The sequence below is a fragment of the Furipterus horrens genome, unplaced genomic scaffold (genome assembly GCF_987537825.1).
Source record: "Furipterus horrens unplaced genomic scaffold, mFurHor1.1.pri manual_scaffold_7, whole genome shotgun sequence".
NCBI classification, from domain to species: domain Eukaryota; kingdom Metazoa; phylum Chordata; class Mammalia; order Chiroptera; family Furipteridae; genus Furipterus; species Furipterus horrens.
In genome coordinates, this window is record NW_028327177.1 from 31,686,829 (window position 1) to 31,805,394 (window position 118,566).

Sequence of the window (118,566 nt, forward strand, 5' to 3'; positions counted from 1 at the left end):
TACCTTTGCCTTTGTACTGGTGTCGGTTAGGCCAAGTTCCCAAGTAGTTTCCCTAGTATAACTCGGCTGGGTCTGCCCAAAGGCTGTGCGCCCACCACCGCCACCTCGTTGGACGAAATGTGGTGGTGGGTCCTGTTGACATTTCAGAGAAAATTGCTATAGGTGAAGTTCCCTTCAGTTTTATATTTCAAACTGATCTATTCTTGGGAACACAATTCCGTCTGAAGTATTACTATTTCGCTTCCAGGTATCCATCCTTTTCTATTCATGATGTTAAGTCAGACAACCGTATTCCTATTGCTACAGTAACCCACACCGGGTATAAAACCGAGAACCTTTCAGGACGCAAGTCAGGGGAAGCTGAATATCCAGCTTTCTCGACGGGGAGGAAGCGAGGTAGGAGTAGAGAGGGGTTAAAGCTTAGGCGGGGACGGCGGAGAGGGCGGGGAGGAGGGGGGTTGAGAGTCTGACCCAGCTGCCGTGTTTCCTGGCTGCAGCGGTGCGGTTGGCGACGCTGTCTCCTGCAACACTGGGCGCAGCTCATGTCCCCGAGTGCGGGCGGAGGCCGGGCTCTGCGAGGGCCAGGCAGCGCCGCCAGGGCCGGCGAAGGTACTCGGTACCACCTCTTAATGTAGGTCGGGTTCCAGCGGCTCGTGCTTCCACCTCCTGGACTGCACAGTGAGGGGTCTGAAAGGGTCCCCGCAGTCCTAGGCTGGCCCGCAGCGGTGGCCTCACCCCGCCTGGTCCCCGTACCTCGGAGTCACCCTCCGAGGCCCGCAGGCTCCGCGGGGGCTGGGACTGGGCGCGGAACGAGGCAGGGAGTGAGTGACCTGGGAAAACCCCCCAGGTTGCATTGCAGTGGGCGAGGCCGCCCGGAGGAGCCGGTTCCCCCGAGCCACCTCCCTGCCTGGCTTTGTCAGTGCGAGGTTCCCAGGTGCTCGGCCCTAGTGGGCCGAGAAGTGCCGCCCGGTTAGGGGTGCCAGACCCGGTTCTAAGCCCTGCTGGGCGCACCCGGAGGTCAACACCGCTCTGCGACTGTGGCTGAGAAAGTGCTTAGAACGCTCAGGAAGTCCTGCCCCACCACTCTCCTTGCAGACCTTTGGTGCTCGGATTAATCATTTATAAAGCGCGTTTGAGGAGCTGAGAACTTTATTATCAGTGCACTTGCCCGGGATTGCGCAGCGTTATGCATATTCGAATCGAATCTGAGGGCTCCCCATTTTCACAGAGGCTTGCCTTCTTCCTGTTTAAGGAAGTCAGATCCTTGGTTTCTGATTTTTCTCATTTAAATTTTAATTTGCTCAACTACGTTAAAAGGACAAGGATTTTGTTTTGTTCTGTTCTCAAAGGTATTCGCGGGGCTTGGAACAAAGCCTGACATATACTAGGAACTCAACAAATATTTGTTTTTTGATTTTAATAAACAACACCCACCCGTTTTTGCAGCTCCTCTCCTGATTTAGCGCATAGCCATCACCGCCAAGGTGAGACTCTGAAAATGGGAGTCTACAGGTAATTTAAGTCTCAAGTACTTAAAGAGTAGGTGCTAATTCTTTGAGACAAACGTATTTTGTTGAAGAAATTCAACTCTTGTAAGATGTAGGAATGCCAAGAAAAATATCTAGGTAGTACAAGCAGATCAGTTTTGAGTACAAAAATGTTTTATAGTCTATCCCATCTATAAACAATTCTAATTTCGTAAGAATAATCAGTATTAGGTGGCTGAGAGGAATCTTGAGAAGAGAGGCTCATTCTACCTATGGTCTTCACTGGAAACCATCCCTAAAACTTGCAGAACAAATGTGAATCTTTTTTTTTTTTTTTTAACTGAGATCCAAATTGAGGAACAGGCTACAAAGTAACTGGCCCATATTCTTAAAACTATTAAGGTCATGAAAGACAAAGACTGAAGAACTATTCCAGATTGAAGGAATTTATGAGACATCACAAATAAACATGGCAACATGGATCCTGGACCAGAAAAAAATTTTTTTTTTTCTTGCTCTAAAGGACATTATTGGGACAATAGAAAAAATTTCAAATAAGAAAGATTTGTAGATTAAATAACAGTACTGTATCAGTGTTAATTTCCTGATTTTTGTAATATTGTGGCTTGTCAGGAGAGACTGTCCTTTGTTTTAGGAAGTACCCAATGTTTAGGAATAAGGGAGAATCATGTCTATAACTCAAATGATTCTGATAAAATATACATATATACATACATATATGGAGAGAGAGAGAACAAACAAATGTAGAAAAATGTTAATAATGGGAAATCTGAGGGAAGGAATTCTTATACTCTTCTTTGCAACTTTAAAAAAAGTTTTTAAAAATATCAAAGACTTTTGCTGCCACCACCATTCTGTTGTTTAACAACGCTATGTCTCACAACTTTCTATGCTAATCAAATCCTTCATATTACAGACTGAATCTGTTTTCTTTGTTTCCTTAGTGAAAGAAGGAGAAAGAGAAAGTCACCATTTTCTGTACAACAATATTTTCATATGCTGTAAGGTTGTTGCCAAATAACTTTTCTAGACAAATTACTGCAAACTTTTTAAAGCTTTCTTCGTGAATCTTACTTTCCAGCTCTTTAACTATCTCCATTACTCTCCTTGAATCCTTTTCCTTACTTAAACTGGACAAAATTCAACTGTGTCCACTGTGACCTGCCCATTGATGGTGGTAACTGTCATATTCTTACTACTTGAAATGCAATTCCCTTTTTATGACTACAGTGGAAGCAATACACTTGTTGGCCAACTGTGTTTGAGATCTCTAGATCTTTCTTGGAGTTCTTAATTCCTCATACCTAGTTTCCTTATACCTGTAAGAAAAGATGCTTCAAAAGTAAATCAAAGTATGAAAATGTTCTTTAATTAGATAGTGGTGATGGTTGCACAAACATAAAATACTAAAAACCACTGAATTATACACTTTAAAATGGTGGACATTATAGTATGTAAATTATATCTGTTTTTAAAAAAGCAAATCAAAGTAAAAGCCTGTGTTGTGAGGCTACCACAAGCCTTTGATATTTCTTAGTTATTTGTATTAGATGCAGTTCAGTTGTAAGGGATCACATTTTATATTCCCTGAACAAGTCCAACCTCTTTAAAGTGAAGAAGCAAGGAGATCTGATGGTCAAGATAACAAAATACATTAGTTTTCTATGAATTACACTATGCATTACACATTTAAACAAATTACTGGTTTGCACCTTTATTGTAACAATTACTATAGACAGTCTGTGTGGACAAAGTATGAGTTTATTAATCACTCCTGCCATTTGCTACTTCATGGCCTTGGGTGTGTTTTTTAGATCCCAAGGACTCAATTTCTCACCTGTGAAAATGGGGGTGATGGTAATGTACACTTTGTAGGTTTTAAGGAGAGAAGATATGTGTAAAGAAATACTTTCCTTAAAGAAAAGAAACCTGAGAACCAGGAAGATTAATACTGAAGAACAGCGATTTTCAACTGGTGTGCCACACGAATTTTAAAAATATGCAATACCTGACTATTTAGTCAGGCACTGACCTCTTTTCCCTTAGTTTGTCAAATTAAAAAAAAAATGACAGCAGCCAACATAATAGTTGTCAGTTGTGAATGAATCAAAATTATACCTACTTTTTGTCAGGTAGGCAAAAAAAAATTTTTTTGGCATACCACAGAATTTTAGTAATTAGTTTACATGTGCCATGAGATGAAAAAAGCTGAAAATCACTGCTCAGGAGGAATCTCCAGACACCAACCAGAAAAGCTGTTAACCTGACATAAGCTTAGACTCCATCAAGGCAGACTGACCATGTGTCATAGGGAAATACACCATGAGTCTGGACAAGGTTTGCCTTCTTGGGGCACACAGAACTGACCCATTTACCTGGGCATCCTGGGAAATGTCCCTCCTTACTTCTGGCCTCATGCCCTTTCTCTCCCAAAATCCAGTCAGAGTAAGGCAAAATAGCAAACCTTCTTTTAAGTCAAGGTGGGTTGACAGAAGTTGGTAAAAAAAGATTTAAGTTTTGATTCTCTTATTTCTTAAGTTCCTCTGCTTCCCTATAGTATGCCCAGTTATCCACTCATTTGACTGATAAAAAGCCAATTGTTGTTCTGGCAAAAGGCAACCCAAAGACCAGGAAATTGTCACCCTGGTCTGTGTATGAAATATTTAAAGTGCTGTTAAGCTGTGATAATATACTTGGCAGATACTACCACTTGGAGTCAGTAAAGGTAAATTTTATGATGGTCCTATGTCACTTTCATTTGTATGTCAGTGCATTCTCACCTATGGAATTCTAAGTGACTCTGAAAGTCTATACGAAGTGTCAGGCTTGACGGATATATTCAGTCACTTATTTAATAAGGACTTATTTGCACTATACTATGTATGAAATGTGTTAGACACTGGAAACACAATAGTGAATAAATACAGACATGGTCCTTCCCCTTATCACAGAAATGTATCAGTATAAATAATGATGTGTTCTAAAGATACACAGTGCTCTGGGATTGTACAACAATGGGACATAAAGTCAACCAGGGAGACAGAAGATAGTTCAGAGAGCAGTGGTATTTGAATTAAAATTCACAATAGAGATGATATAAATAAGCAAAGAGATAGGGAACAGGTAAGGAAGAGGGAAAGAGGCTTTGCAGTGGATCGTGCACAAACCTATGACACAAGGACCATGGCAATAGAAGTAACAGGAAAGGGCCCAAAGATGAAGATGAGACCTCTGGAATCCCCCTGAACTTCCCTATGACCAGTTAATTACCAAGTCCCTTGAAGTTTTTCCCCAGTTGACACCATGTTTGGATCACTCCTCCCAATTCCTCACGTAACACGGCTGGCCCAACACTACAGAATCTGCCAGTGGTTGCAACTGTCCTCTGCTGTATGCACTAACCTTTTCCATACATCCAGTAAAGTTTCTGGGAACACTGGATTTCACAGATCTTTAAAATTAAGCCAAAAGGAAAGAAGGGCTGGGTAGCTCAGCTGATTAGAGTATCAGCCTGATACACTAAGGTTGTGGATTGGATTCCCAGTCAGGGCACATACAAGAATCACCCAGTGAATGCATAAATAAGTGGAACAATAAATTGATGATTCTCTATAAAAATCAATTTTAAAAAAGGAGGGATGGGCAACCACCATAGAATGGATTTCAGTTTTTAATTTTGCTAAGAAGGATACGTCAAAACGAAACCAGTTACTATTTACTGTGCTCTTCGTTTTATAAAAGAAAGGCTATTTTAACACCAAACAAAAAATATACTAATTTCAGAATAAAGAACAATTTCTGTATTAGTTATATGAATCAGCGTCATGCAAAACTTGCCACATCGTTTTTTTTCTTTTCTTTTCTGTCTCATTCAACTTCACTTTAGAAAAATAATCTTATACCAGGGTTTTGGAGCCACTGCCTTTCCCCGTCAGCAAATCATCAACAAATTGATTTTCCTAAAATTCACCTGTGTTTTTTAAAATTAATATATATTTAGTTAAATCAAAGTAATACAAGTGCATCATTTTATAAGTCTAATAGTTCTACATGGTTTATAATATAAAATTGTAATCACCTGTCTGTCCTGCCCCTGAACCTCATTCTTGCTATCCAGACGTAGTTACTATCCACCTTCATCTGTCTTTCTATTCTTGTAGTTACCTATTCATTTGTAAATAACGTGCACTTACTAATATTAAAAACCTTTTTTAAAAAATTATAAAAACCTACTTCAATCTTGTCGCTTCCTTCTCAAATTAAATTGGAGCTATGGGATAAAATACATACTCTTCAAGTCTTAAATCCATCTCTGATGCTTCCCAGATGTCAAGTCCTCAGTGATGACCACTATAGACTATACTTAAAATGCTGTCCTGTATTATTTATTTCAACTAGGCAATTTCTTTTCTTAAAATTCTAGACTCTGTCAATTAATGGTCCCTTTGCCTATGCCTTCTTTCATGTTTATCATTAAATGCACTTTATGGACAATTTAACAACCAGTAGAACTTGCACATGCTTAGAACTTGGGAAAGGGGTTTAGTGAGGGTATTCATCAATTATGCTGGCATCTGAGGGAAGAATAAACACTTATGAAATACAAGAACTGCTTCCAGTAGTAGGACATCTCTTTCTTGTCCAAATCTGTATTCCTTCTTTAGATAGTGGAGGAAATACCTGATTTTAATTAGAATCCATTTCTGTAAATAATATTTTGAGTCAAATCATCATTTTGGAAGGCAATACAAAAAACCATTAGCATATACTCCCTTTGAGGTGTGGATCCATGGAGTTGATGGGAGAAAGAGGAGAAAGGAGCTCTTTCTCTTTACATGCATACAGAATAACAACAATAAATTAGCTTTTTTTAGTGATTTCACACTATATACCAAAGTGTCATTCAAAGCCCTCATAAGCATTATTTCATTTAATTCTCACAACCAAATGAGGTAAAAGTACCCTCCTCCGCCCACACACACTTGACAACTGAGGAAACTGAAGTTTAAGAGTAACTTGGAAGGCGCTGACAGAGCTGGGGTTTATGTATACCTAGGGAGTCTGACTCCAAAGACTACATATGTAGCCGCTACACTGTACTGTATGTGAACCACACTTATAAGTACTTTAGAAATTGTATTAATAAACTGAAATAGGGCAGACTGTCACAAAGAAAACCATCTCCCTGTGATAGCTTGACTGCAGCACATGCACATGGCCATAAAAGCCAAGCTACAGTAAGCTGAATAGTAATATCACACCTTAAATTTTCTAAAATAACCTGCATTTTATACCTCAGCTTGTTTACAGGGTAACCATGAATTATGAAGTATCCTTGAGACCCACGAAAGAAAGAATAGTGTACAATAGTTATAAATAGCATGGTAGTTAAAATAAGCATTAAATATGTCATCAAAGCTTATTATTTTCATATTTGGAAGAGACCTTTGTAAATTTTATTTCAATTCCCTCTTTTCACAAGAGGCCAAAGAAGTCAAGTGACTTACTTGCCCAACTAAGGTGACACAGCTAATTAGCAGCAGGACTGTACTCAGAGCTCAGGTCTCCTGGCTCCCTACCCAGTGCTCTTTCCCTGTTGTGTCCATGACTACCCAGATAGTGTGCTCCCTCTGAGAGTATAATAGGCTTTCTAGATAGGACTCAGAGATGTCTGTAGCTAATTTTGGTTAAAATTGACTTGCTTAAGGTTTTGGTTGGAAAAAGATGTCTTGGTTGAGAGGTCTTCTTCATTGAAGATTAGGGGATGGAAGGAGGACTTGGGTGCCCCCTTCTGATGCTGACACACCTTGCTATTTTTGGAGTCTGATTCTGGAGCTACTGCTTGACACACTGAGAATTTAGAAGAATTTTGGTAGGGCAGATCATGGTGTGTATGGATTTAGAGGAACCATTGAGAAAATAAAAATTATTCAAATAAATTTTCAGGGATGCATTCTTTGATTTTGGTAAATTTCTCTGTAGAAGATATAGATACATAGGATATGATCTCTGCTGTTAAGGAGCTATAAAAGAGGAAAAGCTCAAACAACTTGCCTGACTGGTGTGGCGTGAACACCTTAAAAACATAGCCCCAGCCCAGAGCAAGCATAAGAAGGATACTGTAGCAGATGGTCTGCCCAGGAATGCTTTTCTGAACCCGAGTCACCAGTATGGCTAACCCCTTTAGATCTTCCTTATTGGATACCCAGACTTCAACTACATTCTTCAACCTGTTATCTTTACTGACAGTTGGTCAGCAGAATTCCTCCCATGGTTTGGTTAGTGGCTCATTTCTTCTTTGGTATAATGCCCTTAGCTAACTTCCCTACCTCCCCTCCACTCAAAACAATGGCAACAATAACCACATAGGACGGGTAACAGATTATGTTTAGTGAGGGTCTGGATCAGGTATTCAGCGTCTTGCCTCATCCGTCTCCAGCCTGTTTCCCAGCCCCTTTTCTCTCATTCTCCACACCCCAGCTTCTTCACTCTTCTCGAAAGACCTGGTCACTTGTTCCTCTAGCCTCCCACAACTGTCTATACTTTCTATCATGTAGTGTTTAATCAATCTGTCAGCCCAGATGGCCACATTAGTGCATCTACCAAATATTTAATGGAGATTGACACCAATTATGCTTCACAAATACTTCCAAACAATAGAGGAAGAAAGAACGCTTTCCAAACTCTAATATTACCCTTATACCAAAACCAGACAAAAATATCACAAGAAAAGTAAACTACAGACCAATATCCCTTTTGAATACAGAAAATAAAGCAAACTGAATACAGCAATATATTAAATAGATTATACATTGTGATCAAGTGGAATTTACCCCAGGAATGCAAGGTTGGCTCAATGTACACAAATCATTGTAATGCACCATATTAATAGAATATAAGACAAGAATTACACAATCATCTTAATTAATATGGAGAAAGCATTTAACAGAATCCAATACCCCTTTATGATAATAAGAAAACTGACTCAACAAGCTAGAAATAGAAGGGAACTTTCTCAGACTGATAAAGAATAACTATGAAAAACCAACAGCTACCCTCATACTTAATGGTGAAAGACTGGATGCTTTCTCCTTAAGCTTAGGAACAAGAAATGGATATCTGCTCTTGCTATTTATTTTCAACAATATACTAGAGTTTCTAGCCCAATAAATAGGTAAGAAAATAAGAGGCATCTATATGGGAAAGGAATAAATAAAACTATTCATAGGTGACATGATATTATGTATAGAAAATCCTAAGGAATCCACTTAAAAAAGTAGAACTAAAAAAATTCAATAAGGTTGCAGAATACAAGGTTAACATACAAAAATCAATTGTATTTCTTTATACTGGCAATGAACAATCCAAAATTGAAAGTAAAAAACTTCTATTTAAAATTACATCACAAAGAATAAAATAACTAGAAATTAATTTAACAAAAGAAGTGCAAGAGTAATATACTGAAAATGACAAAACATTGAAATAAAAAAAGACATTCCATATTCATGCACCGGAAAACTTAATATTGTTAAGATGGCAGTACTCTTCAAATTGGTCTATGGATTTAATCGCTATCAAAATCCCAGTGACCTTTTTGCAGAAACTGACAGGCTGATCTTACAATTCATATGGGAATGCAAGCAACCATAATAGTTAAAACAATCTTGAAGACAATGGTTTGAGTAGTCTCACTTCCTGATTTCAAAACTTACTACAAAACTATAGTAGTCAAGACAATGTGGTACTTATATATGGATAGACACATAGATCAATAGAATAGAATTAGGAGTCAAAAATGAAAATCTTAAATTTATAGTCAGTTTACTTTCTACAAGGGTGTCAAGACCATTTAATAGGGAAAGAATAGTCTTTTCAATAATAGTGTTGAGACAGTGGATAGCTATATGAGAAAGAATTAAGTTGGACTGCTTCCATACACTGTACACAAAATTAACTTAAAATGGATCACAAATCTAACTATAAGAAAGGTGTTACGAGAAACAAGATGGCGGAGGAGTAAGTGGAAGCTACACTAACTTCCTCCCAGAACTAGTCTGGATTTACAACGTAATTTTAGAGAAATCATCTGGAATAACCAACCGAACACCAGCTGGAGAGAAGTCTTATAACCACGGAGAGACAGAAAAGGCCGCTACATCACAACGTGACCGGTAGGGAGTGCGGAGACGCGGAAGGGCTGGCGTCACACAGGTAGCAGCTGAAGGGACTGAGAAACAGCTCAGCAGCCGGGGATTCCCCCTGAGAAGGGCAAGGTCTAAACCCCCAGCTGAGCTTCCCAGCCTACAGCAGCAGAGTGGAAAGTAAAATAGTATCCAGCTGAGAAAAGCAAAAAGCCACAAGGTTTCTTGCTAGCTGGAGAGAAACAGCTGGAGAAAAAGAGCTCTTAAGCGGATCACATATGAAAATATTCTGGCCCCACTTACCCTGGGCACAAGCAGAGGGAAGACAGAGAGGACTGGAAATGCTTGGGGAGAGTTTGGTGTGGTGGCTTTGAGGGGAGAGCTGGGGAAGCGGCCGGCCGGGTCCCAGTGCTGACTCATCCCCACACTGCAGGCAGACCATTCCTGGCCAAGTGGCGTCAGCCTGAGGGGAAGCAAAGGCCCTGCCTACAGGAATTAAGCTGCCACACCCACAGTTCTTAAGCCTGACGGCTAATCACAGATTGAATAGATTAACAACTAAAGGAGTCAGACAAAGGCAGTAGATCCCTGATAGTCTCCAACAGGCTGCCTAGGCCCAGACTGGTACAGGATCTGACACCACCAGGGGCAGATCCAGGAAGTGCAGATCATTCTAAGAAGCACCAACAAACAATAGGAGTCACAAAAATGGGGAGACAGAGAAACAACTCCCCATCGAAAGGAAAGATAGAGTCCCCAGAAAGAGTGCTAAATGAAATAGAGGGGAGCAAGCTATCAGATATGGAATTGAAAGAATGGATTATGGAGAAGCTCAATGAGCTCAGCAGAAACTACAAAGAACTCCAGAAAAACTACGGTGAACTCCAGAAGAACTATAAGGAACTTAGCAGCAAGAGAGAAACAACTAATAACATACAAGGGAGCTCCAATAAGGCTATCATCAGATTTCTCAGCGGAAACACTACAAGCCAGAAGGGAATGGCAAAATATATTCCAAGTAATGAAAAACAAAGGCCTACAACCAAGAATACTCTACCCAGCAAGGCTCTCATTCAAAATGGAAGGTGAAATAAGGAGTTTCCAAGACAAAAGAAGGCTAAAAGAATACATCTCCACCAAACCAACATTGCAAGAGATGCTAAAGGGTCTGCTGTAAGAAGATGAAGAAACAGAGAGAGACAGAGAGGAACACGAGTACAAAGGGGGAAAATGACAATGAATAAGTACTGAAAGAAAGAAGGAACTTCTACCATTTGCAACAACATGATTGGAACTAGAGAGAATTATGCGTAGCGAAATAAGCCAGGCAACAAAAGAAAATTACCTTATGCTATCACCTGTTACAGGAAACTAATGAACAACACAAACAAATGAGCAAAATTGAACCAGAGGGCATAAGCCTACGATCTCATTACCTGAGTGATTGTCTGTACGCATAGGCCTCACTTAATCCTGTCTGCATTGCTGCCTCCTGAGACTCAATGGTTTGGCTGAACTAAGTGGCTGGGTTGGTGAAGAACGGGGTGGTCTGTGGGCTTCACTTTAAAACTGGTTTCTCTTTTCTATCCTAATGGCTTGGACAGAAAGAGCCCAGAGGCCTGAGAGGGGGGAAACCTAAAATATTTCCCTCAGTCCAAACTAAGTATAATGGGCAAAAGGGTTTTGGACAGGTGAGATGTACCTGGCATACCTTCCTCTAAAGAAGCCCTTCTTTTCCCTAATGTGGGACATTGAAAAATTAAGACCTGTCTTTTGTCATCTAGTGGTTACGGATTGAATGATGTCCTTTAACCCTGTTGCCCCCAGAATACAACAAGGATGCCAGCCTGTTAAACCAAGCATGCCGTTGTCCAGAGACAGCCAACCAACCTGGAGTCTGCACGATCCTTCCCCTTGTGGGAAGGCCACCCTCCCCTCCACAACCTCACTCTTATTTGGGATTTCTTGACCCAAGGGTAGGTAGGACGACGACCATGTCCAGCTTGAAGCAGCTAGAGGAGCTCGAGACCTTCGTCCACTGTCCTTTATAAGATTGTAAAGGGTCTTAAGTCTGAGAGGGAGGGATTGTTATTTTTTATTGTTAAAATGTTTAACTAATTAATTAATTAATTTTTTAAAAAAAGAAGAAGAATATATGAAAGGGTGAGGCAGGAGAGCTTGTATGTACGACCCATGGGCATGGACTTGGGGAGGGGATTGTTGGGGAAGGGGGATGCTGGGCGGAGGGGAGCAAAGGGGAAAAAATTGGAACTCTTGTAACAATATAATCAATAAAATATACTTAAAAAAAAATGTGTTACATTCATACCATGTAATGTTATTCAGCCTTAAAAAGGAATTAAGTACTGACACAAGCTACAACTTGGATGAAGCTTGAAAACATTATGCTAAATTAAAGAAGCCAGTCACAAAAGGCCACATATTGTATGATTTTATTTATATTAAATGTTCAGAATAGGCAAATCCATAGAGACAAGAAGTAGATTATTGGTGGTTAGGGCCTGAGGGGTACAGGGGAATGGGGAATTTCTGCTGATAAACAAAAAGTTTCTTTCAAGGGTAATGACATGTCCTAAATTTAAATAGTGATGTTGGTTTTACAACTCTAATTTACAGTTGAACTGTACTGTAAAAGGGTGAATTTTGTGGTGTGAATTTTATGTCAGTAAAGCTATTCTATGATAAAAGAACCTATCATGTCACATTAAAGTTATGTCTTTTTATATATTTCTCCTCCCACTAGATTTAGACTATGCACTCCCTTCATCCTTACACATTGTAGATACTCAAAGAACACAAGAAATAGTTGCTGAGCCAGTAATTAATTCATTGACATCTTTGAAAGAAGTTTGGGACCTTGACAGGTAGTTGGGGAGGGAAATAAAAAAAGATTATTGGTATATGAGCTGATACAGGGAAAGGAAAGAAAAGCACCAGATTTCAGCAGCCAGGAATTCCTTTCTGGCTAGGAGACACAGGAAAGGAAGCAGTCCAGATGTGGGTAGTAAGGTCGGTTCCATTTTTAATTGTTGTTAAATATTGTTGTTAATTGATAGTGTTTGCTAACTAAAGATATTTTCAGACAAAATGCTGATTCCACCTCTCTCCCCTATGTCTTTTCCTATCCCCTTAGTTTAGTCAAAACTACAAGGGAGGTTGCTTCCATTGGAACAAAACAGAAAGGAAACAGTTTCAGCTTTGGCTGCCACAACCAGCTCTGCTCACTCTGGAAATACTGCATTAAAAGCCTAAGGTGATCATCATGCTCCATTCACACAACTACTCTGCCCTACCTTTACACAGTTCCAAAGGAAGAAACCTGCTTACACCTACCTGCCCAGCTTCATTCCTTCCTTCCTTTATTCAACAAACATTTATCAAGCACTTATTTTTTGCCAAGCATTGGATATGGCAGTGAATAAATAAACTATGTTCTCAACATATGTCATAGCTGAAGCATTTCGATTGGACTATAGATAGTGTAAACCCAAAGAAAGAAGATTCCTACTAAAAAAGGCTACTGGTGGCTAACTGGGCTCAAATGAAAAACAAACAAAAACAAAACAAAACAACACCAGAGCCTAGCAGCCATCTCTACACAGGGTCCTCTCATCCAAACTGCATTTCAGGTAACGCCTGCACTGAACTGGCTGCCTTCCTGCACTGTGTTCCTGCAACCTGAGCCAGCCCTTATAAAGGAGTTCCTGGAATCCTATTTCAACCAATAGGACTGAGGATTTCCCCATTAGATCAGAGCTGCAGAGCTGTACTATCCCCATCATCTTCTTAACTGGCCAGTCAGAATGACTCCATTCTGAGCTCTCAGGACGGTGCTTTTTGGATCAATCAAACGGTGAGGATTTTTCTCATTTGCATGAGATGGACCAATCAGGGGGCAGGGGCAGGGACCTCTGTCTATATAAGTTAGCTCCCCTCTGGCTCTGAGACTGTACTTTCTCTTTCCACTGAAGACAGATCCCCTGGCTGATACGTTTTACTGGAGCAGACCAGCATGTAGCACAGGGCCACCTGGCCCCGCGGCCACCTCCAGGGCTGCCTCACAATCCTGCTGTACAGTATAACAATTAAGCTGTTTCATAGCTGAGCTGTGACTATTACAATAGAGCTGTTCTGCACTAAATTAAATTTCCTTCTTCACCCCCACCACAAATTGGGGATTCCCGTTGACCTTGAATTGGCACCAAGACTGATGACCATTGATCATCAGTGATAGTAGCAAAATTATAGAAAGAGCTTATAAACTAGTCTCCAGTAAATGTGTGAAAATACTGTCTTGTATTTGAATATAATAGAACTATGCGGTAGGATTTTACATGCACTGTTCCATTTGATACTCAAATCATTAAAAAAGAAAAGTAAGACAAGTATTATCTTCATTTTGCAGATGAGACAAATGAGATTTGGATAGGTTAAATGATTCCTTCAAGTTCACACAGCTAATAAGATGAAAAGTCAGCTTGGGAGCCCAGCTGCTACTTCTAATTGGTTATTTTTTTTTCTAATATCCCCTACTGAGACAGGAAGGTCTGACTTCTTAGGGGACAGCTGCCTCTCTCTGGAAACAATAAAGGCAGCAAAGAACTGTTAGATTTGCTCTTTTTAAATTTTTAATAAACCATCACTCTGCTTATTATCAATTTTATAAACAGGCAGTCATCAAGAAGCAAATCCAGATCACAATATCATCAGTTTTTTGAACAAGAAAAATAAAAATACAAGATACATATCAGATTCTAAGTCAGCATTTAGAGGACAATCTCTAAACATTTTTTAAAAGAAAAAACAGGATGAATTAAGTTTCTGGCTAAAGACTATGAAAAGAAACCAAGTGTTTGTTTCTTTTACAACCCAGTTCTGCCATATCTTAACATTTTGCCATATTTTATATAAAATCAGGGACTTGAAAAATCTGTTTTGTTAATTTTGAAAGAACCATATTGGTTTGCTTATCAATTCTATTCTTTGTCTTTATTTTATCTAATTGATGACAAAGCAATAGGTTGGCTTGAGAAAAAAATTAAGAAACCTCTTAGCTTAGTTAAGAAAACAAAAGAAAGATACAAAATAACAAAATCACAACAGAAAAATAAATGATATAAGTCAAACATTGTTTAGTGACAGGAATGTTATTTGGCAGACAAGAGAAACCTTGAAGATATACACAGCAGAGAAAATAAACAGGTACTTATCAAGTGATTAATAGAACAGCAACAACAAAGCCACCATTTTATGCACTGTTGCTGGGAGTATGAAGTAGTAGCTCTTTGTATGGTGTACCATTTAGAAACATCAAGATTTTTTGTGGCTACCACTTGACAAAGTAATTGTATTTTAGATATTTTTACTAAGGAAGTGTTTGCATAAGAGTGTTCAAACAAACAAAAAAGTAGAAGAGAGATTGTTCACCACATATTATTTTTAAGAATAAAAAAAATTAGAAACTATCTGTATGTGGTGAGGCATAGAAACAGTATAACTTTCAGTGTATTGAGATAGTGATGGCCAAAATCTATTGATAACAGGAAAGTGAAGGTTACAAAAGGTATGTACTGTATGTATAATCCAATCTCAAAAAAAGACTGAGGGGATGTATATGGAACTGTTAACAGTGTTTATCCCTAGTGAGTGAGATTCAAAGACTTCCATTTTACTTAAAACATTTCTAATGTTTTTTTTTTTTTTTTACAGTGACTAAACATAGGCAAAATCAATGAAAATATTTTTGTTTGGGGGAAAAATGGTCATTTGACTCAAAAGACTTAAAAGACTTTTCCAAATTTTCAAAAGCTGTGCAATACCCATATTACATTACATTGCATAATCCTTATATGTATTACATTATATTTCAATTTATTTAAAGGTTTAAAAAAAACATTTTATTTATTTATTTTTAGAGAGAGGGGAGGGGAGGGAGAAAGAAAGGGAGAGAAACATTGATGGGTTGCTTGTCGGGGACCGAACCCAAAAAACCCTGTGCCCTGTGACTGGGAATTGAACCCAAGACCTTTTACTTTGCAGGACAATGCCCAACCAACTGACCCACATCATTCAGGGCCATATTACTATTTTCTTTTAAAAAGGTGGGACATGTTTTACAATTTTGCTTATTTTATTATTAATTTTTTCAGCTTTATTGAGGTATGATTGACAAAAATTGTTTATACTTAAGGTATACCATGTGATGCTTTGATATATGTATACATAGTGAAAGAATACTAAAATCAAGCTAATTAACATATCCATCACCTCACATGGTTACCATTGTATATATGCATGGCTATGTGTGTGTGTATGGTAAGAACACTTGAGATCTACTCTCAGCAAATTTCAAGTATAAAGTACATTATTATTAAATATAGTCACTGTGCTCTAAATTAGGTGTCTGGAACTTATTCACCTTATAACTGAAAGTTTGTACCTTTGATCAATATGATATTAATATGATTTTGATTCCAAAAACTTGACAAGAGTAACCAGAAAGAAAAAAATTTTCAGGTTAATCCTGTTTTTGAATGTGGGTGTAACCCAACTCCGCTACACAGAGTCAAGTCCTCCCTGCCTTATCTAAGCAGGCTGTACCACAGGCATCATACAAGTCAAAGGGCCAGTGCACTTCAAGAGTAAACATAAATCAGATCATTATCTCAACAGACTCTAAAGGCAGGAAATAATATTGACCACTTGAAAACTTAAGCATGATGGTTATTTTATTAACATAAAATATATGTGTGTATATAAAATGTGGCTAAACACTGAGATATGAAAAAGTGGGTGGAGTAAGCACTGATGTTCATTACTTCATTATACTTTTCAGGTTGCTTGAAAGATTTCATAATACAAAAGATTAGATGGTTAAAAATTATATATATATATACATATATATTATATATATATATATATAAATTGTATTTTCAAACCTTTCTTCTCAATAAGGAAACCTTTTCTTGGACTCTCCTCTTGCTAAAATCTTTGCTCTTTCCTGATCTTTAAAAAAAAAAAAGAAAAAAAAGAATCTTCCTCCTCCTCCTCCTCCTCCTTTTCCAGTCCCTTTTTCACACCAACAATAATCTCCTAGCTTTAGGCCTACACACATTGCTGAAACTTACCTTGGAAAAGGTCACCAGTGAGAAGCTGCTAAATCCCATGGCTGCTGTTTTGTCACTTTCTACATGGCATTTCTCATGGAGCATCACTGCCTCTTCTGCTTGATTTCTAAGGGGACAGTCTATCCTGGTCCTCCTCCCACCTCTTTGGTCAGGTCTTCTCAATGGCCTTTGTGGATTTCTCACCCTTTGAACACCCATCTCTTTCCACCTTCTTTCTCCTGTCCACTTCCATGACTCCAGCTGCACTTTACTTATTGACAATTTCCAAATCTCAGGAATTTGGTGTAGACCTCTCCTCCCAATTTTAGTACTGTATCCTCTAGTTCAGAGGCTGAACTTCAATCCTAGTTCTATTATGCACCGTAGGCAATTTACTTAGCTTATTAATTGTTTATCTCATCTGAAAATAAGAGCAGTCCTCCAAAAGAGTTGAGAAATAAGGTTTGTAAGGTGCTTACAGTATCTATGGTATTTCTTAAAAAAAAAACCAACACGTTAGCTGACGTCTCCACTCCGCTGTTCCAAATACCTGAATTCTGTATGTCCCAAACTAAACTCATTATTATCTCTGCCTGTGAACCTACTCATCTTTCTAAACACCCTTCTGGGCCATGCTAGTTAGAATCCTGCGTCCTGCTGGACTTTTATTCTTTCCTGTCACTCCTCACATTCAGTGCATTCTTGGTTTTTAAAAATTTCTTGCCCAAGACTTTCTCTCCACTTCTGCCCTCCTCCCCACTGGTTGCTTATCTCAACTATTCCAAGAGCCTCTGAACCAGTCTCACTGGCTACAGTTGTCCCCTTAACTCCATCCTCCCGGCAGTGACCTTGCTAAAAGACTTCTCTGACTGTGTCAGTCTCTCTCTAAACCCTCTAATGCTTCTAAGTTAACAGAGAAGCTAAGGGACCCTGACTAGTGGTACAGCTCAGTGGCTTCTTGCTGAGTTCTTTTCTCTATACTGAATGGTATTTTTATTCATTCTACGTAGTTCCATTTAATAACAACTGAATTATTTGTGATTAACTTCACATGCCCCATCAATCTCTCTGAAACTGCAAATATTACAGGGAGTGATAGAGTAAACTCAGGATGCTTTGTTGTGCAGAGTTTGAGAGAGAAAGCCATTGTATGGGTCTCCCTGAATTGGGGCCACTGAGGAAAAAGCTTTGTGGAGGGCGGAAGTTTTGTCTAGCAATGTGTAAAGAATGTGTAAGGATGTTTTATTTCCTGATTGAACTATCTGTTTCAAATATGTTAAGTCTTAGGGTAAAGGTAGCCTTTCAGCCGAGTCTAGAATAGATGTTGGCTGCCCATCTGATGCCACCTACCGGATTCTCAGGCCCTACCTTTGGTGTGGGTAGAGAGGGAAGGATGATTTTGAGAGACTGGGGGAAAAAAGAGGCCAAGGTCTGAAGGTTTCAGTGAAATAGAAAACAGTTGCTTTAGAAGGAAAAGAGGCCTTCTGGGGTCTTGATTTAAAGGTGCATTTGGGAGCCCAAACTGGTTCTGCCCTTTTAGCAGCTGTGAGATCTTAAACAAGTCACTTAACCTCTCTGAGCCTCAGATGTCTCACCTTTAAATTGAAAAATAATCAGAATTGTTGTGGGGATTAAATGAGATGTACCACCTTTACAGCACTTAGCAAACTGCCCAGCCAAGAGTCCTGACTTTTTACCCTCCACCAAGATTGGCCAGTCTTTTTCCATGGAAAGCGTGGAGGTTCTGAAAAACTTTCTATTTCAGATGTAGAATCTGGAGATGGGGTCTTTTAGGTGATTCTGAAGCACGTGCTTAAATCCTGAGAACCACATTAGAATCACCTGGAGAGTTTGTAAGACTTCTGTCCCAGACACCACCACACTGGGACTGGAGCCAGCTCAGGCGTCTATGTTGCTAGAGTTCCTCAGGTGATTCCTATGTGCAGCCAAGATAGCCACCCGGGGCCCACACTAACATAATTCAAGGGCCAGCATTTATTAAGCACTCATGTGCCAAGCATTGAGCTTCTGATTTACATTTACATGTAACCCTCACAACAACTCTTGGACTTTAGTATTACCATTCCCACTTTAAAAGAAATTAATATTGAGGTGTAAGGTTGTGCATGTTGCCCATAGGCACAAAGTTAGCAGAGCCAGGATTCCAATTCAGGATTTTCTGACTCAAAATCAGGGCCATAGCTCCCTTCCCATTGCCAGAACACAGCATTCTTAGAGCTATAATTAGCGTAGGGTCAGCGGCCAGGTGAGAGTAGAGACTTCAGAGCAGGTGGTGGCTCAGGAGCTGCTAAGAACCTACAGAGTACAGGTTTAGGTCTCAAACCTAGCTTTAATGCTGATTCTGCCCAAGATGCTGCTTTGCGCTTTAACCTCCCTGACCCTCCATTTCCTCAGGTATAAAATGGAGATATTAATACTTTGTAGAATTGCTGTGAAGATTAAATGAGATAAACACCCATGAAAGTGCCTGGCTGGTACTAAGACCACAATAAACATTTGTATAATCCTCCCCAAAGATGAACTCCTCCTCCACTTTGACCCTAACCTGTTAGGACCTAGGGGTAGGGTGTTATTATTGCCACAGGAATTAGCTTTGGGAAGAGCAATTTCTCTTTCTTCAATGTTTTCTCCTCTATTTTTATTTTCTTTTCTTCACTCATTCCCTAATGACAGCCTTCTCCCTGTCACTATTTAAATCACCCCATGCAAACCCTTGGTTAGATGCATAAAATGAAGTCACCTCCCTTTCTAGTTTGACAGTCATTCTCCACAGGTCAGATCCCTCCTCCTCCCCTGATTAACCGCCATTTCTCTGTGGGCCAACAACTTACAGGGCTTGCCTGCTATTAAGGGCTGAGTATAATTACATTGTTGGCCTGCACAGCAGCTTTGGGTTGATGGCACATGGTTTGATGATAACTTCCTGGCCCATAAGAATACCCAGCCTCCAGGAAAGATGCTAAATGAAGTGTTCTAACTTCTTATCCTCCACCAAGATAGGCCAGTCTTTTCCCAGGGTTAGAAAGACTTGTTTCTCTAGACTCAGACAAAACTGAAAATGACTTTAGAAAAGGAATTTTGAGTCCTTTTTTTTTTTTTAATTTCATAGGTAAGGAAACAAACTGCTTGAGGTCGAATGGCAAGTTAGTGATGGAGCCCAGACTGTCACTAAGGGTTTGCTTGTTTTTTAACCTCCAATAAAGTATTCCTGCCTCAGTAGAGACTGCTCTGGACTAGAATTGCAGTCCTGACCTTACAGCAGCAGCCATTCCAGGCTTTATTGACTGTCTTGCTAATTTCTTGTCAATACTTTAAATTTGGATATTAATTAAAATGTGGTCATAGTAGAACAATGTAGCAAAAACAAGAAAAATAAAAATCAAGAGAAAGAGACTGAATGGAAGGTGGGGTGGGGAGGGCAGAGAGAGAAGCAGCTAAAGTTAAGGAACAGGAGGAGAACAGAAGAAGGAAAAGGGCAAATAAAGACTGAGGTAAGCCCTGGCTGAACAGTTCAAATGGTTAGAGCATCATCCTGATACCTAAAGGTTTCGGGTTCAATCCCCAGTCAGGGCACATCAAAGAGTCAACCAATGTCGTCGGCAGCCATCCGTCTCGAGAGACGATGGTGTAGCTTCCTAAGAGTCTATCTGCACCGCCGAGAATGGCTGTGCAGTCCGACTCGGGAGTGACACGGTATCTGTCTCCTCCCGTGTTGAATCGACATCTTGCGATGACGCTGGAGTGTCCTCTCCAGTGAAGCTGAAGCTACAGAGCCTGGGCAGGGTGATATGGAGGGTCTGCTGTTGCCCATGCAGCAGACCCCCCCTCTCTTCGCAGCTGAAGGATCCAAGGGAAAGACGGAGTCAATACAGCTTGGCTTCAGGTGCGCCGCAGGAGTTGCCGGTGTTGACTACAACGTCAAACCGCCTTAGGGACTCCGGCTCCGGATTTTCTGTCGGGGTTTACTCCCTTAGCCTTTCCCCTGAAGAGGTATGCCGCAAGGCAGCGGAGGTTTTTTGGAGTCAGAGTTTTCCTTCTCTGAGTCAACCAATGAATGCATAAATAAATGGAATAACAAATGGATGTCTCTCTCTCTCTCTTTCTTTCATCAATAAGAAAATTTTTAGAAATATATTATTTTACTCTTTTTTTAAAAGATTGAGGTATGAAAAAGGTAAGCATCCTATACCAGCTTTTTTAGTCAATAGCTGCACAAATTATTACTTAGAGAGCTTTGTCATTCCCACAATCAACCTTACTTGCTTCACCTCACAGACCTAAGGTTCTCTTACGCTTCCCTCTTTTCCCAACCTTAAACACTGTTCCCCATCAGAAACTGAGTCCAGAAAGTTGGGGAAAACTAAGGGTGTATGTGTTGAAATAGCTGGCTCAGAAAAATTAAAATGTTGCAATGCTGATTATACTTTTAGGGTCTCCTGGCTCTCAATGTATGAAACACTCTGGGAGTTTAATTATTCTGGAGAACCTATTTTTTGGCCTGATTTAATAATACGTTCCAGGGTCAAATTTGGATATACCCCCATCTCTATCTCACTCAAAGGGCATTGAGTCAAACTGGCAATTCCGAGAACGAGGCCATATCTTTTTCCATTATACTCTGGGTAGGTAAATAATGCACAGGCAAGAACCAGGAACCAGAGACACACCCCGACTCATTCGCTTTTGTAATTTTTATTAGCATTATTTTTAAAGTTTATTTATTGTTTTTCTATTACAGTTGCCCCACGTTTTCCCCCATTACTCCCCCCACCCCGCTCTTATTTGAAATTTTTATTGAGATAATTACAGATTCATATGCAGCTGTAAGAAATTAAGCAGAGAAATCCAATGTACACTTTACCTGGTTTCTTCCAACGGTATTATTGTGTAAAACTATAGTACAATATCACAACCAGGATGTTGACATTGATGTAATCCATTATTCAGATTTCTTCAGTTCTGCTTGTACCCGTGTGTGTGTGTGTGTGTGTGTGTGTGTGTGTGTGTGTGTTTAGAGCTATGCACTTTATTATTCCATATGGACATATCCACCATCACAGTGTAGATACTTATCAGTTCCATTATCACAAAGATCCTTTGTTTTGCTTTTTTATAACCACACCCACCTCCCTCCTGTCCCACCTCCTTCCACCATACCCAACTTCTGGCAATCACTATTATGTTTCTAAAATTTCGTCATTTCAAAAATGTTATGTAAATGAAATCACAGAGTATTTAACCTTTTGGGGTTGGCTTTTTTTCACTCAGCATAATTCCCTGGAGAGTCATCCAAATTGTTACATATATCAATAGTTTGTTCCTTTTTATTGCTGAGTTTATTCATTTTCTTTTACTCTGTTATTGTGAACAAGTCTCTTAGAAGTTTGTACTCTTTTACCTAAAGGACCCTGGGCATTGTCTTAACCCTTCCAAGCCTTCATGTATTCATTTCCTTTTTTTTTTTTTTCAATGGTGGAAATTTGATAAGAGCATAGTTTCTCCCAGGACTGATATAAAGATCAAATAAAGTAATAGACATAATGATGCATTATGAACTGTATAAAGTGATTACACATGTAAGATGGGATTGTAAACCCTCTTTAAGGGAAGCTCCTATTTTATTTTATTTTTATTTTATTTTTAATGTTTTTTATTGATTATATTGTTACAACAGTTCCAATTTTCTCCCCCTTGCTCCCGGGAAGCTCCTATTTTAAATTTTGTTTTTCCTGCTTCTTCCAGACAGATCAAATTACTCCCATTTTGGAATTTTCTTCCAGCTAGCTGAACTCAAGGGGTACAGAGATTTAGCTTTCAGGCCTCCCTGGAGGAAATTGCTTACTTGAGCATGGATAGAGAGAGGCGGTGGGGGTGAGGAGAGAAAATGGGAGAGAGAAAGAGAGAGAGAGAGGGAGGGAGGGAGAGAGGGCAGGAAGGATAGATATTAAGAGGAGGAGGAGCCCTGGCTGAGTACTCGGTTGCAGTTCATCCCCCATCAGGGCACATACAAGACGCAAGCAATGAATGCATAAATAAGCGCAACAACAAATCAATGTTTCTCTCTGGCTAAAAATCAATAAATAAAAATTTTTAAAAAGAAGAGGGAGGGAGAAAGAGATGGGAGAGAGAGAGAGAGAGCAGGTAGAGGGAGAGCAAGAAGCTTTCAGAGCTCATTTCCAGCATTCTCAAACCTGTTCTGATGGCAAAGTACCTAAAAGTTACATGCAGTTTGCATAACACTGCCGAAATTACTAAAAAAACAAACAGTTTTAATGGCATAAAAACCCTCTAATTCTGTGTACGCAGTATCAGATCTCAGTCATGAGCACACATATGCATACCCATGAAAAGGAGCAGGATATCTAAGTATGGTTAACTGTTAGAGATTTTCCAGTATATATTTATTTTGTGTTCTACTGATATTCATCAGGAGACAGGTGGTAGCAAGCTCTATTTTTTCCTATAAAAAAAAAGAAACTTGGGGAAGAGAACTTAAAATTTGAATGTTCTACCTAGTAACCTTTTTTTTTAGCCAGGAGAAATTATTGATTCTGTTTTGGTGGGAATGTTCATGTCCAGCTCATCTTCTGCTCTAATCAACTAAATCAGAATAACTCAAAAGGAGCTTTTAAAAAATATAAATTCCATTAGTAAAAATTAAATTCAAAACTAATGACAATAAACATAATAATTTTTACCACAGTTTTGCTTTCTGTGGTTTTAGTTACCTATGGTCAACCGTGGTACAAAAATATTAAATGGAAAATTACAGAAATAAACAATTCATAAGTTTTAAATTGTGTGCCATTCTGAGTAGCATGATGAAATCTCATGCTCTCCCACTCCATCCCACCTGGGACATGAATCATTCCTTTGTCCAGGGCATTCCTGCCCCTAAGTCACTTAGCAGCCCTCTGTGTTATCAGATCGACTGTCACAGTGTTCAAGTAACCCTTATTTCACAAAAATTATGGAATATGATCCTTGATGGGATGCAGCATTAAAGTCACCCAGATGATCACCAATGGATTACAACCTCTGCAGCAACACTTCGATGAGTTAAAAAGAAACAACTTCCAATTACAATGTTCTTCCAAAAGCTTTCGACAAAAGAAAAAACTTTAACTATTGAGGATCCCCAACCATCAACATCATCTGATCCTGACATCTAATCATCGACAGCATCATGGATCGATGATACAGATTCACCGGAAGCATATGACCCTTCTTCTGATATATTGTTACAAGACCTGTTATTCACCTCACTCTATCCCATCATGTTGGCATCATATCACCTCACATCTTCATAAGAAGGGTGAATACACTGCAATAAGGTATTTTGAGAGAGAGACCACATTCACATAACTTTTATTATAGTATATTGTTATACTTGTTCTATTTCATTATTGGTTATTGTTGTTTATCTCTTACTGTGCCTAATTTATAAATTAAACTTTATCATAGGTATGTATGTATAGGGAAAAACATAGTATATATAGGGGTTGGTACTATCTGCAGTTTCAGGCGTCCAGGGTCTTGGAATGTATCCCCCTTGGATAAGGAAGGACTATTGTATATGTGCACTCCAATTCTCACTGCCACAAATTCAGTAGACCTGGGAAGGGACCAGGAAACTTTTTTTTTTTTTTTTTTTTTTTGGTTTCTAAGCATCTCAGTGATTCTGACATTCAGCTAGGTTGGAAACCTTTTCTATTTGGGATTCGTTTTTAGTGCCCCAGTGGACCTTTTCTAAGATACCTGGGTATGACTCTCTTCTGGATGATCTGCTTTCAGAGAAGTTTTCCTCATTATTAAAACCAGGCTTCCAGTGGTTTTCAACTTCCTCACTTCTTGGAACTACCCTTGTCAAGGTCATCATCACCTCTCTTTCCTCATCTTGCTCAACAGCTCAGCAGCATCAGACACACCCTCTTAGCTTGCAGTACATTCAATTTTTCATTTCCACAATGTCAGGCTGGCTTACCTCTCAGGTTTTTACTTTTCAGCTCCTTGGCTGGCTCTACTCCCCGGCCTCATTCCTCAAGGTCTGTACCTGGAACTCTGGCTGGGCTCTTTTCTGCCAGGTCTGCACTTTGTCCCTAGGTGATCTCACTGAGGCAGCTGGCTTTAATACTATCCTTATGCTAATAGCACTTATAGTTTCATCCCTGACTTTCATCCAGAGCTGCCTACTTGACATCTCCATTGAATATCTCATAGGCACCTAGAATGTAACATGTTCAAAATAGAACTCTTGAACCCACTACCCTAAATGACCAGCTGGTTTTGTAGTCTTCCTCCTTTCATTTAACAGTACCTTCATCCACACTGTTGTTTGAGCTAAACACCTAGCAATCATCTGTGCTTCCCCTTTCCTCCCTCACCTACCTATAGAATGAAGTCGAAATCTCGTTACTTCTTACCATCCCTTGGCTACTTCTCTAGTTTATCCTCCATCATCTCTCATGGAAACTGTTACATTGCTCCCTAATTGGCCTCTTTGCTTCCATTCTTGTCTCCTTAGAGTTGATACTCCACTAAGCATTATTAAAAATGTAAATGAAGCCCTGACCAGGTGACTCAGTTGGGTGGAGCTTTGTCTGTACAGCAGTAGGTTGCAGGTTCAATTCCTAGTCAGAGCACATTCCTAGGTTCTGGGTTTGATTCCCAGTCTGGGCATGTACCAGATCAATGTTTCTCTCTCATGTTGATGTTTCTCTTTCTCTCTTTCTCTCTCTCTCTCCCAAATCAATAAACATATCCTCAGGTGAGGATTTTTTTTAATGTTAATGAAGTCAGACCACTCTGCTGCTTATAACTCTCTAATGATTCTCATTGCAACTAGAAAAAAATTCAACCCCTTATTTTGGAGCTTTAAATAACATAGCTCTGAATCCTTGCCCTGCTGCCCGCTCTGCCTGAAGTTTCTTCCCACAGATCTTTACAGTGCAGTGTTCTCAGCATTTAGACCGTGACTCAAACATCGCTCTTAGAGAAAATTTCCTGAGCATCTTATCTAATGATTCTTCCAACCTGCCCAGTCTTTCTTTTTCTTGGTATCTGATTGTTTTCTCCATTGCTCTCTCACTATCTGATAGTTTTACTTATGTATTTGTTTATGGTTGATTCAGCCTGACTAGAATGCAAACTCTAATTCCACAAAGCAGATGCTCAATTAACATTTGTTTAGTAAGTCACTCACTTGCACCATAGTATAAATGACTGAGGTATTCCAAGGATTCCATTTTTCTTGGGCATTGCATTTTAACTGGGATCAAAGCTTTAAGATCAGGGAAAAGCAAGCTGGTGAAATTTTAATAATCAATTTACTAACCAAGTAGAATTTATCCACGAGGCCCCCTGAAAAGTCATACTTTTAGTTTACAGACCACCCCCACTTTCTGTCAGTCCTAGTTTCTGGATCCCTTCTAACTTTCCTGGGAGGTTCCCTTGGAAAATTTTTCTTCCCTAGTTAGACCCATCCCCTCACCCTCAATAGATGCTTAAGTGCCCAGGCTCACAGAATCTTGTTTACAGTAGTTTACACCTTGGGTAACCTCGTCAGAGGCGATGCCAGGTTCTGCAGGTTGGGTGAGCCTCTCTCAGCCTGCACCTCAGCAGCTTTCAGAAGCCTGCTGTCACCTCAGCGTTATGTTCCTGATCGTCCACACCCTCATTCCTGCCTGCCAGCTCTGCTGAGCCTATGTTTCCTGTGCCTTTCTAGACCTGTACCTTTTCTTGCTTTTTTTACTGGCTAGATGCCTAATTCTGCCTTCAGCTTCTCCATTTCTGGAAACGTTCCATTACAGCTGCCACAATTCTGCCCCCTAGTAGCTGAAACTGAAAACACATTTCTGTATTCAAGTCACACTCTCTGCTGCGCCCCTTCAATGGTATGGTCCCTTTTTTTCATCCGCGTCCCTTGTTTTTGACAGGACTAACGGTTACTCCCAGGGCTGGATTGAGAATTTGGTAACCCTTTAAACTAACAGATATTTTCTAATGTTCAATATTTATTTAGTGAGGGTGGAGAGAAAGTAGTTTTTTTATCAACAAAAATTACTTAAACTAAGAGATCTGTAACATGTAATGTTCTAAACCAGAACACTTTTTAGGAAGAATACTTATTTTTGCCTCCAGAGATAACCAATTTTGATTTCTATTACTTCAAATTAGATTTACCTGTTGTTGGAGTTCATATAAATGGAACCACATAATTTTTTTGTGGGGGAGGTTTGGCTCTTTCACTCAGCATATTTTTAGGATTCATCTATGTTGCTGCATGTAATAGTTCTTTCTATTGCTAAATAATATATTGTTGCATGGATATACCATAATTGTTTATCCATTTTCCTATCTATGGACATTCAGACTGTTTCCAGATCTTTTCAGGCTATTATAAATAAAGCTACTATGAACATTTGTGTATAATTCTTTTCATGGACGTAGGTTTTGATTTCTTTTGAGAAGTTACTTAGAAGCAGAATTGCTGGGTCGTAAGGCATATATTTACATTTACTACCGACTGCCAGCTTTCCAAAGTAGTTGTGTCATTTTACATTTTGGGATACATACGAAACTGTTCAAAATTTAGGCAATAAGATAATTCACCCTCTGTAACAAGCCTTTGAAAGGTCTTGGACCTGAAGGTTGATCTTTCAGTTGTATCATACAAAATGTACATTCAGGTCACTAAATTTGTCACTCAAGATTAGTCAGTTCTAGCAAAGGATGGCTTTTTGTTTCTCTAAAAATTGCTGTGTGTTTTTAGTCAGTTCTGTAAGGAGTCAGGTAAAATCCCAAGTTAACTGATACAATATTTCTAATTTACGCCAGTGTTCCTAGTGTCCCTATGGATCACTCCTTGGAAAAGTCAGGGCACAAGGGTGTATTTCTCTTATTGTTTTCTTTATTTTGAGAGATAGGGATGGAAATACCTCTACTGCACCATCTAAAACCTAAAATCTTTTTTGGTTTTAACACAAATATATATTTTTAAGATTGATTTATTTATTTTTAGAGAGAGGGGAGGGAGGGAGAAAGAGGGAGAGAAACATCAACGTGTGAGAGAAATATTGATTGGTTGCCTCTTGCACGCCCCATACTGGGGAGCTGGCCTACAACCCAAGCATGTGCCCTGACTGGGAATCAAACCAGCAACCTTTCGGTTCAGAGGCCAATGCTCAATCCACTGAGCCACACCAGTCAGGACACAGATATTTTTAAAAAGCATAAAACTAATAAGTTACCATACTATAAGGCAAGACACCCTTGTAATCACCCTCCATGCAAAGAGACAGGACCTTGCCAGCACACAGGAAGTCATTCCTGTGTCTATCTCAAACACAAATCCTGCCTCACCTCAAATAACAGCCACTGTCCAGACTTTATGGTCATCGTTACCATCTTTTTTAAAATTGTATTTATTGATTTTGAGAGAGAGAGAGAAACATCAATTTGTTGTTTCACTTATGCATTCATTGGTTGGTTCTTGTATGTGCCCTGACCAGGTATCAAACCTGGCGTATCAGGACAGTGCTCTAACCAACTGAGCTACCTGGCTAGGTTGGGTATTGTTGCCTTCTTTTACTTGCAGTTTTTGTATCCGACTATGCATTCCTAAACACTGCAGCTTTAGTTATTTTGTAAAATATGTCTCTTAGGTCTTCTAAATCTATAGATTTTCTTTTCATGTCTTTTTTTCTCCTCGCAATTTGTTTGTTGAAGAAACTGGGTCATTTGTCCTGTTGAGTTTCCCACAGTCTTAAAGTGTAGTTTGTTTATCATTATCACTTGCCCTCTGAACTTCTTGCAAATTCATAATTGCATCTAGAGGCTTTATTAGATTTAGGTTTGATTTTGGGGAAGAAGACTTTTTTGTAGGTCATTTGTCTTCTTCATCAAGAAGCCCAGTGTCCAGCAGCTCTGTTTTTGCGCTGCTAGCAGCCACTGAGGCTCAGTTCACCAGGGGCTGCAAAATGATTGTATTCCAATGCCATCATTCTTTCTTCATGTACTGCTGAAATGCTTCTACAGAGAGAAGCTTCCCCTCATCAGTTATTTGGCTACCCGATGGAATATTTGTGGGAAATGCAAAATATATTCTTGAGTAAATAAATTTTTTATTTACCATTTTTCAAAATAAAGATTTGCCCAAATTTTAAAAACATTATTATGCAACATATGGACTTACACATATTTTTTATTGATACTTGAACTGTCCCATCTTGGCCAATGGGCAACCTCTTCAAATTAGTTCTCAAATCCTTTTAACATGATTCTATTCATTTTTAAAAGATTTTCTTTCTCTCTCTCATATCATATGATTTTCTAGGCTCATTTTACACATTTCCAGTCTTAATCCTGGAATCAGCTCCCCCTGCAAGAAGTTTTATTAGTGGGAAATGGTATTTCAAGCCCACATTTAGGTGTTAAGAATTGTTAATTGCTGTTAGGTTGGTTATTGTTTCTTCTCTCCCTGTTCTTCGACCCCCCCCTTTCTTTCTTTCTCTTTTTTTCAATATAACACTTCCTGAATCATAGTGGTACTTTCTTTTTAAAAAATTTTTTATTTATGATTAGAGAGAGAGAGAGAGAGAGAGAGAGAGGAAGGAAAAGAGAGATAGAGACATCTATTTGTTGTCTCACTTATTTATGCATTCATTGGTTGATTCTTGTATGTGCCCTGACCAGGGATCGAACTCACAATCTTGGTGTATTGGGCTAATTCTCTAACCAACTGAGCTACTGGGTCAGAACCATACTGTACTTTTGATTCAAATTCAGAACTATAACATTTTGACCTTATTTTCTCTGCACTAAAAATTCTGGTTCTCATGGACACTAGAGATAACAGAACTGGAATATCACATAATTTCTCATTTGTTTTATTTATTTTTAAAGATTTTATTTATCCGTTTTTAGAGAGAGAAAGGGAGGGAGAAAGAGGGAAAGAAACATTGATGTGCAAGAGATACATCAATCAGTTGTCTCTTGCATGCCCCCAAATGGGGAACTGGCTGGGAATCCAGGCATGTGCCCTGACTGGGAATTGAACCAGTGATCTTTTGGTTTTCAGGCTGGTACTCAATCCACTGAGCCACAACTGCCAGGGCATAATTTTTTATTAAGACTTAGATTTATTTAAGTATATTTGACATATAGTAAAGTTCACCCTTCTTAAGTATATGATTTGATGAGTTTTGTCAAGTGTATAAGCTGTTTAGCCATTACTATAATCAATATATAGAACATTACCAGTTCAGATGCAGTGTGAGAGGGGACTACACAGGGCATGGGTAATGGGAGGCATCATTCACTGGGGCCATCTTTGGAGACAGCTATACTTCAAGCTTCCATTTGGGGTCCTTTTCTTCTCATTCTATATACTCTCTCAGGCAATTCATCTATTTCCATTCCTTTAATTATTGGTTCATGATGGCTCCCACATCCATATCTCCTGAGCTCTATACCTGTAATGTGGACACAGCCTCCTGAAGGTGCCACATTATCTTCTCCCAAACCTGCTTCTCCCATGTGCCTTATCTCAGCTATTACCAATTACCCAGTGACTTACCCTTCATCTTAGAACATACTATCTCTCCTACACCTTTTCCTCAATTTCTTCAGCCAAAAAAATTTCAAGTCTGTCAATTACCTTTTGAAGTATCTCTGGACTCAGTCCTTCCTACTACAATTCTTTTTTGAGTCTGTGCCCTTGTTATCTCTCATCTAAATAACAATTTTGTTTCTGTAGCCTTTTCTTCCAGTTTAATGCTTCCCTCCTCTTCATCATTCTTTTCTTTCTCACACTTCCTCCTCATCTCTTGTCATCTTTCAGTCTGCAATTATATTTCTAAATATAAATCAGTTCATGTACTACTGCTGCCTAGAATTCTTGAACAACTTGTTATTGTTTATAGGATAAAATCCAAACATATTTAAATTCTATACAAGGTCTTTTTCACATTCTGAAATATACTTGCAGTTTTTCCAAATAAGCCATTGTTTTTCCTTCTTGCATATGGTTCTCTTATCTTGGTGTGTCCTTCACTCTTCTCTATCCATAAATTCTACCCTCTGCTTTGGGAGATAGAGCAAGAGCTTCCTCTTCTATGAAGCCTGTCTTGATTTTCTTAGACAAATTTAGGATTACTCTCCTTACACTCTCATTATATGCTTTATATAACTCAAACATGTTTGCATGTATAATCATCATTACTTCCCCACCCCTTTGTGGGAAATATACTTCTTCAGAATAAGAACCACATCCTTTTTAGTTGTATATTCTCATTGCTAATATGAAGACTGGCTGTATCAGTTGAAGTCTTCTGCTATTAATGGAATCCTATGATCAGCCTAAAACAAAGGGAATTTGCAGAAGGAATATCAGCTCATAGAATCAAATGGAGAGCAAGATTTGGAAGTAGGAAGGGTTCAGGTCTATTCTTGAGAGACAGGAAACAGAAGTGGAAAGAAAGTCTTGTAGCTGGAGAAAACTGGATTAACTTCAACCATTTTTGTCTCTTTTATTGAGCAAATGAGCAAAGTTCAAGAAAGGATATTTAATTGTCCTAGCTATCTATGTTCATCCCCAGCCAGGACAACAAGGCCCCTGATGAAGTTTCATATAACCAGCCAATGGAGATGAGATAATTTTCTTTATTTCTTTTCTTTTCTTTTTTTCAGATAGAGAGGATTCCAGTTTATATACTGAGGGTTTTCCAGAAAGTATCTGCCATATAATACAAAATATATATGGATATTTACTGAAGAAGTTACAAGATTTAAGAAACATTGTACATAGGACAATGATGCCTCAGTCCCCTTCAAAGCAGGCCCCTTGGGACCTCACAGTTCTAATCACCATCAGCTGCCCTGTTGTGTTTTCCTGAATCTTATCAATGGTCTGAAATCTCTTCCCTTTCATAAGTGATTTTAGTTTTGGGAAAAGCCAGAAGTCACAGGGCGTCAAATATGGACTTTAAGGGGGCTGAGTCACCTGGGTGCTTTGATGTTTCACCAAAAAACTGCATGAGACATGATGCACCAGTGGGTGTGTTGTCCTGATGAAGCTGCCAATCACCAGTTGCCCATAGCTGCGGCCTTCTGAATCATCTGAATAGTTTCCCATGAAGGAATGGTCAAGCTTAATGCAAAATTTGATGCAAATTGGTTGCTCTACTCGTTCAGTCATTTAAAATGTGATAGCCACACAGTACACATGTTCACTCAACAGTGTCTACAGCCCCCCACTGACTAGTACAGTGAAGTCATCATTGTTCAGGCATGCGCATTCCAGTCCACTCTCCTTGGCTGCAAGGTTACATCAATGTCACACAAACTGTTCTCATTGCATTAACAATGGTTGGACTTTTTCCAGACAGACCTCGTAATTATAAAAGTAGCCATCAGAGAAATACAGAGATTATAAAATGTCTAAGTCATAGAAAGAAAAATATGCCCAAAAGAAAGAAGACAGTAAAATATTTAAAATTTTCAAACATGAGAAAGAGAAAGCAAACTAAGACAACTCAGAACAAAGACACTGTTATGTTAATAAATATAATCTCACCTATTAAGAAAAGAACTAACCTCAAACTGGAACACAAAACAAAACCCCTTTATCTATATGCAACGTTTTAAAAACTCACCCACAATAAGGAGACACAGAAAGGTTGAACATAAGGGATAAAAAGATAAGGGCAACTAACTCAATAAAAATGAAGTAATGACCAAAAAATTAATAACAAATTTAGCTCATAATTGGGGGGTGGTTTAAAAGATAAAAAATATAATCCACAAAGAAAATTTAAGTGTAGTGATAAACCAAATAACACAACACCAAAATACGTAAGTAAGAACCACAGGTAATAGAAGGGGAAAGAACCAGAAACAAAACAATTAATTCTGTACTCTTGGCCTATGGTAGATCCTTCAATTTTTTTTTTTTTTTAATAGACAAAGCTGGAATAACCTGAGCAACAAAATAAAGTATTATTGAATTATAACCCATAGTATAAAATAAATATCCATGAATCCACAATGACAAAAATAAATGTTTTTATTTTTCTCTTCAAGAAATCCCTTTAACATTTCTTGTAATACTGGTTTGGTGGTAAAGAACTCATTTAGCTTTTTTTTTTTTTTTTAATCTGGAAATCTCTTTTTTTTTTTCTTCAATTTTAAATGGTAGCCTTGCTGGGTAAATTAGTCTTGGTTGTAGGTCCTTGCTTTTCATCACTTTGAATGTTTTGTGCTAATTCTGGCCTGCAAAATTTCTGTTGGGAAATAGGCTGACAGATATGAGGTAATTTCTCAAAAGGAGTAGGTGGTATTGGGAAAGGAAAATGGATAGCTGTACTTAAAACGGGCGACATTGATTATACTAGCACATAGAAAGCACTCAATAAACATTTTAATGTGAATGCAGGAGTTAATACTTAAAAATTTTATTTCCTGCTGTACCAAAATGCAGCCATTCACTGGATTCTTCAAATAACATTTTACTTCTCCATCTTCACCTGGCTGTATCTCTGTTTCGACGGTCTTTTCTCCTCTTCTCTGCCTGGAAATGTATTTGTCCTCCAAGAGTCACCTTAAAATGAAACAACCTCTTGGACACTTTTCATATATCTTCCTCATCTTGTGCTTTTATAGTTTGCTCTGTCATGCCGCTTCATTGGTCACAGTGCCTTGCACGTAGGCTCCCACAGAGTTGCTTCCTGCTGCTTGTAGTACAACCATCCTTACCATCACACCAAGACAGATATGTACCTCCTGCTTTCCTAGTCCTTGCATTCTAGAAGGGAGACCTATATAGTATCAGAATTCAACTTCCACTGTTCTGGGTTTGGCCAGTAAAGTCCCATTTTTGCCAGATTGGCCATTGAACCACCAATTTTAAAAGTTTCTATTGTAACTATTGTGCTGAGTTCCTAAAGCTAAGTAATAAAATATAAAACACATGCTATTGTAAGTTGTGGCCTATCTGCATATATATATATGAACAAAATTTACTGTACTATGAGGGATTCATGGAAGAGTAAAACCTGCTTTCTGGAGAGATTTTATTCATGTCCTCAGTAATTTGCACTTTTATTGAGAGACCCAAGCATTTACATAACTAATTATTACAGAAGGCAAAGCATACATACACAAACAGGCCACATAGCTCTTGTGAAATCTTAAAAGAAAAATAAAATGTCACTTCTCTAAGGACCGAGAATTATGCTTTACTTCATTTCCATCCCTCACAATAACTGCCACTGTGATGTTCCAAAAGAGGTCCAATAAACAATTTGGTTAACTCTCTATTATAGAGAAATTGCTAAGTATCGTTAAAAGCCTCAGTAGAGATTAAAAGAGAGATGAGTTAGTTGTAAATAAATATACTCTTGAAATGTCATATAGTAATAGAGGAGGTAATGCCTACTTGGCATCTTAAAATTTCAGTTTGAGATTACTGCTAGTACTTTATATATCATTTTAAGTTTAATATCATCTCAGCACTTACTCAGAGGAAAATTTTTTCTTACTAAATCACCTATATTATGTCCCTGAGCACACTTGGTCTCCCCTGAAGGTCTCCAAATGTGTCCAGTTAGTTATGCCTAGAAATAAAATTGGTTTGGAAGAAATAATAGAGCACAGGGTTCCATTTAGAATTTTTATATTTTTCATTTAGTTTTTCTTTTCTGTGTAAAGCATTTTAAAAGAATTAAAATTTTTTTCCTGTGTTGTTTTTAATTTTAAGATTAAAAAAAATCTTTTCAGACAACCACGTTCAGGTGTGAAATGAAGGATATGCATCATCTAGAAATAGGAGTTAACTTTTGCAACAAAAAATAGTATATATACTTTATAATTTTTTGTTTGAGGCTTAGAAGTTAATTCTTTACAGTTAAAATAGGAGGCTTCTATCAAAATCTAACAGAAAGTAGGAAATCAATTAAAAATTTTTTTACAATGTGAAGTACGTTTTTTGAAAATTTTTATTTATTGATTTTTAGAGAGAGAAAAGGAGAGAGAGAGAGAGGAACATAAATTTGTTGTTCCACTTATTTATGCATTCATTGGTTGATTCTTGTATGTGCCCTACAATGTAAAGTATGTTTTGATTCACAAAATCGGTGGGTTAGACTGATGTATGAGACATGCAAGTTTGGTAGTTACCTGATTGCACATGCTTAGACATCTATCTCTGAGAACTTGTGAAAGGCATTTCTTTGCAGATGCCTGAATAATTTTGTGATTATGTAATGCGCAGCTTAATTTCAGAAATCAATTAAAGCAGGATGGGGATTAGAAAAGTAAGCAAAAATAGCTCAAAATGTAAAAGTGTCATGTCTAGATATGTTTGTTAACTCTCAAATCAGAAGCTTTGACTTTTACCCTCTCCTCTTTCCAAGCTGCCGAACTGGCTTTTCTGGAAGCAAGCTTGCTCCAGATGAGTGACAGTTGGTGATATTTCTGTTTGGGTAAGCTTCTTTGAATTTTTGGTCTCCAGCTCCTTCCTCTAACTCTTTAATCTTTCTCTCTCTCTCTTTTTTTTAACATTTCTTTTATCTCTTTGTTGTGTCTTTTTGACTTTGCTTGATTTCCTCTGGGCTCTGGGCTTGCAGTCTCCATTATTTCTCTGGGAACTCTGCCTGCCCTCAGTTGTCACGCTTTCCCATGGCTGTCTAGTTCTGTAAGTGTTTTTCTACACAAAGGATTTAGGAGGTGTTTGGGGATGAGAAAATACACAGCAAACTTCAGTTTTCAACTGCTCTGGGTAAAGTGTTAATTAGTTTGACAAATCTTTTTTAAATTCTCTGTTTCTTTTTTAAATTTTTTATTGTTGATACTATTACAGATATCCCCGTTTTTCTCCCCCTTTGCCACATTCTTTCAGTCCCTCTGCCCCCTTCCCTCTGGCCATCATCACACTGTTGTCTATTTCTATAGAATTAAAAGCAGGGACTTGAACAGATACTGTATGCTAGTGTTCATAGTAGCATATTCACAATCGCTAACATGTAGAAACAAACCAAATGTCCATCAACTGATGAATTAATAAACAAAATCTGATATATATTTCATTTTATATATTTTATATATATATTATTTTCTACGATATTTTATTTACTTATTTATTTTTAAAGGGAGGAGAAAGGAGGGAGAAAGAGAGGGAGAGGAATATCAATGTGAAAGAAACATTAATTAGTTGCCTCTCACATGTGTCCTGACCTGGGACTGAACCTGCAACCCAGGCATATGCCCGGACTAGAAATCGAACTGGCGGCTTTCCAGTTTGCGAGACGATGCCCAACCAATTGAGCCACAGTGGTCAGGACTATAATGAAATATTATTCAGCCATGAAAAGGAATGAAATTCTGACACATGCTACAACATGGATAAACCTTGAAAACATGCTGGACAGAAAAAGACAAATATTGTATAATTCCACTTATACGAGGCACCTAGAGTAGTTAAATTCATGGATGAGATAGACACTAGAAACATGGTTTTGGGGTGGGAATAGGGGATTTGAGGAGTTAGTGTTTAGAGTTTCTCTTTGGAATGACGAAAAAGTTTTGGAAATGGATAGTGGTGATGGTTATACAACATTGCTAATACACTTACTTAATGCCACTGAGTTGTATACAGTAGTAAATTTTATGTTATGTGTGTTTTACCACATGCAAAAATATGTGGGTGGTTTGTGGTCAGTCCAAACTAATAAGGCCCTAGAGAATATTGAGTCTGTCTTCCTGAACCTCTGCCTGGGGTGGGAGTTACTGTCTTTAAGTGAAGCAGTTCTTAGAAACTGGTTTTTAATATGAATCAGAACTTTGGGAAAATCCCAGAGTGGTGCATAGTAACTAGTTACATATGGTCCTTTTCTAGAATTAATACATTGGAAAACATTAATTTTTTAACAATATTTTATTTATTTATTTTTAGAGAGAAGGGAAGAGAGGGAGAGAAACATCAATGTGTGGTTGCCTCTTGTGCGCCCCCAACTAGGGACCTGGCTTGCAACCCAGGTATGTGCCCTGACTGGTAACTGAACCAGAGACCTTTTGATTGACAGGTCAGTACCCAATCCACTGAGCCATACCAGCCAGGGCAGAAAACATTAATTTTTTTAAAATATTAACTTTTATTACCAAAAGATAACACCTACTTATTATAGAAAATTTGGAAAATAAAAATAACCAGGAAAAAAAAAATCACCTATAATCCCATCATTCAAAGAGAAACAACTGTGACATTTTGGTGTATACTCTTTTAATTACATTTTAATCTACACCATATATAAATATATAATTGTTGTATAACCTCCTTTGTGACTATAACAATTTTCTTGTAAATACCTTTTTATGAGAAACATATAGACAGAATGTTTAATAGTCTTTAAATTTGTTCTATTGAGGAGTTCTGGGGCTTTCAAAGAAACTTTTATTTTGGAATAACTTTAGATTTATAGAAAAGTTGCAAAGCTAGTACAGAGTTCGTGTATATTTTTTGCCTAGCTTCCCCTAATATTGACATCATACATAACCCTTACACATTTGTCAAATAATAAATTCACTTTGGTATATTACCAAATTGCAACTTAATTTGAATTTCACTAGTTTTTCAATTAATCTTTTTCTGTTCCGGGATCCAGTCTGGGGTATCTATCACATTGCAGTTAGGACAAGTATTTGTTTTTGGCCATTTATAATAACATGCAAGATATTGTAGAGGATGCAAAACCCTACTTGCTTCAAAAGAGTTGTCTGTCTGATAAGAAGGTCATACAGGTGCATAAACCCCAGTAATTCAGAGAAGATTACAGTAACTACACAAAACAGAAACAAAGGGCTGTGGTGAGTCCATTTGAGAGGTCACAAATGTTTAGGGACCTGGCTGGTGTGGTTCACGGGATTGAGTGCCAGCCTGCGAACCAAAGGGTCTCTGGTTTGATTCCCAGTCAGGGCACATGCCTGGGTTGCGGGCCAGGTCCTCAGTTAGGGACATGCATGCAAGAGGCAAACACACATTGAGTTTCTCTTCCTCTCTTTGTCCTTCCCTTACCCTCTCTCTAAAAATAAAATAAAATCTTTTAAAAAAATAAAGTAATTGGGCAGAACCTATTAATAAATGGTAATTTTTAAAAAAGGAAATGTTTAGTGAAAGAACTGAGCTAGGCTTGGACAAAGTCATAGATGTGGGAAGGTTGAGAGTTATTCAGAGATAGTAAATAGCAGTTCAGTATGTCACCTGCACAGGCCATGTCGCTCTTTCTCAGGTCTAATTATGAGTCTAACTCCTCTCCATAGCTTTTTAAAAATTTAGATATCCAAGACCCATTTTCCTATCAATTGAATCTAAGTTTAAGAACACAGGGTCATATAGCTGTTTTGTTTGTTTATGAGTTCATGGGTGATTGGAGAGAATTCAAAAGACATGGTTAAAATAAAAGCAAAGACTCACTACATTGAATTGACTCTTATTAGTTTTTTAATAAATTTGAACGTATTTCTCTCAGTGGATTCATTGAGATATGAATAAAGATAATTTTCCATGAGATTGGGTAGGCATTTGATATAAAATTACCTATCTCCACTGAATCTCTACTTATACATGCTGGAATAATTCCTGCTGCCTATCAGTGACCAAGTAATCACAATATTGACTGGAACCTTCATTTTTATTTTTACTTTTTAAAGCTTTATTTCTTTTTAGAGAGAGGGAAGGAGAGAGAGAAAGAAAGGGAGAGAAACATCAATGTGTGAGGGGTACATTGATCGGTTGCCTCTGGCACATCACCAACTGGGGAACCTGACTTGCAATCCAGCCATGTGTCCTGACTAGGAATCAAACCAGCAAACTTTTGGTTCGAAGTAAGGCTCAATCCACTGAGCCACACCAACCAGGGCTGGCTGAAACTTTGTAAAATTTTATTTATTTATTTATTTTTAGAGAGAGTGGAAGGAAAGGAGAAAGAGATGGAGAGAAACACTGATGTGTTAGAGAAACATCTATTGGTTGTCTCCACTACATGCCCTGACTGGGGACCAAAAACCGTCAACCCAGGCATGTACCCTGACCAGGATGCAAACTGGTGGCCTTTCACCTTGCGGGACAACATGCAACCAATTGAGTCACACCGATCAAGTCTTGACTGGAACTTTTATACATGAGATTATCCTCTTGATTCCTCATCTTTGAAGTGGTGGGTAGGACTCAGGATATGTTGGATTTGTCATTTTATGTTTTCTTGTTGTTTTTGGTATGGCCAAGGCTCTGTTATCTTTTCAGTATCCAGGGCCCCTAAAATTTTTTTCAGCCACTTCTGAGAGTGGTCTATTTGAAGTGTAAAAGAAGCACACTTCTGTGTGAAAAGCTAAACTCATACTGTTTTTTTGCTACTTGATCTACTGGGGCATATTTGCCCACAAGTAGTGATTAGAATTTAGATCCTTAGGACCTTACTTTTGCTTTGAACACTTCCTCTGTCATACTGGCCCCTTAACCACTTCGGTGGAGCAGCAAATAAACAGAAAAGGCTCCCAGGTACTATATGATAGGAGGAAAACAGGACTAGGCTGCTTTTTGCAATCTGTTAACCTGATTTAGATACATATTTGGGTTGGAGCAAGTCAGTAGTAAAGATTACATGCAAAGAACAAAACTCCAGAGGTTTCACTGATAAAATAGTCTCAACAGTTTAGACTGCCTCCTAGTGGCCACATGGTCACTATAGTAATTTGGAGAATTAAATCTATTTTTGCCCTTTCTTTTGCTTTTTTATAAAAAAATTTCTGATAACTTAATTTTTTTCCATTTTTAAACCATTTTAATTTTTCAATTACCATTGACAGATATTATTATATTGGTTTACAACCCAGTGATTGCACATTACATAACTTACTAAGTGATCAGTATCTTGCACCCATAAATCTTGCACCCATCTGACACCATACATAGTTATTAGAATATTATTGATTATATTTCCTATGCTACACTTTACATCCCCATGACTATTCTGTAACAACCAATTTGTATATTTAATCCCTTCACCTTTTTCACCTGTTCCCCCCAAACACCTCCTATCTGGCACCTGTTAAATGTTCTCTGTGCATGAGTCTGTTTCTTTTCTGTTTGTTTGTTTGTTTGTTTTGGGGATTCCATTGTTGATAGATATGTGTTTATTGCCTTTTTATTCATATTTTTATCTTTTATTCTCCTCCTCCTTCTTCTTCAAGAAGACCCTTTAAAGTTTCATATAATACTGGTTTGGTGGTAACAAGTTCCTGTCGCTTTTTCTTGTCTGGTAAGCTCTTTATCTGTCCTTCAGTTCTAATTGATAGCTTTGCTGAGTAGAGTAATCCTGGTTGTAGGTCCTTGCTTTTCATCACTTTGAATATTTCTTGCCAGTCAATTCTGGCCTGTGAAGTTTCTACTGAGAAATCAGCTGACAGTCTTATTGGAGTTCCTTTGTAGGTAACTAACTGCTTTTCCCTTGCAGCTTTTAAGATTCTCTCTTTGCATTTAACCTTTGGCATTTTAATTATGATGTGTCTCAGTGTGGACCACTTTAAATTCATCTTGTTTGGGACTCTCTGTACTTCCTGAACTTGTATGTCTATTTCTGTCACCAAGGTGCAGATGTTTTATCATTATTTTTTCAAATAGGTTTTCAATTCCCTGCTCTATTTCTTCTCCTTCCAGCACCCCCAGGATGTGAATGTTGGTACTCTTGAAGTTGTCCCAGAGGCTCCTTACACTATCCTCATATTTTTATGGATTATTTTTTCTTTTTCCTGCTCTGATTGAGTGTTTCTCTTGTATATTCCAAATCACTGATTTGATTCTTGGCTCTACTGTTGATTCTTGGCTCTCCTCTACTTCCTTTACTTCCTCTAAATTATTCTTCATTTCAGTTAGTATATCCTTCATTTCTGAATGGTTCTTTTTTTTTATGGTGTTAATGTTCTCACTAAGTTCATTGAACATCCTTATAACCAGTGTATTAAACTCTGCACCTAGTCGATTTCTTGTCTCCATTTCGTTTAGTTCTTTTTCTGAAGTTTTGATTTATTCTTTCACTTGGGACGTGTTTTTTGTCTCCTCATTTTGTCAGCCTCCCTATGTTTGTTTCTATGTATTAGGTAGAGCTGCTACATCTCCCAGGCTTGGTAGCATGGCCTAATGTAGTTGGTGTTCTGTAGATTCCAGTGGCACAACCTCCCTGATCACCCAAGCTGGGCACTTGAGGTGCACCCCTATATAGGCTGTGTACACTCTCCTCTTGTAGTTAAGCCTTGATTGCTGTTGGCATATCAATGGGAGAGATTTACTTTCAGGCTGATTATCTGTAAGTCTTGGCTTCAACCTCTGACTGCCATGGAGGATCAGCTGTGCAGGGGCCCACTACACAGAACACGACTTCCTTCAGCTGGGCTCTGGTGCTGACTGAGTTTGCCCCTTGCGTCTCTTGTGGAGGTGGTTGGGTGATGATGCTTCCAGCTGGTCTAAATCTCTCCACTGGGTGCACTGGCTCTGGGGCCTCCTGGGAGGTGCAGAGCAAGATCAGCTGCCACTTGTGTTCTACCCTAGCCACCTGGCATGAGCTACAAAGCAATTTGCAGATGACTGAAACTTGTGCTGGGCTTAGATGTGTCCTGGTGAGGCCAAGCTTTGAACTAAGGCTGACTGCTGCTAGTGTTGGGCCTGGGGCCACTTACCAAGAGGTGTGGCGCATGCCAAGGCCAGGTGCTGCTTGTTTGAGAGATATTAGGAAAATATGAAGCATGAGCCAAGATGAACCATTTCCACGGAAAAGCCACTGGAAACAGCATGGATGGGCCCAAAAGTTGAGTGGGGTGGGACCTCAAGGAATCACTAAGGTGGGGCAAAGAGTGTGAGCTAGGTTGATGGAGTCTTGGATATGGCACCTGCATTCAGCCTCTGTGGGTAGAGGGCTCATCAAAGGAACAATGGCCTCCGCCAGCACTTTTGTCTGGAAGAAAGCTGCCTCCCAGTCCTCCCCATAATGCCAGACACTTCAGTTCCTCCCTGTATGTCCCAGATGGGGACTGGAGCTCAGAGGGAGTGAGTCCAAGTAAGTCCATGTCCTTTACAAGGAACTGTCTAGGACTCCAGTAACTCTCGGCCTCCCTCAGCCTCAATCTGCACTGCTTTTTACAACCAGAAGTTATGGTGACGTCTCTTTCTGGAACTGGAACCCTGGGCTCGGGGGCCTGATGTGGTGCTGGGACACCTCGCTCTTCAGGGGAGACCTCTGCAGCTGAGCTATCCCTCCCAGTTTTTATCTGCCACACATTGGTGTGGGACCAGCCTGTTCCCTCTTACCAGTCTCCCTGTGGCTTCTTCTTAATTCCCAAGTTGTAGGACTTCCATTCAGCCAGATTTCAGGCAGTTTTGAATGATGGTTGTTCTGTAGTTTAGTTGTAATTTTGATGTAATTGTGGGAGGAATCGAGCTGTGTTTACCTATGCCACCATCTTGCCTGGAAGTCCCCTGCCCTTTGTTAAAGTTCCTTTAAATAGACATCCCTACTGAGGAGTTCTTTATATGAAGGGAGAATAAAGCTTCTTTAAAGCTTTTGTTTTTTGAGTTGAAGAATCCTATCCTTAAAGTGGGAATAATGTTGACATCTTAATTTGAAAGCAGAAAGGTTAATAATAAAACACAAATTATAGGTTCCAGTGAATAAAATGTAATTAACAGTTAGGGCATGTAGGAACAATGCCAATATTACTCAGAGATGTATGAACCAAAACAGAATCAGCAGTCCTGGAAGAAAAGAAATGCTATTACTACAATGTTTTCAAATAATCAACAGATAGGTAAAATTGTACCTTTTTATTCAATTAAAGTGTATCTGTGTTTAAATTGTGCTTATAGGTAGTAAGCTCCATAAGTCTAAGAACAGTGTCACTGTGTGTAACAGGTTCTTGGGCAGAGTAGATACTAGTTACTCTTTTATTTATTTATTTACTTATTTATTTATTTTAAAGATTTTATTTATTTATTTTTAGAGAGAGGGGAAAGGAAAGAGGGAAAGAAATATTAATGTGTGGCTGCCCGCCCTGTACGCCCCCAACCGGGGACCCAGCCCACTTTCCAGGCATGTGCCCTGACCTGGAATTGAACCAAAACAAATTTATATTAATTACATAAAACTCATTACTGGTAGTTTTACCCTTGCAAAGATTAAAAAAAATGTACAAGTAATATACATAAGTCTAAACAGAGTCCTGGATCACCCCCACACCAAAACAAAATGCTCCTTTAATTTTAAACCCACCATCAGACAACAAGAGAAAGTCATTTTATTTTATACAAAATTCACATGTGCCAAAAAGACCCAAGAAAAACAAAAACAAAAACTGTAGTACTGACGGTGATGTTTAGTACCCTAGTCAAAGAGTTCAAATGCCACCGATCAAAAATAAAATAGCAGCTATATATCACTGCAGTGGAATCCAAGAGGCTTTAACCCATATTAATTTACATTTCTAGCCCTTGCTCGTAACCTGAGGCTCTGCCTCCCACCTCTGAGTAGTTCCCTCACAAGCATTAAAAAAAATTTTTTTATTGAGATATAACTGACATTCAGTAAACTGCACATATTTAAAGTATACCATTGCTGAGTTTTCACAATGTACACTGTGTAACTACCACCACAATCAATGATATTTTTGCCTTAAAAGTTTTATTACACATTATCATTCTTATTTTTTAATTACCATTAAATACTCATGAATTAAAGCTTTTGAATGTGCCATCTCTTTTCTGTGAAAACCCTGAGATCTGGGCCTCAAAAATCCATGTTTTCTTATGTTAAGTCCAGTGATCTTGTTATACTGTGTTTTACAGTTTTGTAAACAGTCTTAAATTATCAATCATCTTTTTGATATGTTTATTTCTACAGCTCTGTTAGTTGATTTGAAATTACCATATTTCATTTTGTTACATATGTCCCACTGAGCTCAGAAGAATACTTTTTAAGCAGTTGCTTTATTTAGGAATAAGTTGCTACTGGAGCTATTTAATTCAATACGAGGGATTATAGTAAGAAAAATTAATCTCAATAAGAGCAGTGATATGCTGGGCCTTCCTCCGTGAAACTGCTTCTGGACTCAAGGCAGCTCTGGGCCTCAGCATAGGTAATCTTCAACACTCATTCTAGTCCAGTCCTTTGTCATTAAACAATATGGCCTTTGTCCTACTTCCAGCTGGTAATTTAACTCTGGTCTCTTATCTTTTTGAGTCAGGCCACCTAAGTCAGAGGTTGCTGCCAACTGATGACTCTCTACTACAAGTTACCTTGTGCCAGTTGACTATCCTTGGTCAAATTAGCTGGACCTTGGAGACCAGATTATGGCCATCACACACTCTGGGGAAGATTTAGATAGGAGTAGAATCGCTGAAGCAGGAGTATAAATGGATCCAGAGAGACAGAGAGAAACCTAATTAACTTTGCTCATCAAGTAACATAAAGTTTTTTTATATAAAAGTAAGTTTTTAGCCAACTCAATTCATTCTACCAGCCATCTTTAAATCCACCTAGCGTTTGTACTTACGCTTTTATTTAAAAGTGCTAAAAGAAAAAATTATAAGGTTGATCGCTAGCCCTGAAGGGTATAGAAATAGTTGAAGTTGTTAAGAGAAAGTTTAGATTAAGCTGCAATTACTTTTCTGTGCACTTCTCAGATCTTATAGTATGCATGGTGAAGCTCTAAGAGGGAAACAGGGTATGCAGGATTTCCCATATTATTTTCCATCACAAAAAACTTCTCCCCTGGGGCTTTTTCAGGGAATATGCTTTGAGGTTTGGGATCTGCCAAATATTGTAGCACAATTGTTACAGAGTGGGGTCCCCAAAACTCCCCAGAGCCATTTTTGAGGGAGAGAGAACCATGTGGTTTGTGTGAGAAACTCTCACAATAAAAACTGGGACACAGGACTTGAGCAGTAAAACGAGGCCTTTATTCACAAGTCTGTAGAGCCGGGTGCACCCTCACAGCCAGGAGAATGTGCGCGCCAAGTAGACAAAGGAAACTGGTTTTATAGTCTTAGCTTCCCCACCCTGAAATTGCCACCCTAAAGTGATTATCTTCCTTGCCCTAAAGTGAGAGCGATTAGCTCCCCCTCCCCTCTCCTTCTTCCCCGTTTCTCCATTACTGGTTACTCCGGACTTACAATCTAACATGGTTATCTAAATGCCCCTTCTGTGGTTTGTAGATATGCCAGTGCTGTCAGCTCCCTTCTCAGAGACCCTCTAATTACATTTGCCCTTAAGACCCTTTAATTACATTTGCCCTTTGTTACTAATGACTTTTTACTGGTTTGGGAGTCACTATGTCCTTGTTTCTAACAATTCCCCCCTGTCTCTTTTGGAAAATTGACTACTCAAACCATTCTAGTTATCCCTTCAAATTTAAGGAGGATTTTTCGACTTTCTTCCTCATAGTTAGGATTCCCTTTGGTCTTTCGGAGGAGATTATAAAAAGTTGCTGGCATCTGTTTAGTTAGTCTAGTCTCAATTAGTCTTTGAACCAAACCTCTGACGCATGGAATAATACAGCAGCCTAAAGCTGTTAGGACACCTGCTACCACTATGAGGGATACCAGAGCTGATGAGATCATTCCTTTCCAGTTGCCAAACCAGTTTTCTAACCATCCTGTTATGGGATTGTCAATGCCTGAGTTTTCTGCCAGCTTATTTGCTAAGATAGTTAGTCCCTGCAGGGCCTTAATGATAGACCCATGAGGGGCAGTATTATTAGGGATAAAGGTGCAACACTGTCCCCCAAGCATTACACATACACCTCCCTTTTCTGCCAACATCATATCCAGTGCCATCCTGTTCTCCCAAGCCACCCGGCTGGTGGCATCTAATTGTTGAGCAATTCCTTCTATAGTATTCCTAGTATAATTGATAAACCTCTGTTGGTTATAATAAATATAGTTTATCTAATCAACAGAAGAGCACTGACTCAAACCCTGCTGCTATCTGATTTCTAGCTTTAAACTCATCTGGAACTCCTCTGGGGACTCCAATGGCATCACTATAGATATGAGGATTATAGGATTCACCAGGCGCCACTGACCTTTTTTTTTTTTTTCCTAACAGGGGCAGTTTGGATTGGTTTTGGAAATGCTAGGGTAAACGTGATAGCCAATTGAACCAGGGCACAGGTTCCACTCCACCTATTAGGTAGGATTTTCCAGAGAGTCCTCTGCCCACAATACCACCAGACATCTGTTCTGGGGATTCGGAGGGGAATATAGTTGCCGGCCCCACTGTGAAGGTGGCTCGCATTTCTGGTATGAGTGCATATTAGGAGTTCTTCCGCAGGGGTACCCAAATTCGCTTCCCACCTAGAGAGGCAAGAAGAGTAATTCATGGGCCCCACTGAGTATGAAGTGGGGGATTGAGTCCCATTATTCCTTATAGAGGGAAAGAGGAGAGACAAGCTTCTGCAAGTCCCATTTCCCCATGCATTCTCATCCTGGTAGAGAGAGAGCATACAGGCCATTCCCGAGGGGTCAGAGTCCCAGCCTAGTGGAAATGGTACAACCTGTGCCTGGGGTCTCCCTGTGGTACAAGCATAACAGTTGCTTTTATTCAGGGATTTAACGGTAAATTTGACCCATTCTACCCAAGCATTTGCGTCCCCGTATCCAGTCTCTATCTCTAAGGTCTGTCTGAGATTTAATACCTTAAAAACTTTTACCTTGGCTGGATTATTCTGGGGTCTTTTCTGAGGTGTTTCTGAGGTCTAGCTGAGAGAAGTTAGATTTTCTAGGGAAGGAGGAGTTGTCACTAAGTGAAGACCTAGCCACCCTACTGGATCTATGCCAGATACATCCACTCCTAAGCCATAAACTCTGGTAGCCACATGGGGTTTCTGACTTAAGGCCTGTGGCTGGTTAAGTGTTAGAAGAGGGTTGCACTGGAGAGGCTGGCAGTTTGGGGGAGGAGCTTCTTTGCTTAAAGTTATTTTAGGCAAAGGAGACCAGTTTTAAAATGAAGCCCATTGACCAACCCATACTTCGCCAACCCAACCACTTAGTTCAGCCACACTGTTGAGTCTCAGGACGCAGCAATGCAGATGGGCTTCTTAAGTGAGGCTTGTATGTACAGACAACCACTCAGGAAATGAGATCATAGGCTTTTGCCCTATGAAAACAGAAAGACACACACATGTTAATTCACACAACACAATTCACAAACCAGTCTTTAAATTTGCAAGACTGTCTTATTGGGAAGACATCCAGTTGCAAGGCATTCGATATTCTTCTTGCCTGTAAATTAAGCATTGTTGATGTCACAGACCTGTTTTAACTTTCGAATGAAAACAAACTTTGAATTAAAATGAACTTTATAGACACAGTTAGCTGCACTAGTTTATAGTCTACCACTGAGCATTGTGATCATCCTCAAATCATGATTTTTCTCCCTAAGATTACCCTCCTTGTCATTAAAGGGACTGCATTAAGTCCAGTCTTAATTTAGCCTGTTCATCTGCATAAATACAAGAGCAGCCATTGATAGCATAAATCTTTTAAGTCTGCTTTGCTGGAACTTACACAAGGAACCTTCAGGATTACCTTTAGTCTGCCCTCTGGGCACAGAAGCTGAGCCACACACCTGCCATCTGGCCTTGCCTGTAAAACCCATGCTTTTTACAAATTCTTCAAGCTTTCCATTGTGCCTAAAGTTTCCTCCTAGCCATTTATCAGGGAAGCAACCTTTGTTTCTTCCCTAGAAAGATTGCCATGGACCGCACAACCACCCAAGGTGCTAGGCCTTTCCCTCATGGGCTTGCATTAGCCTAGGCATGCCTCCTTCAGGCATGACATTCCAGTCAAAGCCTCGGCTGACATTACCACCATTAGCAACTGGTCTTATTAGTTTTATGCAAAGGAACCTTATGTCACTTCTTACTTCTTTACAATGCCAAATACTGGAGGGTTCCGGTAGGGAGAAAAATATAAAGGCGTGAAGGAAAATCCTTGTCCTTCAAAACTGCATTTCCATGCATTATACCTTCTATTACTAAAACCATACAATTTCTTCTCAAAAACCTTTATAAATTTCTAACCAACCTTTTTATTTACATGCCTTACACCTTTCCTGGTTCCCTTTCTTTTATGTGAAGTTTTAAAATTTCACTGGGAAACCTCAATTCTTTCTTTCAGAGCATAAACAGAACACAAGCAGCTGAGGTTTTCTTTTCCCAGGTTTAAAGCTTTCATAACTTTTTTTCTTTTTTATAATTACAACTTTCCTCAGAACTTCTGCAACATTCACAAACTTTCTAAATACCCTTTACTGCTTTAGATTTAACCATAACATGCTTCCAATCCTTGTTCTTTTCCACACGGCTAAGAACTGTACTTAAACTCAGTATCTGGCAGCTAAAAGTTCCTAGATTTGCAGAGATATTCTGCAGTTTTTTTTTTTTTTAAGTTCCTGCTTCTCTTCCTCTCTTCTAACATACACTTTCTGAGCTTTCCTGAGGAGTTTTTCAGTTGCTTTAATTGGCCCATTCATTTACTTTTTGCAATTTCTTACAAATATTTGGCCAGTTTCTGTTACAAAGGTGACTTTTAAGAGAATGCTGTCCTACAGCATTCTCTGGATTTAGACCAGAATACTTTCTCATTTTGTCCCTGAGCTTCTGCAGGGATCTGATGGAGCTGTATTTCGAATACCTTGGAGACATTCTGTGCATGGGGAACGGACTCCTTGATTCCCCTGATGACGAGGCTCCTAAGGTCTTTCATTTGAGCCCTAGCCTCCGGCCTGTTATCCCAATCAGGGTCTATACTGGGAAACTTCTGTTAGGCCGGGACAATTCCCTGACTGGGGGGATGTTCCCTTTCCCATATCCTCATAGCAGCCAGTCTGATCACTCCCTTCTCTTCCCCACCGAAGATGTCTAGTATAGACATTAATTCTGTCCACATGTATATGCTGGGTCCGGGGAACTGATCTAATTATTCTGCCAGTCCAAGAGGGTCCTTTACCAAGCGCTTCATATTGCGCTTGAAGTTTCTAACTTCAGTGCTTGTTGAAGGAGCATTTGACATATCTAATATATCCTGGACCCCTGGAGAATTCCCTAAGGGGAAACCGGCTGCTCTGAGGGAATGGGGAAGTTCTTTAGGTCTTGCTTACATTGTTTCAATTCCTTTCTTATTTAGATAAGTTGCCACCAGCCCGTAGGTGTCATGGGGGCGGATACTGGTGGGGTATCTGCTAGGTGTTCCTGGCCTCTTTCATCTGTACTGTCAGTCCATGGTGCCTCTGCCCAGTTGGCCGCCGGCTGGCCAGGGCTATAAGGCAATGGGAGACAGGACAGAGGGTCCCAGGCCTTATCTTTTTCTTTTTTACAGGGAAGAGACCTGCGGATCTGCTGGTAGGTGGTGATCAGCAGAGAGCATATTCCCTCTCTTACTCAAAGGCTGATGCCTGGCCCTGGCTGTTGTGGCCCAGTGGACCGAGCACCAGCCCGCGAACCAAGCGTTGCTGGTTCAACTCCCAGTCAGGGCACATGACCAGGCCACACGCCAGGTCCCCAACTGGGGGCACGAGCGAGAGGCAACCACACAGCGATGTCCCTCTCTTCTCTCTCCAAAAACAAACAAACAAACAATCCAAAAAAGCTGAACACACATATAAGACCAGGGCTTAACAAACCCAACATTCATCAGACCCAAATCGGGGCTAGAAGACAGATTTCCCCTAAATGGGTTCCTTTGGCCAAAGGAAACAACAATAATTTACCATTGTCTGTTTTTCCTTACTTTTGGTCCCCACCCCTAGGCCTAAAATTTCCATTTCCCATCCTCAGCTGATTCCCATGGCTGAATCCGGTTGTATTCTCAACCTAACGGACCCAGCGGAGGGGCACTCTACACTTGCTTACTTGCACACAGACCGAGATGCTTCGTTCATCTCCGGCCGCTTCCCTCACAGGACAGTGGACCCAGCGGAGGTGCACTCCGGCCGTTTCCCTCACGGGACAGCGGACCCAGCAGAGAGGCACTCCACACTCGTACCAGCCACACACACAACTCGTACCAGCTGCACGCACAGTCAGCTTCCCGAGGATGCCCAACCACCAAGGCAGTACTTAAGTCCAATTTTCCTACCTTGGCCCGTGCACGAGGTTGCCTGGTTGCCTCGGTGTTTCCTTTTGTTTCCCCCTGCGTCGATCCACTGCTGTCCCAACAAGAAGTCTCGGGTCGTTTCCGGACACTGAGGCGGGTGGGCCCTGGGTCAAGCGGGCCACCCAAAAGCGGGTAGGACGCGTCTCCCCGCCTTGGCTCAGAGCCCTTCCCGCACACAGGCAGAGGATCCTGGACGAGCCCCCAAATTGTGAGAAACGCTCACAATAAAAACTGGGACACAGGACTTGAGCAGTAAAACGAGGCCTTTATTCACAAGTCTGCAGAGCCGGGTGCACCCTCACAGCCAGGAGAATGTGCGCGCCAAGTAGACAAAGGAAACTGGTTTTATAGTCTTAGCTTCCCCACCCTGAAATTGCCACCCTAAAGTGATTATCTTTTCCACCCTGAAATTGCCACCCTAAAGTGATTATCTTCCTTGCCCTAAAGTGAGAGCGATTAGCTTCCCCGCCCTAACGCAATTAGTTCCCCCTCCCCTCTCCTTCTTCCCCGTTTCTCCATTACTGGTTACTCCAGACTTACAATCTAACATGGTTATCTAAATGCCCCTTCTGTGGTTTGTAGATATGCCAGTGCTGTCAGCTCCCTTCTCAGAGACCCTCTAATTACATTTGCCCTTAAGACCCTTTAATTACATTTGCCCTTTGTTACTAATGACTTTTTACTGGTTTGGGAGTCACTATGTCCTTGTTTCTAACATTTGTAAGGAGGCAGGAGGGCACTACACGGTTTTAGAAGAAAAGAGAGATCCATGTGGCTTTGAAAGGGCATAGGAAGAACCATGCGTGATCCAATGCAACATGGCACATGTTTTCCTGGACTGTTCACGGAGGCTGATGACCCCAGATCTTGAAGGAGACAGCTGACAGATAAAGGATGGGGAATTACTGTGCATGTTTTTGGCTCATAGCCTTTTGGGGAGCAAGGGAAGTGCTGTGTCCTGTGGGAGAACAGGGCCCTGAGCAGGAATGCTCACAGCCCTCCCCAGGCTGGAGTATTGTAAATAAAGATCTCTTTTCCTCAACACTAGTTGGGTTTTACATCAAGGAGCCACGTGAAAGAACCCCCTTTCACTCTGTAACACAATTACACAAAAGGAAAAGTGCCATGTGTAAGGCTTATGGACTACATAGTGCAGGCTCTGTGCTTGAGGGTGGAACTGAACCACAAAATTTGGGCTGTTTGCCTGTCTTTAAAATAGACAGGATTCCAGAGTATTTTGCCTTTACAAAGCTGGAAAGAAGTTGGAAAACAGCAGGGGTTATTCATTCAGTCTTTCAGAACAATTGACACTAATGGTTGTTAATTTCAAGATAGTTTGTGTAGATAATGGTTTACAATCCATGTTTCTCAAATCTTTAGGTAATGTCACACATTCTGAAGAATGATGTGTAAATTTCACAGGAAGCTTTTGGCTGTGGGAAAGCATCATAATCCAGTCTTAAGGAGAAGCGGTGGCAGCTGTTACTTTTTATCAATGTACTCAGAGAAAATGAAGGCTCTTTTTGTTGTTGCTGGTGGATGGACTCCCAAATCAGTTGCTCTTGATGCATTCGGTCTCTAGAGAGGTTGAAATGTTTGAGTTCACTCAGACCCCTCTTCCTGCTCTGTATGCTTGAGTGCACATCAGTCACCTTGGAAAGGAGCTCATCTGTTAACCAAATAAATGTAACATTGAGTTATTGTGATGGGATGGTTAGCTTCTCCCACCATCTTTGCATAAATTGCTTCACATTAGAGGTAATTTTCCTTTTCTTCAAATTGCCCTTTCCATGTAGTGTGGGAAATCAAAGAAGAGGGAGACACATTAGCTGGTAAAACAGCAGTAGCTAATATGGGCTGTTTATAGAGCACTGCTCCAGGGGAAGTTATAGTCTGATGAGCAAAGAGTCAAGAATGAAAGAATAGTACAATCTAAACATTTGATATATAAAACATGCACAATATATAATTCTATATGTGATTTTAAATAGTGAAAAACAAATCAATTAGTTCAAGAAACATTTTTGAGTATTTACTGTGTGCCAGAAAACTAGAGACATATTGGTGAATAGGATATAATCACTATGTTGGAAGCTCACAGGCTAGAAGGGTGACAATGACCTGTAAATAAATAAGGGAATAAATCAGTTGGGCACTAGATCTTAATCTGTGAATATACTGAAGTCACAAATGAGAGACTATAAAATCTATTGAGGAGAAGGGGAAGCCGATAGGGGCAGGGAGTATGTACAAGAGTATTCAGCCATGTTATATGAGAAATAGACATTTATTGAAGAAGATACAAGATACAAGAAACATTGTACATAGGACAATGACACCTCAGTCCCCTTCAAAGTAGGCACCTTGGGACCTCACACAGTTCTCCCAATCACCATCAGCTTCCCCATCATATTTTGCAGAATCTCATTGACGGTCTGAAATCTCTTCCCTTTCAAAGGTGATTTTAGCTTTGGGAAAAGCCAGAAGTCGCCAGGTGTCAAATCTGGGCTGTATGGGGCTGAGTCACCTGGGTGATTTGATATTTCTCCGAAAACCTCTGCACAAGTCATGATGTACGAGTGGGCATGTTGTCATGATGAAGCTGCCAATCACCAGTTGCCCATAGCTGCAGCCTTCTGAATCATCTGAATAGGTTCTGCAGAGGAATGTTCAAGCTTAATATAAAATTTGATGCAGATTTGTTGCTCTACTCACCTAGTCACTTTGAATGTGATGGCCACACAGTACACATGCTCACTCAACAGCATCTACTGCCCCCACTGACTAGTACAGTGAAGTCATCATTGTTCAGGCATGCATATTCCAGTCCACCCTCCTTGGCTGCCAGGTTACATCGATACCAGGCAAACTGTTCTCATTATATTAACAATGGCTGGACTTTTTCCAGACAGACCTTGTATACACCATATTTTGTTTACACATTTATTTGTTGTTTATCCATTTATTTGGCTTGTTTTCACCTTTTAGTCATTATGAGTAGTTCTTCTATGAACATATGTGTACAAGTATTTGAGTACCTGTTCTCAATTCTTTTGGGTCATATGGCAATTCCATTTTACTTTTGAGGAACAGTCTAACTGCTTTCCACAGTAGCTGTTACCAGTTTACTTCCCTACTAGCAATATACAGAGGTTCCAATTTCTTTATATCCTCGTCAATTTTTATTTTTTTTAAAAATTATAGCCATCCTGATGGACGTGAAGTATCTTATTGTGTTTTGATTTACCATTCATTAATGACTAAAGAAGTTATCTTTTCATGTGCTGATTGGCCATTTGTACACCTTCTTTGGAGAAATGCCTATTCAAGCCCTTTTGCCCATTTTTTAATTGGGTGATTTATCTTTCTGTTGTTCAGTTGTAAGAGTTCTATATACAGGGGTGGGCAAAACTAGGTTTACAGTTATTCATATAGAAAAAGACATGCAGGTTGTGACTATTACAATAGCTTTATTAATGCAAAAGAATGTCACAATGCAACTGTAAACCTACTTTTGCCAACCCCTGCATATTTTGGAGTAGACCTTTACCAAATTCATAACTTGCAAATATTTTCTCCCATTGTATAGATTTTCTTTTTACTCTCTGTATAGTGTCATTTGATGCACAAAATTTTAATTTTGATAAAGTACAAAAGTTATTTTTTCTTTTGTTGCTTGTGTTTTTTATCATATCTAATTGCCAAATCCCAGGTAATGATTTACCCATATGTCTTCTTCTAAGATTTTCATGGTTTTAGCTCTTATATTTAGGTCCTTGATAAATTTTGAGTTAATTTATATATATAGTATTAGGAAAGGGTCTAACTTCATTCTTTTGCATGTAGATATCCAGTTATTCCAGCACCATTTACTAAAGAGATTATTCTTTCCCTATTGAATGGCCTTGGCACCCTTGTTGAAAATCAATTCATTATGTATGTACAGGTTTATTTCTGGACTCTTAATTAAATTCCATGGGATCTATATGTTTATTTTTATGCCATTAACACAATTTGATTATTGAAATTAAAAACAAATTTCACTTATATATTTGTTAGAGAGAGGGGAAGGGAGGGAGAAGTAGAGGAAGAGAAACATTAATTGGTTGTCTCTCACATGCCTCCAACTGAAGACCTGGCCCACAAGCCAGGAATTTGCCCTGGCTGGCAATTGAACCAGTGACCTTTTGGTTAGCAGGCTGGCACTCAATTCACTGAGCCACACCAGCCAGAGCCTGATTACTGTAATTTTATAATGAGTTTTGGAGTCAGGAGTGTGTCCTCCAAATTTGTTCTTCTTTTTCAGGATTGTTTTGCTGTTTGGGGTCCCTTGATTTCCATATTAAATCAGAATTTCCATTTCTGGAAAAAAAAAGGCTGTTAGAATTTTGATAGAGATTGAATTGACTCTGCAGATCACTTTGGGTAATATTGTCTGTCATCTTAACAATATTAAGTCTTCCAATCCATGAAAATGAAATGCCTTTCTATTTAAGTATTCTTTAATTTTTTTTTCTAGCAATATGTTGTAGTTTTCAGTATACAAGCCTTTTTTTTCCCTCGGTTAAAGTTATTCCTTAGCTATTTTATTCTTTTGGATGATACTGTAACTGTACATAGATTTTTGAAAGCTATACTGAAGGTTCATAAGCAAAGCAGAGCAGCCATGTAAGTAAGGTCACAACACTGTAAAATACCTTTGTATTAATGGATCCATATCCATATCCATATCTGGGAAGAGCTGAATCATCAAAGTTTTGTGGTAGGGATAAAGTAAAAGAGTAAGCAAAAAGTGAATTTGGGGCCTTACATACTACAAGAGGTGAATGGATAGCCAATGAGGAATTCTGGACTCACCCAGAAGTCTAGTTAATACCTTTTCTCTTTTTTGACTTTCTAGCCATCTTTTTGCCCTCTCAGTTATAGCTGTTGATCTCATTGAGACAACAGAAATCAACAAAAAGGAACTCCCTTATTTCCAAATTATAACTCCCAACTGCATGTGCAGCACCCATGGATTCCTTCTTTTCCCTGGTTACCAGAGAGCAGGTATTCTTTCTAGCAAAGGTCACTTTCTACTTGTTTATCAGGTACCCCTCCCATCTAGTCAATACTTTGTTGCCTCAGATATCCCCCCTCTTTTTTTAATTTTATTTTTATTGTTGACACTATTACATATGTCCCAATTTCTCCCCCTTTGCCCATCTCCACTCAGCAACCCCCCATAATCATCAGTTTCTCTGTCCATTGTTTTGTTCCCATCATCTTCATGCTCTGTTATCTCCCATCTTTAAAAGCGTTCTTTTTAAACCCCATGTTCCCCTCCAACAACAACCTTATTTCTGTTCTATGTAACAAAAGTTTTTTTTAAAAAATTGTTTATACAAGTTTCCCTCTACTCCTCAATTCTTTTTAAAAAATATTTATTTATTTTTTAGCAAGAGGAAAAGAGAGGGAGAAAGAGAGGGAAAGAAACATCGATGTGAGATGGCTGCCTCTCATATGTGCCCTGATAGGGGACCGAACCCGCAACCCAGGCATGTGCCCTGACCAGAATGAACCAGCGACTTTTTACTTTGTGGGCTGAGGCTCAACCAACTGAGCCATGATGGCCAAGGCTACTCCTAAACTCATCTTTTAAAGTGTTATTTTTAATAGGTAATACATCTACATGGAAATAGATATCTATTTCTATACCTTAGCCATCAAGCTCCCCTCCATGGGTGAGGGGGGCAACAACTATTCTCAGTTTGTTGCGCAACTCAGAGATAGTCTATAAATTAAAATATTGGGTTGGCCAAAAAGTTCGTTTGGTTTTTTTCTATGAGATGGCTCCAGAAGTCCTTAGCTGTCTTTAACTTCACTTGAAACAATTTTGTTAGATTGTATTGTGACAGCTGCCATACCAACATGCACTTAAAAGAAAATCTTATCAAAATTGGTGAAGTTTTGTGTAGCCATTTTAATATTGAAGGTGGAAGAAAACACACATTTTTGGCATATTATGCTTTATTATTTCAAGAAAAGTAAAAACACAACTGACATGCAAAAGATTCGTGCAGTGTATGGAGAAGGTGCTATGATTGATTGATTATGTCAAAAGTGGTTTGCGAAGTTTCATCCTGGAGATTTCTTGCTGGACGATGCTTCACGGTCTGGTAGACCAGTTGAAATTGATAGCAATGAAATTGAGTCATTAATTGAAAACAATCAACCTTATACCATGTGGGAGACAGCCAACATACTCAAAATATCCAAATCAAGAAGGTTATTGTGAAAATTTAAAAACGTGTCTTTTATTTTATGGAAAAAAACTAAACAGACTTTTTGGCCTACCCCAATATAAATACACTACATATCTATAACATAAAGAGTGAATCCTAATATAAGTTATGGAGTTTAGTTAATAATAATGTATCAATATTGGTTCATCGATTGTAATACATGCACCACACCACACTAATGCAAGATAATAATAGAGGAATCCTTGAACAGGCAGAAAGGAAATATATGGGAACTCTGTATTATCTGCTCAATCCTGTGAAACTAAAACTGCTCTAAAAAATAGTCTATTAATTAAAAAAAAAAAACCTATCATACACTACTCATAGGTAAAAAAGAAAACTGAAGCTAAGAAAAACAGACTATGTAAAAAATAACAATAATAAAAGCACTACAGTCCTAGCTCGTGAGGCTCTGTTGGGTGGAGTGTTTTCCTGAAAACCAAATGGTTGGGCACGTGCTTTGGTTGTGGGTTCATCCCTGGTCCGGGCGGTTTGGGAAGCAACCGATCCAGCAACTGATCGATGTTTCTCTCTTTCTCCCTTCTCTCTCTGGAATCAATAAATATATCCACAAATGAGGACTTAAAAAAAATTTAAAAGCACTACAATGTTTATTAGTTACAGTTAAAGTACAGCTTATGGGAAAGTTGCTAGACATAAATATATATAGTTAGAAATAATAATATGAATATAAATAACAATTAAATATGCTATTTTTCTAAATTTTTCTATAAAAATTAGAAAAATAGCATAAAGAAGCAGAAGGAAGAAATTAGTCAGTTTCAAAACAGAAACTAAAGAATCAGAAAAGAGAAACATGTTTAGGTGGGCAAAGGGGGGAAAATTGGGGGACACCTGTCATAGTGTCAACAATAAAAAAAAAGAAAATAGAAAAATGTTGGTCATATTGAATATGAATTCAAGAACTAGTTGTTTGAAAAAGACAAATAGTAAAAGAGATAAACTCAGTTAATAGAGGAAACTGGTTAGCTGAGGAAGGGTGTGGATGGGAGATTTACTTTAAAAAATTAAAAATTAATTTATTATTAAATATTAGACATACCAAAAGGCATACCTGTGAAACCACCATCACTGAAAGAATAAAACATGCGCTGGCTGGTGTGGCTCAGTGGATTGAGTACCGGCCTATGAACCAAAGGGTCGCTGGTTCAATTCCCAGTCAGGGCACATGCCTGGGTTGCAGGCCAAGTCCCCAGTTGGGGGCAGGTGAAAGGCAACCACACATTAATGTTTTTCTCCCTCTCTTTCTCCCTCCCTTCCCCTCTCTCTAAAAATAAATAAATAAAATCTTTTAAAAAAAAAGAATAAAACCATTACCAAAGCATTTGAAGCCTTTGTGCACTTTTTGATTAAATCTCTCCAGTTCACCACTATCTTGAATTATAGTATTTACCATCCCAATCAGAGAAGGAAAACTCTGATTCCAAAAAACCTCCGCTGCCTTGCGGCATACCTCTTCAGGGGAAAGGCTAAGGGAGTAAACCCCGACAGAAAATCCGGAGCCGGAGTCCCTAAGGCGGTTTGACGTTGTAGTCAACACCGGCAACTCCTGCGGCGCACCTGAAGCCAAGCTGTATTGACTCCGTCTTTCCCTTGGGCCCTTCAGCTGCGAAGAGAGGGGGGGTCTGCTGCATGGGCAACAGCAGACCTTCCATATCACCCTGCCCAGGCTCTGTAGCTTCAGCTTCACTGGAGAGGACACTCCAGCGTCATCGCAAGATGTCGATTCAACACGGGAGGAGACAGATACCGTGTCACTCCCGAGTCGGACTGCACAGCCATTCTCAGCGGTGCAGTTAGACTCTTAAGAAGCTACACCATCGTCTCTCGAGACGGACGGCTGCCGACGACCATCCCAATGCATTTCTTTATAATTTTATAACATATATGCCCCTAAAAATTATATTATTTGCATGTTTTTAACTATATAAATGAGATTTTATAATATTATATATTCTTCAACTTGTTTAACTCTGGTAGATTATGCATGTTAGTAGACATGACACTAGTCATTCTTTCCACCTGCTATATACTACTACATTGCATAAATATCCACGGTTTACTTGTTATTCTTGTTAATGACAACTTTACAGCCTTTTGCAACTATAAAGTGCTGTAATGAACATTCTTGTATCCGTAGGTTTTCTCTGAGTACCTTACCTGTGCAAGAATTTTTCTATAAGTGAGGTAGGCGCATGTAATTTCACTAGATAATTCTTAATTGCTCTCCCAAGCACTCCCGCCAATATAGCCTATCAAATAGTTCCAGTTGCTGCAATGCTCATCAACAGGGAGACAGGGATATTAACTTTTTACTCTAATTTTTATATTTATACAATTTCTTACATTTTATTTCAATTAATCCTCACAGAAAATCTGTGGGTTAGGTATTATTAGTCATATTTTGAGATGAGAAAAAAAAAGATATGTTTTTTTAAAGTTTACTTGTTTGTTTTTATTATTTATTTTTAGAGAGAGGGGAAAGGAGAAAGAGAGGGAGAGAAGCATCACTGTGTGGTTGCCTCTCACTCGTGCCCCCAACTGGGGACCTGACGTGCCACCCAGTTATGTGCTCTGACTGGGAATCTAACCAACGACACTTGGTTCACAGGCCGGATATCTGTTTTGAGACAAGTTTTTCTTTTAAAAAAAGTATCTTACTTTTCAACTGCTCATTGCAGTTTTTTCCTGCCAGCCCTAGAAAGGCTGATTGCCGGCGGTTTCACTGTACATGCATCCACAGTTGGAAGCGTTCCCCACCCCACCTCCACTCTTTCCAAAGGCAGCTCCGCACTTGGCCACCCGAGGCCGCTGTGGCTTTGTAACGCGATAGAACGACAGGGTTTGGACCATTGGAGCCACCGTAGTACCCTCTTCTCTCTCAGCCTTTTTCGGTGTTCCGAAGGCGCCTTCCGCCGCGCTGGAGAAGGCGGGGCCGGCGCTTCGGGATAGGCCAAGGTTTGCGGCGCTAGCGCTCCGGTGACCGGAAGGACTTTAGTCTTGTCCTCTCCTGAGCGGCTGTCGCCGAGGTTATAGGGCTATCCCGGAAGTCCTCCCCCTGTCTCCCGCCCTCGGCAAACATGGCGGTGGACTCGGGGATGGAACTGCTATTTTTAGATACTTTTAAACACCCGAGCGCTGAGGTAAGGCTTCGTTTCTTGATTCCTACCCTGCTTCTGGACTTTAGGACCCTTACAAAAAATCCTTAGGCGTGCCTCCACTTTTGCTCCTGCTGGCGTCCGTTAAAATTCCTCACATACACACCCCCTCCCCCCCCAACTGGGTGTGGGCATCGCGTCTGAGGGAAGGCAGCTGTGGCCCGCTAGTTTCCCTGCATTATCTTAGGTCCTCGCGTCTTTGGTTGAGTTGGCTGTACTTCTTGCTTTGCTCTTTTTGTTCCTCTGTCAGGTTTGGGCCTTGAAAATATGTTGGTTCTCAGGTTTACCTCAGGTGGTGTCTGGGAGGGGGTCTCAGACAGCTTGTGTTTGACAGGGGTTGAGACCGAGCAGCCACGCTGGCTTCGTAATTCCTAAATCCCTTTTCCTGGGCACCTTTTCTAACGGGAGTTAGGTTTCCCAGATATGACACTCACTCGGTCTGGGATTACGGCCTTCCCCAGTTTGTCCTGAAACTTTAATACTTTTTTTCTTTTGGAAAAACTTCACCATTAGGTTATGAAATATTTGCAGGGAACGGATTTTGCGTGGAGGATATCTGCGAGGAGGGGAAAACAGATAATTGTGGTCAAACTGTAGTATAGTCAGTCAGTCGTTTTGAGGGGCGAGGGTGGGGAATTCTGGAGCAATCTTTTCGTAATAACCTTAGCGCCCCTGAACGTCTCACTGGCCCTGCAATACGTAAGTTGAATATAGCTAGAAAGCTAAAAGTTCTCAGAAGTTGGTCAAAAGTGGACGGTAACCAAGTCAACAGAGAAATTTTAAAAACCTCGGAACTCACATTTTCTTTCAGTGTTAACTTAATAATTTTAGAGAACTGGTCTTTCTTTGGAGATAGTGTTGAGAGTGGGTAATGGTTGTATCTTAATGTTTTACTTGACAGAAAGTCGACAATGTTGGTCTTATAATTATTTTAACGAATGGTTTGTAGGTTTGTAAAAATAAAAAGTTTGGAAACTAGCATATTTTACTAACAGTGAATTAATTTGTGATCTTTCATTTCGTGTAGGTTAATTTGCTTTGTTCAGTGGCCATACTTTTCTAATCTCAGCTAGGCTTTAGAAAACTCAGGATGGAGGCAGGAGTTGGATCAGAACAAACCTATTATGGGTACAGAAATAGCAGTTCAAATGAAAGCAAGAAGCATATGATGAGTTAATTTAGTAGTATTTTAGTTTAGGAAAATTGGCTTTCATTCACTTATATACTTAACAATTTAGTATTCATTCTTAGACAAACATTGAGGACCATGAGAGAATAGGACTCATAGTATGGTAGTAAATACCTTCTGGCAGTGATTGGAAAAGGCCTAGTAGAGATTTCATTTGAACTGAGTCTTGAAGAAGGAGGGATTTGTGGGTAGATATGGAATATTGAGATGTTTGTTCTCAAGGAGTTTATAACTAAGTATTGGGGACTAGGTTCACAAAAGTATGATTAAAGTTAGAATGTGATGAATGCTTAAAGAGATGGTGGAAATTCCTTGCGGTTTATCACCTGTATTTCCAAAATGCCTATCACTTTCTGACATATTAGGACCTCGATCAATATTTATTTAGCTCCCTTTGGCGGTTCAAGTAAGCACTATGTGATTTCAGACGAGAGAGAGCTCTCTCTTCACTTGAAAGTATCAGGGAAGAGTTCATCAAGGCAGCTGGCATATGAACTTGGCCTCTGGTGGAACAGGATATGTTCCACAGTTGTAGAAAAGAAGGCATTCTCCTGGAGTAGTCAATCTTCCCTAGTGTATACTGAAAGTAGCATTGTGAAGTGGTACCTGAATGGCAGTTTGAAGCCAGATCATAGAAGTCCTTGAATGCTGAGCTTGAGGCAAAATGCTTATTTTATAGAAGTCGGTTGCAGTATTTGTTGAATACCTAGTGTATTTGTAATTAGGATACAAGTTGAGCCACTATCGCAAAAGTCAAAATAACTGGATTGAATGATAGGATTTTCTCTCTCAGTAATCTGGTTGTAAGTATTCTAGGGCTAATATGACGGCCCTTCTGCTCTACATTCTTCTGTACTGTTCTCCTGCCATCATCAGGGTATTGACTGCGTTGTTCATGATAGCTTATCAGAACTTAATGTTCTAGAAAAGCAACAATATTGGAAGAAGAGATGGAAGTTTTCAAAAGTCTGAACTTTCCCATTAAGGACGTGACCCAGAGTTGCCTACATGGTTTGCGTTTTTATCCCATTTACCAGGTCTTAGTAATCATATGCTCACACTGGTCTTTAGTTCCCTTGTGCCCAGCTCAGATTTCTCTACAGGAAGAAGAACATGGGCATTGAAAGAAAACTAGCAGTTAGACTCACTTTGAACTCATCCTGTTTCATTTATATCTTTGAGAGTTTAAAGCATTTGATTAGTAAACATTATATTAAGATTTCTAGGCTCTATATATTTAATTATAAACTGAGTTTAAATTGCAAAATTGGGAAGTCATCCTCTCACATACTGGGAAAGACACAACAGTCTTTTGGTCTGTTTTGTATAATATTCTTTGCAGCTTCAAGAGAGACTGAAGATTTGGTCTTTCTAGGTGCAAATAATATGAACCATTCTCCTCATTATGAACTTTGACCACCAGGTAACGATGATTGGCTGAACTCCTAGGAAAAGTTGATGTAAAGTAGTCTAAAAACAATGTGAAAACTTAAAAAAAAAATTATTGATCACAGAAGCTTCATTTGTTTGATCCGATGTTAAATGATACAAAGAAATAAGTATACACTACGTTTATGCTATCAATTTCTTTTATTATGATAAACTTTGTGTATTTTTTCTTTTTTAAGTTTCAGAGAGGGTTTACCACAACTATTCAGTATGTAAATGGCTTCTGTTGATATTGGTTGGTATGTTAAGTTTAATACAGATCCACAATCCCTTATTTATAATTCAGAAATTCTAAAATGGCAGAAAAATCTGCTGAGTTCATTTGGCCATGCAGTCTGATTTGAACTGACATGATACTAGTTAGAATCTTTATTTATTTTCAGTTTTCTTTACTGTTGATGCTATTACAGATGTCCTCTATTCCCCTCTCCTTGCCCATAGAGCCTTTATTTAGTGTGACTCTTTATACATGTGACTGCAGAAATATTAATGTTCTGATTACAAGATACTGTCCCCGAAGTCATTGAGGATGTTAAATAATGAGCATTGTTTGTATTATATTACCGTTCTAAAAATCTAAAAGGTCAGGATTAAAAAAGGTATCTGACTCTAGAGGTTTTCAGTAAGAGATTGTAGGTCTGTACTGGCTTAAGCAAAACATCGGGGAGGAAAATATGCTGTAGAAAATGTTAAACAAATGAAGAGATTTAACCAGGTACATTTTATTATTAGCTATTTTTAAAGAGTGATTTATACAGCATTTTAAGTAATATAATGGCACTTTTAATGATAGAGTTTAAGATTATTTGTGACATTCTGAATGAAACAAATTGAAGATAAGTAAATTTTTTTTGAAGATGAACACATTTTGAATAGACAAAGTATTTTGCTTACACTATGTCCTTCTCCTCCACCTTTTTAAAGCAAAGTTCTCATATAGATGTGGTTCGTTTTCCATGTGTGGTTTATATCAATGAAGTGCGAGTCATACCCCCAGGAGTAAGAGCCCATAGCAACCTGCCCGACAATAGAGCATATGGGTAAGTCAACTTTCCTTTTAAATGTATTTTGGACTAAAGATTTTCCTAGAAACATAGTCTTTGCTTTTTGTAATTTATTTATTTATTTTTAAAATTTTTATTGAGTTTATTGGGGTGACATTGGTTAATAAAATCATGTAGGCTTCAGTAGAAACATTCCTAAATGCAAATATTTAAGATAGTATTTTGCAAGTAAAGAAACAAAAACCTACCCTAGATTGTATGGCTTAGTGGATTGAGTGCTGGTTCGATTCCCAGTCAGGACGTTCCAGAGGCAACAGATCGATGTATCTTTCACCTCCACCCCCCACTCCCCCAAAACCTAAAACTTTATTCAGTTATAGTTATATTGCATCGTAAATTGACTCTAGGTTTTCTATATAATCCATGTATCATTATAAACTTGAAAAGAATAATTATTCAATCTAAGTACTAGATTAAAATTTTCTTTCTTGCCCTGCCCTGTGTGGCTTAATTGTTTGGGTGTCATCCCACAAAGTGAATTAGGTTGACAGTTGGATTCCCTGTCAGGGCACCTACCTGGGTTGCACATTTGATCTCCTGTCAGGATGTGTGAGAGTCAACGGATTGATTGATGTTTCTCTCTTGCGTTGATGTTTTTCTCCCTTGCTTTCTCCTTCCCTTCCCCTCTCTGAATAAATAAAATTACACAAAATTTTTTTTTCTTTATTCCTTTTTTTTTAAATTAGAGGAAATAGTTTTATAATAATTCCAAAATATTCTAGGGTGGCATAATGTAGGTGAAATACTTTTTAACATTTTCTCTTGCAAATAAGAATTAGTCTGAATATTTAGAAATATATTTTTTGTATTACTTTTTTATTATACTATTTTATAGTAATCAATTTTCCTGACTTATTGGTGATCTCCTAAGCCTGATACATGTGTCTTTTAAAAAATGTGTAGCTTCACATTCACCATTAGTTGTACTTAGCAAGTTGTTATTTGAGTCTTTCTCTTTCTTAGTCACTAATGTGGAGTCGTTGATAACTTTATAACAACTGACATAAAATAGAGGAATATGATCTTTGTTGTAACATGAATAATCATTTTTTATTTTAATTACTTATGTATCAGTACCACATTTCATTATATGCATGCTATGATAGCTCATTTTCTATTACGTGAATGAATTAAATCAGCTATTTAGTGGAGTGTTTTGGTATAGATTCAGAGTTTAAGGGCTCATTTCTTCATAATTGAAAAGTAACTGGTTATTTGTAGAAGTAGATAGAAAATTTTCAAATGTTTCCAGGTCATGCAAAAGTAAAAGCAAAACAAAGCAATAAGTGGTTAATATTTATAATGAGAGATCATTATGATTGACTTCATATCTGTTTTCCAAGTTTAAGGAAATAAAAACAAACTTAAAAAAATTTTTTTTGGTCTACTTTTCCTGTAAAGGGAGACGTGTGTAGGATGGGAAAAGAGTAACGATAGTGTATTCTGCAGTCTACTTTATTTGTACTGCTTTTGGTCAAGAAAGTTCTATTAGTTATCTATGGCTACATAACAAATTAAGCAAAGTCAACAGCCTAAAACAATAAAACAATTATTATCTCACACTATTTTCAAGGGTCAGGAATCTGGATGTAGCTTAGTTGGCTCAAGTTCCCTTGTTTGGTTATGGTCAAGATATGGGCCCTGCTGCAGAGTCAGAAGATTTGACTAGGATTGGAGAATTAGCTTAGAATCTCACTCTCATGGCTATTGGCAGGCGAGTTCAAGTCCTTGCCAGGAGATCCTTTCTGTGAGGTGCTCATGTCACACAACATGGGTTCCCCAAGAGCTGAGTAATCCAAGAGTGAGAGTGCATGCCCAAAAAGGAAGTCACAATCAGTGTTTTATAACTTAATATCAGAAGTGACACACTGTCACTTTTATTGTATTTTGTTGGTTACATATTCTACTGTTAAGTGTGTGTGTTGGGGGGACTATACAAGGGTGTGAATATCAGAAAGCAGGAGTCTTTGGGGGCCATTTTGAAGACTGGCTACCACAGCAGACCAGTTGGACCTCTGCTAGTAGCTGCAATGGGTAACAGTATTTGTTACATTTTCCCTCATACCTCCTTTTTCTTAGCCATTCTTGGGGGTGAATGGCTGTTCATGTTTAAAAACTTATTTTTTATTGACTTTTTTAGAGGGAGGGAAGGAGGGGAAGAGAGAGAGACATTGTTTTGTTGTTCCACTTATGCATTCATTGGTTGCTTCTTGTATGTACCTGGCTGGAGCCTTTTCATGTTTTAATAATTCTAAATACAAAATTGGCAGAAACAACTTTATCCACAATATGTTACAATACAGTGAAATGAAGTATTAATTCAGTTACACAAATTGAAGATGTCAGGAAGCCTGACATCTCAAGTTCAAAAGTAATGTTAGATATCAAATAATATTTGTGCAACATACTTTACAAGTGTTTTTTATTATGAAATTCAGAATTGTATAAGTAAAATTAAAACCCTTATAATCCCTTTATTCTGAGAGAATCCTAACATTTGATGCATTGTGTTTTTGTTTTTTAAGATTTTATTTATTTTAAGAGAGGGGAAGAGAGGGAGAAAGGAAGAGAAACATCAGTGTGTAGTTGCTTCTCACATGTCACCAACGGGGGACCTGTCCTGCAACCCAGGCATGTGCCCTGACTGGGAATCAAATCGGCGATCCTTTGGTTCTCGGGCCGGTGCTCAGTCCACTGAACCACACTAGCCAGGGCGTATTGTGTTTTTAACATGTCTCTATTTTTATATATAGTTTGTTATGTTTTGTAAATGTGGTACCTTATGCAAGGCTAGGTTTGACGCAACAAGTTTTAAGATGAAAGTCTGGTGCAGTGAAATTATCATTAGTTCTTTAAATCGCTTTTCAGTGACCAGAACCTGAGTCTTTGGTGCCTCAAAAGTAAAAAATTTACATATCAGCCCTTTTCTGTTTCTTTGAGATATTGGAGACCAGGGTCTAGTTTGAAGAGGAAAGATAGGAGGGAGAGACTAGAATTGTTGAGCATGTAATAGTTGAATTCGGGTAAGGTAAAAGTATGAGCCTATGCTGACCCCACTGTATACTATTTCGTGTATTCCTTTTTTCCATTTAACATTACGTTAGGAGGACTTTTCACATCATTCAGTTTTATTTGAAAATATGATTACTCCGTCGGCAGCCGTCCGTCTCGAGAGACGATGGTGTAGCTTCTTAAGAGTCTATCTGCACCGCCGAGAATGGCTGTGCAGTCCGATTCGGGAGTGACACAGTATCTGTCTCCTCCCGTGTTGAATCGACATCTTACGATGACGCTGGAGTGTCCTCTCCAGTGGAGCTGAAGCTACAGAGCCTGGGCAGGGTGATATGGAGGGTCTGCTGTTGCCCATGCAGCAGACCCCCCCTCTCTTCGCAGCTGAAGGGCCCAAGGGAAAGACGGAGTCAATACAGCTTGGCTTCAGGTGCGCCGCAGGAGTTGCCGGTGTTGACTACAACGTCAAACCGCCTTAGGGACTCCGGCTCCGGATTTTCTGTCGGGGTTTACTCCCTTAGCCTTTCCCCTGAAGAGGTATGCCGCAAGGCAGCGGAGGTTTTTTGGTATCAGAGTTTTCCTTCTCTGATGTGCCCTGACTGGAAGATCGAACCAGCGACACTTAGCTCGCAGGCCGACGCTCAATCCACTGAGCCAAACCAGCCAGGGTAATATGATTACTAATGGCTGTGTAATCTAATGAATGTAATTATTTGGCTATAGTTCTTCATGTGGGAACCATTAGATGGTTATTAGTTTTCTAATTACAAGTATAATGAACATCCTTTTTAAAAAAATCTTTGCATATGAGTATTTCCATAGAAACGGTTTCTAGAAAAAATTATTTCTGGGTCAAATGGTATGAATATTTTCTCAGTTTCCTGAATTTTGTTGCCATAGTTATCTTTCAGAATGATCATACCTGTTTATATGTCTGTCAGAAGTGCATGAGGGAACCTTTGTGATAGTACTTTGGGCATTACACTTACCATTTGGGTTTTTTGTAAATAATCAACAAAGCAAGCAGTGTTTAAAATCAAGGGTTTAGATGAGCCTAAGAAATTTCAGCTAAGGGTTGAATATATATAAAGTGTAGCAAGATTTTATTGCAGTGCAAATTAAATAGGCTTTAATCTTAACTATGTGTAAATCTACAAAAAACATAAAAATATTTAATGTAAATTGTTGCCGTGCAAATTTCAATTTTAGGCTTTAAGTCACAATTCAGGTCTCTGATGCTAAAATTACTATAATTTTTTATTAGTGTGGATTAAGTTGAAATCAGATTTTTTTTGCTAATGAAAGAAAATACTGGTACAAAGAATTGTAAGATTAGATATCAGCTAATTAGAATTTGCCTTTAAAATAGATTAAAAATTTTAAATACTAGGTGAAGCAGGTAAAAGATGCTTGGTACAGTAATTAAAATTTTTAAAATAATCCTCAAAGTATTGGCTACTGGAGGATTGGATGTGAATAAAATTACAGAAAGTATTACAATAACTGTATATTTTTGTTATTTAAATCAGGAATATTCTATCTTCTAGAATTGATCTTAAATTCGTATTTACTTTTTACATTTTTTAAAAAATTTAGGAACTATGTATTGCAAAGGCTGACTTTTCACTTTTTTTCATTCACAGGGAGACATCTCCACACACATTTCAATTAGACTTATTCTTTAATAATGTAAGCAAACCAAGTGCCCCAGTTTTCGATCGATTGGGAAGGTATGTACCTCCTAGTAATTTCACCAGAAACTTGTGAATTAGTATGCAAGCTTTTTTATTCTTTAGATAGAAGAACTTGGGTGGTCGACCCAAAAACTCAGGGTTTGATTTTTATCAGTTGGCAATCTTAAAGAAATGTCATGCCCCAAAGAAGATGTTGAGTTTACTTATAAAATAAAATTTAAATGTGTGAGACATTATCCATCTTTTGTCTGCTTTTTATGGGTGTATGCATTTCTTATACATATCACGATTTGATAATAACCTGATTTGGAAAAGATTGCTTTTTGATTCTTAAAAACAAGTGTATAAATACAATGAGAGCCAATGTTTTGCCTGTCCTTTATATCACAGTACTGCTTAATTTAAAATTCCATAATCGCATTTTGTAAAGTGAGAATTTTGTTAATAGAGACTTTGTTTTTGTATTATTTTATACATGCTAGGTATTATTAAAACTAGTTATTTTGATACTGGGTTTATTTAGAATTTATTTATAAAATAAAAAAATTTAAAAGCAAATTAAAATGGAAAAGGTTCTGTCTCTGTCAGGAATAAACAGTTTTTTTAGACTTATTTTTTCATTGATTCCTCACTCATTTATTATTTAATCTTTTAAAAGAGGGGAACTAAGTAATCTAAAGCAGCTAATTTTTAATATTACAGAATGTATTTCTTATGTCAGTACCTACTTGATAAAAATAAGTGCTTTTAAAAATTTTGGTCCCAGTATAGTACATTTTTTGAAGACTGTAATGCTATGGTTCTCTACTGTGGCTGTACTTTAGAATTACTTGGGGCTTTAAAAATATATGATATTCACACTCCAATTTTATCAGAACCTCTGGGGGATTTGTTTTATACTTAAAAAAAAATAACATTTTGGGGGAGTCAATAAAACACAAACTTTGTAATTAAAATGAAAATTTAGCATGATTTTATTAAAATACATGAATCTAGAAAAACTTCATGAGCTGTGATGTTCAATGTTTGAGCCTATATATTTATTCCTATTCTTTTGGCAGCCTGGAATATGATGAGAATACTTCCATCATCTTTAGACCCAACTCAAAGGTAATTGTGGAAGTCAGTTTTCAGCTTGCTACTACTGTTTGTTTTCACCTCCATTCAGAGTTTTTCACCTAGATAAACCAGTGATGCAGGGTATCAGCTTATTTGGTTCTAGTTGTGCAGAATATCATTACTTGTCTGATTCCTCTTGTGTCCAGGGGCAAAGACATTGTAATGTCATTCTCATCTGTAAAGTTCTTTCTTCTCCTAATTTTCTACTTGAGTCAGAAAGAAGTGGGCAAGTCTAAAACTTGATAGGCAGGTAAATCATTACATACCATTGTGCCTTAGTTAAGGTTTCCTAAAAAAACAAACATATTTCATGTTTCTTACTTTCATATAAAAAGTATGCCTTTTTTTTTCTTGTTATACCAAATGCCATTCTAGAAGCATCTAGATCTGAATCATAGAAGATCTAAAATCGAAAATAATTTCGATCTAGTATGGGACTACTCAGCCTGATGTTTGTTTTTAGTGGGATATGGATATTTTTCCTTTACATCCTGTTTAGACTAAAATAGCCCTGTAACTATAGGGGTTTAATTCATTAATAGGCAGTAACTCCCACTTAATTTCATTCTCATTTCTTTTTCCTTTATTGGTAATCTGGTAGCTTTTTGAACAGGGTTGACATGAAGTGTAGGACTGGGGAGCTACAGTCTTGAGACAGGTTTAAGTATAGTAACTCTGGAGGGCCATATAAAAGTTGATTTTTCACTAATATTGACCTTTTCATTTTGAGCATACTTTTAAAGACTTCAGTTGAACCACAAAGTACTTTGATATGAGTTTACTCTGGCATATCAAAACATTAATTTGAAAGATATTTTTCCCTAACAAATCAGGTGAATACTGATGGTTTGGTGCTAAGAGGCTGGTATAATTGTCTGACACTGGCAATATATGGATCAGTGGATAGAGTGATAAGTCATGACAGAGACTCTCCACCACCACCACCTCCACCTCCACCTCCACCTCAACCACAGCCAAATTTGAAAAGGAATCCAAAACATGGTGAGAATTTAAAATTTGCTTTTGTCATTGACATTTATGTTCATTATAGCAGGGAAAGGTAATTCAAAGAGCTCTTCTACCTTCTGAACATTGCTTAGTACTTGACAAGATAATCTGTCAGTTTTTCATTCTTTTCTATAAGAGTTTCTTTTTATTTTGAAGTGGTCACGTTTTATTTTCTTTCTCTACTTTTCTAGAGTGTCTTTTATATAGACTTGAGGTTTTTAAAAATTTAAATATGTAAATGATAATGACACCAGTGGTTACTCATAGTTTATTATCAAAATTGTCTTTAAAAGAATTAAAAAAATAGTGAATTTGGTGTATATTTTTATACTCATGTTTTTTTAATTAATTTTTTTTTTTTTTGTTATTTAGAGAGAAGGGAAGGGAGAGAGAAAGAGAGAGAGAAATATCGATGTGAGAAAAACATTGTTTGGTTGCCTTTTGTACACGCCCCAGGGGACTGAACCTGCAGTCCAGGCATGTGCCCTGACTGGGAATCCAGCCAGTGACCTTTTGGTTTGCTTGACGATACCCAACCAACTGAGTCACACTGGCTGGAGGCAAATTTTTTATTTTTAAATTACAGTTGACGTACAATATTATATTAGTTTCAGGTTTACAACCCAGTGATTAGACATTTATATAACCCACAAAGTGATCACCTCAATAAATCTAGTACCCATCTGACACCATACATAGTTACTACAGTGTTATTGACTATATTCTCTGTGTTGTACCTTACATCCTCGTGATTATTCTGCAACCACCAATTTGTATTTCTTAATCCGTTCACCTTTTCACCCATCCTGTTGGTCTGCCTGTTTATTTTGTTTTTTAGATTTTACATCCAGGTAACCCCTATATAACACGGTTGTTAGGTTCCTAACAAATGCCATGTTATGCGAATTCGTGTTATACGAAACAAAGAACTAGTACAGAAAGGGGGGTTAGGTTCCAAAAATTAAAAAAATAAAATTATATTTTTATAATAGAGTATCTTTACTAAAGCAATTTTCATCAAAAGTATTACATATTAATATGAATTAAGTAATATTTTCTTCATCATCACTACTAAGCTCCATTAATCGAATGTGTTTTCTTTTTGACAGGATATCCTCATCCTCTGAACTTTCTTCAGCATTATCTTGATTTCTATGCTCTACTTTTTGCACAAAATCTGTTATTTTAGATTGCTTCCTTTTAGCCAAGAGAGCTTCATAAATTTCATTATATGGTGCTAAGCACTTTTGAAGTTCCCTCTTAAACTTTGTACTCCTTTCAGTGTGAGGATGGATCTTCATTTAATAAATACAACTAATACTCTATGAACAAAATGGGTTTAAAATTCTGATTAATTTTAAAATTCTACAGGCAAATCTGATACGACGTACGTGCTTGAATGAAAAATTTTAAATGAGTTATCCTTTGCTCTTAAAAGCTTTTATCACGTTCAGTATTGTATGTGAGATTTCCCTAATTTCGTGTTATATGAGAGTTTTCCCCAGTTCTCTGATTGTGTTAGAGCGAAACCGTGGTACAGAAGTACTGTGTTATACGGGGGATACCTGTATAAGTGCAATCAAATGGCGTTTGTCTTTGTCTGATTTATTTCATTCAGCACAATACCCCCTATGTTTATTCATGTTGTTGCAGACTGCAAGACTTTTATTCTTTATTATAGCTGAGTCCTATTCCATTATATAGATGCATTACTTCTTTGTCCATTCATCTATTGAGGTACACCCAGGCTGCTTCTATATCTTGGTTATTGTAAATACAGTGCAATGAATATATGGATGTGCATTTCTTTTTCAATGTTTTGGGTTTCTTCAGATAAATATCCAGAAGGAGAATTGCAGGATTATTTTTTGTCTTTTGTTATAGCCTTTGTTTTAAAGTTTATTTTGTCTGGTATAAGTATTGCTATACCAGCTTTTTTTTGTTTGTTTCCATTTTTATGATATATATATGTTTTCTATGCCTCCCAATCTGTGTGTGTCCTTCAGTCTGAAGTGAGTCTCTTATATATAGCATATATAGGGATCTCTTTTTGTTATCTCTTCTGCCACAGTATGTCTTTGGTTGGAAAATTTAACCCATTTATATTTAAAATAATTGTTGATAGATATGTACAAAGGGGGACCCCCCCAAAACCAGAATTCTCTTCTGGAGGATGGGCCTCTTGTAGTACAGGCCTCCCTGCTTGGTGAGTGTTCTAGGAAACCATCTGTATCAGTGTACCAGCTGGCATTGTTGTGACAGGCTGTGTTTGGCTTCAGTGAATTTTTTTTGAAAACCCTTTCCATGCGTTTGCCCATTTCATGATGGGTGATAATATGAGCATACCTGCCCAAACCATGCTGAGTGTATTAGTGGCCATTTTATTGTTCATATTTTTTATCCTTCCTCTTCGCCTTTTTCTTTCTCTTCTTCCTCCCTCTTCTTCCCTCTTCCTCTTTCTTCCTTCTTCCTTCTAATTCTTTAACATTTCTTGTAATATAGTAGTCACTCTATATCGCGGTTCACTTATTGCGGCCTCACTGTATCGCGGGATTTAAAAAAAGTATTTAATTACCACGGATTTTTCACTATATCGCAGAATTTTGTGGTACTGTATATGTATGTTGTTAAAGTTACGTTGGTTTAAGAGTGTAGAATATGTTTAAGAACATGAGTAGTGTTTATAAAAGTGTGGAAAAGGTTAATAAGGGAGTGGGAAAGGCTAATAAGGGACTGGGAATGGTTCATAAGTGTGTGGGAAGGGTTTATAAAGCCTTAAAATATATATAAATACTAAAATAAATGTAAGGTTCCTACTTCATGGATTTTTACCTATCACGGGGGCTTCTAGAACGTAATACCCACGATAAGTGAGGAAATACTGTACTGGTTTGGTGATGAGACAGTTCTTTAGCTTTTTCTTGTCTGGGTAGCTCTTTATTTGTCCTTTAATTCTAAATGATAGCTTTGACGGATGTAGTAATCTTGGTTGTAGGTCCTTGCTTTTCATCATTTTGAATAATTCGTGCCAGCCCCTTGCCTTCAAACCTTCTGTTGAGAACTTAGCTGACAGTCTATGGGAGCTCCTTTGTAGGTAACTAACTGCTTTTCTGTTGCTACTTTTAAGATTCTCTCCTTTAACCTTTTGTATTTTAATTACGATGTGTCTTGGTGTGGTACTTTTGGGTTCATCTTGTTTGGGACTCTGTGCTTCTGGACTTGTGTGTCTGTTTCCTTCACCAGGTTAGAGAAGTTTTCCATCATTATTTTTTCAAGTGGTTTTCAGTTTTTCGCTCTCTTCTTCTGGTAGCCCCATGATGTAAATGTTGATATGCTTGAAGTTGTCTCAGAGGCTCATTAAAACTATTTATATTTTTGGATTCTTTTCTCTTTTTGCCATTCTAATTAGGTGTTTTCTGCTTCCAAATTGCTGTTTTGATCCTCTGGTTCATCGACTTTACTGTTGATTCCCTGTAGTGTATTGTTCATTTTAGTGATTGTATTCTTCATTTCTGACTGGTTCTTTTTTATGTTTTCTCTCCATTTTTATGCTTCCTATCTCTGTTGAAGTTTTCACTGAGTTCATACACTCTTCACCTAAATTGATTGGGCATCCTTATAACAATATTTTGAACATTGCTCTGGTACATTGCTTGTCTCTATTTTGTTTAGCTCTTTTTTTCTGGAATTTTGTTCTATTCTTTCATTTGGGACATGTTTCTTTGTCTCCCCATTTTGGCTGCCTCTGTGTGTTTTGTTTGTTTTTAATGTATCAGGTAGAGCTGCTAGGTTGGCCTTATGTAGGAGATGCCTGTATGGCCCAGCAGTGCACCCTTCCCATTCAACTGAGCTGGATACTCTAGGAATACTTCCTTTCGCCACCGCCTGGCTGTATACGTCCTCCTGTTGTAGTTGAACCTTGTTTGCTATTATCTTCAATGGGAGGGATTTATGCCCATGCAGATCCGATTGGAAGATTTGCTGTGATCACAGCAGAGGATCTGATGTTTAGGGCCAACCCAACCAAGCAGGGGTCACTTCAGTGGGACTTTGGCGCCTGATAAGTCTGTCCCTTGAGTATGTCATTTGTGGAGGTGGTTGGGTAGTGCTCCAGCATGATCTGATGCTGTTTACTGGTGAGGTGCAGGTTAAGATCAAATGCTGCCTGTGCCCTGGCCAGGGCCACCCAGTGTGAGCTACAAAGCTATCTGCAGATGGCTGCAGCTTGTCCTAGGCTTGGAGGTGCCGGGGAGAGGCAAAGCTACAAACCAAGGATGTCTGCTGCTGGTGCTGGGCCTGGGGCCTCTTAGCAAGAGTTACTGGGCACACTGAGGCCAGATGCTACTTGTTTTGGGGTTTGTGGACCTTTGAGAGAATTTAGGAAAGTGCAGCCTGAGCCAAGGTGTAGGGCATTTATATGGAAGCAGCTTGGGTGGGCCCTCAAGTTGGGTGAAGCGAGGTCTCAGAATCACCAGGGTGGGGCAAATGGTGTTATCCAGGTCGATGGGGACTCAGATATGGCTCCTGCCTGCTAGTTGTGGGAAGGCTCAGCAAAAGAACAGTGGCCTCTGGCAGCACTTCTTTCAGGAGAAAGCTACCTACCATTCCCCTGCCCCAAACCCAGACAGCTCAGTTTCTCCCCTATGTCTCTGGTCCCTTTCAAGCTGCTGCCCCAGCACTGGAGCTCAGAGTGAGTGCCTCCGAGTCAGTGTGGGCCCTTTAAGAGGAATGCCTGAGACTTAAGCAGCTTTCTGTCACTGAGCCCTAATTTCAGGGCCAGAAGTTATGGGGATTTCTCTTCCTGCTACTGGAACCCTAGCCTGGGAAGCCTGGTGTGGGGTTGGGACCCCTGTCTCCTCATCTGGACGTTAGCAGTTGAGATATCCCACCTGATTTTTAACTTTTACTTGTGTCTATGTTAATGTCACTTCTTTTTTCAGGCGCATGTTTCAAATTCATTTTGGTGTCTAGATCTTGGCTAATGCAGGTTTTTCATTTTTTGAGAATCTGCTGCTTATTAACTGAAGACAATAAAAACAATAACTGCAGTAAACTTCAGTGGCTTTCCTTGTATAAAGCAGGCTGCTGGACTCATGTTTCCCTGGGCCTCTTCTTACTCCAGTATTACTCACTGTGAGCTGTTGAAATGAGATTCTGGAATACATTTTGAAATAATAATTGACATCACCAGGGGAAAATCATTTGATTTACAGTTAGCATTTTATGAGCACAGATAAAATGATGTTTGTTTCTCAATATTGATTTAATATTGTCTCTGTCTCTGATGGTGGTCATGCACTGTATTTTAATCTCTTCTCTTATATTTTACCTGCTAAGCACAGTTTATCTTTCACTCTTTCTTTTAACCCATCATTCTTCTGTGCTCTTTTGTCTTTTTTTTTTTATCAGACTGAGTTCCTTGTGGGTAATGAGTACATTTTACTTGTATTTGTATTTTTTTGAAAAATAGTTAATTTAAACTAAAAAACAAAAAAAGAATTCACTCATTTCTCATAACTCCTCGTCCCTTCTGCATCTTGCAACTACCAATCTGTTTTCTTTGTCTATGAGCTTGGTTTTAATTTTATTTTTACATATATAAGACTGATCACACAGTATTTGACTTTCTCATTTGATTGATTTCACTTAGCATTAATGCCCTCACGGTCCTTCCATGAAGTGGGGAGATTTCTTTTTTTTTTTAATGGCTGAATAGTACTTTATTGTGTATATATACCACAATTTCTTTATTATTTATCTATTAATAGACATTTATGTTTTTCTACATCTTTGCTGTTGTAAATAATGCTTAATGCTGTGGAAAACATAGCAGTGCATATATTTTTCGAGACAGTGTGTTCTTTCTTTCTTTCTTTTTTTTTTAGGTAAATACCCAGAAAAGGAATTGCTAGGTCATATGGTAGTTCTATTTTTAATTTTTACTATACATCTTTACTGTTTTCCAAAGTGGGGCTGCACCAATACACATTCTCAGCAACAGTGCACATTCTTTTCTCCACATTCTTACCAGCACTTGTTATTTCTAGTCTTTTTTATAATACCAACTCCAGCAAGTCTGAGGTGATAGCTCATTATGGGTTTGATTTGCATTTCCCTGATGGTTAGTGATGTTGAACATTTTTTCATGTCTGTGCCATCTGTATATTCTCTTTAGAAAAATACTCAGATCTTCTGCCCATTTTTAATAGATTACTTGTTTTCTTGCTACTTGACTTATATGAGTTCTATATGTATTTTGGATTTTAGCCCCCTATCAGATACATGATTTGCAAACAGTTTTTCATATTTAGTAGGTTGCCTTTTTATGTTGTTGATGGTTTCCTTTACTGTGTAGAAGCTTTTAAATTTGATGTAGTCCCACTTGTTCATTTTTACTTTTGCTGCTTACTCTTTGGTGTCAGATTTTAAAACATTTTCTCCAAGACCTATGTCGAGGAGCTTATTACCACCTATGTTTTATTTTAGGGGTTTTATGGTTCAGGTCTTAGGTTCAAGTCTTTAATCCATTTTGAATTAATTATTGTGGATAGTTTAAGATAATGGTACAATTTCACTCTTTTGCATATGGCTGTCCATTTTTCCAGCATGCTATACTTTCCCATAGTATATTGTTGGCTCCTGTGTTATAAATTAATTGACCATTTATGTATGGGTTTATTCCTTGGCTTTTTATAATGCTCCATTGATCCGTGTATCTGTTTTTAGGCCAATATCATAGTGTTCTTAATTACTATTGATTTGTAATATAGTTTGAGATAAGGAAATGAGATTCCTCTAGCTGCTGCTGCTGCTTTTTTTTTAATCAACATTGCTTTGGCTATTTGTAGTTCCATAGAAATTTTAGGATTGCATGTTCTATTTTTGTGAAAAATGCTATTGGAATTTCAATTAAGATTGCAGAGGGTGGTATGTGCATATTGACAGTATTAATTCTTCCAATCCGTGAGCACAGAATATCTTTCCATTTATTTGTGTCTTCTTCAATTTCATTAATATCTTAACTGTTTTCAGTATATAGGTCTTCTACCTCGGTTAAGTTTATTTCTAGGTATTTATTATTTTGTTTCATATAGAAACCCAACATTTCTGTGTATTTATTTTGTATCTTGCAACGTAAGTCATCTATTAATTCCAACAGTTTTTTAGGGTTTTCTATTTTTAGACAAGGTCTGTCCGGAAAGTATCCAGCTATGTACTATGAAAAATAGAAACATTTGTTGAAGAAGGTATAAGAAACATATGACTTCTGGTCAAGATGTCAGCGTAGGCAGACATGATTCTCCTCTTTGCACAACCACATCAAAATTACAGCTAAAATTTAGAACAACCATCACTTAGAACTGTCAGAAATCAAGTTGAATGGAAGCCTGACAACTACGAAATTAAAGAAACCACATCCATTGTTAGGAGGGGTGCAGACGTGGAACTTCTGGTGCCTCATTCACATGTGGTGGATAGAAATTCGGGAGAGAAATCTCAGGAACTAGGAGTCCCAGCCAACCACCAGGCTCCCCAGCCCAGGGATCCAGTGCCAGGAAGATAAGTCCCCACAGCTTGTGGCTAAAAAAACTAGCCGGGATTGAGTAGTTAGAAGAAGCTGCTGGAGCCCCAAGCAATTTCTCCTAAAAAACCCACACAAGGACTCACCTACTCAGAGTCACTCCCTCTGAACTCCAGCACTAGGGAAGCAGCTTGAAAGGCAGCAGGTGGTATACAGGGAAAAACTGAAGCACCTGGCATCAAGGTGAGCAGAGGAAATTATCCCGTTTCTAAATCCTCCCCCATGAGACTCCATCAACCTGGCTAACACCATTTGACACGCCTAAGGGGGCAAAGGGGGAAAAATTGGGAAAATGGTAATAGCATAAACAGTTAAATATAATTCAGAAAAAGAAACATTGTACATAGGACAATGATGCTTCTGTCCCCTTCAAAGTAGACACTTTGAGGCCTCACACAATTCTCCCGATTGCCATCAACTGCCCTGTTGTATTTTCCTAAACCTTATCGATGGTCTGAAATCTCTTCCCTTTCAATGGTGATTTTAGTTTTGGGAAAAGCCAGAAGTCTCAGGGCGCCACATCTGGGCTGTAGAGGGGCTGAGTCTCCTGTGCGAATTGACGTTTCACCAAAATCTCTGCATGAAATGTGATGCATGAGCAGGCCTGTTGTCATGATGGAGCTGCCAATCACCAGTTGCCCATAGCTATGGTCTTCTGAATCATTTGAATAATTTCTGTGGAGGAATGTTCATGCTTAACACAAAATTTGATGCAGATTCATTGCTCTACTTGCTCAGTCATTTTGAATGTGACAGCCACACAGTACACATGCTTGCTCAGCTGGAGTCTACTGCCCCCACTGACTATTACAGTGAAGTCATCATTGTTCACGCATGTGCATTCTGGTGTACTCTCCTTGGCTGTCAGGTTACATTGATGTCAGACCAACTGTTATTATATTAACAATGGGTGGGCATTTTTCCGGACAGACCTCATATGCCATATGCAGATACTGACACTTTTACTTCTTTGTTTTCAGTTTGGAGTTCTTCTGTTTCTTTTTCTTGCCTAAGTGCTGTGGCTAGGACTTCCAGTACTATGTTAAATGAGAGCGGCGAGAGTGTGCATCTTCGTCTTGTTTATGATCTGAGAGGAAAAACTTTTGGCTTCTTACTGTTGAGTATCATGTTAGCTTGTTATATATATTCTCTTTATACCCATTTTGTTGAGATTTTTCACAATAAAAGGGTATTGAACTTTGCCCAATACTTTTTCTGTACCTATTGATGATTTTATGATTTTTATCTTTCACTTTGTTAATGTGGTGTATCGTATTGATTGATTTGAGGATATTGTACCATCCTTATATTTCCAGGATAAATCCCATTCAATCATGCTATAGTATCATTTTAATGTATTATTGAATTTGGTTTGCTCTTACTGTTTTGAGAATTTTTGCATATGTAGTCATCAGTGATACTGGCCTATAATTTTTTCTTATGACATCCTAGTCTAGTTTTGATATTAGTGTAATTCTAGCCTCATAAAATGAGTTTGGAAGAGTTTCCTCTTCTGTATTTTGGAAGAGTTTGAAAAGGATTGGTATTATTTCTTCTTTGAATATTTGGTCCTTGATTTCTGTTTACGGGAGGTTTTTGATTCCTGATTCAGTGTCTTTACTAGTAATTAAGTTCAGATTTTCTGTTTCATCATATTTCAGCTTTGATGGGTTGTATGTTTCTGGGAATTTATCCGTTTCTTTGAGGTCGTTCCCTTAGTTGGCATGGCATTTTTTTTTTAAGAGTTTGTTTATTTTTAGAAAGGGGAAGGGAGGGAGAAAGAGAGGTAAAGAAACACCCATTGGTTGCCTCTCATACCCCCCAAACTGGGGACCTGACCTACAACCCAGGCTTTGTGCCCTGATGGGGAATTGAATCAGCAACTTTTCTGTTCGCAGGCCAGCACCCAATCCACTGAGCCACACCAGCCAAAGCGGCATATAGTTTTTCATAGTAGTCTTTTATGATCCTTGCAATTTCGGTGGTATCAGTTCTGATATTTTCTCTGTTATTTTTGATTTTATTTATTTGAATTCTTTTTTCTTGGTGAGTGTAGCTAAAGATTTGTCCATTTTGTTTATATTTTCAAAGACCCTTGTTTGAGTTTAATTGGTCTTTAGTTTTATTACAGTGCCTGATGTATAGTAGCCACTCTAAAATTTTATTAAATTTACTGACTTATTTTACATTGACACTTCATGTTTGTATGTATGTGTGTGTGTGTATGTTTTTACCTTTTTATTTTTATGTAATTATAGATTTATAAGTGTTTGCAAAGAAATGTACAGGGATATTTCTGCACTCATCCCTAGCTTCCCCCAGTGCTAACATCTTTTAAAACTGTAGTACAATATATAAACAAGAAAATTGGCATTGGTACAATCGATAGAGCTTATTCAGATTTCCTCAGTTATGCATGCACTCGTGTGTGTGTGCAGTTATATGCAATTTTATGTCATGTCTGGCCTTTCATAACCACCACTACAGTCAAGAAACTTGATTATACCATCACAAGATTCCCTGATGTTATTCCTTTATAGTTATACCTATTTCACCCATCCCTAACCCTTGGCATCCACTAATCTGTTCTCTATCTCTATAATTTTATTATTTTGTGAATGTTACATAAATGGACTCATGCAGTAGGTATCTTTGTGAGATTGACTTTTTCATTCAGCATAATTAATTTGAGATTCATCTACTTTGTTGCATGTATCAATAGTTCCTTTTTTTATTGTTGAGTAGTATGTTGTATGAACGTATAATAGTCTACTTAGTCAATCATTGAAGGACATTTAGGTAGTTTTCAGTGTTTGATTATTGCACATAAAGCTGGTATGAGCATTCATGTACACCTTCCTGCAGGGAAATAAGTATTTCTCTGGGATAATGCCCAAAAGTATATACAGTATATTTTGATATGTGGGAAGACAGAAATTCTTTCATTAGTATAAATTAGCAAAATTTCTATTATACATCAGGACAGAAAAGTAAACCAGTAAATTCTGAAGATGAAAAATTCAAATAATGAAGAGTATTTTTGTCTTGCATTCATTTCTCTATACTTTTAATAATTTGCAAGTTCTTTTTCTGTCTCTAATAAAACTGTAGCTGATGGGGAGAAAGAAGATCAGTTTAATGGAAGCCCTCCAAGACCACAGCCAAGGGGACCAAGAACTCCACCAGGACCCCCTCCACCTGATGATGATGAAGATGATCCCATGCCTTTGCCAGGTACAAACAAAATAAGTACTAGCTTTTATTTTTTTTAACACTCTTGATTAATGTTAGTAATGCTATATTTTTCCTCTAAGATTTTATTTACTTATTTTTAAAAAGAGGGAACGGGAGGGAGAGAAACATCGATGCAAGAGAGATACGTTGATTGATCTGTTTCCTCTTGCACACACCTCGACTGGGAGCTGATCCCGCAACCCAGGTATGTCCTCTGACTGGGAATCGAACTGACAGCCTTTCTCTTTGCAGGATAATATCCCAACCAACTGAGCCACACCGGTCAGGACTATAGTGCTGTTTGATTAAAGAAAAAAAATGCTAGTAATCAAATCTTGATGAGTGCTCCTCTCCCTTTCTTACTGTGTGGTATTTCCTTGTGTTTTTCTTTTGGCAGATGAGCTTATTTTTTAAAAAATAAATCAACATTTGCAGCAGTACCAACATTACTTTGAAAATAAAGTGTTAATGTGCTATAATGGTATATACAGAAGAGTACCAGTAAAAATAAGCACTGTGTATTGGAAGAGAAAAGTCTTCATAGTTACTTAATAGATAAAAAGAAAAGGACTCGTTTATGGTATTAGAACAGAAAATAATATACTTGATTAATTCTCACTACATGAAGTTATACTCATAGTATTTTTTAAAAGCAACCTTTTAAATAAATAGTATTTATAAATTAAATCTTGCAAAACATCATTAAGTAATTGCAATATCCAGTCCTGCTGCCTCATGTTATTTAAACTATTCAAATAATCTGTGTCTTGAGGACCTGAATGGACATTTTTCAAAAAAGAACACACAGATGTTCAATAGACATATGAAAAGATGCTCAGTATCACTAATTATCAGGAAAATGCAAATTAAAACCACAATAAGCTATCAGCTCACACCTGTCAGAGGGCCTGTCATCATAAAATCTATAAATAAGTTTGTGAGTGTGGAGAACAGGGAACTCTCATGCACACTTGGTGCGAATATAAATTAGTGCAACCACTATGCAAAACAGTATGGAGGTTTCTCAAAAAGTTAAAAATAGTGCCCTGGCTGGGTGCTCAGTTGGTTGGAGCATCGTCTTGTACACCAAAAGGTTGTGGGTTCGATTCTCAGTTGGAGTGTGCACAGGAGGCGCAATCGATCGATATTTCTCACATTGATGTTTCCTCCCCCAACTCCCTCACCTTCCTCTCTGTCTAAAATTAATGAACATATCCTTGGGTGAGGAGTAAAAATACAATTAAAAGTTAGAACTACCATATGATTCAACAATTCCACTTCTGGATATTTATCCGAAAAAATTCAAAATACTAGTTTAAAAAGATACATGCACCCCTTTGTTTATTGCAGCATTATTTACGGTAGTCAAAGTACGGAAGCAATCTAGATCTCCATTAGTAGATAAATGGATAAAGTAGAGGTGGTACATGCATACAATGGAATATTACTCAGCCATAAAAAGGATGAAATCTTAACACTTGCAACAATAGGGATGAACCTAGAGGTACTATGCTAAGTGAAATAAGTCAGAGAAAGACAAATACTGTGTGATTTTACTTATATGTGGAATGTAAAAAAATAAATGAAGAAACAAAATAAACTTATAGATACAGAGAACACATAGTCGCCGAAAGGGAGGGGTTAGGTGGAGGGGTGTAAAAGGTGAAAGGGATTAAGATGTATAGACTGCCAGTTATAGAGGTAGTCATGGGGATATAGAGTCAGTATTATATAGTCAGTACAATATAGTCAGTAGTATTGGAATAACTATGTATGGTGTTAGACAGTTACTAGACTTATCAGGGTGATCACTTTGTAAAGTATGTAAATGTCTACTTTACACATGAAACTAATAATAATATTGTATGCCAATTATAATTGAAATATTTAAAAAATAATCTGTGCTTTAAATCAATTTTTCAGTGTCGGGTGACAAGGAAGAGGATGCTCCACATAGAGAAGATTACTTTGAGCCTATTTCTCCTGATCGAAATTCTGTTCCCCAAGAAGGTCAGTATTCTGATGAAGGAGAGGTAGAAGAGGAACAACAAGAAGAAGGAGAAGATGATGAGGATGATGTGGATGTAGAGGAAGAAGAGGATGAGGATGAGGATGATCGCCATACAGTAGACAGTATTCCTGAAGAGGAAGAGGAAGATGAAGAGGAAGAAGGTGAAGAAGATGAAGAAGGTGAAGGTGAGTTATATTAGCTAGGACTTTTCAGTTTTAAGTACAAGATGTACCTTTGAGCAGTGCAAAAGAATTTGTAACAAAGATAGACTTTCAAGAAACCAAGGGTTGAAATATAACTGGGCTTGACTAGAGGTGGGATTTCCAACTTTGCTTTATATTGCTATTTGTTTTCTGTCAACTAATTTTCTCTATTCACCCCATAACTTCCTCTTTAATCAAGCAGCTTACCTGGCTATATCTCAGTTCCATTTCCAATGTCCTGGGAGAGATACTCTGTTTGACTTGCTACAATATAAGCTGCCCTGTGCTACCCTCAGTTTTGGTCAGGGAGGCAGGGTAATGCAGCAAATAGATAGTGACTAGGAATCAGAGTAAGGAATGGTGTTATAAGCTGGGTGGAATTCCTAAAGCTGTCTGCCACCTAGGTATTTTAGCAAAAAGCTACATTATTTTTTAGAAATTCAGGAGTGGGGAATCTTAGTTCAGATATATGATGCTAAAGACTAATTAGGCTTATTTTCTTTAGGAGCAAAAGTGAGAGATAGTTAAGCTATTTGACTCTTAATTTGTCCAAGAAATGGTATATAATGTTAAAGCATTTGTGCAAAACAACAGATAATCTGCTTTGGTTATTTTCTAAAATAGTGAAGATAAGGGTTATTCTGTGTAAGAGTGAGGCTCATTTTGGTATCACAGAGACCCTTTCACAAAATATAAATAATTAGGTTAGTGATACTTTTTAGCGTCCTCCATTCCCAGATCATCAGCTCTTCCTTTTTAAATTTATTGTATTTGACTGTCAAGTAGTAGTAGTTGGATTTCAGGCAGGCTGTTTTCTTAATCAGAGGACATTTTAGAGAAGGTGAGAGAATGAGGCTAGTTTATTTCTAATTTTATTTAGGTGAAGGAAAGATACCTGTAGCATATTTAGTTGTAAAGCTGCAGATTTATTAGAAGACTTTGCTTATGAAATTTCTTAATAATTAGCAGAAATGAGAAATGTTAGTAATTGTTAAGATGTTGGCGCAGAAGTTAATTTTGTTGAAGTCATTAATTCTTATTTTTGCTATACTGTTAAACTTTTTTGATTAATCAGATTTTTTTCATTAAGCAAAAATGATAGAACATTTAAATATTATTCAAACTAATTTTCAGGGGATGATGGTTATGAACAAATTTCCAGTGATGAAGATGGAATTGCTGACTTGGAACGTGAAACATTTAAGTATCCAAACTTTGATGTTGAATACACTGCTGAAGACTTGGCTTCAGTTCCTCCTATGACATATGATCCATATGATAGGGAGCTTGTGCCACTTTTATACTTCAGCTGTCCGTACAAGACTACTTTTGAAATTGAAATCAGTAGAATGAAGGATCAAGGTCCAGATAAAGAAAATTCAGGGGCAGTAGAAGCTTCAGTAAAGTTAACTGAACTGTTAGATTTATATCAGGAAGACAGAGGTGCAAAATGGGTAACAGCTTTAGAAGAAATTCCAAGTTTAATAATAAAAGGATTAAGTTATTTGCAATTGAAAAACACAAAACAAGACTCTCTTGGCCAGTTGGTAGACTGGACCATGCAAGCTTTAAATTTACAAGTAGCCCTTCGCCAACCCATTGCCTTAAACGTCCGACAACTTAAAGCTGGGACCAAATTAGTGTCCTCACTAGCAGAATGTGGAGCTCAGGGAGTTGTGGGACTGCTACAAGCAGGAGTGATCAGTGGATTGTTTGAGCTCCTGTTTGCTGATCATGTCTCATCTTCCCTTAAGTTAAATGCTTTTAAAGCTTTGGACAGTGTCATTAATATGACAGAAGGAATGGAAGCCTTTTTAAGAGGTAGGCAGGGTGAAAAAAGTGGCTATCAAAAACTTCTGGAGCTCATACTTTTAGATCAGACTGTGAGGGTTGTCACTGCTGGTTCAGCTATCCTTCAGAAGTGCCATTTCTACGAAATCTTGTCAGAGATTAAAAGACTTGGTGACCATTTAGCAGAGAAGACTTCATCTGTTCCTAACCATGGTGAACCTGATCATGACACAGATACTGGACTTGAAAGAACAAACTCAGAATATGAAAATGAGGTAGAGGCTTCAATGGATATGGATCTTCTGGAATCTTCAAATATAAGTGAAGGGGAAATAGAAAAGCTTATTAACCTCCTAGAAGAAGTCTTCCACTTAATGGAAACTGCACCTCATACAATGATCCAGCCTCCTGTTAAGTCTTTCCCAACAATGGCACGCATTACTGGACCTCCAGAGAGGGATGATCCATATCCTGTTCTCTTTAGGTAAGACTTTTTTGGTTTGGGGAAATTATTCACAAATCATTGGAGGCAATTTTATGTGATTAATTTTTTTTTGTAGATAATGCATATCTGTGTAAGGATGCTTGATATTTCAAAATAGATATGAGACAAGTATGTTACTATGGGTGAGCTATATTTTGTCAGTATTTAAAGTAGTAATCGCAAGTAATAATCAACAAAATGCTTATATAAGTATGTCTTATGAGCAAGAATAAATGAGAAACTGCTGAGTTGCTTCTAGAAATGTGGTATAAAAGGGTGGAATAGGAAGGAGAGCTTTTCTGTGTGAACCTCTTTTTACTTTATCCTTCTATTGTAAGTTAAATTTATATTTTACTAGCTTAATTTTACAGTCCTGGTTAAACATACCTTTAAGGTTCAGTTTGCATTTGTTTCTGCCATCTTAATTCTAGTTATCTGTTGATACAGTTTTGCCATTACTAGTATCAGCACCTACAGTAGATTCTTAAATTTTCTTTCAATTTTTGAGACCTTTTTTTGGCATTTTGTCTGTACATAATTTTATAACTAATGGAAAAGTATTATTTTTATTACTTTATTTCTTACATCTGTGATTAAATTGGCCTTTACTTGGGGCATAATGTAGTAACAGAAAATAGGGTATTTCTTCACTCTAAAGTCTATACCCATTTCTGTTTTTAGCTGAAACAGATCTGTCCCTAGTCTTGAGTTCTTATGGAAGTAAGAGATAGGAATTGCTAGAGCAGTTATGTGGTGGGAGATGAAGTGAAGAGTACAAGTGTAGGGATTTGGCTTTGAACAAGAGACAGGAAACCTTACGAGTATACAAATGTAGATACATTTGTAGTATGGAGGTGGTGAAGGAGCCAAGGCACTTCTCACTGACCACTTCATTTTTAGTAGAGTAAGGGGTAAAGTTATGCACTGAGGATGACTGAGGGTGGTGAGTGTAGAAAGAAGGTGATATTTTCAAACAGTCACTAAGGGGAAACTAGTAATTAACGGCCTATTAAATACTTTTTTTCCCCCCGCTATAACTGGAGGAGTGTGTTTGGGTATCAGACTTTAGGAAATAAAGGGTCTGCAATACTGCCGTAAAGAATTTATATTTTGTTTTTAGAATGTGGAAAGATCTTGGATATCTGATATGTGATTAAAGTTTTATTCTAAGATTATATGTTGCAAAATATATAGCAATAGAAAAGAAAGTGGAGTTATGAGGTAGATAAGCCAGTCTGAAGATTCTAGGTAACAGGTATTGTGTTAAGTACTTGGCCTAATATAGTGGCACTTAAAGGGAATGGAAAGACAATATTACTGTGTTACTATCGAGAGAATTTGTAAAAGAGCACTTGGCATCTGGACCTAGTAGATAGAAGACAGAGAAAGCTAAAGATATTTTAAGGTTGCTAGCTTAGTGTAACTAGAACTGTGGTTTTATTGACAGAAATTGGTAAATAGAAGGGAGAATGAATTGTGAAAGAAGAAATAATTGCATTTTGGAAATATTGGTTTGAAATGATGGCAACGTTCTAATGTTGAGTTGTGGTCTCCCAAGTTCCACCCCCAAGATTTGCTAGAAGGACTCTGAGGAGTCAGTGTTGTACTCATAGCTCTAATATATTAAACAACAAAAGGATACAAAACACAGCAATGGAAGAAAGTACATAGGAAGAAGCATGGGGAACCAGTTATAAGCTTCCAGAGTCCTTACCCAGTGGAGTCAAACAGGACCCAGTTAATTCCCCAGAAACAAATTGTGACAGCATGTGTGAAATGATGCCTCTTGAGGAAGCTCATTAGACTCAGCATCTAAGCTTATTATCGGAGGATAGCTACATAAGACACCCAGTATGTAACATATACCAGAATTCCAGACTCCCAATAGGATAGCTTATGTTCAGTGTAAATTACATAGTTAGCGTAAACAATTTAGGCACAGTGAGTATTCTTATCAGTTGGGCAGTAGAACCCATCCCAAAATCCAAGTTCCCAGACGTAAGCCAAGGGCCAAACTTGCAGTCCTTTCTAGGAATAAGTACTCTGGGGCCCACCATGTTAACTGTTTTCTGAATAAGATGGTTAATAATGTTATTGGGCCACAGTAGTTATGAAGTTTTGTCTTCTTGAGAGCCTTTTGCCTTTATAGTTATAAGTTACTAATGGTGTTTATTATCATTAAGCCTGAATTTAATAATATGAGGGGGGAACCCCCCAAAACCCAGAGTTATCCTCTGGAGGACGAGCCCTTGTATTACTGGTTTCTATAGCTGGGTGAGTGTTCTAGGAACTCATCTATATCAGTGTACCAGCTGGCGTAATTGTGAGAGGCTGCCTTTGGCTTCAGTGAATTTTTTTTTGAAGACTTTCAGCATGGTTGCCCATTTCATGATGGGTGATTAATGAGCGCACCTGCCTACACCACGCTGAATGTTCAGCAGTTTTTGACCAAAAACTCATGACCGCCATTCCTCACCCTTCCTATTTACCTGATCTTGCCATGAGTGATTTTTTTTTGTTTGTTTCCCTGGATGAAAAAAGTTCTCAAAGGGAAATGTTTTGCTGATGTGGAAGAGGTCAAACAAAAAAATGGCAGACGCACTAAAAGGCATCAAAAACGACAAGTTCAAAAACACTTTTGAGCAGTGGGAAAGAAGTCTCGATAGTTGTATTGCATCAAATGGAGAGTACTTTGTAGGTGACTGAAGTTTAAACATGTAAGAATAAATACACAATTTTTAATAAATAAATTCCAGGGTTATTTGAGGCGAGGTGCCTCCAACACCCTAGGCTCAGTTGGAAACTGCTCTGTGCAGCAGAGGTTTCACGATCACGCAGAACAAATCTATCCAGGACACTATTATGTCTGGGGAGAAGGAAGGTGGCTGCTCTCTCTAGGGGAGAACAGCAATCAGACTTCCGTCCCTCATGCCTTTTATTGAGGATACACATGGGAGATACAAGGTCAAAATTCATAAATCATCAATAGCTTTTAGGCATTTGGATAACAGTTGAGAGTAACAGATGACAAGTACCAGTACAGAGGGCACAGTGACCAGTCTGTGCCAGGGTCTATTAAACATCTTGACGCCACACTGGCATTAGGTGCAAGGTTTCATACATTCCTTGCTAGAGATTGTTTAAGTTACATTAAAAGCTAAGAAAAAACAGAGCAAGTTCTAAAGCATAATAAGCATTCTTTAAATCCAATTCCCATGGAAACCCTCTGAGTGGCTTTTGGTTATGTCTCCCACGCAGCCTTATGTTGAGACTTAAAGACAAGCACAGCTGGGGTGCCAGAGGCAGGTCATGCTCAGGCCAGAGCTTTAATTCCCTAAACCACAAGGAGCGGTTCCCTACAGTTTTTTTTTAATTCTTCCCTTGTATGATTGAAGAGGTAATTTTATACTGTGTGATTCTAACTATATGACATTCTGGAAAAGGCAAAATGATGGAGACAGTAAAAAAGATGAGTGATTGCTAGGGGTTGGGGATGAATGAGGCATGGATAGGTGGAGTATAGAGTTATTTTTAGGACAACAACAATACACTGCAGTTGTGTCTATTTTGGGGTGTCAAGTAAATTCATACTTTTTCTGCTACTGTGTATGCTAAAAAATGATTATTGGATTTCATAAAAGAGTACTGTGCATTAGCTAGTAGTATTAACTAGTCAATAAAAATTGATAATGACATTTTTTTTCCTCTAGAGGTGTTAATATAGTTATGCTGTCTTTAGTAAATCTAAATATATATATATTTTTATAGTATATGTCTTATTTTTTTCTAGATACTCTAATTCAGATATCCCTTGGGTAAATTAAGACTGTGGTGAAAAAGAAGCATTTGTTAAATAACCTTTAAAGAAAGCCCATAATTTAAAGTCAGGGTTGATCCCGGAAAGAGAAAACTTGTCAACAGTTATTTATTCAACATCTGATGAATGCTAGCTAGGAAGAAGGCTCACAGAACTTTCATGTTTGTTTGGCCCAGTGGAGAGAAGACTTGCTGCTACTCACATTATGTGTAAAGTAGTATATTGCTCAGGATAAGGGTTATGGCCATTAAAATTTTTACCTCTCCTGTCTAATGACTATTGAGTAAATGAAGAATGTTTTGTACTGATCTAACATATATCAATTTTTCTACAGGTATCTTCACAGTCACCACTTCTTGGAGTTGGTTACCTTGCTCCTGTCAATTCCAGTAACAAGTGCGCATCCTGGTGTACTGCAGGCAACAAAAGATGTCTTAAAGTTTCTTGCACAGTCACAAAAAGGTCTTCTCTTTTTTATATCAGAATATGAAGCAACAAATTTGTTGATCCGAGCTTTATGTCACCTTTATGATCAAGATGAAGAGGAAGGTCTTCAGTCTGATGGTGTTATTGATGATGCATTTGCCTTGTGGCTACAGGACTCAACACAGACATTGCAGTGTATTACAGAACTGTTCAACCATTTTCAGCGTTGTACAGCCAGTGAAGAAACTGACCATTCAGATCTCTTAGGAACCCTTCATAATCTTTATTTGATTACTTTTAATCCTGTGGGAAGATCAGCTGTTGGCCATGTTTTCAGTCTTGAGAAAAATCTCCAAAGTCTTATTACTCTAATGGAATACTATTCTAAGGAAGCCTTAGGGTAAGTTCCTACTTACACATTAAATTTTCTGTTATATTGGAAAACTATCACACTAATGGACTAGTTGTTTACAAGGTGTTGCTTGAAAGTAAAAGCTATAATTACTTTTTTCATAACACATGACTTATTAATTTAAGGATTAGAATGACAGAAATCTAAAGGTAGAAAATGTGGCTGTGAAGCCATAAAGTGGCTCTTCATCCGCTTCTTCCTGTTTCCTCGTGATGTTGACAAAGATTGCAACTGTAGTGCTTCTGCTAATTTTTGTGGAGGGGAATCCTATGGCATAGGAATATGTACCTTAAGAGTAATGACTATCTTGCTGTCTTCTGCTCTCTTAAACTATTCATGGTGTTCTGGTTTTAGAAGTACTTTGGGTGGGAGGTATTGAGAGTGATAATCATTTTAAAGGCCTGTCCAATAGGGCAGAAAGTTTTATTTATGAGCAGAGAAACATGCTCCTCAAAGCAGTGGCATCCAGGTTACTGGCCTCACAGTAGGGTCTTGATATGACTTCTTGAGTGATGATGGGTCTTTTAGTGAAGAGCAGACAACATTGGTTTCTGTGTCGAGCTATATTTTATTAGTTCTGGAGTGCAATACTGAATAATGATGGGAGTAGATTTTAAAGGCGACCAATGAAGTGTACTTCCTAATCTTTCATTGCTAATGAAGTATTTTTTAAATTGATCTTAATAGAATTTTACTTTCCATTGTGAAACATGTGCTTTGTTTATATACTTTTAAGTAGTGGTTTTATGTGAATTGAGATGAAATTTAACATCTGATTTGTTGTCTTTAGAAAATTACTCAGGTTTCATTATAAAATTCCTTGGTTTCTTTAAAACCAAGTAGAAAAAGAAGTTTAAAATTGTTCCTGAAAAATTGTTTTTGTATAAAAACGTATTGAACTCTTATTTTGTTTCAGTGATTCCAAGTCCAAGAAGTCGGTAGCTTATAATTATGCATGCATACTTATTTTGGTGGTGGTTCAGTCTTCTAGTGATGTCCAAATGCTGGAACATCATGCAGCATCTCTCTTGAAGCTTTGTAAAGCAGATGAAAATAATGCTAAACTGCAAGGTATTATATTTGAGTTATTTGAAGCATTTATTGTATATGATGGAAAAACCCTTTGGATATCTGTAATTCATGCTTTATTATATTTTGGTAATATACCTAGTATATGCTCTTGGTAATATACTCTTTAACTCCTTGAGAGTACCTTTCATGAAGAAGGTGTGTTATATGGTGTTCTTAAAAAGATTTTTAGGAAATTGCTGAAAGTAACTTTTTCTGGAAAGTCATGGAAATTGGTGGTTAGTTGAAGTTCTTAGTCAAAATGGAAGAAGACAAACTCAAAAGTTCAGTTTTGTGTATAGCTTGCATGTATGTTTTTTCTATATAAGTATTTCTGAGTACAACACTATTAAGTACAACTTAACCACAACTTTACCATTTGTGGTTAATTAACACGTGTGCATTTCTCAAAAGTATAGAATAAGGAATATGAACATCATATTCTAAAGTATATAAATATGTTGAATGAAGTCAGTGGCAAGCCTTATGAGGACAGTCTTAAAAAGCTTAAGGTATCTAATTATAATTTTTTATTTTATTTTTAGTTTCTGGCTTGCTGATCTTACTAAGTAGAAAATTTAATAACATTGAGTAAATATTATAAATAGCATGTGGCTTTTTCTCTCTTTTTATTCCTAAATTTTATGTGATAGCACCAAAAAAAGTTGGGTAGTAAACTCAACTTCCAAACTGGAAATAGATTTTTTTTCCTGAAGTATGCCTTTATAAAAGGAGGGCACACAACATCTTCAAAGGTATTATTAATACTTTGCTCCTTATTCTGGATGATCGGCATGCTTGTATTTGTTTTATTACTATTTTTTATATTTTGCATTTGAGCAATATATGTGTATGAAAGAGTACATTTAAAATGCATAGGGAAAAGACTCAGGTGTACGTAGTCATAATCCTCATGGAAGGGTGTAGAACCAAGGAAGACATGACTGTTTTTAGTTTTCCTTCAGTCATTCCTAAAAAGTGTCTGGAATCGGTATATTACTTTTTCTATTAGAAGTCTTTTTAAAAAACATACTTATCGATAGGTATAGGTATTAGCCATAGCTTGTAGGAGCGTTTTGAGTTCAATAGTCAATGGTGTATTTCATTTGTGTTTGTTTTAAAAACAAAGTTTGCTGTTACTATTTGGGGGTGATAGTGTACTTTTAATTTTATAAAGGCAGATTAGGAAAATGACAGAATTTAAAATTCATGTTAAAGGAAAAGGCACTCAGTAAATGTCCCTCCCCAGGTTTGTTCCTGTTAGAAATTAATACATTTTGTGCATGCTTTTTTAGAGTGTGGGAGGCAGAAACAGCACTAAGTGAATAAACTGTTATTAATCTATAAACAGTTGTATTAAAAAGTTTTTTAATGTTGCAAAAACAATTATATTGTCTCGTTTAAGCATGTAAACACTTAAGTTTTCAGAAACCAAATACTAAGAGTGGTCACATCTTATTTCTAAACCAGTATAGTAGGGCATATATATTTTATTTTATTTTATTTTTTCTTTGTGGAGCCTGGAATGTGTTGCTGCCCCAAGAGTGAGTGATGAAGCCAGCACCATTCTTCTTCCTTTTTTTTTGTATACCATTTTTAATTGTATTTTTTCCATTACTGTTTATCCCCCTTATACCTTCTTCCACCTCCACTCACTCTCCTCCCTCATCCCTGCAGCCACCACACGGTTGTCAGTGTCTGTGATTTCTTTTTCTTCTTGTCTCAATCCCTCCACCTCCCCCCCCAAACCCCACCCATCCCGACCAAACATCCTTCCTGCCCAGAGCTGTCATTCTGCTATGAGTCTGTCTGTCTTGCTTGTTAGTTCAGTTTATTCATTATATTACACATACAAGTGAAATTATATGGTACTTGTCTTTCTTATATTTCATTTTAAAGTTTAAGGACTCAGACATAAGCTCATCCCTACATGAACTTGAGATTACCGAAATCAATTTGTATCTGATAATGTTTTTCTTTGGAAAAGAGTACTTTTATTTCCTTTGTTATAAGGCTCTTATTTTAAAATACTATATCATAAATTACTCTATTTGTTTTTAAGAACTTGGCAAGTGGCTTGAACCTCTGAAAAACCTTAGATTTGAAATTAACTGCATCCCAAACCTAATTGAATATGTTAAACAGGTAAGTAAAACTTAAAAGTGCTAGATTTTATGAACTGTATGGTAGTATATAGTAATAGTACTTGTGTAGCTGCAGTAACTGTTAAGTGTTCGGCTTGATTTCCTAGACTTTGTGGGTACAGATTGGTATATGAATATAGGTGGTGGGCGTGTGATTGTGTATATACATGAATGGACATGCACACAACCCCGTGTTTTCTGCTTCCCAGTAACAGATTTTGTCCTTTTTTTTCTCTCAAGTCAGAGTAGTATCATCTACCATTATGATGACATTAATAAAAGTTTTAAAGTTAAGTGCTATGAGAATGTAACATACAATTGTTTCAGTTAAACTTTAGTGAAAAAGAATTTTCTGCAAAATTTTTAGATGAAAATTGATGGAGTCAAGTCTAGATAATTGCAGTGGGAGCTAGTTCTATTTTTGTTAATTTGGGATTGTCATATCTGCCATTGAAATAATTCATAAAAGGTAAAAACATAATAAAATTTATAGTATTACAGTTGAAAAATTTATATACAATTTAAGTAATTCATAATTAAAAATTCATTTAACTTACTGCATTGTTAGCCCTGGCCAGTGTGGCTCAGTTGGTTGGAGTGTTGTCCTGTAAACCAAAAGGTTGGAGGTTCGATTCCTGATCAGGACACATACCTAGGTTGTGGGTTTGATCCCCAGTCAGGGCGTATGGGAGACAGCCAGTCGATGTTTCTTTCTCGCATCGATGTTTCTTTCTCTTTCTTGCTTTCTCTCTAAAATCAATAAACATTAAAAAAAAAAAAAAAGTCATTACACTGTTAGTTTTAGAAGTTTAACCCTTTGAGTGCCAGTGTTGCTGTGAGTGACACTGACAAATTTTCCCAAAAGTGCCAGCGTCGCTCCTAGAACTCTTTTTTCGATGGCTATAAATGTAAATAACAATGGAATAATGCATATTTTGTTTTTTTTCTCCTTTTTTGTACCTCAGGTTATATATTGATACAACTTTTTCTTATGTTGATCCAAATTTCGAATTACGTATGGCACTCAAAGTGTTGAAAATTTTTTTTACTCCTTAATACAGTGTGTATGCATACACATTGGGGACTAAAAGTGCTCATAGATGCATAAAAAGTTTTACACTAGAGGGGCAGAATGGACCTTCATTGATCTTTCATTTAACAGATGAGCTGTCTGTATGTATGTATGTGTGTATTTGTAAACCATCATGGTTTTGGAGTTGAAATGTATGTAGTATGTTGCTATTCTGACCCAGCAACAAAGTACCATTTAGGTTTATCTGCTTCAGAGTTCTCTTTACTGACTTGTCTTCCCTTATCTTGTCTTTTTTTTCTCCATCCCTCCTGAGAATACTGTTAACCTCCCATGGTACCATCATATTCTTTGCTCCTTATTCTGTGCCTTAGGTGACCATCTGTAGCTTTTCTTTATATTCAGTCTTTAATTTAACAGAAGTACAGTAATGTCCTGTAAATTTATTTATTTATTAAAAAGATTTTATTTATTATTTTTAGATGGGAAGGGAGGGAGAAAGAGAAGGAGAGAAACATCAATGTATGGTTGCCTCTTGCATGCCTCCACCTGGGGACCTGGCTGGAGGCATGTGCCCTGAGTGGGCATCAAAACTGTGACCCTTCAGTTCTCAGGCCAGCACTCACTCCAATGAGCCACAGCAGCCAGGGCTGTCCTGTAAATTTAGATGGTCATGTGTTTAGGGAACTTGTGTATGGTCAGGGAAATATATAAGGTATCCAATAAATATCAGGTAGCCTAGTTTTAAAAAAGTTTAGTTCTAGAAATTTGAATTCCGTTCTATAATTAAAATATTTTTGATTTTTATGTAAATTTTTATGCCATTAATATTGTTATTTGAAGTGACTCTCACTTGAAGATAAACTAAAAACAGTTGACCTAAGACTGAAACTTTACTCTGTGGCTCCCTGCTACCTTAATGTAATTAGTGGAATTACTGAAAGGCAGCAAGGAAGAAATTAGAGGAAAAAATAATCTAAGGTGCAAAACTATGAGGGAAAGGAATTACTTTAAGTTTCTCCTCTGAGGTTTAGAAGTCGCAATAGTAGCATTTTAAAATGTTGTTTCTTCTAAGTTTTTTAAAACCATCTATATGCTGCTCTGTGGAAACTACAAAAAGAGGAAGAAAAGAAATTTAAGCATAACTATTTGTTGCTAGAAAACATAGTATGGGCAAGTGCTAAGGACATAGGGAACTACACTTTTTTCCCTCTGACCATGCCCCAACTGACCATCATAACTAGACTCTGGTATCTGCATTATTAAAAAAATGTGTGTTATATAGTTCTAAAACATTTCATGTTGCTGCTTCAGTTTTGAAAGAGGTTTATTACCTATAGGGCTTTGTAAAATCAGAGTCATTGGTTCATTGTTGGGAGAGAGTATGTATAGAAAGAATATATAAAAAGAAGCTATTTAAAATTTTTAGTATAGAGTATCATACATTTCTGTATGTTACCTTAGTACTTTTTAATATTCTTGTACTTTGCAATTATTCATTTTATTTACATAATATCATATGGTACAACATATGCCAAAGATCAAATAATCTTTATAAACTTTATTAGCCTTTTAAATTTAGTTCAAAAATTTTAAATGATGTAAGTACTTAACTTGACGCTCATTTTTAAGTAATGCCTTCTTTGGAATTTCTCTTGATCTGATAGGTACCAAGAAATTAAATTTTTTGTTTATTTTTATTTTTAAAGAATATTGATAACTTGATGACTCCAGAAGGAGTTGGCCTTACCACTGCCTTGCGTGTTCTCTGTAATGTGGCATGCCCACCACCCCCTGTTGAAGGTAATGTGGCTACTGTACTATCATTTTTTAGCCTAGTATGGATATAATTTATCAAATATTCAAAAATCCGACTGACTATTAACATACAAGTAATTTGGTTTTCTTTTCCTCTTGTATAAAGGTCAACAGAAAGACCTCAAATGGAATCTTGCTGTTATTCAGCTTTTTTCTGCTGAAGGAATGGACACCTTTATTCGGGTTCTGCAAAAATTGAACAATATTTTGACTCAGCCTTGGAGGCTCCATGTCAACATGGGGACTACACTTCACAGAGTTACTACTATTTCAATGGCTCGCTGCACACTCACTCTTCTTAAAACTATGTTAACGGAACTCCTGAGAGGTGGCTCCTTTGAGTTTAAGGATATGCGTGTTCCTTCAGCACTTGTGACTTTACACATGCTCCTGTGCTCTATCCCCCTCTCAGGTCGTTTGGATAGTGATGAACAGAAAATTCAGAATGATATCATTGATATCTTGCTGACTTTTACACAAGGAGTTAATGAAAAACTCACAATCTCAGAAGAGACTCTGGCCAATAATACTTGGTCTTTAATGTTAAAAGAAGTTCTTTCTTCAATCTTGAAGGTTCCTGAAGGATTTTTTTCTGGACTCATACTCCTTTCAGAGCTGCTGCCTCTACCATTGCCCATGCAAACAACTCAGGTATCACTTCCATATAACATGAATCTTATAAATGACTGCCATAACACTTTTTTAAAAGCCAGTGATTTTATAAAACAAACAAACAAACAAACCAATCCTCATCCCCTTCCCCTAAAAAAGACATTAAATGACTGGCTGAGGGTGAGGTAAAGTTGATGCAAATTGGTCATTAAGGAAATATGGGGGTATATTTTAAATAAATTTTTGTTAATGTGAATTTTATTATGCTGTTATGTATACTTGTACTTTTGTTATTTTTAAATTCTTTTTTTCTCCTTTATCGTGTGTAGAATTTGTCATTAACTAGGTTGTTTCACCAATGGACTCTGCTCTACTGACTGCTAACCTGAGAACGATATTTTTTAGATGCATTGAACTTAAGCAAATGTTTAATTGTATAATGATGTTTTAAGCATCTTAAATGTTTTCAGCATGTAGTAAAGATGTTCTTTTCATAACAGTTATTCCTGAACAGTTTTTGTGACTATAAATAAATATTTAAAAATCTACGAACACATACATTATACTTTTTTAACAGGTTATTGAGCCACATGATATATCAGTGGCACTCAACACCCGAAAATTGTGGAGCATGCACCTTCATGTTCACGCAAAGTTGCTCCAAGAAATAGTTCGCTCTTTCTCTGGCACAACCTGCCAGCCCATTCAACATATGTTACGGCGTATTTGTGTTCAATTATGTGACCTTGCCTCACCAACTGCACTTCTGATTATGAGAACTGTGTTGGATTTGATTGTAGAAGACTTGCAAAGGTATTTTCTTTCTTTTTTTAATCCTCACCCGAGGATATGTTTATTGATTTTAGAGAGAGAGGAAGAGAGAGAAACATTAATTGGTTGCCTCTTGTATGCACCCTGATGGGATTGAACCCGCAACATAAGTATGTGCCCTGACCTGAGATCGAACGCACAACCTTTTGGTGTATGGGACAACATTCCAACCAACTGAGCCACTCGGCCAGGGCAGTTATTTTCATTCTGCATAAAAAAAATTTTTTTTAAAGTTATTCTTGACACAGATACAATTTTTTCACTTAGAATTTGTAAACCAGGGTTTAGAAAGCTCAGATAAGATATATACATACAAATATACACATACACATTTGTATATGCATATACATACACCTATATGTATATTAGTATTGATTATTTTTAATTAGAAAATTTTATTTCATTACTTCAAGTGCAAATTACTTTGAAGGTCTTGATTTTGTGCATTTAAAAGGTGAACCATAAAGTATATTAATTTGAGAAAATATATTATTGAAAACCTAAATTTAGAAAATTTTATAGTAATTGTGAAATTCCAGAGAAGTTGTCATACTCAAGAAATGAAATGTTTTATACAAGATTGGTCTGAGTTGATATGTGTTGAAAATAAATATTAGTTAAGTAATACCTTAAAATCAAGAAATTTGATTTCTAAATGTATTGATTTTATTTCAGCACTTCAGAAGATAAAGAAAAACAGTATACTAGCCAAACCACCAGGTTGCTTGCTCTTCTTGATGCTCTGGCTTCACACAAAGCTTGTAAATTAGCTATTTTGCATCTAATTAATGGAACTATTAAAGGTGATGAAAAATATGCAGAGATATTTCAGGATCTGTTAGCTCTGGTGCGGTCTCCTGGAGACACCGTTATTCGCCAACAGTGTGTTGAATATATCACATCCATTTTGCAGTCTCTCTGTGATCAGGTATTTACAGTTACTTCATAAATTCTGTGTGCGTGTGTGTGTGTGTGTGTCTAAAAGCTGTTGATGTAACTCTTTAACTGTAAATAAGGATATCTCACCTATTTTATTACTTCTGTTGTTGAGGGAGATGAATTTGACTAGGAACCAATAATAAAATGGTTTAGTACTTCAAAGCTTCTTTTGGGTTTGTACTTAAGAGTTTCTTTGAAGAACTCTTTCCTTTTCTTTGTGAAATTGCATCCTTGGATAGTTGCTTTATGTGCCACAGTATTATTAGTTTCAGGAGTACAGCACAGTGATTAGACATTTATAAAACTTAGAAAGTGATCACCCTGAAATTGGCTATGTACTCTGTGCTATACTTTATATCCCGTGACTATTATTATAACTGGCAATTTGTACATCTTAATTCCTTCCCCTTTTTCATCCATCACCCAAACTCCACCTCCCATCCAGCAACCATCAAAATGTTCTCTGTATCTATGAGTTTGTTTCTGTTTTGTTTGTTCCTTTATTTTTTTTGATTCCACATATAAGTGTAATATGGTATTTGTCTTTCTCTGACTTATTTCACTTAGCATTATACCCTTTAGGTCCATCTATGTTGTTGCAAATACCATCAAGGTTTTATTTTTTATGACTGAGAAATATTCCATTAGGACAATTTTTGAAGGCATCACAGGCTACTACAGTTTCAGTATTTTTCAGACTACTGTGCTTATAGATGCTATCTAAAAGTAGTAGTATTTCTCCCTGCTGTTTATGTTACTGACTTCTAGTCCATGATTTAATAAGAATTGTTTTAACTTTGGAAGCCCGTTGTGATTGGGATCTTTGGAGAGTTCTATACCTAGTGATATCCTAGCTTGTCAAAATGCTTCTGCTCTCTTATCATCAGGTGTGATTTTTTTTTTCAGGCAGAATATTTTTAATAGGCTCCTTTATTGGAAGATTATCTTTTTTCTAGCTAATAAAAATTCAGTGTGTTTACATCTAAACACTCAAGTCGAGGAGGAGCAATTTTTGTAATGACTTGCTTTCACAAAAAGGGGGCCTGATGGAAAATAGGTTTCGAACTGATGGAAAGGATATTTCAAGTTCTTAGATGTCAGAATATCCATTTGACTGGTGTTATATCATCCACATTAGCTTTTATGACTATGCTGAAAAACACTATAGCATCCTCGCTGCTTTGAGCACATAGACATTCATGGCTTCAATTGTTTTATTTTCCTTCTGATTCTAGCTTTGTTTTGTAGTTTTAACCTAAGTTGAATACTGGTTTGCAGTTTGTCGAAGTTATTAAAGGCAATGAAACATACCTAAAAATGTTCCTGTAAAGTCCACTTCTATAAGAAGAGTAATGGGAATTTTTAGTTATTATTAGCTAACCTTGCTTAATGTTGAAAAACTTGAATTTTAAACAAGAGGAAGATATTTAGTTGGAAGATTGTGTTCAAATGTTTATTTGCTCCATCCATCCCTTTTTGTGATGTTTTAAAATCAAATATGGATATATTTATTAAATTTATTTCTCTGAATGGTTTTTAAAATATATTTTAAAATATTCAAATGAATGAATAATATAGTGATCTAAAATATTTTAGTACCAGAAGTACTTTAGTCAACCAGTTGAGAAAACAAACTACACTCAGGCAATACAGAAAGAAAAAAAAAATTTTTTTTTAAAGATTTTATTCATTTATTTCTAGAGAGAGGGGAAGGGAGGGAGAGAAACTTCAGTGTGCAAGAGATACATTGACTGGTTGCCACTCTCACACCCCCAGCTGGGGACCTGGCCTGCAACCCAGGCATGTGCCCTAACTGGTATTCGAACCCGTGACCTTTTGGTTCACAGGCTGAAACTCAGTCCACTGAGCCACACCACCAGCCAGAAGGAAAAAAATTTAAAGAGATGTTCTTTTAAACTAAAAATATTATAAAGTAAAATATTTAGTTTTGATTTCATTAGGTCTGTATCCTTGTATTAAGTTTTATAGGAGGGTAATATGACTCCTTTGTTCTTAATGTGTTCGAATATATGTTTAGAATGGGCCCGTAACAGTATTTTCATGAGATAATTACTAAGTATTAAATACTGTGTATTTCTGATATAAAAATGCTAAGTGATGGTGATATCACTTTTTAAAATTATTTTTTCCTATTCCCCTTCTTTCTCACAGGATATTGCACTTATTTTGCCAAACTCTTCTGAAGGTTCTACTTCTGAACTAGAGCAGCTCTCCAATTCTCTACCAAACAAAGAATTGATGACCTCAATCTGTGACTGCCTACTGGCTACGTTAGCTAATTCTGAGAGCAGTTACAGCTGTTTACTGACCTGTGTCAGAACAATGATGTTTCTTGCAGAGCATGATTATGGATTGTTTCATTTAAAAGGGTAATGTTTTATCTTATTCAATATACTCAGATTTAATTTTTTCTCTTTTACCTCCCCCCAATATTAATTAATATTGTAGAAGGTTGAAGGTATGAGGAGAAATTTTATATTTATGGAAAAGATCTATTAGCAATGGGATGTGCTTATAATAAAATCTTCAGGATTAAAAATATAAATTGAATAGACAAATTAATTTGGGCATCTTAGAGTATTTAAGGAAATCTTATTGTTTCAGGGATGTTAATTCATGTTTTAAGGTATTTGTTTTGTTGATATATTCACCCTAGTCCTTCAAAGGTGATGATAGTGTGATGTTATGAATCCTAAAACTAAAAAGGTTGATTCTGTATTTCTTATTTTCTAGACGAATGGCTAAGAAGAAATTAATTTGAAATGATACTGAATATAAACCTCATGCTGCTTAGTCTCTCAAATATAATTTCTGCTCTGTCCACGCCTTCATTTTTTCTTCGTGCTGGCTATTATATAGATTTTCTTGGGAATTGGTAGAAGTATATAGAGTTATGAGATAGAGAGGAGGAAATATATATGTGCTTCTCATTAATTCTTTTAACATTGGTTGAAAAGTTAAGTGCCAGTACTGTGTTTGATGCTGGCTCCTACCATCTCCACCTCTTTGTCCTGGTAAGCCTGATAATGTCATTTTCTTTGTTAGTTGGTGGCATCTTTAGAACATCCAGGTTTTTTTCTTACTCTCACCATTTCCCAGTCTCTCATCAAAATCTTTAAATTTTACTTCTTGAATGTCCTTTTTCCTGTTGCCTGAATATTTACTCTTTATCCCTTAAAACTCACCTTACACACTGCACTTCCAAGAAAGTCAAAAAGGTTTTTTTGATCCGTCTGTTACTGGCTGGATTAGGTGCTCTCACAAATACCCTTTGCATACCTCTGCCGTAGTATTATATGTAATGTTTTGGCTTTGCTTGATTCATGTTTCTGGTCCTTTTATAAATCTGTAATTTTTTCCTAAGTTATCTTAACTTGTTCTCTGTTCTCCCTTTCGCTCTAGTCTTTGTGCTAAGCTCCAAGTAACCCATTTGTCTGTTTGACATCTGCACTTGGCTATCTAGTGAGCTTCTCACACTGGACAGATCTAAAGCAGAGCTCTCAAAGTGCTTGCTTCAAACATGTTTCTGTCTTGCTCATGCCGATAAGTTTTATCACCATCCACCCAAGTGTACTAACAAAACTTCAAGATTCTTGATTCTACTCTTTCACTCACTCTTTATATCCAGTCCATCAGTAAGCCTAGTGGATTGTACTTCCAATATACATCCTAAATCCAATCACTTTTTCACGTTCACCCTTCTCCAGTTCACTGTCATTTCTTGTATGACCCATTGAAGTAGCCTCTAGTCCTTTCTGGCTTCTGCTATCATCCCCCTGAAATCAATTTTCTCAGCACTCAGGCTGATCTTTTTAAACTTAAAACAGATATATGTCATTGTTTTGCACAATTCTTCTGATGGCTTCCAGTTGCACTACAAATAAAATCTACCCTCTACAATGATCTTTAAGGCTGTACGTAGTTTGGTCCTTGCTCATTTCTTTGTCTTATAACATTTTTATCCTTTGTTTTGCTCTTTGTCAGGCTTATTTTTCTCTGCAGATTTTTTTCCCACTAAAATGTCTTTCCCCTAGATCCTCCTAGTATTTACTTTCTCACTTTGATCAGGTATCTGTATAAATATATTCCCTGTCTAAATACCTGTTTAAAATAGGCTATCCATTGCATCCCCATTTCTTATTTCTTTTAATATTTTTCACTGTATTTATACTGTTTGATGTTATATAGATTTATTGTTTGTTTGTCTCTCACTAGAATATAACATAGCCGAGGACAGGGACTGTGTCTGGACTATAACCTCCCCATCACCTAGAAACCTGATATATGGTAGGCGCTATGAAGGAATAAAAATGAATACTAGATCACTTGGTCTATGAGTATCTATTGAATGCATTCTCTGGGCCAGATACTGTTCTAGATGCTAGGATTTTATTAAAAAATTCCTTGCTTTCTTGGTGCTTTCATTTTACTAGAGATAAACAGACAATAAACATATAAGTAATATACATACATAGTATGTTATAGAAAAACATAAAGTAGAACAGTGGGATAGTGAGTGTCAGAATGAAAGTGCAAGTTGCCATTTAAAATAAGGAGAGGTGATTTAGGGAAGTCCTCGCTGAGAAGTGAACCTTAAAGAAAGACCAAGACCTAAGGAGGTGGGGAGTAAAACATGTTAATATCCTGACAGAGAACAATTAAGATAGCATGCCTAACGTGTCTGAGAAACAGCTGTGAGGTCACAGTGACTGCCTTTTGAGTGAGTGAGCAAGGAGAAAAGTGACAGGGCACAGGGTCAGTGAAGTAACGGGAGGGTAGAGAGGGAGGAAGATTATCAAGGGCCTTTAGGGTTATAAGTTTGAAAAGTTTTGAACAGAAGTATAGCATGATCTGGCTTTTATCTGGCCTTTTTTTTTTTTTTTAAGATAAACAGGTCACTATATATTTTTACAAAAAATCCTCACACCAACTCTGAGGCAGGTCCCACATAAAAATTTTTTTGAGGTAATTTTACATTTTCACAAGAATTGCATAAATGACAGTATATAGTTCAGATATAACATTCATCCAGCTTACCTATATGTCATGTCTTATGTAACCATTGAATATTTATCAAAACTAAGAAACTCACCTTGGCCTAATATTTTTAACTGAAATACAGAACTTATTTAGATTTTACCAGTATTTTCATTAATCTTTTCCTATTCCAGGATCCAACACAGGATCCTTACATTGCTTTTAGGTGTAATATATCCTTTGTCTTCTCTATTCTCATTTTTCACAGCTTTAACATTTTTAGAGAATATTTGTTGGTTATTTTGTAAAATAACCCTCAATTTAATTTTGTCCGATGTTTTCTAATGATTAGATTGAGGTTATGTTTTATTGAGGAGGAAACCAGAGAGGTGATGTACTTTTTCAGTGCATTTGTCAGGAAATACATGATGTACAATTGATGACACTAACCTTGATCTCTTGACCAAGGTATCTGCCAGGATTCTTCAAAATTATGGACTTTCTATTTTTAATCACTAAATATTTTAGAAAATATACTTTTGAGACTATGCAAGCATCCTATTTCTACCTAAAACTTTGCCCACCAATTTTGGTATCCATCAGTGAATCTAGGCATGTGGCAATTACCACTCTGGTGTTCTAATGGTGATTTCCTATTTCTCTCATTCCTTTTTCAATTATTATCCTCCTGTAAGGAAAAATAATCACTTTTCCATTATTTACTTATTAAACTATATCAGTATAAATTCATGAACATTAATTTTTCTCCTGTGTAATCTAATATTATTATCTTGTTGCTCAACTTGTGTCAGTGATTTTGGTTTTTCTTATTGGATTGACCTAGGAAATGCATATATGTGTCCTAACTTATGTGTACATACACATCTATATTTATTTCTGCATCTGTTGTGTGTGTGTGTGTGTGTATATATATTTTAAATGAGTCTATACTGATAACTTTAATTCCAATCCAGTGTCAGAAAGTGGGCCAGCTTCCCCCCTTTCCTTGTAATCTCATTCATGTTTTATGTATACAATTATGCACAAATATTTGTAGATTTTGTACATATGCATAGATTTGGAAAATGTATAGAGCCCTGTGTTTATCACCACAGTTCTATATAGAGCAGTTCATGACCCCAATATTCCAGTGTTCTATTCTTTTATTAGAGAGCTTCTTTATGAGTTGAGCAACAAAATACCAGAATTTAGTATTGCTTTTTTTTTTTTTTGTATGATATCTAAGAGGTGTGTAGTGGACCACAGTTTTTTGTTAGACCATGGAAATTAGGTTCATTTGTTTAAGGTTATAGGTAGAGGCTTGTAATTGGTATAGTCCAATTTTGAACCCATCCTTTTTTCATTAATCATATTATCTTTGTATTTAATCTTATTTCTGTTCGTTGTGACTTGTCTGTTTCATTACTTTATATAAAGTTCTCAAGAAGAGAAGTCCTACTTTTCTCTCTTTTGTTTTGCTTTATCGAAGTCTTGTATGATGGCTTGTTAGACTCTAACCACATTTTTCAAATACAAGCACTGCATATTTAACGTTAATATACTTATTTTTATTGGCTAATTATATTACAATTAAGGGATATAATTGAATATTAGAATACAGTGCTTTACCATGAGGTTCTCTTTTGTTCAACTAAGAACTGTAAATGCATCAGATAATTTTAGTAGGACTTATATTGTCATGATTTTAGGTATGTGTCATATGATTGTCATGCTTGAAATCTCTATAACGGGCTGGCACACAATGCGCCATGGGCCAAATCCAACTTGCCAGCATTTTTTTTTAAAGTTTTATTGGAATGCAGCCAGCATTTATGTATTGTTTATGGCTACTTTTTTTACTACACCAGCAGTTGAATAGTTGTGACTGAAATTGTATAGAGAAAAACAAGCTAATTGTGTATAGCCTGCAAAACCTAAACTATTTACCATCAGATTCTTTATATAAAAAATTTGTTGACCTCTGCTCTATATCTTTGATTTTCTTATGTCAGATTATGGTGTCGTATAGTCAGTCCTTGTAGTTATATAAGTTGGGCTTTTTGGTCAGGCTTCTGACACAGTTAAATTTTATACATTTATTATTTAGAGGGAGGGTTTTTCTTTTAAGCTTATCTTTAAAAGGAGATGTCAATTATAGATAGTGCTTTATTACATGGTTTGTATACACAGACACACCAAAGTACTTTTTACAGTTTTTAAAATGGTGGGCTAAATATTATCCTATCTGAACTGAGATAGTTGATTTCTCATACTAGACTTATATGCTCAGGGTTTAAGACTTTTCCTTTCTTTTTTCTTAATTATAGTTCTTTAAGGAAAAATAGTAATGCACTGCATAGTTTACTGAAACGAGTGGTCAGCACTTTTAGTAAGGACACGGGTGAACTTGCATCCTCATTTTTGGAATTTATGAGACAAATTCTTAACTCTGACACAATGGTAAGTATATATACATGTATATTATATGTATTATATGTATTATATTTCTTAAAGTTACAAACTTTTTGTCATAATAAAAAATTTTACTTGGGTTCAAAAATATCTTGGAATAATGTTTTTTATAACTTGGAACTTAGAATCGTGTTTTTATCTCTGTCCTCCCCCCACTGTTAAATCAGAGTTTATTGAACTCTGAAATCTTATTAAGAGTTTCTCTCATTAGTATTTTCCAGAATTATGCTATATATTGTGGACATAATTCCAGAAGTCATTAATAAGTTTGGAAATGCCTCCCCTGTTGGAACCTAACTATGCACATTAGAATATTACAAACTCTAAAAGGTCCTGGATAAACAGAAATTTGCTTTATTGCTGTCTAACCCAATTTTGTCCAAATGTACTCTGAATATTTTTAACTCATTTACCTTTAAAATGTTAAAAAATAAAACATAAGCCAGACCATCATCAACCTACCTTTCATTCCCAACCTCCAAACAGAGCAAATAAGACTCTTATAGACATAATGGTTTATTGAATTTCTTATTAAAACTGTATGCCCTCTTTCTTCCTCAATCTAGTGTTTTCTGAAAGGAAGGAACAGTATCAGTTTGAGTGGGAATCTGTTAAAAATAATTATTTGTTTTTATTTAAAAAAATTTTTTTTTTAAATTACAGTTAACATCCAAAAATAATTATCAGCCCTGGCTGGTGTGGCTCAGTGGATTGAACACCACCTTGTGAACCAAAGGGTCACCAGTTCGATTCCCAGTCAGGGCAAATCCCTGACCAGGTCCGCAGTTAGAGGCATGTGAGAGGCAACCACATACTGATGTTTCTCTCTCTCCCTTCCCCTCTCTAAAAATAAATGAATAAAATCTTATTTAAAAAAATAAACTTTATAAAAAAATAATTTTCATTTAATTTCCATTGAAATGTGTCCACTTACTGGACAAATGATAGGTGCTCCAAACAAAATTTTAATTGTTAATGCCTCTTTAAAAACGCTAAGTCCTGCATCTGGATTGGTGGGTAGAGTTTCCTAAGAAACCATATTAATTTTGAGCCATTTAAAACAGAACTGTGGTCTAAAGATTTGAAACTACTTAAATATTCTTTCATATTTGACAATATGGATGGATTTATTGTCATGATCCAAGATTTGTTTTGTGGATAACTTTTCTAGTATTGAGTTATTATCACTCCAAAATTCATTTTCTACTGTGGCATACTTTTAAAAGCAGAAAATACTTTTCTGTGTGACAGAATATAGTCTTAAATATGATAGTTACTGTTTCTTTAGCTGTTTGCCTTCTCTCCAAAAAAATAAATTCAGTTCCATCAGTTCTTTGTTGTAGCAGGCGTTTTATTAACTTGAGAATTACTCAATATGTTATGTGTCCTGCATGTACTAGTGTATTTGCCATTGGATATTTTTGTTGAGAAATCTTGGTGCCAGTAAGTCGAGTGCATGTGTGTACTTTTTTTTTTTTTTTTTTTGTGAATCTTAACTCAAAGAAAATTTATTTCAGCTTTGAGCTGACCAAATCCTTCTTGAAACTAGCCATTTATACTGATGTAAAATCAAAAGTTTGAGGGAAAGATTATAGTAAATGGCTTAAATATCTGAATAAGTTTGGGAGCATCTTTGCAAATTTCATTGTTCTCAAATTTAATTTGATTGTGACATTTACAGGGATGTTGTGGAGATGATAGTGGTCTCATGGAAGTAGAGGGAGCTCATCCATCACGGACGATGAGTATTAATGCTGCAGAGTTAAAACAGCTTCTACAAAGCAAAGAAGAAAGTCCAGAAAATTTGTTCCTTGAACTAGAGAAACTTGTTTTGGTAAAAAAGAAAAATAAAAACAGTGCATTCTCCCAAGACTTATTTTTCTACCATTTAACTAGCATAAGTTTTTTTAGTGACCTTTTTAAAAACAACTCTCAGTTGGGTATTTATAACGTTTGAAGTAACTTTTTGAGTTAATAATTTGGAGTAAAGTCTTTCATACTGTTATGAATCTTAAGGAGTAAATGAAGGCAATACTTTTTGCATTATTTATTGTTGAATGCAGGTGTCCCATGCCACCATTCTTTAGAAGTAAAATGACAAGTGTTTTTGGTATTTGTTTTATTTTAATATGTTAAGTTGGTAATTCCCTGATGGTGCTCCAAATTTCTAAGTAATGATATAATACAAACTTTTCTACTAAAGAGTTCATAGATTTGGGGCATAAATGTTCTAGTTTTATCTGCATCTTCTTACTCTGTTTTTGTATGTATTTAGGAACATTCAAAAGATGATGACAACCTGGATTCATTGTTGGACAATGTAGTTGTACTTAAGCAGATGCTGGAGTCCTCAGGTGATCCTTTACCTCTTGGTGACCAGGATGTAGAACCAGTTCTTTCAGCTCCAGAATCTCTCCAAAATCTGTTTAACAATAGGTAAGAAATAAAAAACCCTACCTCAACAACGTTTTGTGGTTGAGTAGATATTGTGTATTTAATAGCTGAGATGTAGAGAGGGCCAGCTTACTATTTTTGTGCAACCAGCCAGATAGTAAAAATTATAGGCTTTGTAGGCCATATTAAATCTCTGTGGCATATTGTTCTATAACTTTTTTTTTCTTTTGATTTAAAAAAACTTAAAATATCCAAACCATTTCTAGCTTGCAGATTGTACAAAGAAAACAGGCCAGCAGAATGGGAGTCGTAGTTTACCGATCCCTGACATGTGCCTCTTGATCTTTGGAGCACTATACTTTTAGGGCATAATGATTAGTCATTGTAATGCAATTATTCTCTAGATTTAGAAAAATTAAACATAGGCAGTTTCTATACAATTTGGTACTGTTTAATAAACTTGGCGTTTTGGAAGTAAGACCAGTTCTCTTGTGACATTTTAATGAAAGGTCAAATTTGTCATAACAGGATTAGTTTCTAAGTTACTGGTTTTTAAGGATCCCTAATTTTTTATTTATTTTTGTATTTTTAATACTTACCTGAGGATACGTTTATTGATTTTTAGAAAGTAAATAAGAGAGAGAGGGAGAGAAACATCAATGTGAAAGAGAACTATAGATTGGTTTCCTCTCATGAAAGCTCTCACTGGGGATGGAACCCGCCAGCAACCCAGGCATGTGCCCTGACCGGGAATCGAACCCACCACCTTTCTGTGTTGGGGATGATGCTTCAACCAACTGAGCCTCCTGGCTAGGGCAAGGATACTTAATTCTTAAATAACTTTTTGGAGGAGTGTTTTCAGGTGCTAATTTTACTAATACTTTTACAGGGTAATAATTTTAATTGTACCTTCCACAGATTTTATGTAGATCAGCTAAAAATTTGATTTGGAATTCAGCTTTTTACCAAATACTTTTCCTGTTCCAGGACTGCATATGTACTAGCTGATGTCATGGATGATCAGTTGAAATCTATGTGGTTTACTCCATTTCAGGCTGAAGAGATTGATACAGATCTGGATTTGGTATAATTTCATTACTAAATATTTTGAAAAAAGTTGTTGCTTTTTCTGTTTCTTTGTGTGTTGTTAGCAAAATAGGTTTTATATTATATAGCTGTTAAGTTCATTTGGGGACCAGTATTGCATAATTTTTATATCAATCATCCATTTAATGGTCTCTAGGATTCAGTTTTTATGCCACTTGTGCTTCTTTCTGGTTAGTCTAGGTCTGTATATATGAGAACGAGACATTTTAGGGGGAAATCACATATTTGCATAAGTACACAAAATTACAATTATTTCTGTGTGTGTGTTTAAGGAGAGGAATGGTGTTGTGGTATTTGCTCTTAATTGGGGAAATGTAAAGAATGTATTTGTTAGAATAATGCAGTAGTACTACTAATGGGAATTGACATCCTTAAACACTGTTGAGTAAGGGAAGAGTGTATTTACACTAAGACAAAATTTAATGTCATCTGTTTCATGCTTCTTAAAGGTATATTAGGGAGGATGATTTTAGCCACATCTTATGGTACCATGTATTGTTTTGTTTTTTCTTAAAAGTTTTAAAGTATATTTTATTGATGATGCTATGACAGTTGTCCCAATTTTTTTCCCTTGTCCCTTTCCACCTGGTACCCTCCTTCCCTCCAGCAATCCTCTCCTCTTAGTTCATGTTCATGGGTCCTGCATATAAGGTCTTTGACTTCTCCATTTCCTTTACTATTCTTAACATCCCTTCGTCTATTTTGTACCTACCAATTATGCTTCTTAATCCCTGTACTTTAACCCCATTCTCCCCCTTCTTCCTTCCTGCTGATAAGCTTCATGTGGTCTCTGTATCTATGATTCTGCTCCTGTTCTAGTTGTTGCTTATTTTTGATTTGTTTTGTAGATTCAGTTGTTGATAGTTGTGAGTTTGTCATTTTACTGTTCATAGTTTTAATCTTCTTTTTCTTAAATAAGTTTCTTTAACATTTCATATAAGGATTTAGTGATGATGAACTCCTTTAGCTTTATCTTGTCTGGGAAGCACTTCATCTGCCCTTCCATTCTAAATGATAGCTTTGCTGGATAGAGTAATCTTGGTTGTAGGTCCTTGCTTTTCATCACTTTGAATACTTCTTGCCAGTCCCTTCTTGCCTGCAAAGTTTCTTTTGAGAAACCAGCAGATAGTCTTATGAGAACTCTGCTTTTCTCTTACTGCTTTTAAGATTCTCTTTTTATCTTTAGGCTTTGGCATTTTAATTATGATGTGTCTTGTGGTCCTCTTTGGGTCCAACTTGTTTGGGACTCTGCTTCCTGGACTTGCATGTCTCTTAGTTTAATAACACTTCTTTGAGGAGGAATGCCAACTTCCCCATCTCTCAAGCCCACAACTGAATTCCTAAGATTTTTTTTTTTCACTATCAATGATGTTGCTTTTTGAAAAGATGAGGGAACAAGGCAGGCCTATAATTTACTTGAGCCATATAATTTATAGGAAATAAGAATTTCTGTTGTCAAATGTTACATTAATTGGTAAATTTAAAGTGTATTTTTCATTTAATTTAATTTCTATGACTGCAGGTTAAAGTCGACTTAATTGAGCTCTCTGAAAAATGCTGTAGTGACTTTGACTTGCACTCAGAATTAGAACGCTCGTTTTTGTCAGAACCATCGTCTCCAGGGAGAACCAAGACCACTAAAGGATTCAAACTTGGGAAGCACAAGCATGAGACCTTTATTACTTCAAGGTAAATTTATTCTACTGAAGATCTTGATTATGGTCATGTAGGCTTATTTATTTTAATGTACTTAGGACAGACACAGGACTATTACAGGATAAAGGAAATAGACATAATACTTGAATCATGAATATTGCTTGGTCAAGACATACCCAGTACATTTATTTATTATTCTGGTTTATGAGTTTAGAAGGTTTGGACAAGAGTGAACTGGATTATTTTATGAATAATTGTTAGTCATATCAATAAAATATGAATACCATTCTTAGCTAGTTTTGTTGTATTTCAGTGGAAAATACAGGTATACTCTATAATTGGTCATTTCCAGTCTACTACAATAAAATAAATATCATAACAAAGCGAGTTACATGAAATTTTTAGTTTCTTTGTGCATATAAACGTTATGTTTATACTATACTATATTAAGTATGCCATATCATTATATTTAAAAACTAATTGCATACCTTAATTAAAAAATACTTGATTGTTAAACGATGCTAACTATCATCTGAGCCTTCAGTGGGTCATGTTCTGTTTGCTGGTGTAGAATCTTGTTTTCAATTTGTAAAAAATGCAGTATTTGTCAACTTCAGTAAAGTAAAGCACATTAAAGCAAGGTTTGTCTGTTAACAAACCTGTAAAAGTTACCACAATTGGAATAAGAAATAACTGATATGTAGTTTTCAGTATTGCAAAGATTGATTTACATTTTTATTTGAAATATGAGAAAAAACATTTTCATGGAGTATTTTTGTTTTAATAGTGGAAAATCTGAATACATTGAACCTGCCAAACGAGCTCATGTTGTGCCACCACCAAGAGGACGGGGCAGAGGAGGATTTGGACAGGGTATACGACCCCATGATATTTTTCGTCAGAGAAAACAGAACACAAGCAGACCACCGTCTATGCATGTGGATGACTTTGTTGCAGCTGAAAGTAAAGAAGTGGTCCCTCAAGATGGAATACCTCCACCAAAACGGCCACTCAAAGTATCACAGAAGATTTCTTCTCGTGGTGGATTTTCAGGCAATCGAGGAGGACGGGGAGCTTTTCACAGTCAAAATAGGTTTTTCACACCACCTGCTTCAAAAGGTAACTACTTATGTTTGTTTTCTAATGGGTTAAAACAGCAATTTTCATCTGGTGTGCTGCAAGAATTTTTAAAACAGGCAATACTTGACTATTTAGTGAGAATACTGACCTCTTTTTCCTGAGATTATCAAGTAAAAAAAGATGACAAGAGCCAATACAACAGTAGCTGTCTGGTGTGAATGAATCAAAATTATACTTACTTCTTTTTGTCAGATTGGCAAAATATATATTTTTATGTGTGCTGCAGAGTTTTAGTAATTAGTTTATATGTGCCACGAGATGAAAAAGGTTGAAAATGGCTGGGTATAATTTTGTTAACCAGTGTCACCCTCAATAAATTCAATTAAAAGGAAAAAAGAATATTGGAATATTAGAATATTGAATAGAAGTGACTTAGACGGTAGTGATTCAGATAAAGTATTTTTCTGTTACTTCAATTTAGCTGCCTCTAGACCAGTGGTACTGTTTGCAGAGTACTTAATTGAATAGAAAAAAAATCTTTTTTTTTAAAGTTAACCTTTGCTTAATTGCACATTTAGTGATGAATTTAAGTCTTGGCTAATTTTTTTTTTTTTTTTACATTGAGAACTGTGTTTATTCTTTCTGAATAATATTCATACATTATTTTCCCAGTTGTACTTATCAACAATTTCCTTAAGATTGTTCTTTACATTCACCATTGTCTTACCTGCTTGATTCCTAATGTTATATTTAATGTTTTAAATTGTTTCAATATTATAGAAACTGAGTTTATTCATAGAAATTATACTTCACTAGTGTTTTCCTACTGCTCAGTGAGGAGGGTGGGAATAAAAGAATAAGAGTTTACATTAATAGTAATAAATAAATATGGTGGGAACTGTTACGATATTCTCGCATCAGCTCCGTGAGGTAGGTCCTGTTAGTACACCCACTTTATAGGAGAGAAGACTGTCAGCTGACCAGGACCCATAAATAATAGTGATAGAACCACTATATGAACCCTGGCAGTCTGGCTCCAGAGTTTCTGAATGGTGCTGCCACTGTATAGTAGATTTCATGTACAAAAATTTCAGTTTATCTTTCATTACTTTTGAAGATTAAGGAAAACCCATCATATCTTCCTTAATCTTAACTGAAGTCGTGAAAAAAGATTTTGCTTTTGTTGCCTTTAGGAAACTACAGTCGTCGGGAGGGAACAAGAGGCTCTAGTTGGAGTGCTCAGAATACTCCTCGAGGAAATTACAATGAAAGTCGCGGAGGCCAAAGCAATTTTAACAGGGGCCCTCTTCCACCATTACGACCACTTAGTTCTACAGGTATACATTCTTTCTACTTGATATTGTTGAGAGAGAAAGGTGAATTCTCATTTTCAAATGATTGAATATCATGTACTCTGATTCTGGGAGAGAATATTTTAGAATGTAGATGCGTAGTTCTAAAGTGAATTTAATTTTATATGTGAATGAGTGCCCCATGTAGATTTTCTATAGAAATAATCAAAATTTCAGATTCTGAACTTTGTGTATAATCTAAGCAATTTCATGGTGATGTGCTCTGTTTTTATAGTTCAATAATAAAAGCCAATCCTTAAGGTACATTTTTGAACAAAGTGTTTTAATAACAAAGGTATCTTTACAGGGTATATTCTATTTTTGATTACAGTATCATCTTGTGTAAGCATCTAACACTTAACAGCTTTATTTGAGATGTTCTTACAAATGAAACAATTTACCTATTGAAAGAGGACAATTCACTGGTCTTTAACACATTCGCGTAACCCATATATGGATTTTAAAGGTGCAAAGAGTAATTTCTGTGTATTCATATAATGGGAGAGGAAAGGATGTTGCAACTAAATACTATATTCTTTCTTTTATAGGCTACCGCCCAAGTCCTCGTGACCGTGCATCAAGAGGTCGTGGGGGACTTGGACCTTCCTGGGCAAGTGCAAATAGTGGCAGCGGAGGCTCAAGAGGAAAGTTTGTTAGTGGAGGCAGTGGTAGAGGTCGTCATGTACGGTCCTTTACACGATAAAAATTCTTTTGGGAACATCGTAAGTGTATATGAACATTTTGTGACAACAATAAAAGTAAAATAAGACATTGAAGGACCAATTTAGACTTAGCAGTTATCTGGAGACATCTGAGAAAATATTTTTATCTGAAGAAAGCAGATTTTGTTTGATACCTAACACAAAATTTCAATAAAAATCCAAACTTTGTATCTATGTTTATATATTTGTTTTCTTCTTCTTTTAAGACTAGTTAGAAAATTTCTTCGTTAGAAAATGAATGATGTAATGACTTTGTCTTAGTGTCTACCTTGCTACACCACAGATGTTCTCAATACTTTCTCAGCTAATTGTGCTCTTTAGTGTTTCAGTAATATTTTTTACAGGACATCTAATACAAAAGATATGCATCATACTTCCAATTATTAAACAGTCTGGTCCAAACAACTTAGTGAGAATTTACATCATAAGCACTAGTAACTGGACACTACACAACTTCTCAAACCCTGGAATCAGTTTGGATTGACATTGCCACTATCATTTTCTTTTCCAATAGGCTTTTGCACAGTACTTTTTATCTTAATGGCTGAAAACCTATTTTTGCAAAGATGCACTGTCACGGAAAGAAATATATGCTACCTAATATTGAAAATGTAAACTACCTCAAACTAGTAGTTTGTGTTATGTCCAACAGATGCGTTCCCCTCAAAAATTTACAATAAACTGTGGCACTTATGCTACTTTACTAGGATGTCTTGGTACATAGTTTTGGGGACCTTCTTGGTTGTAACAAAAGAAACAACACTTCTACACATTAGAAATGTGTACATACTTTGTGTTTCAGCTTTATACCTACATATACTATTTTATTATACAACCATTTAAAGCCTGAAATGAGTCATATCCTAATAGTTACTTGGGAAACTGAAAAATCTAAAGAGTCTGGACTTTATATACAGAAATAAAGTTTATAACAGAAAATAGATCTGTTTTTCCCAAGAGATAACACAAGTAACATAAAATATAGAATTCTCTTAAACAACAAAGGAGTGTGTGAGTCTCATTTGATTCCTTATCATCCTGTTTTGCTGAACTATGTGTGAGTGAACAAAAGCTCAGTTCTAAAGATTCTGATGTTTAAGTGAAAATAAAGGAAATCTTATAACTAATGACCTCAAAATAATCCAAGGTAACCTAAACTTCTTTCAGTTCTCAGACCTAATAAGCTCATCTCTAAAGGTACATTTTTCATATTACATAGAATTTATAGTTCTTAATATCTGAAACAAACACGTGAAAATAATTGTTTCTTAAGTAATTACATTTGTAAAGTAGTAACATGGCTATATATAGGTACATTTCTTTGATTCTTCTGGAACACTTCACAAATTTGCGTGTCATTCTTGTACAGGGGCAATGCTAGTCTTGTTCTTTTTATTTATTTTTAGAGAGAGGAAAATGGAGAGAAACAATAATCGGTTGCCTCTTGCACACCCCCAACTGGGGACCTGGCCCACAATCTAGTTATGTGCCCTTATGGGGAATCAAACTGGTGACCTTTAATTTGCAGGCTGGTGCTCAATCCACTGAGCCACACCAGCCAGGATCTTGATTTGTTTTTTAGCTTTAAGTTAGATATATCTTTTGAGAGATATTAGAGCTGTTTATTCTCTTTGACCATTAGTGTAACACTCAGCAATTCAGACCAGCCAAAGTACTCAAGTATTGCAGTAGAAGCAAATTAATACCAGGCAAATTAAAAATATCCTGATTAACTAAGAGTCTTAGATAAATGAGAAGGGAAGGAATTCAACATGTTGACTGTTGCTTTCATGCATATATTACTCAAACATTTTAAACAGTCCAGCAAAGAAGGTGTTATTGTAATTTTACAGATGTAGAAAGCTGAGAAGCTTGACTCAAAAGTGATAGAGGATTTAAAACCACGTTAGCTGCCCCAGCCAGTGTGGCTCAGTTGGTTGAGCATTGTCCCACAGACCAAAAGGTGACTGGTTTAGTCCCTTGTCGGGGTGCATGTGGAAGACAGCCAATCAATGTTTCTCTCATGCTGATTTTTTCTCTCTTCCATTCCCTCTCTCTAAAATAAAAAATAAAAATAAATTAAAAATATAGGTTGGCCAGCTTATAACTTAAAATTTTTTTCTTTTATTAATTCTAGAGAGAGGAAAGGAGGGAGAAAGAGAGAGAGAGAAACCGATTGGTTTCCCTGGCTGGAAACCAAATCCACAACCCAGGCATGTGACCTGACCAGGAATCAAACTGGTGACCTTTCCATCTGGGGGATCATGTCCCACCAAAGAAGCCACACTGGACAGGGCCCAGCTTCTAATTTAAAAAAAAATTTTTTTTTAATATTTCAATTGCAATTGATGTGCAATATTATATGTTTTAAGTTTACAACCCAGTGATTAGACATTAATATAACCCACAAAGTGGTCACTCAAATATATCTATTGGGTTGGCCAGAAGGTCCATTTAGTTTTTTCCATGAAATAAAAGGCACACTTTGATTTTCACCAGTAACTTAACTGATTTGGTTATTTTGAGTATGTCAGCTATCATCTACATGGTATAACTTGATTGTTCTCAATTAATGTTTCAATTTGATTGCTATCAACTTCAACTGGTCTACCCGACTGTGGAGCATCGTCCAGCAAAGAAATTTCCAGAACAGAATTTCGCAAACCACTTTGACATGTATCAGTCACAGCACCTTCTCCATACACTGCACAAATACTTTATTTACGTTTCAGTTGTGTTTTACCTTTCTTCAAATAATGCATAATATGCAGAAAATTATTTTCTTTCATCTTCAATATTAAAATGGCTACGCAAAATTCAATTTCAATTTTTTTTTTAATGCACACTGATATGACAGCGGTCACAATACAATATAACAAAATTATTTGAGTGAAGTGTAAGACAACTAAGCACATTTTTTTGGCTAACCCAGTAGTACCCATATGACACGCTATGTAGTTATTACAATATTATTGACTATATTTCCTATGCTGTACTTTACATCCCCATGGTTATTCTGCAACCATCAATTTGTACATTTTAATTCCTTCACCTTCTTTACTCATCCAACTCTCCCATCTGGCAACTGTCAAAATATTTTCCGTATGTATGAGTCTGTCTGCTCTACTTGTTTATATTATTTTTTAATTTCAGATATAAGTGAAATCATATGGTATTTGTCTTTCTCTGACTCATTTCACTCAGCACAACACACGCTAGTCTACCCGTGTTGCAGATTGCAAGATTTTGTTTTTTTCTTATGACTGGCATATTTCATTGTATATGTGCACCACTTCATATTTGTCCATTAATTATCAATGGACACTTATTTGTTTCCATATACTTGGATAGTAAATAATACTGCAATGAATAGTATTTGGGGTATCTTTGGATAAATACCCCGAAGTGCAATTGCTGGGTCCTCCTTTGTCTCTTGTTATAGCCTTTCTTTTTTAAAGATTTTGCTTATTTTTAGAGAGGGGGGGAAAGGAGGGAGAAAAAGGGAGAGAAACATCGATCGGTTGCCTCTTGTATGCGACCTGACCAGGTTCCAAAATCACAATCCAGGCACGTGCCTTGGTCAGGAATTGAACCGAGGACATTTTGCTTTGCGGGATGATGCCCAACCGAGCCGCACCAGTCAGGGCTAGTCTTTGTTTTAAAGTATGTTTTATTTGGTGTAAGTATTGCTACTCCAGCATTTTTTAAAATTTCCATTTTCTTGAAATATCTTTTTCCATCTCTAAATCTGTCTTTAAATCTGAAGTGAGTCTCTTGTACGCGACATACATAAGAGTCTTGTTCTGTTATCCTCTCAGCCACCCTATGTCTTGATTGGAACATTTTTTCCATTTACATTTAAAGAAATTGTTGATAGATATGTATTTATGGCCATTTTATTTATATTTTTAATCTTCAAGAAGACTAATATTTCTTGTAATACTATAAGTTTGGTGGCGATGAACTCCTTTAGCTTTTTCTTGTCTAGGAAACTATCTGTCCTTTGATTCTAAATGATAGCCTTGCTGGATAGAGTAATCTTGGTTGTAGGTCCTCATTTTCATCACTTTAAATAATTCTAGCGTGCAAAGTTTTTGTTGAGAAATCAGCTGACAATTTTATGGGAGCTCCTTTATAGGTAACTATTTGCTTTTCTGTTGCTTTTTTTAAGCTTCTCTCTTTGTCTTTAATTGTCGGCATTTTAATTATGATGTGTCTTGTGGGCCTTTTGGGTTCCAGAGGTGGATTTAACGGTGGGCGCACTAGGCACACCGGCCGTGCGCCTTGGGCCCCGACTGCTGAAGGACCCCGCAAGACCCCAACTTTACACTTTTTTCTAATGACACCAAGTTTGGTCCCATATGTGCAATTTTAATTACGTACAAGTTGTAAACTTGTGGG

The 118,566-nt window shown here is 37.3% G+C and overlaps 1 protein-coding gene and 1 pseudogene across 2 annotated transcripts; one reads left to right on the forward strand and one right to left on the reverse strand.

The window, feature by feature from the left end:
- The first annotated feature begins 59,346 nt into the window (after positions 1 to 59,346).
- On the forward strand, positions 59,347 to 114,339 carry VIRMA (vir like m6A methyltransferase associated). 2 transcript variants are annotated; one of them, XM_090283559.1, is made up of 24 exons: positions 59,347 to 59,435; positions 63,013 to 63,128; positions 67,805 to 67,891; positions 68,917 to 68,965; positions 69,808 to 69,976; positions 80,676 to 80,798; positions 82,722 to 82,994; positions 84,147 to 85,287; positions 89,439 to 89,930; positions 90,859 to 91,013; positions 93,073 to 93,155; positions 95,894 to 95,987; positions 96,109 to 96,653; positions 97,192 to 97,427; positions 98,121 to 98,373; positions 100,557 to 100,774; positions 105,710 to 105,842; positions 107,536 to 107,688; positions 108,130 to 108,290; positions 109,236 to 109,332; positions 110,878 to 111,044; positions 111,799 to 112,130; positions 113,285 to 113,428; positions 113,992 to 114,339. In XM_090283559.1, exons 1-24 carry the CDS (start codon positions 59,373 to 59,375, stop codon positions 114,144 to 114,146), a joined length of 5,439 nt encoding a protein of 1,812 aa, XP_090139685.1. In that variant the 5' UTR covers positions 59,347 to 59,372; the 3' UTR covers positions 114,147 to 114,339. The 2 variants fall into 2 exon arrangements, with proteins under 2 accessions (XP_090139685.1, XP_090139686.1); XM_090283560.1 differs by lacking the exon at positions 107,536 to 107,688.
- A 1,150-nt stretch (positions 114,340 to 115,489) lies between these two features.
- Positions 115,490 to 115,582, reverse strand: LOC150004233 (U6 spliceosomal RNA; annotated as a pseudogene).
- Positions 115,583 to 118,566: the final 2,984 nt, after the last annotated feature.

What these genes read in the sequence shown, in the direction of transcription:
- VIRMA (XM_090283559.1), top strand. Translation starts at nt 59,373, where the DNA reads ATGGCGGTGGACTCGGGGATGGAACTGCTATTTTTAGATACTTTTAAA. An exon ending in TCTTTAGACCCAACTCAAAG is followed by an intron (nt 68,966 to 69,807) that starts GTAATTGTGGAA and finishes CTAACAAATCAG; the next exon opens with GTGAATACTGATGGTTTGGT. An exon ending in TATTCTAAGGAAGCCTTAGG is followed by an intron (nt 89,931 to 90,858) that starts GTAAGTTCCTAC and finishes ATTTTGTTTCAG; the next exon opens with TGATTCCAAGTCCAAGAAGT.